Source organism: Saimiri boliviensis, chromosome 4 (assembly GCF_048565385.1).
Source record: "Saimiri boliviensis isolate mSaiBol1 chromosome 4, mSaiBol1.pri, whole genome shotgun sequence".
Lineage (NCBI taxonomy): Eukaryota > Metazoa > Chordata > Mammalia > Primates > Cebidae > Saimiri > Saimiri boliviensis.
The window spans coordinates 10,452,322-10,596,500 of record NC_133452.1 but is presented as its reverse complement, the minus strand read 5'-3'; the positions used below and the strand labels follow the sequence as shown (position 1 = coordinate 10,596,500).

The 144,179-nt window shown below is 42.3% G+C and overlaps 2 protein-coding genes, 3 long non-coding RNA genes and 1 other non-coding gene across 11 annotated transcripts; 1 reads left to right on the top strand and 5 right to left on the bottom strand.

Moving 5' to 3' along the window:
• Positions 1-27,482: 27,482 nt before the first annotated feature.
• LOC141584230 (uncharacterized) lies at positions 27,483-45,955 on the bottom strand. The gene is made up of 3 exons (XR_012517140.1): positions 44,388-45,955; positions 39,274-39,330; positions 27,483-28,381 (listed from the first exon to the last, which is right to left on the bottom strand). It is a non-coding gene; the product is annotated as an uncharacterized LOC141584230 (long non-coding RNA).
• A 1,161-nt stretch (positions 45,956-47,116) lies between these two features.
• On the bottom strand, positions 47,117-49,215 carry LOC141584120 (uncharacterized). The gene is made up of 3 exons (XR_012517070.1): positions 49,120-49,215; positions 47,821-47,984; positions 47,117-47,419 (listed from the first exon to the last, which is right to left on the bottom strand). It is a non-coding gene; the product is annotated as an uncharacterized LOC141584120 (long non-coding RNA).
• A 27,328-nt stretch (positions 49,216-76,543) lies between these two features.
• On the bottom strand, positions 76,544-91,433 carry SOD2 (superoxide dismutase 2). Of its 2 annotated transcripts, none has more exons than XM_074397183.1 (6): positions 91,277-91,433; positions 90,795-90,997; positions 85,586-85,702; positions 82,317-82,496; positions 79,868-80,032; positions 76,544-77,435 (listed from the first exon to the last, which is right to left on the bottom strand). In XM_074397183.1, exons 1-5 carry the CDS (start codon positions 91,297-91,299, stop codon positions 79,887-79,889), a joined length of 669 nt encoding a protein of 222 aa, XP_074253284.1. In that variant the 5' UTR covers positions 91,300-91,433; the 3' UTR covers positions 76,544-77,435; positions 79,868-79,886. The 2 variants fall into 2 exon arrangements, with proteins under 2 accessions (XP_074253284.1, XP_039321829.1); XM_039465895.2 differs by having other exon boundaries at positions 76,544-76,725.
• Positions 91,434-94,467: 3,034 nt separating this feature from the next.
• On the bottom strand, positions 94,468-111,174 carry LOC141584229 (uncharacterized). The gene is made up of 4 exons (XR_012517139.1): positions 111,092-111,174; positions 100,244-100,437; positions 96,792-96,907; positions 94,468-95,598 (listed from the first exon to the last, which is right to left on the bottom strand). It is a non-coding gene; the product is annotated as an uncharacterized LOC141584229 (long non-coding RNA).
• On the bottom strand, positions 104,950-105,078 carry LOC120363497 (U4atac minor spliceosomal RNA). Its single transcript, XR_005579041.1, has one exon. It is a non-coding gene; the product is annotated as a U4atac minor spliceosomal RNA (small nuclear RNA).
• WTAP (WT1 associated protein) lies at positions 111,028-143,903 on the top strand. Of its 5 annotated transcripts, none has more exons than XM_074397182.1 (8): positions 111,028-111,093; positions 120,107-120,144; positions 124,584-124,639; positions 127,662-127,720; positions 129,588-129,715; positions 134,781-134,959; positions 140,724-140,878; positions 142,637-143,903. In XM_074397182.1, the coding sequence occupies exons 2-8, from the start codon at positions 120,115-120,117 to the stop codon at positions 143,215-143,217; spliced, it is 1,188 nt and encodes a 395-aa protein (XP_074253283.1). In that variant the 5' UTR covers positions 111,028-111,093; positions 120,107-120,114; the 3' UTR covers positions 143,218-143,903. The 5 variants fall into 5 exon arrangements, with proteins under 5 accessions (XP_074253283.1, XP_039321816.2, XP_039321808.1 ...); XM_039465874.2 differs by lacking the exon at positions 111,028-111,093 and adding an exon at positions 111,414-111,589; XM_039465877.2 differs by lacking the exon at positions 111,028-111,093 and adding an exon at positions 111,737-111,946.
• Positions 143,904-144,179: the final 276 nt, after the last annotated feature.

Genomic DNA, 144,179 nt, shown 5'->3' with positions numbered 1-144,179 from the left:
CTACAAACTTCACCCAACATGAATATTAAACCAGCCCATGTGGAAATAATAATTAGCTTTAGAAATAACTAAGAAACCAGTGAGGCAAGTCTGAGCCACCACCGCATAGTATAGGGTACTGGTGAAAATTATGGGCTTTGTAGTGAGAAAGATTGGAATTGCTGTGAATATTAAATGCATCTATAAAGGTTACCACAGAGCCTGGCAAACAGTCAGTTCTCAATAAACTATGATTTCTACATAATGGGGAACTTGCATTTGACTTTGGCATGCCATAAAACTCAACTATCCCACCATCTGTCTGTGTAAATGTCACCAGTTACAACCTAACCACCCCACCACCTGTCTAAGCCGGGGGCCGAGCATACTCTAGATCTCAACTGCCTGGGAAGTCTTGGCTCTGCTTCTTACCAGCCATGTGTCCTTGGGCAAGTCTCTTAACCTCTCTGGGCTTCAATTTCCTTGCATATAAAATGAGAATGATGATGATACCCACCCAATAGAGTTGCTGTGATTAAATAAATGGATATATGTAAAGTGCTTAGGGCAGTGCCTGGTGCTTCATAAGGGCTGTATAAATACTAGCTACTGGCCGGACACAGTGGTTCACACCTATAATCCCAGGACTTTGGGAGGCCAAGGCAGATGGATCACTTGGAGTTCAAGACCAGCCTGGCCAACATAGCGAAACCACATCTCTACTAAAAATACAAAAGTTAGCCAGGCATGGCGGTACACATCTGTAATCCCAGCTACTTGGGAGGGTAAAGCAGGAAAATCATTCGAACCCAGATGAGGAGGTTGCAGTGAGCCAAGATTGCACCACTGCACTCTAGCCTGGGAGACAGAGCAAGAGTCTGTCCCAAAAAGTAATAAATAAATAAATAAATAAATATTAGCTACTGTTACAGTTATTTCCCAACAGAAGAGAAACTAGGCTAACAAATAAAATATATGCCCAATATACACATTTTGGAAGCTCTTTACCACCAGAAAACATGCCAGGAACTGAGCTGGAAACTTGAGTTTTGTGTTGCTTTTTGAGATAGTGTTTCGCTCTGGGTCTGCTTTGTCACTCAGGCTGATGTGCAGTGGCACAACCATAGCCCTCTGCAGCCTTTAACTCCCAGGCTCAAGTGTTCCTCCCACCTCAGCCTCCTGAATAGCTGGGACTGCAGGTGTGGAAACTTGAATAATTTTTGTGTTTGTGCTTTCACTGGAGTTTTACAGTAGGCTGGATAAGATGCCTATATTCCAAATGCTGAGAGGTTGTATTCTGTAGCTGAACCTCCTAGTTCCGTATCTGAATAATTCTTGAAGCAAATTTGGATCCTGTGTGAACATACAGAGTTATTTTCAGTCATTAATTAACAGAGACTTACTGTGGTCAAGTGGAAATGGACTCTATTTTCTTTTCCAAAGAATTTACCTACCACAGTTTCATCTAGAAATCAGCCAGCTGGATAGTCTCCTGTGGTTAGTGCTTAATCAGCAGGAATTAACCAGGGACCTTTGCTAGAGTGGACCTACCCCAGTTTGGGGACCACTGGAACACAATACAATCTTCAGCAAGTTTCTTAATCTTTCTGACCCTGTGCTTCTCCTGTTAAATTAAAACAACCATCTCTGCCTCACAAGGTCATTTACATAATGCAATAAGAAAATACATGAATAAGATGCCTCCTAGCTCAGCGCCTGGCCCAGATCAGACACTTGCTCACCACGCTTTTCATCGCTTTTCTTTCCTAACGGATGTGGCCTCTTCTGCCCGGAAATGAACCTTGAGGTGGCCAACCCTTCTTAACTAAGCAGGGAGCTGTGGTTCCGGGCAGGAGCCCGGGGAGCAGGGGTGATGCAGAGTGTCACTGAGCTCAGACTTTCTGGGTTTGTGGAGTCCAGGAAGCCCCACAGGTTAACAGTGGCCACAGGGGCAATTGTCTGAGCAAGGGGAACAAGCTTCTGGGCCCAGGAGCTTCCTCAAGGGTGTCAGCCGCAGGCCCAGGACCGGGAGAGTGGTAAGAGGCAGCAGGGGTTTTTGGGGGCATTCCAAAAGCTTGTCTGGGGATGAACATGACGCCTCCCTCTTTGTCTTTATTATTGTTACAAATTAGTTCCATGCATCAATCAGGTCATTGAGGTTACACTAAAAGGAAGCATTTGAGAAGTGGGAGGATTTCTTCTTTCATTTTTGGGTGACTAATAAAACAATCTTTATTTATTTATTAGTCATGGGATTCTGTGAGTATTTTAGGAAAGAATAGGGACCTTTCATACAACACCAAAAGTATCTGTTTTTAAACTCCTCAGAAGGCCCCAGGAGGAAAGCACCTGCCTGGCTATCTTTTCCACCCAAGTAATAAAACAAAGGATGCTGAGAACAACTTCCACATAAAATAGAGACACTGAATTCATCCTTGGTTTTTAAAGCACCCGCTGAGAAATTCTCAGAAAACGGAGCAAATGCTGTTATGTTAATCCACACATACTGGAAGGAACAGAAAAGAAATACTCTTTACTGAAACGAAACCCTTTGAGCTCTGGGTGCTTCACAGTATTTGGAGACGCCCCTGTGGCGGAAACTGCAGTAGGAGCTGCAGGAATTCAAGAGGCAGCAGGAAATCACCAGTCAGGGGAAAACTGGGCAAAAAGGAGGGCAAAGTACCAAATACATCCTCACCAGGCTGGGCAGACTTTCAGAAGCTGAGCAATGACAGTGACATTGTTGTCTGAGTGCCCAGATTTTACCCACCCTCGGGTTTGTGGGTACAAAACATTACTTATGGATCTGGAAGGAGAGATACACTCATGTCATGGTGAGAGTAAAGTTTAATCCTTCAGAGATACAATAACCCAGTGATTACTAAAAACAGCATTCACATCAAATGAGCCCCCTGCTGTAGAAATCACTATCTTCTGGCTGAAAGACTTATTTTTTTTAAAAGACGCAGTCTGTCTCTGTCACCCAGGCTGGAATGCAGTGGTGTGATCTCGGCTCACTGCAACCTCCCCCTCCCATGTTCAAGCAGTTCTCCTGTCTCAGCCTCTCAAGTAGCTGAGACTACAGGTGTGTGCCACCACATCCAGCTAATTTTTACATTTTTAATAGAAACGGGGTTTCTCCATGTTGGCCAGGCTGATCTTGAACTCCTGATCTCAGGTGACCCACCCACTTCAGCCTTCCAAGTTCTGGGATTACAAGCACGAGCCACCATGCCCCACTTAAGATTTCTTTCTTTTTTAATTGTAAGTTTCTAATGTATCATTACTTCTTCCCCAAATCACTTAAATCAGACACTTGATTTCAATCAATCAGTAACTTCTACAGGAAATATGGCCTTAATCCTTTGCATATTTTCCAAAATGTGCCTAAGACACACCCAGTGTGTAATCAATAAATATTTTTGCCTGTGTCTACCATACCCAGAAAACTGAGCCAAGAATAGAGTAAGGTAAACAAAACAAAAATACCCAAAAGTTAAATAACAATGCCCAACAATGAACACTGGAAGTACAATAGAAAACCTATGTTTCATTTGCAAATATTACTGGAGAAGATAAAGCACCAAGTTCCGTGCCGAGAACCAGCTCTGTGGTCCATACTGGGCCTGAAGTCTTGGGAGAGAGATAGATAAGTCTTGACATAAGCCTTAAAATATAAGTAGAAGTTGAAAAACATGAGAGGCCAGGAGAAGACATTTCAGGGCAGAAAAAAACAAAACGTGAATAAAGGCAAGAAATCTGAACAGCGTTGGTAAAGTTTCTTAAAAGGAAGCTTTATCGCCTGAGACCAGGACCAACCAGCAAAGAAAGTAGTAAGTAGAAGAGCTGATCTGATGCCTACCTCTTTAATGACAATGCAGAGCCCCAGTTAGGGACGCAAAGGGAGTCTGCTTCCCAAGGACCCACAGCTCCAACCCCCGGGGAGCGGGTGGCCTCAAGGGATTGCAACCTCAGCTCTTGGAAGTGCCCAGTACCTAGACTAGGAGCAGACTGGAGGTCCCCAAAGTCGCTCACCATCCCAGGGCAGCCGAGGCACTTAGGGCCCATGTTGCACCGGACTCTTCTACCAGGATCTACAGGGGTAGAGAGTGACAGGGGACCATGGACCTCCCCACCAGTAGCCCTAGGCAGAGGGTGACAGGGCTCTGGAGCAGAGTGCAAAGGGAAGCTGGGCAGGGCCAGGTACCCCAGGAGGCTAGGTGCTTGCGACTGAAAGCAAGTCCCAGAGAGGCAGTGGGAGTACCTGGTGCACCCCTCCCATCAGACTTCACTTACAAAATGCAAATTCCAGCTGGGCACCGTGGCTCACGCCTGTAATCCCAACACTTTCGGAAGCTGAGAAGGCAGATCATTCGAGGTCAGGAGTTTGAGATCAGTTTGGCCAATATGGTGAATCCCCATCTCTACTAAAAATACAAAAATTAGCCAGGTGTGGTGGTGCATGCCTGTAATCCCAGCTACGCAGGAGATTGAGGCAGGATAATCGCTTGAACCCGGGAGGCAGAGGTTGCAGTGAGCTGAGATCACACCACTGCACTATAGCCTGGGTGACAGATGGAGACTCCATCTCAAAATTCAAAAAATAAATAATTAAATAAATAAAACACAAATTCTGATAAGATTAAGAATGTCAGAATGATGATCACAGAGCCTTAAGCCCCAAGCACAAAGCCCTTTCTGAGCTTGCAGCCCTGAGTGACTGCACAGTTTCCATTCATGACCGACATGCCAGTGTTCCACGCGGGCTGCCCTCCCCATCCAAATTTACCTATGGTCACTTTCTAAACTAGTCTGAAAAACTGCCCTGCTCATGGTTTACCACCACCACCTGGGGGTGCATATGCTGTGCTCACTGAGGGAGTCAGTTCCTGGTGGCTCTGGATCTGGGCGTGAAGGTGGCCCCGCGCCTTCCCTGGAAAGAATGAAGAACCTGCCAGGAAGGTGTCCTTTCCCAGGGAGCTTGTGGACCTGCAGAGAGGCAGAGCCCAGAGAGAAGGACCCAGGGCTCACGGCAGCATCTTACAAGTCACGGCTTCGGCTGTCGGCGAAGGCTTGGGCTGTAAATTTGGAAATTAGCAACATGCAGATCTTCATTTTGATTTGAATTCCATCCTAAGACAGTCAAGATTTTGAATAAGGAAATAATATTAAAACAAATGATAAGAACTATTTTCATCATCTCATATGTTTCCCAAGGAAGTCATTAATTTAAACTCCCCAGCGAAAAGAGAATATCATGAGGCCAGAATGTTTTAAGGTGAGTAGCTGCCTGGTTTAGGCTGTGTATTTGAGAAGCTGATTGAACCCTGTGTTGCTGGCTTTGTTACTCAAAAACTTCTGAACTCCTGGATTTGGTTTCAGTCAAGGATAGGTATACCTTGTCTGGCACCAATTTGTTCATATTTCGAACAAATATTTCTAAATCAAAAATAAGCCTGTAATAAAGAGTCTGGTTCCATGTATTGGTGGGGCTTTTAAGCTTCACCCACCCTCTCCCACTCCACACCTCAGTAGGCTGATAGAAAACCTGGGTCTTCTCTCTTGGCACCAGCAGGACACACAAGCCATGCAAGACCCTTCCCATTCACTGGAACCCTCACCCCAGCCCCACTCATAGCGATAATAGAAACCTCAAGCCAGTTTCCTTTCCCTGATCTCACAGGACATTTTCGAACCAACCTGGGATGGTTGCCTTGCTCTCCCCAAAGCCTGATCATGTGTGTAGTAAACCTTTTTACAGGAGCTTGGTATGTGTGTGGCATCATCAGTCTCAACATACAAATTTTGGGTGGGAGTCCATCATGCTTCTTCAAAGCTAACCTTCCAGAAATCAGTGATGAAGGATTAACTGGGAAAGGAAAGACGTGCTTAACATTATAATAGAAAAGACAGAAAGCAGCTTGGGGGAACTGCTGAAACAGCTGGATCCGTGGGAGAGGAACCTCACGAGCCTGGAGTCACTCAGTAAGACTCCCACCTCCCCAGCCTGGCTTTTCCATCAGGCAGGAAGACCCTCCCAACTAGCCACAACTACGAAAGCCATCAGAAGGAGCGATTCTCCACAAAGCAGCCACAAAGCATGGATGAAAAGAGGACTGGGGGGCTGGCCGGCCTTCCCTGGGGAATTCTTTTCCAATACAAATCAAAATCTAATTTGCAAGCGAAGTGTTTGTAGATTGCAGAAGTTCACCTCATGGTATGGGGGCCAGAGGATGGGTAGGGGAGGAAAAGAGATGGAGAAAGGATTATGAAGCCTTGGCCGGAGTGAGAAGTTCAAAATGACACCCTCTACCCTGTCGGAATAAGAAGTTCAAAATGACACCCTCTACCCTGTCGGAATAAGACAAAAGATCGAACTACCTGGAAAGCATATGCCTCTGTGGAGTGAATATTCTTTCCTCTCAACCACTCATAGTTTTCAGGGGAAGCCCTCGGAGAATCAGCAACCTCTAAACGTTACATCTTGACTATGCACCTGTTCCGCACTTGTTTGCAGGAAATGCGCACTAAATTATAGGAACACACAGCCAGGAAAGAGGGGTCTGGGTCTGGTGCAAGTGGCAGATGTAAGGGAAACGTGGACAAAAACCATGGAGGTAGCGAAAGACACAAGAAAGCACACCCTTCGGCCTGGTTCCGAAGGAAGCGGGAAGGAACACATGGGGACCTCTGGGTGTGTAGAAAGAGGACAGGAGAGCTGGGACTGCACCCGAACAGACAGGAAACTCGTTGAACAACTCTCTTTCTTGACTTCTCTCTATAAAATAATGAGGTTAAATCGGATGATCTCTAAAGTCTGAAATCACTGCCCTTCCGTAATTCATGGTCCCTGAATCCAATGCATCAGGGTTAACAATCCGAAGTGGGCACGGCGGGAATATGGCCGGATTCAGTCCCCTTCCAGCAGATCTTCATTTTTTTTTTCTTTAATCTGTGAGTCCATCTGAACAAGATGCCAAGCCTCGGACCCCAGGAGTAAAGTGAGATCCCCCACTGAGTTCTGGGGGCCCTGGGAACCCCCTGCCTCCCCAGGGCTGGAGCTCTGGGTGCGGGTCTCCGCTCTCCGCCACACTCCTCTTTTCACCCCACGGCCAGTCACGAGGCCGCTGGGAAATAACTCAACCCCTCCAACTCCTGGAGATAACTTACACAGGGTTTCTCCACGGGAACTGCCAAAAACATCTAAGCTCCTTCCCGCAGCTGAGAATCGCCGTCCTGCAAATGAGAAAGGAGACTAAACAAGAGCAGGAAGGCCGTGCAGGCCCCGACAGCGCAGAAGCCACTGGGCCTGCAGCCGGCGAAAGGCCACAAAACGCGAAGCAGGAAAACGCTGGCTTCCGCTCCGTTTTCAAAGCTTGAGAGAAGCTGCTGAGAACTGAACGGTAAAGTAAGAATGCTTTGAAGGGTATATATGTTAATGTTTTTACATTATGCCTTTGGCCAGCATAATGCTTTTGGCCACCAGAACGTCTGTTTCTAGCCAGGAAACTGCTCTCGGGAAACACTCCGGCGAATGTTCCACTCCCACCTCAGCGGCCCCACCCTCACCTCCAGCTCCACGTGCAAACCAAGAACAAGGGGCGCCAAGTCCAGGAGGCCTGTGGTCCCGGCTGCTGGAGTCCGCGCCTGGCTCTGGGTGCTTAGCACTGAGTTTCCATGAGGCTTCCCAGGTGAGGACCAGCCAGCGCACAGCAGGGCGGCATGGGCAGGCACCTCCAGGCCTGGCTGGCAGCGCACTGGGAGTGGAGTGGCTGCCCGGCCCCTCTGCAGCAGAAAGAGGATAACAACAGGCTTCCTGTCTGCAGCCTCACCCCGTCTGTACCGGGTCTCCAGCTGCGCTTCCTGCTGCCTCCATCGCCAGCAGCTGTGTGATTCCCGGAGCCCCTGTCCTCCACTTCCGGTCCTGGAAACGTCTCCGTGAAAGATACAAGAAAAAGGGAGAGGTGGCTGTCTTAGTCCGATTTGTGCGGCTCTAACAGAATACCTGAGACTGGGTAATTTAAAAAGAACAGAGATTTATTTCTTAGTTCCGGAGACCGGGAAGTCCAAGATCAAGGGCCTTCTTGTGGTGTTATCCCACGGTGGAAGGTCTGCCAATGGCAAGAGAGAAAGAGAGGAAGGAGGCCGAATTTACCCCCGCGTCAGGGACGCATCCTCCGTCATGAACCCACCCCTCGGGAACAGCATTCATCCACTCACTAGAGCGAGCCCCGTGACCTCATCCCCTCTCTTAGAAGTCCCGCCTCTCAACACAATTGCCTTGAGGATTGAGTTTCCAACAATAGTTGAACTCTGGGGACACGTTCAAACCATGGCAATGGCTGTCCTCGCGTTGAATATTGACTGAGATAAATTCTATCCACTAGACTTGAGTTACCACTAATTACCACTAGTTCATATATCTAAACTGCAGTGAATTATACCAGGAAATAAAATGCAGTTCCCCAGAAGCTAAATGAGCAGATCTTATGAACACAAAGAAAACAACAGAAACTGGAGTCTACTTAGATGGGGAGCGTGAGGGAGGGAGAGGAGACGAAAAGATCACTGTTGGGTACTAGGCTTAATACCTGGGGTGAAGTAATGTGTACGGCAAACCCCTGGGACACATGTTCACCTGTGGAACAAACCTTCACGTGTACCTCTAAACCTAAAATAAATGTTAAAAAAAAAAAAACAATAATAGAAATAGATTGGAGTTGTTCATTGCCTTTTTAACACTATGAGTTTTTTCATAATCTTTTGTGTGTATGATATTTAGATCTATGAAATGTGTGACCATTTCAAACACCAGCTCTATCTTCTCCCTCATGATGTATAATGCTACGGAATTTGCTTCTCCCTTGTTCTCTGCACAGTTAAAAATCTTTACAAAAATGTTTAAATCTTTTTACCGCCTCTTGTCTATAAGTCCTTCTTCCCACAGAAGGGGTGACAGGCCAGGAGGCTGAAGGTTGACAACATGCATTCTGAAAGAGAAATAACACTTTCACTACAAACTGAAAACTGTGCCCTGTGGGTCAGTATTTTCCTTGTGCTATTTACACAGTCCTATGAAATAATGAGACAAGGCAAGAGCACTCCACGTGGAGAGTCCAGAAGAGTGAGTGACAGCCCCTCTGGCTTCCCGGGAGCCCATGGTTAGCAGGCTAATTCGGAGAAGTCTTTCCTGCTTTAAAACTTAATCTGTTTCACATTATCCTCATTTCTTTCCAGATCCTTCTTCACCCTCCTTACCTTCTCCCCAGTAGCAACTCAGGCTTGACGTCATGGCTGTGTGTGGGGTGTGTGGGGTGTAAATGTGTGTAGTGTGTCTGTGTGTGTGGTGTGAATGTATATGTGGTGTGTGTGTAGTGTGTAGTGTGTACCGTATGTATGTGTATATGTTGTGTTGTGAATGTGTGTGTGGTGTGAATGTGATGTGTGTGTGGTGTGTGTGATATGAATGTATGTGTGGAATGTATAGTATGTATGTGTGTGGTGTGAATGTGTGTGTGAGTAAGTGAATGGTGGGAGTGGGGTGTGTGATATATTGTCTGTGTGTGTGTAGTATGTGATTCATGGGTGGCTGTGGTGTGTGTGGTGTGAGTGTGGGTGGTGTGTGTGGTATATGTTGTGAATGCATAGTGAGTGTGGTATGAGTGTGAGTGGATAGTGAGTGTGGTGTGTGTGGTGTGAACGTGTTTGTGATGTATGAGTGGATGGTGTGTGTGGTGTGAATGTGTGGTGTGTGAGTGGATGGTGTGTGTGGGGTGAATGTGTTTGTGGTGTGTGAGTGGATGGTGTGTGTGGGGTGAATGTGTTTGTGGTGTGTGAGTGGATGATGTGTGTGGTGTGAATGTGTGTGTGGTATGTGAGTGGATGATGTGTGTGGTGTGAATGTGTATGTTTGTGGTGTGTTAGTGGATGACATGTGTGGCGTGAATGTGTTTGTGTTGTGTGAGTGGATGGTGTGTGTGGTGTGAATGTGTTTCTGGTGAGTGGATGGTGTGTGTGGTGTGAATGTGTTTGTGATGTGTGAGTGGATGATGTGTGTGGTGTGAATGTATGTGTGGTATGTGAGTAGATGGTATGTGTGGTGTGAATGTGTGGGTTTGTGGTGTGTTAGTGGATGACGTTTGTGGTGTGAATGAGTTTGTGGTGTGTGAGTGGATGGCGTGTGTGGTGTGAATGTGTTTGTGGTGTGTGAGTCCATGGTGGGTGTGGTGTGTGAGTGCATGGTGGGTGTGGTGTGAATGTGTTTGTGGTGTGTGAGTGGATGGTGGGTGTGATGTGAATGTGTGTGGTGTGTGTGTGAGTGAGTGTGAATGTGTGTGTGTGGTGTGTGAGTGGTTGGAAGGTGTGTTGTGTACATGGTGTGGTGTTTGTGTTTGTGGGTGGGTGTGTATGTGTCTGTAGGTCTGTGGGGTTATTCCTCTGGTTCTCATACCCACCATGCCGACGTCTGGTTGACACAGAGCTCTATCTAAGAAGTCAGCCTCTGCCTCCACTGCCAAGTTTCTCCTAGTTTTTAATGTTGCAGTGTGCATCATGGAATGTAGTACTTGACACTGGTGCTTATTAGCAGGCGGGGACCCTGCTGGTCCTGGTCATCAAGTGATCTCTTCTTCTTTATCATGATAATACACCTCTTTGGGAAGCCCTACGTTGCCATCAGAATCACCAAGGAGCATGCAGTCAGTGAGCAAAAATTCAATGCCAGCCTCTGGCAACACTAACTCCAAATATGTCCCCATTACTAACTACAGTATAGTAGCCCTACAGGCAAGGGATGGACTGACTGCATACAAACTGTGACTTTGTGGAGCTGAGCCCTGATGTATAAAAAGTTCTTCCTTTCTTTCTTTCTTTTTTTTGAGATGGAGTCTCTCACTCTGTCACTCCAGCCTGGGTGACAGCAATGGCATGATCTCAGCTCACTGCAACCTTTGCCTCCTGGGTTCAAGCGATTCTCCTGTCTCAGCCTCCCGAGTAGCTGGGATTACAGGCATGCACCACCGCACTCGGCTATTTCTGTATTTTTAGTAGGGACGGGGTTTCACCATGTTGGTCAGGCTGGTCTCAAACTCCCGACCTCAGGTGATCCACCCACCTTGGCCTCCCAAAGTGCTTTCTATCAAAGCACTTTGAAACTTAAAAAAGTTGTCCTCACCACTGAGTTGTAAAGATACTTGTCTCAGAGGATTAGCGTCCTGCGTGTTCTGCCCTGAAATGTTACCTTAGCTAGAAATCTAAGCTTGAACACCATTGCTCTGCAACACCAGGACACGAGTCTATTGCCAAAACCCTAGCTGAGTTTTCCAGGAAGACCCCATTCGAACACTAGGGATGTCTTATCTTCCTCTATTTGCCTCTTAGCCTCTTCTCCATTCCACTCCATCAGATCATTCCAAAATGGAGGAAATGAATGCTTATATAATCTATTAGAGGAAGCCCGCAGAGGCCTCACCCATAGAAGATCTGCAGTGAATTTGTGGCTAATCAAGATGCTGAAAACTGCCAATCTCACCCTCATCAGAACAAGGTGAACAAAAAAAGGAGACATTTACTTACTTTAATGTGTGTAAGGAGTGCTAGGCAGTGACGTAAGGTAACTTGTTTGTACCACAAACAGTTTCAAAACATAGGCTTTATTATCGGTTTTACAAATAAGAAAACTCAAGCCCAGAAAGGCTATTTATTTACTTTTTATTTTATTTTTTACTTTTTGGAGATGGGATCTTGCTACGTTGCCCAGGCTGGTCCTAAACTCCTGGACTCAAGTGATCCTGCCTTGGCCTCCCAAAGTGCTGGGATTATAGGCATGAGCCATTGTGTCCAGCCAAAAAGGCTATGTAATTTATGATCACAGCAGTAGAAAAGCCATAATTTGAACTCAAGCATTTCTGACCTAGAAGCTTAAACTAATTCCACTATATATGCTGCTTCTGTGTGGTACTTGTTTACAAGGCAAACGAGAATAGAAAAGGAGTTTAGTATAGACACCTTTAACCACATTGGAGTTTCCTTCGATTTCTAGTTAACTGAGAGATCTTATCATAAATAGATACTGAATCTCACAATGCTTTCTCTTGGTCTTTTGCAGTGAAAATATGATTTGACTTTGGATTTTGTTTTTTGGTTTTTTCTATTGTATTTTGTTGTTTTAGTTTTTTAATGTGGTGAATTACACAGTTGGATTTTCACATTTTAAACCAATTTTACATTCCTGTAATAAACTCCGGTTGGCTATAATATGTCATTCTTGTTATATATTGTTGGATACAATTTGCTAAAAATCTGTTAAGAATTTCTGTAACTATGCTCATGATGATATTAGTCCGTAGTTTTTTTTATAATGTCTTTGTCGGGTTTTATTATCCTTTATCATTTATTATAAGGTAATGTTAGCCTCATAGTGTGACACATGAAGTACTCTCTGATTGTCTGGAAGACTTCGGATAGAACTGAATTTTTTTTAATGATTGGTATGACTCACCAGTGAAGCCATCCGTGCTTGAAATTTTCTGTGTGGGAAAGTTTGTAACAACAAATTCAATGTTTTTAGGACATACAGGACTATTTAAGTCATCTATCTCTTTTTGAGTGAGCTTTGGTAATTCATGTCTCTCAAGGAATGTGTCCATTTCACCTAAGTTGTCAAATTGATTGGCATAAAATTGTTCACAATAGTCCTTTATTATCTTTTAATATCTGTAGAATCTGTAATGATATCACATCTCTCATTTTTTATATTAGCAATTTGTGTCTTCTTTTTTTCCTGATCAGTATGGCTAAGATTTATCAATTTTATTGATTTTTCTCAAAGATAAATATCTCTATTGTTTTTCAAGTATATATATATATATATATATATATATATTTAATTTCTTTTTTTCTTCTCTTCTACTTACTTTGAAATTACTTTGCTTTTTAAAAAATTGTTTGTTTCCTAAGTTGGAAGGTGAAGTCACTGATTTAAGACTTTTCTTCTTTTCTGATATAATTTAGTGCCCTAACTTTCCCAGGTACTACTTTAGTGGCATGTCATAAATTGTTATATGCTGTATTTACATTTTAATTCCATTGAAAACACTTTTTAATTTCTCCTTTGAATTATTCTTTGATATATGAGGATTTTTTAGAAGTGGGTGTTTAATTTTCAAAGATCTGGATTTTCTAGAAATTTTTTTATTGATATCTAATTTAATTTCATTGGATCGAGAACATTTACTCTATCCTTATTTTCAATGTATTGAGACTTCTTTTATGGCTAACTATATTATCTAAGTAAATGCTCTGTGTGCATTTACTTAGATAAAGTAAATATACACTTGAAAAGAACGTGGCTACTGCCATTGTTAAGTGGAGTATTCTATAGATGTTAACTAGGTCAGGCTCATTAACAGTGTTGTTCATGTCCTCTTCTGTATCTCTGACAATTTTTCTATCAACTTGTTCTTTTCATTATTAATAAAGAGGTATTAAAATCTCTAACACGCTTATGGTCTGGCTATTCGTCCTTGTGGTTCTATCAGTTTTTGCATTATATATTTTGAAGCTCTGTGATTAGGCATGTAAGTGCTTATAATTGTTATAACCTCTTGAATTGACCCCTTTATCATTATGAAACGATCTTCATTTCTGTTAATTCCTTTGTTCTGAAATCTACCTTGTCAGATATCATTATAGCCATCCCAGTTTTCTTTTGAGTAATGTCCCCATTAGCATAGTGTTAGCATCCTTTTTTCAATGGTTTTACTCCAGTTTGGCAAGAATTAGAAGTCTTCTGGACTTTTATTTTATTTTTTTCTTTTTTAGACTCTGTCTAAAAGACAATTGACATTGCCTCTTCTTGATCTCAGCTACATGGATACAGTGGAGGCAGGCGGACTTTTCAGGTTCTTCCCAGCCTGTGACACTTCGTGTCGCCAGTGGGACTGGTGGGGCTAGGATAGCTCCGTAAGTTTCCATATAGTTAGTTCTCTACTGGAATTAGAACATTTGACCTATGAACCCCATCCCACCTTTTATCCTATTTGCTTCTGAATCTTCATATTCGGCCCAAGAAATGTCTCTCATTTTCCTGATTGGTCTCACTCTTCTGAGTGTAATAGTGGTGTACCTAATTAGACTGTACCCAAAGGTAGTGTAGGGAACAGGGTGGGGGCCCCCTTATTTGAAGTGGGCTTACAATCATGGGAGAGATTCAGCTGTGAGTGCAGTCAACTCTAAATGATCAATTGGTTGAGATACAACATTAAAAAGAAAGTGGAGTTGAATGAGGTAGTGAGCCTGGTGAGGAAAAGAAAGGTAACAAGGTGCCCTGAAGACAATTAGTTAATGACTACAGATATTTATCTTTCTGTGTTCAGAGAGCTAAAAGCACTATCCAGGAGTAGATACTTGTCAGACGTTGGCATGCGCCAACCCTTCTTCTAAGGCCCTCCCCAGTCATTCATCGATGTCATGCAAGCTCTCTGGTGGCCATGGCTCCAGACCTTCTTCTCTCATTGGAGCTCACTTTTCTCCTCACCTACTTCTACCCTTATGTGCACTGCTGCATTCTCTGACTTCATCTTAAAGTTGTCTCTCATTCTTCCCACTTAAACTGCTGGGAACAGAGATAGTACCAACCTTACTCCCCACCCCCAAAATCCCCACGCATTTTGATGAGTATTTGTTCCATCCTTTTGCAAGACCCGTGGGTCTCTGCTGCCACCTAACTTTTTAGACCAACAGCACACCCTGCAGACCAGAGATTGCAAACTCACAGCCCCAGGCCAAGTCTGTTCTTCAGGGGTGTTTACGGAACCATACATTGCACTTCTTTCTATCTTCCCTTTCCAAAATTTTAAAAGTAAGGAGATTTTACATTAAAATATTTATTTCCAGCATATCTTGAAAAATCAGAATCTCTGGCAACACAGGATTGGTCTTCCTAAATGGCAACTCTCTTTAAATGGGCACTTGCTGTCTTGGTGGCCACAGTCACCACCAGCTGGCTTCCCTCACATTCTTTATCTGCTTGGTCCCCATGAACATTTGGCACTGTTACTTCTGCTGCAGATGGAAACTTGTGCAGGATAATTACGGAGAGATGCTTTTTTTTCCTCTTTGTTGGATGTCACAAATGTAATGTCCAGATGGAAGAATTATTCTTAAGGGAGCAGGGGTATAAGACATTTGGACTAAATTATAAACTGTAATTATGAAACTCATCATTTTATTTTGAGAAGTATTGCTTTAAGCCATTTCTTTTAGACTGCTCACCTGCCTCAATTCTCGGAACTATGATTCAGCCCTGTGTTCATCCTTCGGAATTTTTATGTTTAAAAGATTTGTTTTAAAACACTTAAATACTGACATACAAACTTTTTTTGGCCACAGGATTTTAAACTAAAATAGTATGGAAAGTACATCCCAAGGAAATTTTGAACATTAAGAAAATGCATATTTTACCACATGTTTTCAATTATTTTGGAATGAAGTTGAAGCTGTGGAGACCAAGCTTGGCACTGGGAACACTGGCCTGGTCACCATCCCCACGGCTTTCATCATATGACACACACGAGCCTTCCAAACAGAGCCTTCCGAGGTCAGCTTCCAAGTGTCATCTGGCCCAGTTCAGGCCTTTTACAAAAAGAGGAAAATATGTATTATCTACCCTCAAGCTCATGTCCCAGTGAATAAACCAGGATGTGCGATTCAGCTGCTTCATTTGTCCTGCATATTGGCTCTCAGAGGTGCCAGCTGCCTTCCCACCATCTCCCTAGTTTCATTCTCCGTTGGAAACAGAAAAGCCTATTAGGGTAAGACTTTATTTTTCTACACCTGTTGGCTTTGAGAGATGGTTTACTTTGAACACCCACCTAAGCTGAATGAGAGTCTTTCCTGACTCAGAAACGGCACAATATTATTTATGGCCAAGTACAAAGTTTCTTTGGATAAATTATAGTGGAGAGATTCCAGGAAGGAATACTACACTCAAGGGACACTCAAACGGTCCAGCAGCAGTCGATTTAGTGTATTCCAGAAGATCCTAAAGAGTCACTCCTTTAGATGTGTAGGAGAAGAATATTTTTTCTTCAACCCCCATAGGTTTTTAGTTGGAATGCACTACTTAGAACAAAAGACAGATTAACAAGAGAAAAACAAACAGAAGCTTATTAAGATGTATGTCTTATACCTACATACACCCAGAGAATGAGTAATTCTCAAGAGGTAGCCTTGAATTCAGCTTAAAGTCTTCGACAAAGAACAAGTTAATTTTTAGAGAAGTGACAAAACAAAACAAAACACGGACAAAGCAAAGGAAAAGTTCCTAGGGGCAGCAACTAGTGAAAGGCAAGTAACTGGCAGGTGAAGGCTGTTAGCAAAGCTTGCTCCTATAGATGCTTCTGGTACCATCTCCAGACAACAAAGGTCTAAAGCTGTGTTCGGCGCTTAACCTTCATTCTCTCTGGTAGAAGCGTGGCAGGACAACTTTTGTCTTTGCAAATCTATGTTCCGCTTTAGGTAAATAGAGAGGGCGCTCCTACGTCTGTTTTCTCTTGCCTTCAGCTCAACAAACCCACATGTTCTGGGCTGCATGTTCTGGTCTCCCACAAACGAACTGTATTCCAGCCACTCCTCAAGAGGCGTAGCAGTTCCGCAGAAGTGTTCGTGGGCTGCCTCAAGGAAGAAAAGCCAAGAATGAGGGCTCAGCCCCCAACCCAGGCCTCAACTAAATCAGCTTTATCTTCATCTGATTTAATACAAGCCTTTAGAGTAATGTTTCATTTAAAGGAAAAGTCAATGAATGAAACATTTGAAAACCACTGCTTAGGTATAGATAACATTTGGGCACCTAAATACACCCCCACAAAAAGTGTTGTTATTGTTGTTGTTTTTAAACAGGAAGCATGACCTAATATCACCATCCCTCACTCTTAGGGCTCTTTCTTCCCTGAATTTAGTCATGGAAGTCCAAATTGACATGTCAGCCTGCTTCTATTGAGCAACTGCTACCAGACTTACATTGTCAAGTTTCCACCAAAGCTTCAATTAATTATGTATTTTGAACTTTTCATGTTTAACACCAAGCTACAAACATGAAATTTAAGAAGGATTACTGACATGCAGAAAAATAATATGAACAAAGATTCTACATATCTGACTCATCTTTAAGTCACATCTAATACTCGAAGTCCATCAATTCATCATTCTAACAAAGGAAATGTCAACAAAGTACACACATATTTGGATTTCTGATCACGCGGCCCACCATTGAAAACATGAAAATCCTTGGTTACCTCTGAGTTAAGAACGTGACTAATCTGTTAAAAATCTGAATCATCCTGTAAGTTGCCCCAACAAGCCATTCTTCAGCTCTAGCTCCTTAGTAAGACAAAGCAGAAAGCTGAGCTCAGAATCCCAAGGGAATGTGTCATTTCACAACAATGGGATGCCACTATGTGCTCTATAACTGTTTCTCAAGTCCAAAACTAGAAACCTTGGTCTAACCCATTTTCCTGTGCTTTGAGGAATATATAGGCTGAATAATTGAAATCTGGACTGTTTGCAAAGTTCTGATTATACCCCATCGAAAGCCCAGTGTCCCAATGGGTAATACAGAAAGCCAGAAGACAAAAAAAGATGGACCAAGCCAGGCCCAGTAGCTCACACTTGTAGTCCCAGCACTTTGGGAGACTGAGGCAGGTCAATTAGGAGGTCAGGAGTTCAAGACCAGCCTAGTCAATGTGGTGAAACCCCATCTCTATTAAAAACACAAAAAATTAGCTGGGCATGGTGGCGAGCACCTGTAATCCCAGCTACTCAGGAGGCTGAGGCAGGAGAACCACTTGAACCCAAGAGGCAGAGGTTGTAGTGAGCCAAGATCACACCACTGCACTCCACCCCAAGCAGCAGTGTGAGACTCCATCTCAAAAAAAAAAAAAAGTGGACCAGAGGGCTCCAGCAGCAGAGCAGACATATATATTGCATGCCTCACTACTCACTTGCCCTGACCCCTGAGTTTCACCCCTGCTCCTTCCCACAGGTAGCAGAACTAGGAACATGTATTAGATAATGCATTAGTCCCTTCTCACATTGTTATAAAGAACTACTTGAGACTGGGTACTTTATAAAGAAAAGAAGTTTAATTGACTCACAGTTCCACAGGCTGTACAGGAGGCATGGATGGAGAGCCTTCAGAAAACTTAGAATCATGGCTGAAAGTGAAGAGAAAGCAGGGATGGCCTTCACATGGCCAGCAGATGGGGTCAGAGGAGTACTATATACTTCTAAACAAGCAGGTCTAGGAGGATGATGCTAAACCATTAGCAACTGCCTCCAGGATCCAATCACCTCGCACAGGCCCCACCTCCAACACTGAGGGTCACAACTCAACATGAGATTTGGGTGGGGACACAGAGCCAAACCATATCTGCTAAGGTGGGAAAATGCCCTAAGCTGCTCAGAAACACCATTAGGACTGGGGCTTAGGAGCCAGTTTCCAAAACTATACCACAATGCAGAAGATCCTGTATGATTTGTTTCAAACAGAATCAATATTTCTCACTTTATTTTCCTTTCTGCCAATGTATAGGTTTCTTTTCAATATTTTTTAATGTATATATTTTATTGCACTTTAGGTTCTGGGAACATGTGAAGAACATACAGGATTGTTGCATAGGTACATACATGGCAGTGTGGTTTGCTGCCTCCCTCCCCATCACCTATATCTGGCATTTCTCCCATGTCATCCGTCCCCAACTCCCTACTCTCCACTGTCCCTCCCCTACTCTCTCCCAATAGATCCAAGTGTGTGATACTTCCCTCTCTTTGTTCATGTGTTCTCATTGTTCAACACCCACCTATGAGTGAGAACACACAGTGTTTGATTTTCTGTTTTTGTATCAGTATGCTGAGAATGATGGATTACAGGTTCATCCATGTCCCTACAAAGGATACAAATTCATCATTTTTTATGGCTGCATGGTATTCCATGGTGTATATATGCTACATTTTCCCTGTCCAGTCTATCAGTGATGGGCACTTGGGTTGGTCCTAGGTCTTTGCTATTGTAAACAATGCCACAATGAACATGTGCATGTGTCTTTATAAGAAACGATTTATAATCCTTTGGATATATATCCAGTAATGGGATTGCTGGGTCAAACGGAATTTCTATTTCTAGGTCCTTGAGGAATCACCACACTGTCTTCCACAATGATTGAACTAATTTACACTCCCACCAACAGTGTAAAAGTGTTCCTATTTCTCCACATCCTCTCCAGCATCTCTTGTTTACAGATTTTTAATGATCGCCATTCTAACTGGCGCGAGATGGTATCTCAATGCGGTTTTGATTTGCATTTCTCTAATAACCAGTGATGATGAGAATTTTTTCATATGTTTATTGAGCTCATATATGTCTTCTTTTGAAAAGTGTCTGTTCATATCCTTCACCCACTTTCGAATGGGTTTGTTTTTTTCTTATAAATCTGTTTTAGTTCTTTGTGGATTCTGGATATTAGCCCTTTGTCCAAAGGGTAGATTGTAAAAATTTTTTCCCATTCTGTTGGTTGTCGATTCACTCTAATGATTGTTTCTTTTGCTGTGCAGAAGCTCTGGAATTTTATTAGATCCCATTAGTCTATTTTGCCTTTTGTTGCCAACGCTTTTGGTGTTTTAGTCATGAAGTCCTTGCCTATGCTTATGTCTTGAATGGTTTTGCCTAGGTTTTCTTCTAGGGTTTTTATGGTATTAGGTCTTATGTTTAAGTCTTTAATACATCTGGAGTTAATTTTAGTTTAAGATGTCAGGAAGGGGTCCAGTTTCTTCTTGCTGCACATGGCTAGCCAGTTTTCCCAACACCATTTATTAAACAGGGAATCCTTTCCCCATTGCTTGTTTTTGTCTGGTTTGTCAAAGATCAGATGGTTGTAGATGTGTGGCATTAATTCTGAAGCTTCTGTTCTGTTCCATTGGTCTATATCTCTGTTTTGGTACAAGTACCATGCTGTTTTGATTACTGTAGCCTTGTAATGTGATTTGAAGTCAGGTAGCATGATGCCTCCAGCTTTGTTCTTTTTGCTTAGAATTGACTTGGCTATGTGGGCTCCCTTTTGGTTCCATACGAAGTTTAAGGTGGTTTTTTCCCGTTCTTTGAAGAGGGTCATAGGTAGCTTGATGGGGATAGCATTGAATATATAAATTACTTTGGTCAGTATGGCCATTTTCACAATATTGATTCTTCTTAACCATGAGCATGAAATGTTTCTCTATCTGTTTGTGTCCTCTCTTATTTCATTGAGCAGTGGTTTGTAGTTCTCCTTTAAGAGGTCCTTTATGTTCTTTGTTAGTTGTATTCCTAGGTATTTTATTCTCTTTGTAGCAATTGTGAATGGCAGTTTGTTCTTGATTTGGCTCTCTTTAAGTCTGTTATTGGTGTATAGGAATACTTGTGATTTTTGCACATTGATTTTGTATCCTGAGACTTTGCTGAAGTTACTTATCAGTTTCAGGAGATTTTGAGCTGAGATGATGGGGTCTTCTAAGTATACAATTATGTAATCTGCAAATAGAGATCATTTGACTTCCTCCTTTCCTAATTGAATACGCTTTACTTCTTTTTCTTGCCTGGTTGCTCTGGCTAGAATTTCCAATACTATATTGAATAGGAGTGGTGAGAGAGGACATCCTTGTCTAGTGCCAGATTTCAAAGAGAATGCTTCCCGTTTTTGCTTGTTCAGTATGATACTGGCTGTGGGTTTGTCATAAGTAGCTTTTATTATTTTGAGATATGTTCTCTCAATGCCTAGTTTATTGAGAGTTTTTAGCATAAAGCACTGTTGAATTTTGTCAAAGGCCTTCTCTGCATCAATTGAGATAGTCATGTGGTTTTTATCTTTGGTTCTGTTGATGTGGTGAATTACATTTTTACACTTGCATAGGTTGAACCAGCCTTGCATTCCCGGGTTGAAGCCTACTTGATTGTGATGGATAGCTTTTTGATGTGCTGTTGCAATTGGCTTGCCAGTATTTTATTGAAGATTTTTGTGTCTATGTTCATCATGGATATTGGCCTGAAGTTTTCTTTTCTTATTGAGTCTCTGCCAGGTTTTGGTATTGGGATGATGTTGGTCTCATAAAATGATTTCATAAGGATTCCCTGTTTTTGAATTGTTTGGGATAGTTTCAGAAGGAGTGGTACCAACTCCTCTTTGTATGTCTGGTAGAATTTGTCTGTGAACCCATCTGGACCTGGGCTTTTTTGGTTGGTAGGCTATTAATTGCTGCCTCAACTTCAGACCTTGTTACTGATCTATTCAGGGTTTCAACTTCTTCCGGTTTAGGCTTGGAGGGGTGCAAGTGTCCAGGAATTTATCCATTTCTTCCAGGTTTACTAGTTTATGTGCATAGAGTTGTTTGTAGTAACCCCTGATGGTAGTTTGTATTTCTGTGGAATTGGTGGTGGTATCCCCTTTATCATTTTTTATTGCATCTATTTGATTCTTCTCTCTTTTCTTTTTTATTAATCTGGCTAGTGGTCCGTCTATTTTGTTGAGCTTTTTGAAAAACCAGCTCCTGGATTTATTAATTTTTTGAAGGGTTTTTTGTGTCTCTATCTCCTTCAGTTCTGCTCTGATCTTAGTTATTTCTTGTCTTTTGCTAGTTTTTGAGTGTTTTTGATCTTGCTCTGATAGCTCTTTCAATTTTCATGATAATATGTCAATTTTGATCTTTTCTTGCTTCTCATGTGGGCATTTATTGCTATAAATTTTCCTCTAGACACTGCTTTAAATGTATCCCAAGATTCTGGTACATTGTGTCTTCAATTTCATTGGTTTCAAAGAACATCTTTATTTCTGCCTTCATTTCATTGTTTATCCAGTCAACATTCAAGAGCCAGTTGTTCAGTTTCCATGAAGCTGTGCGGTTCTGAGTTAGTTTCTGAATCCTGAGTTCTACTTTGATTGCACTGTAGTCTGAGAGACTGTTTGTTACGATTTCCATTCTTTTGCATTTGCTGAGGAGTGATTTACTTCAAATTATGTGGTCAATTTTAAAGTAGGTGTGATGTGGTGCTGAGAATGTATATTCTGTGGATTTGGGGTGGAGAGTTCTGTAAATGCCTATTAGGTTTGCTTGGTCGAGATCTGAGTTCAAGTCCTGAATATTCTTGTTAATTTTCTATCTTGTTGATCTGTCTAATATTGACAGTGGAGTGTTAAAGTCTCCCACTATCATTGTGTGGGAGTCTAAGTCTTTTGTAGGTTGTTAAGAACTTGATTTATGTATCTGGGTGCTCCTAGATTGGGTGCATATGTATTTAGGATTGTTAGGTCTTCTTGTTGCATTGATCCTTTTATGACTGTGTAAAGCCCTTCTTTGTCTCTTTTGATCTTTGTTGGTTTAAAGTCTGTTTTATCAGAGAGTAGGATTGCAACTCCTGCTTTTTTTTTTTTTTTTTTTTTTTTTTTTTTGCTCTCCACCTGCTTGGTAAATCTTCCTCCATCCCTTTATTTTGAGCCTTTGTGTATCCTTCCATGTGAGATGGGTTTTCTGGATCCAGCACACTGATGGGTCTTGACCTTTTATCCAATTTGCCAGTCTGTGTCTTTTGATTGGGGCATTTAGCCCATTTACATTTAAGGTTAATATTGTTATGTGGGAATCTGATCCTGCCATTTTGATGCTAGCTGGTTGTTTTGCCCATTAGTAGACACAGTTTCTTCATTTTGTCAATGCTCTTTACCATTTGGCACATTTTTGGAGTGGCTGGTACTGGTTGTTCCTTTCTATGTTTAGTGCTTCTTTCAGGAGCTCTTGTAAGACAGGCCTGGTGGCAATTGCTTGTCCATAAAGGATTTTATTTCTCCTTTGCTTATGAAGGTTAGCTTGGCTGGATATGAAATTCTAGGTTGAAAGTTCTTTTCTTTAAAGATGTTGAATATTGGCCCCCACTTTCTTCTGGCTTATAGGGTTCCTGCCGAGAGATCCACTGTGAGGCCAATGGGCTTCCCTTTGTGGGCAACCCAACCTTTCTCTCTGGCTTCCTTTAGCATTTTTTCCTTCATTTCGACCCTGCTGAATCTGATGATTACGTGCCTTGAGGTTGCTCTTCTTGAGGAATATCTTTGTGATGTTTTCTGTATTTCCTGGACTTGAATATTGGCTTGCCTTGCTAGGTTGGGGAAGTTCTCCTGGATAATATCCTGAATAGTGTTTTCCAGCTTGGATTCATTCTCTCCGTCTCATTCAGGTACACCTATCAAATGTAGATTAGGTCTTTTCACATAATCCCATATTTCTTGGCAGCTTTGTTCATTTCTTTTCATTCTTTTTTCTCTAATCTTGACTTCTCATTTTATTTCATTAATTTGATCTTCAATCTCTGATATCCTTTCTTCTGCTTGGTCAATTCAGCTATTGAAACTTATGTATGCTTCATGAAGTTCTGGTGTTGTGTTTTTCAGCTCCATCAATTCATTTATATTCTTTCTAAGCTGTTTATTCTCATTTGCATTTTGTCAAACCTTTTTTCAAGGTTCTTAGTTTCTTTACATTGGGTTAAAACATTTTCTTTTAGCTCAGAGAAGTTTGTTATTACCCACTTTCTGAAGCCTGTTTCTGTCAGTTCATCAGATTCATTCTCCACCCAGCCTTGTTCCCCTGCTGATGAGGAGTTGTGATCCCTTGGAGGAGAGGTGTTCTGGTTTTGAGTGTTTTCATACTTTTTGTGCTGGTTTCTTCCCATCTTAGTGGCTTTATCTACCTATGGTCTTTGTAGTTGTTGACTTCCAGAGGGGTCTCTGAGTAGATGTCCTCTTTGTTGATGATGAAGTTATTTCCTTCTGTTTCTTAGTTTTTCTTCTAACAGTCAGGCTCCTCTGCTTTAGGACTGCTGAAGGTCCACTCCAGACCCTGCTTGCCTGGGGATCACCTGCAGCAGCTGCAGAATAGGAAGGGTTGCTGTGGAACAGGAAGAGTTGCTGTGGGGACACAGGCAAACCATATCATTATCTGAAGGAAAAGAAATCATTATATCAAAAAGATACCTGCACTCATCTGTTTATCACAGCAATATGCACAGTAGCAAAGATGTGGAATCAACCTAAGTGTCCATCAACAAATGATTAGATGAAGAAATGTGGTATATATACACCATGAAATAGTAGTCAGCCATAAAAAAGACTAAAATTGTGTCTTTTGCAGCAACATAGATGGAACTAGAGGCCATTATCTTAAGTGAAATAACTCAAACAGAAAGTCAAATATTGCATGTCCTCACTTATAAGTGGGAGCTAAATAATGTGGTCACATGGACATAGAGTGTGGAATAATTGACTGTGGAGACTCAGAAGAGTAGAAGCAGGTGAAGGATGAGAAATTTCTTAATGCATAAAATGTATATAATTCAGGTGATTATTTTACTAAAAGCCCAGACTTCACCTCTACACAATATAATCATGAAACAAAGTTGCACTTACACCCGTTAATTTTTTTTTTTTTTTTTTTTTTTTTTTTTTTTTAGACGGAGTTTCACTCTTGTTACCCAGGCTGGAGTGCAATGGCGAGATTTCGGCTCACTGCAACCTCTGCCTCCTGGGTTCAAACAATTCTCCTGCCTCAGCCTCCTGAGCAGCTGGGAATACAGCTGCCCGCCACCAGGTCCAGCTAATATTTGTATTTTAGTAGAGATGGGGATTCACCTTGTTGGCCAGGTTGGTCTCAAACTCCTGACCTTAGGTGATCCACTTGCCTTGGCCTCCCAAACTTCCTTAAATTTATACAAATAAAAAATATATTCATTATATCTCTATAAATATTAGCATGTTTATACTTTGTTTATAAATCAATATTATAATTATATCGTGTTTATTAATAAATTTGATATTGTTAACTAATCATGACATCTTTATAAATATTAGTATACAAATTTTAAAATAAGAAGGGTAGAGAAATAAAAAATATGCCTGAGGGCACATCAGAGGCAAATATTGGGGAAACAGAAATGAGGAAGAAGAGGATGGGAAGCTGGGTGGATAGGAGCAAGCTCCAGGTCATTTTGTTCTTCTGGCATCATCTCAGCTGGTGGCAGCAGCCAACTTCTCATTCAATGTCATTATCTATCTGGCCCAAGCAGGGCCAGTGCCTTTCCCTTAGAGGAGCATCTTCTCTTGGGAATAGTTCATATTCCAATGCAAAAAAAAAAAAAAAAAAGTGATTGTTTATTCTCTCAAAATATGAACAAAGAAAAACTAAGGGTGGGAACAGAGATTTGCAAATGAAAGCCAGATTGCAGCCTCTTAAGAGTTTTCAAAAGATGATATCATCACCATTCTATGTACTAACGAGCTCTCGACTATCAGTACTATTTCCATTCTTATGATTACAGCAATCTTTTCAAGCTATCAGAGCTGTGAGCCTCTGATCCCAGTGGGGCTGAGAGTTACTTCCTTCCAGCAGAAAATCCCCGTGTCTATAGACAAAACAAGTAAATAAAGTGCTATATGTACTGGTTTCAAATGTATGTAAACACTTTGTAAATCATAAAATGTAAGGTTATGTAAGGCATTACTAAATTTAATCCATTTTTATCTTTACATTTTTTCTGAGTGATTCAACATAAAAAGTATAACTACTACAAAGCAGATACACTGAAAATGTCATATTTACTCTCTTTAACTCAGTTTAATTCCAATTCTGAGTTCCCATCCCTCTGGACAGGCAGGAAATTCAAATGGTTTTTCCCCGAGTTCCCGTCACCCAGAGGCAATGCCAGTGTTCCCTCATCAGTTCTCATTCAGTCTCCCCAGAGGTTTCATCAGATGCGGAAATCTTCAGTGAATCTGGGTAGCAGATGCCAGGGGTCCAGCCCCACTGGATGTGGCTGACAGCTTCTAAGGACATGCACCTGTTAAGGCCAGCACCAAAGAGCTCCGACCTCCTGCCAGTCTCCTGACTTCTCCTTACTCTAGGCCTTACATAAGAAGGAAATAAATCATATATAGGAACAAACTCAACATGTCTATCAACTACGTACTATCATCTTGAATCAGTAGGGGTCTAATAAGGAGACAAAAGAAACCACACAAGAGTTTTAACAGGGAAAGTTTAATGCAAAGAATTGTTAATTAAAAACAGAGGATTAACTACATCCCAGAGATAAATAGAACATAGGGACAAAGAGGGGGTTTAATAAATATTTCACTGAAAATTTGATTAAGTGTCATATATGAACTTGTGTAGTTATGGGAATAAGGAGAGCTCCAAAGAAACCCCAAAGAGAGTACTCAATGAAAAAACAAAGGTGAAAAGGAGAGGACCCACTTCTCCAAGGCTGGGATTCAGATCTCACTGGAATAGGTGTGCTTGCAGCTCACAGGTTGGTGGAGAAACTCTCTGGGTTTTCCTGAGCCAGAGCCAGTCCACCTGGGCTAGGCAGAGGGTGGCAGACAGAGTAACACGAGCTGGGACTGGCAGGCTAGAAGCCTCTCACTGGTTGCTAGTAGTCCAAGCTATGGGCAAGGAGCTGCAGCTGGGACTGGCAATCAGGAAACACCCTGCTAAAGTGAAGAAGGCTCAAGGCTGAGCAGCTGACCACTGAGGTGCCTTCTAGACTCACTGAGAATCTGCCTGTGGGATGCCCCTGAAGCTCAATGGAGGTGAGCACCACTGGATGTCCTCCACTCATGCCACTGGCTACCACAGTAGGATTTAAAAGAAACAGACAAAACTAGAACACTGGCACCTGGAAGTGATGATGCCCATTCTTCTTTCCTGCCCATCTAGCGCCCTCTGTTGACAGAGCTTAACAACATGCCAGCTGCAAAAGGGAGATACAAGGCCTAGCTCCATCATCATAGAGCGGGCAATGAAGGATGGGGTGAGAGCTGAGAGACCATAAATAGGTAACTGACACACCTATAAAGAGATCTAAAAATGTCTTGTGTTGCAAACAAGTCTTCATATTCAAGGCATTCATTATAGAATTTCCATCCTGTTGTCTATGTGTGAGCTCAGGGCCCCAGCTCAGGTGGACATCATCTCTATGAACCACCATCTCTTCCCAGAAAGGCCTACACCACAGACTCCTATTTTCTTTTCCAGAACCTAGTACTTGCCCCACCCTTCTCCCAGGGACCAGCCTGTTACATGGACCAGATGCCCAAGAATCCAACAAATATGCAACTTGAGGATTAAAAGGCAAAGATTACAAAAGCTCATATATGACACTTAATCAAATTTTCAGTGAAATATTTATTAAATCTCTTCTCTGGTACAGTTGCTCTATAAATATAACTTCCAAAAGTAACTTACATGCTGGAATAAAAGCTTCTCTGGCAAGAAACAAAATTGAATTATGTTAAACTGCTGCAGCCATCCACAAAGAACATACTTCATTATTACATGGTATGCATCCACATAACCAAATGTGTCATATTAGTTCTAATGGAAATAAAGTAAATTTTTGGCACTTCCTATAATTTGAATTAAAAATCTCCACTGAGTTACAAAATGCTTAGAAATTTTATTCAGAGATATAAATATTGCACATAAAGAGAAAAATTTGCAAATGATACAGTCCTATGCCACAAAGGGCAGAAATAGAGATTTCAAAGTTAGAATCAACAAAAGTTTTCAATGAAGTGACAAGTAAGAAAAACATTTAAACTACTCTCTCATATACCAGCAAAAAAAAAATTAAGATATAATGAAAAAAGATACTATTTTATGAAAGTATCAGTAACGGTAAATACTTAAAAAAAAAACCTCTATACCTTTTGCAAGAATAATGAGTGCCCAAAGGGCATTGGCAAGACGATAATGCTTGAGCCAGTGCCTGACACACAGCAGACTCCCCAAAACATTCACTGCAGTTGACTGAAACTGAAAACTTAAGACATTTTGGCAAACTGACTTTGATTTATCCAACCATATTTAAAGATAAGCAGAGCTAACATTTAGTAAATATGACATCTGCAAAGTTTTGTCCAAGAGGATCTGTGCTTGACAATGTTGTGAGGGGCTGGCTCCCTTTGATAAAGCAGAACTGCCTGCGGCGTGTGACTGAAATAGTACGTGTGCAATGTTGAGTGGAATGCCACCTCACCGCCCAAAAAGGCCAGCGCAATTGCTTGGGCGGAATCTGTGAGTTGGGATGCAGCGGAGGGCGTGCAGGAATCTTTATTAAGCTAGGAAGAACACCAGACTTGGGGGGCATTGTGGAAGCCGATGGAGAGCCCATCGAATCAGAAGCTGCGCGCCTGTGCCTGCAGCAGCGTAAGAGGCAGGGCTCCTCACCTGTCAGGACTGTAAAGTGCATCTAGACGCACTGACACGGTGTGCAGTGGGCAGGCTTGTCTAGAGTATGGGTCAAACTCCAAGCTCCTCCAAATTTCGCTCGTCTCTGGATGCAAACAAGATCACATTGATTATAAGAACTCCAAGCCACGCTGGGGCTGGCCTACGCTTCCCAACACAAGATCCACCCCGTTCCCCACCTCCGAATCCAAACAAACCCCCAACTTCGGCCCCCAGCCCTGCCCACCCGCACAGACTTCCCCCTCGCTCCCAGGCTTCCTATTTCCTGGGGTCCCTCGGGGTCTCTCATATGTGTCATAAAAAGCCCACCCCTCCCCTGCACGCTGGTTGATGCCCGGAAGCACCTCTCCCCTCCAGTGATGGAGACGCGGAATCCTGCTTCCCCTCCTGCGGAAGGTGAGCGTTCTCCCAGACTCAGCAAACATGCTAGCCTGGCATCTCCCATGGTCAGTTCGCCAACATGCCCAGGCTCCAGTGTGATCAAGGTTCAGATTCTATCCCAGGGGGCACCTCTTGGGTGGGGCCTCCACAAAGGGACTGAAAGGATTGGCTTCCTTCCCCACCGCACCCACAGCCATCAGCAGCTGCCCTCCTCTGCATTCTTTGATCAGTAAAAGAAGTTTCAGCTGAATTTTGTAGGAAGCGCCACACACACGCAGCTGTCGGACATATCTACCTCCCCACTACGCCCTTCTAGCTTGGAGGCCATCCTCAGCATCCTCCTACTTAAAATTCTGGCATCTCTGCCTCCCAGGATCCCCATCCGAATCCCACCATAAAGGCTTCTATGGGGCCCATCCTATTTGGTGATAGATTTGTAGGGACACATCTCCGCCATAAATTCCAACCAGGACCTTCCAACACCTACAGCATAATGTCCCACCAGCCACTACTAGACACTTTGTGAAAGAGCAGATAGGCAGGAAAGCAACCACCTCCCAAAGTCTTGCTCCTTCTCTAATGGCATTGCTAAGGTGGATCCTGTAAGAAAAATAATTTTATAATAATAACAAGCTGGAAAAGAGACTGAATATTTGCCCGGGCGCGGTGGCTCAAGCCTGTAATCCCAGCACTTTGGGAGGCCGAGGCGGGTGGATCACGAGGTCAAGAGATCGAGACCATCCTGGTCAACACGGTGAAACCCCGTCTCTACTAAAAATACTAAAAATTAGCTGGGCATGGCGGCGTGTGCCTGTAATCCCAGCTACTCGGGAGGCTGAGGCAGGAGAATTGCCTGAACCCAGGAGGCGGAGGTTGCGGTGAGCCAAGATCGCGCCATTGCACTCCAGCCTGGGTAACAAGAGCGAAACTCCATCTCAAAAAAAAAAAAAAAAAAAAAAAGAGAGACTGAATATTTAAAGGGAAACAATTTCTCAAGAATTGCTTATAAATAAATGTTCATTTGGCATTTCCAGAGACGTGCCCTCTATTTACAGCAGGAAGAATTAGGCAAAAGGGTCATCTGGATTTGATCCAAAGTGAGGACCTGAGTTACCTGGGCAGGTTTTTTGTTAGATTCAAGTTTTTTGGATAATTTTTTCATTTTGGGGGGATGAGTTAGCTAGATGGTTGGTTGGCTGATAATTTAAATCGTGGAGGCTCGTTTAGTTTTGACAGTGCAACCATGCTTATGGGTGCCAGCTTTACAAAACAAACAAAAACAGAAAACCTCAGTGACTCAGGATTCAGGGCTCAGAAGGGAACATACACCTATTTACCCACCCCTCAAACTTCTAGCACAGACATTAAGGGATTATTTTCCCTTGAAACACCCTAAAAACAAAAAAGAAAAGAAAAAAAGGGATGGTTGGAGGAAGAAAGGGAGACAAGGAGAGAAAGAGAAAAAAAGAGAAAAAGGAAAGTAAAAGAGAGAGTGAGAGTATTAGTTTGTGAGGATTTTTTTTAGATAGGAGTGGGGAGACTTCTTTTAAAAATCATTAAATATGTATATATTCCAGAAGCATGAACAGATGTTGAAATAGGATTAAGAATTTAGCAATTTGCTCTTTTAGAACTTCTGCCCTGTCTATACAAGGCTTCTGGGGGTCAGGGGCCAAAGAGAGAGAGAGAGAGAGAGAAAGAATTGGATCTAAATTCAGAATAGGCCGCTGGGTGGCACAGTCAGAACATTAAAATAAAAGTAGGATTTGTTCTAAACACAGAGAAAATGTTTAGAATAATAGACTTATACTCAGCAAAGAAATAAGAGCACAGCTGTTACATATTCATATTTGAAACACATTACTGCTTTGGGATTTACTTTTTACTGGGCTTTATAAATTGTGAAACCCGGGATTAATTGCCATTCTACTTGACAATGATTTTCTTCTTTTGTTAAAACCCAGGCAGCTTTTGCCCATAGAGGAGTTCTCAACAGAGCAGTCAGCTCCTGAAAGTTGATCATGGCCTCACCAGCTACAGTACGACACGGTGTGTTAAGCATTTAACTACAGTTTCTTTGTCCATAACCCTTCTATGAAGTTAAGTAAAGTGGAAAAATAATAGTACCTACCTCTTAAGGTTGTTGTGAGGACAAAATGGGTTAACAGCTGTGCAGCGCATGGCTCTGTGCCCGACACGTAACAGGCACCCAATAAACACTAGTTCTAACCTTACTCCTCCTGTCTGGCTACTCTATTTCAAATTTTCTTCAAGATCATTCACAGCATTTTCTAACATGTCCTACGAAAGTGGAAAATCTCAGCAATCAGAAGCTACAAAATCTTTTTACATTTTTTAAACTTTTTTTTTTTGAGACAGGGTCTTGCTTTGTCACCCAGGCTAGAACGCAGTGGCATGATCTCAACTCACCGCAGCCTCAACTTCCAGGGCTCCAGCCAACCTCTCACCTCACCCTCCCAAGTAGCTGGGACTACAGGCATGTGCCACCATGCCAGGCTTTTGTTTATTTTCAGTAAAAATGAGGTCTCGCTACTTTGCCCAGGCTGGTCTCAAACTCCTGACCCCCAATGATTCTCCTGCCTTGGCCTCCCAAAGTGCTAGGATTATAGGCATGAGCCACTGCATCTGGCCATCATCCTAAAATGCCACATATCCCATAATTGAAAAGTCTATCATAAAGGAGAGCTTTAAGCAACGTAGATACACAAGTATCTGTAAGCAATCATCCAGAAGAAAATATCAAGCAACTGTCAAATAAGCTATTTCTAAATTCTGCCATATCCCATTGGCCACATCAATCACCAGTTTGGGAAATTAATCATCTCACCACTGTGGCATAATGGGTGATGTACATTCCTGTTAAAATCACTCCAAATGACTTTCTCCAGTCATTTAGAAACAGGCACTAGGATCACTTGAGGCCTAATGGGACAGAAGTTCGAGACCAGCCAGGCCAACATGGTGAAACCCCATCTCAACTAAAAAAAGATGCAAAATTAACTAGGCATGATGGCACATTCCTGTAATCTCAGCTACAAGGGAGGCTGAGGCACAAGAATTGCTTCAACTAGGGAGGCAGATTTTGCAGTGAGTCGATATGGAGGCATTGCACTCCAGCCTGGGTGACAGAATCAGACTCTGTCTAAAAAAAGAAAAAAAAAAAAAAACGGACATTAATTGGCCACTTTAAAGGGATCAGATACATTAACACATTGGATGGTTTCCCGTGTTACCAGACTTTATGGGGCTGTCTGTTGACCCAAGGATTCTGACATCTCAGTGTGGCTTCAGTACTCGTCAGGGACTCACAAGCCTCCTGGAGAAAGACTTATCCTTAAGGAGAAGGGAATCAGTGTTAAAGCTTGGCCAAAGAAAATCTCCTTAGCCTTAAAGGAAGGTGCAGTTATGAATACAGCCCCTCTCTCTAACTGTCCTCCAAAGAGCTCTCAAGAACAGACTTTCCTGAGACCTAAAGAGAGCAGGACCTTGAATAAAAGATTTCTTTAAGAAAATCTGGGAAGATACTGAGACACAGCTGTCTTCAGATCACGTAAATTGGGCAGACCCACTGCCCCTCTGAAACAATGGCTCCAGACGTCCTTGGGTAATGAACAAGAGGAATCAGAGACCATCTGGCTGGCGGAATCTTAGGAGAAACATATTATGAGAGTCAAGAAATATTTGAGGGTTTCTTACATCGTTTGTGAACTCCGAAATTACTGTAACACCTTCCACCATCTTACAAGTATTTCATCGTCATCTCAGCAAACACTGTGACTGTGACTAGGGACCGAAAGGCAGGGAACAGATCCTCACAGATATCATGAACATATAATTTATCATCCAACCCAGGAAACTTCTGAAGCTGTAAAGGGACACTACCAAGAATGATAGCCGTACAGCAGGTATAAGCCAGGACTGATGAAGGGAAGCCGGTACACGTGATCGCCCCATAAATCTACAGGCTACAGAGGGAAAGCCTGAATCTCTAACTTCAGCCTTTTGTTCTCATCAGTTTGTTTTTTTCCTGTCTCAGCTCTTGCTCTTGTATGCACATGTTTAGTCAGATAAAATATGCAGGTTGGTCAGGTGTGGTGGCTCACGCCTGGAATCCCAGTACTTTGGGAGGCAGAGGTGGGTGGATCACAAGGTCTGGAGATTGAGACCAGCCTGGCCAACATGGTGAAACCCTGTCTTTACTAAAAATACAAAACTTAGCTGGGTGTGGTGGCTCATGCCTGTAATCTCAGCTACTTGGGAGGCTGAGGCAGGAGAATTGCTTAAACTAGGGAATCAGAGGTTGCAGTGAGCCAAGATCATGCCATTGCACTCTAGCCTGATGACAGAGCAAGACTCCATCTCAAAAAAAAAAAAAAGAAAGAAAGAAAGAAAAGAAAAGAAAAGAAAAGAAAAGAAAAGAAAAGAAAATATGTAGGCTTTCCTAGACATGTTAACCTGCCCAAGCTAGAAAATCCCTAAATAATAGTCCTATATACATACATTATTTTTATTTTTTGAGACAGGGTCTTGCTCTGTCACTTAGTTTGGAGTGCTGTGACACAATCTCGGCTCACTACAGCTTTGACCTCCCAGGCTCAAGCCATCCTCCTGGGGCAGAACCCCCAAGTAGCTGAGACTACAGGTGCACACCACCATGCCTAGCTAGTTGTAGAGACGGGGTTTTGCTATGTTGCCCAAGCTGGTCTCAAACTCAACTCCTGGACACAAGCAGTCTGCCTGCCTCAGCCTACTGAAGTGCAGAGATTGTAGGCATAAGTCAACATGCCCAGCCTCCAGAAAGTGGTGTTTAAATGCAAGGCACCATCTCAGATGTTAGGTGATATGTGACTTGGCTCTTGGAGTCTGCACTTAGTGAGGGAGGCAGATAATGACAAGGTAGCAAATACATTGTTGAAGAGGTGCCTGGTTAAGGTATTGCCTCTGGGCATGGAAGAGTCTACCTTATTTATTTTTACTTAATTTTTTCTTTTTTTTCTTTTTCTTTTTTCTTTCTTTCTTTTTTTTTTTTTTTTTTTTTTTTTTTTTTTTTTTTTGAGTTGCAGTCTCGCTCTATTTCTCAGGCTGGACTGCAGTGGTGTGATCTTGGCTCACTGCAACCTCTGCCTCCAAGACATTCTCCTGCTTCAGGCTCCCGAGTTGCTGGGATTACAGATACCCGCCAACATACCTAGTAAATTTTTGTATTTTTAGTAGAGATGGGTTTCGCCATGTTAATCAGGCTGGTCTCGAACTCCTGACCTAGGGTGATCCACCTGCCTCACCCTCCCAAAGTGCTAGGTTTACAGGTGTGAGCCACCAGGCCCAGTTGGAAGAGACCTACTTTAAAAAGGAAGGTCAGGAAAGACATTTCTGAGAAGGTGATATTTGAGAATGGGACATTTGACCTGACTGCAGGACAGCACTGACAAACCCTCCACAGGCCTGCATTTGTGTTGTTTCCAGCCCTACACCACTTTTTCCTGTTTCTTCCATTTGCTTCGACCTCATGTAGTAATGGTAGTAAAAGTGACCCCTCAGTGGTTTCCTTATGAGATCGAGTGAATACAGACAAAAACAAAAGAGGTTTCCATTGCAGCCTTAGGAAAACCATGGGGAATAGAATTATCACCATCAATCAGCACCGAGCAGCCATGAAGGTGGCTGGAATGAGATGCACTTGAGTGTGTTTTTAATCATCTACAAAATGATCATGATCATCTAGCAGTCCCTGGCTTCGAGATCAGTAAAGGAAATTTATACTCAGAGAAAGAGGGAGGGCAGACTGGCCTGGGCTGGACTTAAGTGATCACAGTATTCTCTCAACTTTGAGTTCATGTTTATGTCTCCGACCCCATAAGATTCCCAACATGATTCCTAGCCTTCATTGGCAGCAGGTCCCACTGATAGATCCATTCTCATGTAAGATATTCCTAATAGTCAGTACAATTCTTCCTGCAGGCATATTCCATTGCAGTTTCTTATCCCACTATTCATGGCTAATTAGAATAATCGATGTCTCTCTCTTCCAAACATTAGCCACAAGGGGTCAAGTCAGCATCAAGCTAGTTTTGGTGCTTATCATAAACTTTCCATATTCCTCTTTTCTTCCACACACCAGGTCAAGATTGCTATACTCCTCTCAACTTTTTCCAATATGTGAATTTTGGAAATGTAACAAAAAGAGACTGAATAGACTTTTCAACTGGGGCCCAGCAAGAGCCAAAGGAAATGGAATAATGAGGCACGTTCTGCTATTGAGCACGGGTCTGCGACTGTGTCCAAAGGAGGCTTTTGCTTTTTATAGGATGCAGATCATATCATTCACTCATGCTCCCTAAGATCATAAGATTTATCTGTAATATTTGCTCCATAAGATTTATCCGTAATGGCCTATTCTGCTCCCCACCTTCTCGCTCACTCTTTCCCCCTTTCTCTCTGTGAAACTTCTACTCAAAGCCAGGTTTTAAATGGCACGTTTATGAAGCTATTGTTCACAGATAATTTACCCAGTTGTTCTTTATTAATTCTCCTTTGATTGCTTTCAGATGTTGTCTCCTGTTTGTCCAGATAGGTAATGTGTTTTCAATCCTCATCTACACAGTAAAATATTGTTATTTGCCCTATTATTTGGATCATCAGTAGATTTTTTCCAAGTATATTTACTACTTGACATCTAGGCATGTCCAGTAATAGTAGTAAACTCTTACACAGGATTTACTTTCTTCCAGGCACTGTTTTGAGCACTTTGCATTTATTTGCTCATCAGAACACCCAACAACCTTGTGGAGTAGGTAGTGTTATAAGAATTTACAGATGAAAAAACTGAAACACAGAGAAGTCAAGTAAGTTGCCCAATGTAAATCCCATACAGGTCTATTGTATTTGTTCCCTGGCACTCAAGTTTAGTAAAATTCATAGCATTTTTGTCCCTGTTAATGTATCAAATTCCTATTTATCTCTTTTCTGAGACAGGAGAAATAGATCAGTTCAAAATAATCACTAACACAGTCAAAATGGAACCAGACGTCTTTTTCTGATTGACTGATCAAATTGGATTGGTTGTAGCGCTGCTCTTCCAGGGAATGGGTAGCTAGCTCCCTTGTAGGGAAATGACTCCCATTAGGTTTTCCTGGCCACTGGGCTGACTCATTCACATTTAGAACATTTTTTTCTGTCCAAATTCTACAGCTTGGCAAAGTGAGCCTTTCATAGCCTGCCTCTAGCTTTTTTTTTTTTTCCTTTACTTCTACAAAAATAATTTCAGCTTTTATTTTAGATTCAGGGGGTACATGAGCAGGTTTGTTACCTGGGCATATTGCATGATGCTGAGGTTTGGGGTACACTGTTAACCAAGTAGTGAGCATAGTACTCAATAGTTAGTTTCTCAGCTCTTGCCCTCCTCTCCATCTCCCCACTCTAGTAGTCCCCGTGTCTATTGCTGCCATCTTTATGTCCATGAGCATCCAAGGCTTAGGTCCTACCTATAAGTCAGAACATGCTCTATTTGGTTTTCTGTTCCTGCATTAATTCACTTAGGATAATGGCCTCCAGCTGTATCCATGTTGCTGCAAATAACATGATTTCATTCTTTTTATGGCTGCATGATATTCCATGGTGTATCTGTACCAAATTTTCTTTATCCAATCCACCATTAATGGGCACCTAAGTTGGTTCCCTGTCTTTGCTATGGTAAATAGTGCTGTGATGAGCACACTAGCACATGTGTCTTTTTAGTAAAACAATGTATTTTCTTTCACATATATACCCCATATTGGGATTGCTGGGTTGAATGATTGTTCTGTTTTAATTTCTTTGAGAAATATCCAAACAGCTTTCCACAGTGGCTGAACTACTTTACATTCCCACCAACGGCATGTGTTTCCTTTCTCCATAGCCTTGACAGCACCTACTGCTTTTTGACTTTTTGACAATCAGCTTCCTTCTTTCTAATCTCATCTCCTGCTCCTCCTACCTCCTCACCAACTTCCTGTGACCTCCTACTCCAAGTTCTCACATCTGTGCTCATGTCACTAGTGCAGAATGTCCTACCCTCTCTCATTTTTCTTTCTTTTTAAACAAATTTTTATTTTTCTCAAAGCTATACAACAATATAATTTAAAAGAAAAATTATTCTATAAAGTTTACAATAAAGAAAAACAGACTGGGCGTGGCGATTCACACCTGTAATCCCAATACTTTGGAAGGCCAAGGCAGGCAGATCACCTGAGGTCAGGATTTCGGGGTCAGCCTGGCAAACCCCATCTCTACTAAAAAATACAAAAATTAGCCAGACATGGTGGCGCATACCTGTAATCCCAGCTACTCAGGAGGCAGAGGTTGCAGTAAGTGGAGATTGCTCCACTGCACTCCAGCCTGGGAGGCAGAATGAGACTCTGCCTCAAAAACAACAACAAAAAAAAACCAGCAGGCCGGGCACGGTGGCTCACGCCTATAATCCCAGCATTTCTGGAGGCTGATTGCTTGAGGTCAGGAGTTCAAAACCAGCCTGGCCAACATAGTGAAACCCTATCTCTACTGAAAAAAAAAAAAAATACAAAAATTAGCTGGGCATAGTGGTGGGCGCCTGCAATCCCAGCTACTCAGGAGGCTGAGACACAGGAATTGCTTGAACCCAGGAGGCAGAGGTTGCAGTGAGCTGAGATCACACCAGTATACTCCAGCCTGGCAACAGAGTAAGACTCAATCAAAATAAATAAATAAATGAAAAAGAAAAACAGTAGTCCCCTGCCCCATTTTCCCATCCCCCAAGTCTTAGCCACTCAACTCTTAACTGTGTCTTCTCCATATTTCTAAACAGTATGTTTGTTAAATGAATTAGGATTATGTTCATTTCCAAGTAACAGAAACCCTTCTACAGTGACATAAACAAGTAAAGAGTATATTTGTCACACACAAAAAGAACCCCAGGCATGAATCTCAACAGGGCCTTCAGAAGTCAAGCTCCTTTCACCTTTCTGTGATGCCATTCTTGGCTTGTGACATTCATTCGCATGGTCACAAGATGACTGCTGTATCTCCAGGTATTGTGTCCACATCCCAGGAAAAACAGGATGGGGAAGGACAAGGGCATCTTTCCTAGAAAAGCTCTGTCTTCTTGTTTGAAAGGAACACCTGCTGCAAAAACTTCTGCCTGTGCCTGCCTTAGTCTTTTCAAGATTACAAGTAGGGACTTGCAGGGGAGCTGGGGAGGAGGAGTTTTCTGCTCTTTTGTATAGTGTCTCTATTTCCTCTAAACTCTTTTTTTCTATTTGTTCACGTCTTTGCCATTTGTTTCTTACTGACCTGTCTTTAATGTTCAAAACTTTCCCCAAAGTCTTGTAATAATTTGCCTCCTCATTGATGTTTAAGAGTAAATCTCAAAGTGGTTGGAATTCTTCGTGCTTGGACAGAACGTGGGGACAGGGATTTTCACTGCAGGGAGAATGAGTGACATACACTGTTGTCAGTATCTGTAGGTATTTCACTTGGGCTGCTCAGTTTTCCCAGAGAGAACTCTTCCGGTATCCCGCTGGTGAGCTAGGAGCCTGGTTGCCATTGTCCTAAGCAATGAGTGGGGAAGACTCTAGGGGATCTCACCATCAGCGGATCTCTCACCTTAACTGTTCCTGGCGTCCCTGAGTTCAGGGTTCTTGTGGTCCAGGGTCTTCACGGAGAAGCACACAGTCTTCTGCCCGTAGAAGGAAGGGGTAACGACCTGACCACGCTGGACGAAGGGACCCACTTACTTCTCCTGCAGACTTTCAACCAGTCCCCCCCCAGCGTCAGCCCCCCCTGTGTCTTCGGAGGATCTGGGCCTCTGGGTCCTGAGCCTCTCCAGGCCCTGCTGCACAGGCAGCTTCAGCCTGGGCTTCCCTCCCCTCCTGCTGCTCTGCTCTGCTAGGTCACTGCCCACTCATCCAGAGGTTTTCTGGCTTCCAGAATATCTCAGTGTCCTCTCTATTCCTGCTTTATCATTTGCAATTTAAAAGTTTTCAAAATCACGATGTGGTTGTTTGAATGGGAATTCCAGAGAAAGGAGAGGTACATCCACTAAGTTTATCCAGAAGTCACTTTTTCCATATGAATGCAGCCACCCCTCAAGGACAAGCGCAAATGCGCGCTCCTCTGTGAGGCTGTCACCAACTTTCCTTCCATCCTTCTCCACCCTAAAATTAGTCCCTTCCTATCTTACATTTTCACAGCACTGTCGTCCTCCCTCTGATCACGTCACATCAGGATTGGGGATGCTAGGCCCCCAGCGAGAGAACAACCCCGTCGAACACATTTTAACAGTCATCTCTGTATCCCTACCTCCTGCCTGCGTGCTTGACCCAAGTAACTTCTAACTTTTTGTTTTTTATAAATTAATAAAGGCTGATATAAAAACTAATAGGCTGAGAGGCAAGACCTTCAGGATTTCAATCCCCGCTACCGTGCTGAGTTACCACTTCGTATGCATTCTCCTGGTTCAAAGCCAGTGCTCAGTAAATGACGTTACTCTATCATCAGTCTCTCTAAATGCTGCAAAATGTTCATATCTCACAGTGAGTATAATAAGACAGACAACACACTTACCAGGAAGGGGAACTCCAAGATTAGGAAGATACATCAGATAGCTTTGAGCCAATGTCTCTAGAACAGAATAAGAAAAATTCTGGCATCAGCACTGGCTTGAGCACTAAGATGGCCAGTTATTTTTGTTTTTCAACAACTTTCTGTGTTATAAATTAAAAGTAATGTTCACTTTTAGTCAGTAGTGTTTTTTTAGCCTAAATTACAGTCTTTCAATTAAAAGTATTAGCATGTCTTCCTTAAAAGTCTTACTAGCTAGTGACTTCAGTTATAAGAAATTTTATATTATTTCTATGACACACTTGTCTTGTGGTTGGCCTCATTTTACAAAAGAAATACAAAAGGCAAAAGCAGTGCTTCAGTGGTGAGGATGTACAGAAACAGACATGCCAGGCCTCTCGATGCAAATTATTTCCTCTAGGTGGCACTGGGGTACAATTGTATCCTAGGATCTACAGCTCATATTTTTAGTAGTGGTGTTCATAAGCACTTGCTATTAAACTGAACAATCACACTTCATTTACAAGTGATAAGGACCAGAACTGATATCATCTGATTAATATTACTCCTAAAAAGCATTTCAGGAACAGGATATGAAGTGACTTGAGACTCACTGGTTCCAGTTTTACATGCCATAATACTCTCAATTCACTTCCACTATAATTGAGCTCACGTATTCAAATAAAGAAGATAGAATCGCTGGATGTGGTGGCTAATGCCTGTAATCCTAGCATTTTGGGAGGATGAGGTGAGCTGATCACCTGAAGTCAGGAGTTTGGGACCAGCCTGGCCAACATGGTGAAACTCTGTCTCTGCTAAAATTACAAAAATGAACTGGGCATGGTGGTGTGTTCCTGTAATCCCAGCTACGCGGGAGGCTGGGGCAGAAGAATCACTTGGACCCAGGAGGTGGAGGTTGCAGTGAGCTGTCAAAAAAAAAGACACAGAAAGCACCCTTTCACTGAAATTTCACTGGATATTACAATGCCACATGACGCCCGATAGCCAAGCCCAAACTCTCTAAGGATATGTTGAGACTTCAGTGGAGATATCTCATCTACATTCTTCCTTCTTCAAATGCATGGAAATTTGGTAAAATTAGTTATTCAGCAGTATATACCCAAGCTCAAAAGCAAGAAAAAGAAAGTGCTAGGAGAAAAAGAGAAAGTGCTAAGAGAAAGAGAGAAGGAACCTTGCCTAGTGGGCAGGTAGGAGGAAATCTCCAGCTGGTCTGTAAGGAAGGAAGCAGAGGCACATGGAGAAACGCCCTGGGGCAAGCCACCCAGAGGCAAAGACTGAGGATGAAAGAGCCAAGGAGGGCAAGCTCCTGCAGGGGGCCCGGCCCACGGTGGGGAATTACTGTTATTACTTCAGCACGAAGAAAATTTAGCCCAGAAAGGAAAAGAGTGCATGAAGCAATGAGCTTAAAACAAACAACAGGAAACTTGGAAACTCTAAATAAACAGCTATCTCAAAAGTAAAAATAACAACTCTTTTTAAAGAGATTACAAACAAACGTTGAGCTAAAATAATAGATAACAATAACATGGAAGATAATAAGTGGATTCAAAGGGAAGTTACAGCATTCTAAGCTCGATGTTCATGAGTAGGATAAAGATATTTATTAACCTTAGACTTTGTTAGAAAAATTAAAATTATACATATATATTTGTGTGTGTATGAATAGAAATAGAACTTCTATTAATAATCTCCAAACCCACAGAACAAAAGAAACATTTTTATAAAAAGAAGGAAAAGAGAAAGAGAAAAAAGTAAAAGAAAAAGCTGTTTTAGTTCAATAGAATGCAGTAAAGAAAAAATAAGAACTTGATTGGCATGGTGGCTCATGAATCTCAGTACTTTGGGCGGCTAAGACAGGAGGATTGCTTGAACCCAGGAGTTCAAGACCAGCCTGGGCAACATGGAGAAACTCTGTCTCTATAAAAGATTTTTTTTAAAAATTAGCTGGGTGTGGTGGTGCTTACCTGTGGTCCCAGCTACTCAGGAAGCTGAGGCTGGAGGATCACTTGAGCCCAGAAGGTTTAGGCTGCAGCGACCATGTTTGCGCCACTACCTTTCATTATGGGTAACAAAACAAAATGCAATCTCAAAAAAAAAAAAAGAAAGAATAAGAATCAAAGAAAAACATAGTCAACACAAAATAAAATGATAGAAAGAAGTCCAGATGCATAGTAATTATAATAAATGTAAATATATTTTGACTTACTAGTTAAAAGACAGAAACTCCTAGAGGTTTTTTATAGAATATCTAGGCTTTTTATTCAAAAATTGGCATAAAATTTTGAAAATAAGGCCAATTTCGGCTGGGCGCGGTGGCTCAAGCCTGTAATCCCAGCACTTTGGGAGGCCGAGGCGGGTGGATCACGAGGTCAAGAGATCGAGACCATCCTGGTCAACATGGTGAAACCCCGTCTCTACTAAAAATACAAAAAAAAATTAGCTGGGCATGGTGGTGCGTGCCTGTAATCCCAGCTACTCAGGAGGCTGAGGCAGGAGAATTGCCTGAACCCAGGAGGCGGAGGTTGTGGTGAGCCGAGATCGCGCCATTGCACTCCAGCCTGGGTAACAAAAGCGAAACTCCGCCTCAAAAAAAAAAAAAGAAAAGAAAAGAAAAGAAGGCCAATTTAATCCTATTAATTTAGTTAAACAGAATTAAGGCCAGCAATACTAATAAAGAGAAAGAGGGAGTAATAATCAAAGGAAAAGATAACTAATAAGATATAGAAATCATAAATTTGCTTCACCTAACAAAATACCCTTGAAATACATATGCCAAAAATTACCAGAATGCAAAAGTAGAAATTGACAAATTCATAATCATAGTGGTTTTTTTAACACATCTCCATCAGAAACTGTTCCATTAAGCATAAGAGCACAAATGATTCAAACAATATAATCAATAGCCTGATGTACATCCCAAAAAATACAATATGCAATCTTCTGTGAAACCTATTCTCAACACAGCCCAAAAAATTATATCACATAAATCAGATTATTGCTTGCAATAAAAATACAAACAATAGTAGCTTTGTAATTGAAAACATAAAAATACCTTTAGAAATTAAAAGGCAGATTTCTGAAATAATTTGAAGGTTAAGGAAAAGCTTACATGAAAGATACAAAATATTTAGTACTAACAACAAAAACATAATATTTCAACATTTATTGGATGCCACTAAACCAGGAAGCATATTTTAGAAAAAAGCTAGAGAAGTCACAAACTGAAAAAAAAAATTGAAAATCACATATATGATCAAATATTTACATCTAGAAAATATAAAGGACACAACACTCAAAAATAAGAAAACAATCCAATAAAAACACTTAGACAAAGTTTTGAACAGACACCTTACCAAAGAAGATACACAGATAGCAAAGTATCATGTGAAGATGTTCAACACGAGAGTCTGGGCAAATGGCAAAACCTCATCTCTACAAAAAAATACAAAAAGTAGTTGGGCATGGTGACACATGCTGTTGTCCCAGCTACTCAGGAGTCTGAGGTAGGAGGATTGTTTGAGCCTCAGAGATCAAGGCTGCAGTGAGCAGAGATTGTGCCACTGCACTCTGGCCTTGGGGACAGAGTGAGACCCCATCTCAAAAAAAAAAAAAAAAAAAAGAAAAACCTATAATGAGCTGTCACTACACACTAAAAAGAATTGATCCCTGGGGTACAGTGGCTCACGCCTGTAATCTCAGCACTTTGGGAGGCCGATGTAGGTGGATCAAGATGTCAGGAGTTCGAGACCAGCCTGGCCAATATGGTGAAACCCTGGCTCTACCAAAAAATACAAAAATTAGCCAGGCATGGTGGCACATGCCTGTAGTCCCAGCTACTCGGGAGGCTGAGGCAGGGGAATTGCGGGAACCCGGGAGGCGGAGGTTGCAGTGAGCTGAGATCCAGCCACTGCACTCCAGCCTGGGCAACAAAGCAAGGATCTGACTCAAAAAAAAAAAAAAAAAAAAAAAAAAAAAAAAAAAAATTGATCATTCCAAGTGTTGGTGATATGTGGACAAGTGTTGGCAGAAAGTTTCTTTGGGAGTCATTCCATAACTATTTATTTATCCAAGAGAAATTAAAATATATGTCCAAACAAAACTTGTACATAAATGTTCATATCACCTTCTTTATAAAAACTAAAAATGTAATTATTATAAAGAGAGAATAGAAATGAGAAATTTCTATTGTAGAATGAGAAAAAAATATTTTCAGCCCACAAAAGTTTGTCGTTAGGCCGAGCACAGTGGCTCATGCTTATAATCCCCACACTTGGGAGGCCACGGCAGGCAGAACACTTGAGACCAGGAGTTCAAGACCAGCCAGACCAACATGGTAAAATCTCATTTCTATTAAAAATACAAAAATTAGCCAGATGTGGTGGTGCATGCCTGTAATCCCAGCTACTCAGGAGGCTGAGGCACAAGAATTGCTTGAATCCAGGAGGTAAGATCATGCCACTGCACTGAAGCCTGGGCCACAGAGCAAGATTCTGTCTCAAAAAAAAAAAAAAAAAAAAAAGTTTGCAGTTGAGAGAGACAGATGCACAAGAGAGAAACAAATCAATTTACTAATGTGTGCAGTGCCTCAGTGGAAAGTGACTCAGGCAGTAGTTTAGGAATTTGGCTTATATCAAATATCTAATAACAACAACAACAACAAAGACAATAAATTTTAGAGAAATGACAAGACAAAATAAAACAGCCTCAGGCTTCCAAAGATAGGAAACTGTGGAAAAGTAAATATAGTAAATACAGGAGAAGACAGTCATGGAGTAAAGTCTGTTCACAGGTTTCTCTAGTGCCATCTCTAAGCTAATAAGAGTTTCTCTAATAAAGTACATCCTGTCTTTTATCATTATTATTATTATTGTACTTTAGGTTCTGGAGTACATGCACAAATCATGCAAGATTGTTGCATAGGTACACTCATGGCAAGGTGGTTTGTTGCTACCATCCCCCCATCACCTATACCTTTCTCCCCATGTTATCCCTCCCCAACCTCCCTCCCACTATCCCTCCCATAGTTCCCCCCAATGGACCCCAGTGTGTGATGCTCCCCTCCCTGTGTCCAAGTGTTCTCATTGTTCAACACCCACCTGTGAGTGAGAACATGCGGTGTTTGATTTTCTGGTCTTGTGTCAGCTTGCCGAGAATGATAGTTTCCAGGTTCACCCATGTCCCTACAAAGGACACAAACTCATCGTTTTTTCTGTCTGCATAATATTCCATGGTGTATATGTGCCACATTTTCCTTGCCCAGTCTATCATTGATGGGCATTTGGGTTGGTTCCAGGTCTTTGCTATTGTAAACAGTGCTGCAATGAACATTCATGTGCATGTGTCCTTATAGTAGAACGATTTATAATCCTTTGGATATATACCCAGTAATGGGATTGCCGAATCAAATGGAATTTCTATTTCTGGATCCTTGAGGAATCACCACGCTGTCTTCCACAATGGTTGAACTAATTTACACTCCCACCAACAATGTAAAAGTGTTCCTATTCCTCCACATCCTCTCCAGCATCTGTTGTCTCCAGATTTTTTAATGATCACCATTCTAACTGGCATGAGATGTGGTATCTCAATGTGGTTTTGATTTGCATTTCTCTAATGACCAGTGATGATGAGCATTTTTTCATATGTTTGTTGGCTTCATAGATGTTTCCTTTTGAAAAGTGTCTGTTCATATCCTTTGCCCACTTTTGGATGGGTTTGTTTTTTTCTTGTAAATCTGTTTCAGTTCTTTGTAGATTCTGGATATTAGCCCTTTGTCAGATGTCAAAAAAGAAGTGCCTACTGTATGATTCCACTGACATGAGTTCTACAAAGTACAACCTGCACAGTGATGGAAAATGCTGGGGCTCAGAGAATGATATCCAAAGTAAGGCACATTGACATGCTGAGTGCTTTGAACTAAAGAAGCAGCCTCAGAATCAAGATCTCTCTGACCTTTCTCTACCCCGCTGTCTCTCCATCCTCTCTCTCAAAGCATGGGAAGCAGCTTTCTCTGAAGTTTTATTTATCTGGCTAAGGGAAGTTCCTTCAGAAAGAATGCCACTGTCATGAACCCCTTTCCTGAAATCTACATTAACCAGAGAAGTTGAACTTGTATTGCAGGAGAGGAAGCGAAAATTCCATCCAGGTCACCAGGCCCAGAGAGACTCTCACCTATTCTTCTGAAGGCGGCTACCTGAGAGATTGCCTGCATTACAAGACAGCCTTTGTTCGCGGTGCAATTTCTCCCCCAACTCTCCCACAGCTTGTCACCATCACGCTTCAGGAGGCTCCAAGCCCCATTTCCTTCGCCCATTTCTTTCTGTAGCTCAGAATGCTATTTAAGCTTCAACCATCTGGCCCATTTTTGAGTCTAGTATTTTGTGTGATTCCTGTGCGCATGTGCACATAACAAACTTTTATGTCTTTTCTCCTGTTTGTCTACTGTCAGTTGATTCCAGAGACTTAAATTATTGATCCATTAGAAGATGGAAAGAAAGGTCCCTCAACCCCTATAAAAGGAAATCGTCAGTTGCCAGGGATCTGGAGTTGGAGAGGCCAAAGAAAAGGATTGCCAAGGGCACCAGGAGACTTTCAGCGGTGATGACACAGCTGTGCCTGTAGGACTGGCTTCATGGGTGTAAAAGTCAAAACTTACAAAACTATAAATATGTGCAACATATTGTCCAATTAACAATTATACAATATGCGCAATGTATAATTCACAAATTATACCTCGATGAAACTCATTTGAAAAAAGTTTGGTGTCTGTGCAAGTCTTGATTTAAAAAAAGATCAGTGAATCAGAACAGTGAGCCCATAATTTGACCTGTATGTATATGAATATAAGTATATAAAGAATAAATATTAATATAATATGTAATGAATATGTTATATATAAGTATACATATATGTATATTTGGAAGCTTGATATAGGATAAAGATGGTATTACCAACCAGTGGAGAACTGATGATCATTCAATTAGTGGTTTTGGGCAGCTGACTTTTCTTATTGAAAAGTTAAAGTAGCCGGGCGTGGTGGCTCAAGCCTGTAATCCCAGCACTTTGGGAGGTTGAGGCGAGTGGATCACAAGGTCAAGAGATCGAGGCCATCCTGGTCAACATGGTGAAATCCCGTCTCTACTAAAAATACAAAAAAATTAGCTGGGCATGGTGGCACGTGCCTGTAATCCGAGCTACTCAGGAGGCTGAGGTAGGAGAATTGCCTGAACCCAGGAGGCGGAGGTTGCGGTGAGCCGAGATCGCACCATTGCACTCCAGCCTGGCTAACAAGAGCGAAACTCCGTCTCAAAAAAAAAAAAAAAAGAAAAAGAAAAAGAAAAGTTAAAGTAGATACACACTTCTGAAATAAATACCAGGTTGATCAAAGACTCAAATGTGGAAAGAAGAAAAGAGGTTAAAATTACAGGTAAAGACAAGGAGCAATGACTCATGCCTGTCATCCCAGCATTTGGGGAGGCCAAGGCAGGAGTATCACTTGAGGCCATGAGTTCAACACCAGCCTGGGGAACAGCAAGATTTGTCTCTACAAAAAACAAACCAACAAAATTAGCTGGGTGTGGTGGTGCATGCCTATAGTCCCAAGCTACTCAGGAGGCTGAGCAGGCAGGATCCCTTGATCCCAGGAGTTAAAGGTTGCAGTGAACTATGATCACACCACTGCACTCCAGCCTGGGCAATAGGGCAAGACCCTGTTTTTAAAAATAAAAAAATATTCAAACATATCTCAGCACAAGAAAATAAATAAATAAATAAATAATACATGTTCATGACTAATCCTTTTTCCCAGGCCAATACAGAGTGAATGTTTTGGGGAAAAACATAAGTTGGCAAGTTTCTCACTTTTCTGCAGTTTTTGTTCTCTCTTTAGTTTTCCTTTGGGACTTTCAGGATTAAATGATCTATAAGGCAAATGAAAGGATTTCTACTGAAGATAATACAACTGATGCCCAGGAAATAGGACAGAGACATGCATCTGAGTTTCAGCTGGCCTTGATTTTCAGCTGAGAGCCTCTTGAGCACCTACCTGGTGACAAAAGCACAGGGACCAGTTGGTGTCTTCTCGCTCCCACACTACCTCCTTCTTTCCTGAAGAAGCATTTTTCTGCACCTGCGGGAGCAGGACCACTAAGTCTGCAGTGATAGAAGGACTCACATGTCCTGAGGTCACATTTCTGATTTATTGCAGTACCCTCTATGAATCAGATCCCTGCTGGGCTGGCCTGTCCATAATCCAACTCTTATTTTAAAAACTTTAAATTTTTAAAAATCTTACAAATAATAATACAAGAAAAAATGCCCAATAAAAATATGCCAGGCAATGAATAGGCAAACTTCTTGATTTTCTTTTAGCCAGAACCTCCCCACACAGCCAAGTGCAAGCAGCGGGGCAGCCAGACCAGGGCGACCAGAAGCACCCCAGTTGCCACGTGCAAACTAAAGGAGGGGTCTTCTCTGGGTAGATAAGATTCAGGGCTGTACTCCACAGCAGCTGAGCTCAGCTCCACTCACCCTCAGGGCCAGGTGCCTTTTGGCCATGCAGAAATTTCATTTTCCATCGTAGCCCTGGTCAGAATTCCTCTTCCTTGGCTTACAGACCACTCATTAGCCCAGTTTTTCTCAACCTTCTTATCATTGCCACCCTTTTCTCAAGAAGCCTTTTGGACATTTATTTCCTAATTCATAAAGTAGTAATGATACAAGAGATAGAAAGAAATTATTTTGGCAGATAGTGAGGGCAAGAGTCCTCAGCAGAACTTCCCTTCTAACAAAAAGCAGCCCAATAAACCATTTTCTTCTTACAAAGAACAGCCAGAAAGATTGAGCTGCAAACACAGCTGAAAGCTTGTTTGCTGATAGAAGCAAAGAGAAGGAAGCTGAAAGCTTGCACGAGGAATGCCAGCAGATGCACCAATAGAAAAAGGCTGCCTGGGCCCAGGCATGTCCACTGTGGAAGCTCCACCTCCCCTTTTTTGTTAGCATGTGTACAGTAAGAAATGGGCAACATAGAGAAACTCAGGCAGAGAACCCACCTGCATAATAAAAGATTGGGGTGGGGGCTGCCAGAGAGTCATGCCCTATGCAGACAGCATACGGTTCTAACTGGTTTTTCATGTCCTGTGTAGATCAGACACCACCTCCCCACTAGCTCATTTATAAAACCCCCCGCATCTCACTGTGGATAGGCAACGACCCCTCTCTGTAGCAGAGTGATAGTCTGGTTCTTTTACCAATTAAATTTCTACTCTTAACCTCACCCTTTGTATGTCCACATCCTTGATCTCCGTGGCCATGAGAAACAAACCTCAGGTGTCACCCCAGACGGTGAGCTGCTTCAGTAATACACAGATCTACTGCATATTGGTCATGGACCGAAGGACTTTAGAGGACCATAAATCAATGGCATTTCCAAGATTTTTTGCCCCAACTTTTGAATAAACTTTTGCCCCGGGGTGATGTCACCCTGTTGAGAGTACATGCATTAGCTGTTAGCTGTGGACCCTGTCCTCCATCACCAGAGGAATCCAGCCACTTGCAGTGAAGTCGAACACAGCTTTCACATCGATGGCACTATGACAACCAGCGGATCCACTCTGGGACCAGGCACCCAGTGACAGTCCTACGGTAGGACCTGCAGGCAGCAAGAACCCGGCACAAACCCCGCCACCTGCTGTGCCTACTGTAAGGCCGGCTGCCTCACAGAGGGTTAAACGGACATATCCATCTCTCTCCGAGCCTGATAATTGCGTCATCACCAGAGCTCGTCATCTGGCCTTGCCTCACTGCTTCCCCACACCCGCCTCCACATACCAGACCCAAGCGCGCATTCGGCACTAAATTAGGCATTCAACACCCAGCCACTGTTGATAAACCCTGCAGGAAAATTTTTTAAAGAAGCCCCATCAAACCCTGCCCGGTAGCAGTCTGCTCTGCATGCCCTGCCCCCCACTCCCCCCCCTCCCCGCGCCCGCCCCGGAAAGCCCGCCTACCCATAACCACTAGCTCCAAGCACTTCCTGCTTCCCGACAGCCAATAAGATTACCTTCCCTTTGTTTCCCCAGCAGTCAATCAAGGCCCAAGGTCCCTCCTGCCTACCCATAACCACTAGCTCCAAGCACTTCCTGCTTCCTAACAGCCAATAAAATTGCCTTTGCTTTGTTTCCCCAATAGCCAATCAATCGCCTTCCACCCCAATAAAACCCCGTAACTTAAGCAGTTGGGCATGACTTCTATGGCAGCATCCGTTCCAGAAAGAGCTGATGCTTGAGCACTGTCTTGAGAACAGGCACGACCTGGTTTCGTGGGTAACTGGGGACCTTTGTGCACAGACCAGAGAGCAGATGGGTTGGGAAACTGCATCATACTGCAGCAGCCGTGGTGTGGAGTAGGGGTGTGGAAACCAAGGGACTGAGGATGGTGGACAGGGGACTGGGAGCCACAGGCCGTGCCAAGTCGGTTTGTGGTGTTAAACGGATAAGAAAAGATGTGGTGGCTCTTGACAAGTGGCGCCTCAGGCTGTGCCCACAGAGAGGGGTAGGCTGCAAGAGTCCTGTCCTGGGGCTCTTGACAAGTGGCGCCTCAGGCTGTGCCCACAGAGAGGGGTAGGCTGCAAGAGTCCTGTCCTGGGGCTGTGGGAGTTAAGGAGGGCTCTGCCGGAGGCTGCAGAGAAAGAGAGATGGCCGGTCAGGCTCAGATGGCACAGGACAGAATAACAGGGAAAGAACTAGACCAGAATCCATGCAGACCCATGGGGCGGATGAAGCCTGAGGGTCTAAGCCCAAGGTACTGTCTGATTTTAATAATTTCAGGAAGTCAGAGCAGCAGATGCACTTGAAAGCAGGTTTGAGCCCATCATGATTTGGGAAGAAAAGACACAGATACCACTGGCCGAAGGCCTAAGCTGATTCGAATATGTCTGGTATTTAAGCAGTGACTGTGCAGGAAATCATGAGTTCAAATGGACAATCCATCTTCAGACCAGAATGGAGCAGCAGTGGGAATAGCCAGCAGGCAGAATGAGCTCATGAGCTTCCAAACAGCAGCTTCTGCAGCCTACTCAATAGGGAAAGAAAACGAATGGAAAGAAATGAAGTGAAAAAGAAAGTCTGGATCTTCAGTGCCTTTTGCTGAAGAGTGGTTTTCTATTATCTTCACTTCTTTCCCTCCCCATGCTGCAGTAAATACAGGGATAAAGGGTTGACCTCCCTGACCCCACCCATGTGTTGCAATAGCATGGTTTGAGGGTTTGGTACCAGCTCCACGGACAGATTCTAACTGGTCCATACTAAGCAATTGTAATTTGGTCCTCTAAGTAGAGACTGGTTCAGGAACCTAGGCCTAAGCCCGTTCGGGAATGAATTGATTCAGAAATGGGCATGTGGCTCAATTCAAACCAACGCAATGCAAGAAGTTTGGGTTTCTGGGTTTCTCCTCTTCAGAGAACCACAAGACAAACTCTCTCCCACTGGATGTGAACAGAGAAGCACAAAGCCCTGACTCAGCTGCAGCCAAGCCACAACTACTCAGAAAACCAGTCTGTGGGTGAAACCGATATTGCAGATGTCAGAACAGACACACACAAGATACCTGGATGCTTGAAGACCAACCACACTGAGCAGCTGGATCGAACAGCCCCAGCGTGCACCAGAGCCCTGGATTTCTGTATGTGAGTCATTCCATTTTCTCTTTAAAGCTGGCTTGAGTGGCATTTCTTCTCCTTTGCAATTAAAACACCCTAGTGGTCCTCTTTCAATTTGGACCAACCCTCAGTCTCATGGGTCAGCATGCTTCTCACTCAGTGTTCACCTGAGTGTGGGTGCTTATCTATTAGCACCCTGAAAAATGCAAAATGTGAATGAAATTTCTAACATGATTTTTTTTAAGTTTGTGCTTATATACTCTACAGTGTTTCAACAAATTAGTGTTGTACACAATAAAAATTGTGTAATTGCAAGTACACACACACACACACACAAATCCATTATTCCCTCCAAAAGGTTGACTTCTTTTCCCCTTGTTAAGCTTATGCTAAGTAGACAGTAGGGGTCTAGTAAAAACAGTGAGCAAAAACTATGGTAACAAGGCCAGGCGCGGTGGCTCACGCCTGTAATCCAAGCACCTTGGAGGCCAAGGCGGGCAAATCACCTGAGGCCGGGAGTTCAAGACCAGCCTGACCAACATGGTGAAACCCTGTCTTTAAAAAAAAAAAAAAAAAAAAAAAAAAACTATGGTAACAGGTATGACACCAAGGATGTCACACTGGCCCACATTCTACGTGAGTAAATACATCTATTTGCTATGCTACTCTGTGGCCAGGTCTATGTACACTAAACATCTAATTGAAAACTAAAAATAATCAAATACATGTTAAAGTTTTCATCCCATGATCTACCTATAATATAGTTTGTTAGAATTAAGTTAAAAAACTGAATTTTAGCATTTGTGTACTTTGCTAATTAAGAGCTAATATACTGTATTCCTAAACTACTCCATAGACCAGAACTAGAAAATAAAACATAAAATTGAATTTGAAGTCCCTGTATTTTTCCTTAATATGGTCATCTAAATTCTGAGACTCCTATACATTTTCCAGATGTAGATTCCACATTAATTTCACAATTTAATTTTGAAACATAAACGTATTTCAAATGTTCACAGATGTTAGAGTTAAAATACTCAAATTTAAGACACGTTCTCTGGCAGTCGTAAATATATACTGTATTTTTTAAGAATTCACATAACACTTCAAAAATGTTTGTGTAAAGCTGAGGAAAAAAAAGGAACGACATTTTAACTGAAATGTGCCTCATGACAATTATGAAAGAACAAAAACAGATAATTAACTTGATTACTGCAATATAAACACCAGTAAGTTTTAAATAAACTATCTAATGAATGATCTAGAATATAACAATATGGTAAACACCATCTCAAACAAATTTTTAACTATTTTACTTAAGTGGAAAAAAATAAGCAATAGTACTGGCATTTGCCCAAGACACTCACTTGCAAGTTGTTGTATTTATTTACTAGACCTACAGAGTATCTTTGATCTCAAGGATTCCAATTTAATGTTAGAAATCTTGAAAATAACCAGAGGCTAACACACTGCCTAACTCTCTTCCAAAAACTCCCTAAGAGATTTTATATCCATCGAAAGGTAAGAGTCAGCTTAAACAGTTATATTTAAAGAATAACTGTTGGAGGCCAGGCGTGGTGGGTCACGCTTGTAATCCCAGCACTTTGGAGGCTGAGACAGGTGGATTGCTTGAACCCAGGAGACTGAGACCAGCCTGGGCAACATGGCGAAACTCTGTCTCTACAAAATATTAGCCAGGTGTGGTGGCAGGTGCCTGTAGTCCCACCTACTTAGGAGGCTGAGATGGGAGGATCACCTGAGCCTGGGAGGTCAAGGCTGCAGTGAGCCATGTTCATGCCACTGCAACCCAGCCTGGGTGACATAGTGAGACCCTGTCTCAAAAAAAAAAGAATAACTCTTCCCTCTCCCTCCTTCCCTTTCTCTTTCTCTCTCTCTCTCTCTCTCTCTGTCTCTCTCTCTCTCTCTCACACACACACACACACACACACACACACCCTACATACATGAGCACATACATAAAGAAAAAAATACCAAATTTATTATTTGGATCTGAATATATAGGCAGTACTATTTAGCCTCATGTTTTTAAGCTACTGCTCTCTGATATATTTTTGGAGACTCTCAAGTTTTCTGCCTAGATTATCAAATTTGTACTTCATTTCAGTACTAATCTAACACTGTGAATGCAAGCACGGTCTGGGTGATTTGGGTGTCTGATTTCATTTGTGGTTGTGCTGCTTTATTACATGGTCATCAGGTAATATCACTAATATCACTTTAGGTTTGGTGGGCTATGCAGAGATAGACAATAGATCAAGGATTTTTTGTGGAAGGAGTGGGGACAGAGTCTCGCTCTGTCGCTCAGGCTGCAGTGCAGTGGCGCCATCTCAGCTCACTGCAACCTCTGCCTCTCAGGTCAAGTGATTCTCCCACCACAGCTTCCTAAGTAGCTGAGACTACAGATGCGTACCACCATACCTGGCTAATTTTTTTGTATTTTCAGTACAGACAGGGTTTCACTATGTTGGCCAGGCTGGTCTTGAACTCCTGACCTCAAGTGATCCACCTGCCTCAGCCTCCCAAAGTGCTGGGATTGCAGGACTAAGCCACCATGCCCAGCCCAAGGATTTTTTTTTTTTTTTTTTTTTTTTTTTTTTTTTTGAGACAGAGTCCTGCTCTGTCACCCAAGCTGCAGTACAGTGGAGCGATTTCAGCTCACTGCAACCTCTGTCTCCCAGATTCAAGCAATTCTCCTGCCTCAGACTCCCCAGTAGCTGGGACTACAGGCACGTGCCACCACACCTGGCTAATTCTTTGTATTTTTAGTAGAGACAGGGTTTCACTGAGTAAGCCAGGATGGTCTCCATCTCTAACCTTGTGATCCACCCACCTTGGCCTGGGATTACAAGCTTGAGCCACCGCACCCAGCCGGATTATTTTTAACCTAGTGAAGGTAAATTTCCTTGCAGACCACAGAAGAAATAAGTATTTTGCAATATTCTGAATAAAGAAAAGCGTTAGCAGAATTGCACTGACTCCAGAACAGAGACTGCCAAAGACAACAGAGGAAGGGGGGGGCAGTCAGGAAGATTGTCAAGGTTAGGTGCAAATTTGTTTCACTGACACTGTTAATTTGAATTAGATTGGTTTCACAACTTTGTTTGGATTAAAAGATACATTAATCTTATTTTACAATTGAACAAGAGCTGTATAAAGAGAGATTCTAGGCTTGTATTTTTACATATTCATATTAAGTGTAATAAAAAATAATTTAAGGTTAAAAAACAAACAGCTAATTGAATCTCCTGAACTCTTTCATTTACACACACACACACACACACACACACACACACACACACGCACACAATGGGTTTCTTATTAAAATTTCCCATTCCTCTGAAATTTCCATGTCACATTAGCAGGGTGGGAAATTTGAGACAACTGCTAAATCATGACATCAGCCAGGCTCCATGGTCCCTATCTTGCTAGCATAAAATGCAGTCTTACAACATATTCTTAAACACACAGATTTTCATTCAACAATATATCTGCTTGTAGCTTTCCAAACAGAGGTTTCATAACATAGGTTCTGGCATTGAGGGAATAAAAAAATAAAAATAGTCACTCTGATTCAGTTCATTCAACCAATATTTATTAAGTGTCCAGTACACTGTAGCAGATTCTGGTGATACAATGCTAATTTTCTTTTCTCTTCTCTTCTCTTTACTTCTCTTCTCTTCTCTTTCCTTTCCTTTCCTTTTTTTTCCGAGACAGAGTCTCGCTGTGTCACCAGGCTAGAGTGCAGTGGTACAATCTTGGCTCACTGCAACCTCCCTCCGCCTCCCTGGGTTCAAGTGATTTTCCTGCCTCAGCCTACTGAACAGCTCAGACTATAGGTGCATACAACCACACCCAGCTAATTTTTTGTATTTTTAGTAGAGACGGGATTTCACTGTGTTAGCCAGGATGGTCTCGATCTTCTGACTTTGTGATCCACCCGTCTCGGCCTCCCAAAGGGCTGAGATTACAGGTGTGATCTCAGCACCATGCCTGCACTTATTTTCATTTTTTTTTTTCACTCTGTCTCCCAGGCTGGAGTACAGTGGCACAATCACAGCTCACTTCAGCTCGAACTCTTGGACTCAAATGTTTTTCCTACCTCAGCCTCCCAAGTAGCTAGGATTACAGGTGAGGCACCACACCGAGCTAATTTCTTTTTTTAGAGAGAATGTCTCACTGTCTTGGTCAGGCTGGTCTCAAACTACTGGCCTCAGGCAGTTCTCTCACTTTGGCCTTCCAGAGTGCTGAGATTATAGGCATGAGTCCCCGCACTCAGCCGCAACGCTGATTTTCAAAACAACAGCAAGGCTTGTGCCTTCATAGATCTGATGACCCAGTGGAGGAAATCGCTATCAACCACACAGTCATGTAATCAGCGGGTAATAACTAACTGTGGCAAGTGCTCCAAGGTCAGCTAGTGCTTTGAGAAAGTTAAACAGACACCCAAGTCAAGCTTCGTCAACCCAATAGTCTACTATCAAAAAGGAGCGCTCGCTTTGATCTAGGAGTTGATCTAGACTAGCATTCTGGCTGACAACACAACGAACACAGCTTTAGAAATCACACCAGTCACACTTTAAATAATCCTTCCTAATCTTCTCTCTCAACTCTCAGGAACACAGCTGACCCTTACATTGCAATATGAAGAAAACATTTCCTGTTGATCCATTAGAAGGAGAAGGAGAAAGAAAGGAAGAGGAAAATGAAGGGGAAGAGGAAGAAAAAAAAGAGAGAGATGAAACGTGGCCCACATAGCCAAACCCCATCTCTACTAAAAATACAAAAAATGAGCTGGGCCGTTGGGGCACACGCCTGTCGTCCCAGCTACCCCAGAGGCTGAGGCATGAGATTTGCTGGAACCTGGGAGGCAGAGGCTGCAGCGAGCCGAGATGGCCCTACCTCACTCCAGCCTGGGCAACAGAGTAAGATCCTGTCTCAAAAAAATAGAGAGAGAGATGAAAGAAAAGAAAGGATTCCGCACGTCACAGAATGGAATGGCCAACGGCCTACAGAGCAACATGCCCAAGTTTTGTCGTGACTACCGTGATGCATATCTCACCCATGACTCTCCATCTGTGGGAAAGACGCACTGCAGTGGCAGGAAACACGAAGAGAATGTGAAAGAAACGATCAGAAATGGATAAAAGAGCCAGCTAGGAGCCTGACTGACAAAACAACAGCTGCATTTCAACAAGGAAAGACACCTCCATTCTCTGCTCCTCCTCCTGCAGGGGCGATGGCACCACCTCCCCCGTCTTCTGGGACCTCCTCGCCCTGGTATGATGCCAGCACCCCGTATGGGGGGGCCTTCCCATGATGCCAATGATGGGCCCTCCTCCTCCCCGGATGCCAGTGGGACCTGCTCCTGGAATGAGGCCACCCATGGGTGGCCACATGCTAGTGATGCCTAGGCACCCAATGATGAGACCTCCTGCCCATCCCATGATGGTGCCACTCAGCTCAGAATGACTTGTCCAGACAGATAAGGAGAGAGGGGAGGTCTCGTTATATCAGTTTTATGTTACCTGTTCTGCTTCCCAGGAGATCATGCTGCTGTGATGTGGGTTTTCTAAACAGCATAAGGAAGGCCTGCTCCCCGGTCCTATCGGAGAGTAGTTTTGGAGGGGAGAAGTGGGCCAACTAAGACGCAGTTTTCATTTGAATTGGGAGGTGTGAAAATAAAATCGTCGACTCTTTTAGTTAAAAGTGTATTCCCTTTTTCCTCCCCTCTGTATTCTCTGTGTATAATAAAAGAAATGAAACATTCGAAAAGAAAGAAAAGAAAGGAATGAAAGAAGGTTTTTTTTGTTTTTTTTTGAGACGGAGTTTCGCTCTTGTTACCCAGGCTGGAGTGCAGTGGCGCCATCTCGGCTCACCGCAACCTCCGCCTCCTGGGTTCAGGCAATTCTCCTGCCTCAGCCTCCTGAGTAGCTGGAATTACAGGCACACGCCACCATGCCCAGCTGATTTTTTGCAATTTTAGTAGAGACGGGGTTTCACCATGTTGACCAGGATGGTCTCGATCTCTTGACCTCGTGATCCACCCGCCTCGGCCTCCCAAAGTGCTGGGATTACAGGCTTGAGCCACCGCACCCGGCTGAAAGAAGGTTAAAAGGAAGGAAAGAAGGAAGGGAGAAGGATGGAGGAAAGCAAGGACGGTGGGAAAGAAGACAGCCATGAGACACGAGTTGAGCAGCTACTCTGCACTCACACCCTCCAGTGGCTCCCATCTCATTCAGAGCAAAAGCCAGGGGCCCTCCAGAAGCCGACAAGGCCTAAGGGAACCACTTCCCTGGACAATCACACCTCAAGGCCTGAGAGCGGATGTTCTTCCCTAGATATCTGCATGTCTCACCCCAGCTTCCATCAAGTGTTCACTCAAATGAGACCTTCAGGGAGGCCTACCCTGCACCCTTCTTACAATGCCCCTCCTCTCACTGCCCAGCTCAGCTCTGCCCCATGGCACCCTCACCCTCTCCTGCATTCAGTCATTTTCTTATTTATTATGCTTCCTGCCTGCTCACCCAAAGTCAACTAGAAGGCAAGCGTCTTGAGGGCAGGGGTTATTTAATGTTTGCTCATTGCTCTGTCACCAGGAAGTTAAATTAAGCCTAGCATGTTATAGTCAGTCAACAAATACCGAATAAATGAATGAATGAACATTTTGGCAACAGCCTGACGATAATACCACAAGGGACCTCTGTCTGATAATGTTACCTCCATGCTGGCCAAGGACAGTACGCAAATGTGCAGTTAATAACTGTTAAAATAGCTTTTTAAAAAATATATGAAAATACCTCTCAGCTGGGTGAGGTGGCTCATACCTGTAATCCCAACACTTTGGGAGGCCAAGACAGGAAGATTGCTTGAGCCCAGGAGTTTGAGAGCAGCCTGGGCAACATGGTGAGATCCCATCTCACCATATGTGTGTGTGTGTGTGTGTGTGTGTGTGTGTGTGTGTGTGTGTGTGTGTGTATGTATATATATATGTATATGTATATATATGGAGAGAGAGGAGAGTACTTACTTAGTTACGAGGGCCAGGCATTGTGTTAAGTGCTGTCCGTGAATTCTTTGTTTAATTATTGCCACAAGCCTGTCAAGGGTATCTTTACCCCAAGAACACAGCTTTAGAAACCACCCAAGTCACACTTGAATCTTTCCTAATATCTCTCAACTCTTGGAACGTAGCTGACCCTCACACTGCAATTTAAGGAAAACATTTCCTGTTGATTCACCAGAAAGAGAAGGAGAAAGCGAGGAAGAGGAAAACGAAAGGGAAGAAGAAGAAACAAAGGGAGCGTGATGAAGCCTGGCTAACATGGTGAAACCCCATCTTTACTAGAAATACGAAAAATTAGCTGGGCCGTGGTGGCACACGCCTGTAGTCCCAGCTACCCCAGAGGCTGAGGCACGAGAATCACTGGAACATGTTACAGATGAGGAAACTGAGGCAGAGAGGTCAGGCAATGTGCCAGCAGTTACACGGCTGGCAAGAGGAAGAGCCAGTGTCGGAGCTGGGTTCCCATGAGGCCCGCCGGTCTCGCAGCCCAACCTCTCAGCTACGTTCTTCTCCCCACCTTTTCAGTGAACGGAGGTCTACAAAAGGCCGCAATCACTCAGCGCTCATGGAAAGCAGCCCAATGGTCTGCCCCGTTCAAGGATAATTTCTAGAGTATCTAGCAAAATCCAGAGGACAGACAGAATTTATCATCATCCTAACAAAGAGGAGGAAGCCCATGTTGAGAGTGGGAAGAGGGCAAACTCCATCATGTATGGATTACCGTGTGGGGTCCTAGGCAGCCATGCTTCAGACAAACTCCTATCATTATTATCTCCTAATTTGCATCAGTATTGGTCAGCGGAGCTTGGGGTTTTACTCTGACAATTATCCAAAGTAAAACTACAGTATATGTTGCAAATTACGGACAGGTCCACCCTCCTTGTGGACGAACTGGGTTGAAGCAGGGTCTGTAGAATAAAGTACAATGTGGCATTCACTCCACAGGAGGCGGCCCGGGATGGCAGCCAGAGGCAGGGCCATCGTTCCCCAGGGCACAGTTCCAGGACCCCTCAACACACAAATGGATGCTTGAAGTCCAAGCTGTAGGCCATTAGGATACCCACGATAATTCTTAGCAGGCAAGTGTTTTTAAATGAATTTTATGAAATGCTATTTGTAGTTGTTTTTTAATCTTAGTCAAGAACCAGAAATGCCTTTAAACATTTTAACTTTTCAGAAGCTTAAATACATTGACCCAATCATGCAGCGTGCTTAGCAATGAGCCTGTAGAGTGAGTTGGGCTTTGGAAGGGGCTACCTTATGTCACACTCTCCGATGATGGTGAGATGTCTATTTAGACAATGCCTCGTTATTCATAATAAAGCCATCAGCGTATGGGGTAATGCTTTCTAGTCTGTTTTCTTCAACTAAAAATATATGTCATCTTAACTGAGGAAAACGGTGGACTAAAATAAAATGTGACAAGGACACACTCAAGGAAAGAACTGTTAGCTTCTAAGTATTCCCCATTTTAAATAGACATGTGCTGGGTGTCAAGCCCCGCAATAAGCTTTCAGGACACAAAAGTGAAGAAGGGCCCCATTCCCATCCTGAGAAACGTGACGCTTGTGGAGAAAGCAGTCCTAGAAGCAGACTAAACCAGTAAGTGCCAGAAAAGAGGGAGGAGCAGAGGGAGCGATCAGTTTGGCCTAGGACTTGAAAAAGAGGCACCGTTAACACTGAATCTTGGAGAATAAGGGGGTTTTCCCAGACAGAAGGCACAAGTGAGAATCATAACCTACACAAATCGGATTACCTTCTTGTGGGAAGAAATTCCTCGGCAGGAAGTGAAGGGAATGAAACAAATACACACCATGATGATTGGCATTTGCACGGGCAGTACCCTACTGCTCCTTCACATGTCTGAAAACTGACTGTGGCATCCTGGTAACCTAAGTAAGTCAGAACAAAGGATTCAGAAAAAAGAACTTGAAGCATGAGTTCTTGCCATAGGAGATGTTTTCTAGATGGGTAAGAGAAAGAACTATGGCAGTGCATTCAAATTGGCATGTGATAACAACTCAACCCGGGCAGATTGGGGCAGCATGTGCTGGACTGTGTACATAGGCTACATACTCTACTCAAATGTATTGGACGACACACATGGAAAGACTGTTTTTCCATGGTCCCCACTTGGAAAAGGTCATAGCAGCATCTAAGGCAGGTTTCAAGCGGGTTTTAGTCTGGGTTGTCGGAGGCCAGAGCCAAGGCCAGCTTCCTAGATGGTGGGACCTGTGCAGATGCATGGGGACCATGCCCAGAAGATCCTCGCTTTGTTTTATCAACAAATTGAATAAATGAATGAATGAACACTTGGCACCATCTGGGAAGCCTTAATAATGTTATCTTTGAACTTGTGTTTTGGATGTGAAGTCCAACAGGACACAGAACAAATGAATGAGCAGAGGAGACAGTCACAATGCCCATGTCTGCAGTACTCACATTTATGGCATTGGCGATGCCCAGGAGCACAGAATTCCTGTGGCCCATGAGGAGTGGCATTCAGTGACACCCAAACCATGTACACGGACAAGCAGGTCGCATCTGTAACAGAGTGACGGGGCACTGACAGCTCCAAGAGCCACACTCTGCTTTTGATCTAGAACCTGTTTCCAAAGCAATGAAAGGAACGCAAAAGACCAAGGAACCCTGTCATGTTCTCTATGACTCATGTTATTTTGTATTAACCAACCAGCTATGCAGAAAATAGTGATGTAGAAGGGAAAGGAAACAGAGGGCTCCACATAATTCCCTGTCCTTTCCGTCCATCCTTACTCATCAGTAAGCCAAGGCGGAGTGTAACAGAATGTGCATATATCAGGAGGAATAAAAACAGGTGAGTTAGTGCTGTGTGGTGTTTCCACCCTTCTGGTAGAAACAAAATACACCTGTACAATCTACAAATTATGTCTTGTGTCATTATGGGTGAGTCCCGTATGAGTTAAATGCTCTTATATTTGCCTTGAAAACTAGCACTGTGGCCAGGTGTGGTGGCTCACACCTGTAATCCCAGCACTTTGGAAGGCTGAAGCGGATGGATCACCTGAGGTCAGGAGTTCGAGACCAGCCTGGCCAACATGGTGAAATCCCATCTCTACTAAAAATACAAAAGTTAGCTGGGTGTGGTAGCACATGCCTATAGTGCTAGCTACTCAGGAGGCTGAGGCAAGAGAATTATTTGAACCCAGGAGGCAGAGGTTGCAATGAGACGAGGTTGCGCCACTGTACTCCAACCTGGGGGACAGAGTGAGGCTCCATCTCAAAAAAATAAAACTAGCACTGCCCAACATGAAGATGAATGTTAAAATTAATGCCAGCAATTTAAATTTTAAATTATCTTTCCTTAGAATGCCATTACATAGCAAACAAAAATACTGTGAAAAGCTAAGAGGCTGTGAAAATAGGATAAAGATCTATATTTCATTACCTTTAATAGCAGTCTTTTCTGCTTTTTGAACAAGGGACAACACATTTTCATTTTGCACTGTGCTTTGCAAATTATGTACACAGCTCTGGTGTGAATCCATGGTTTTCAATATATATAAATATAGAAATACATATAGCTTTATCTGTCTGATATATGTATATCTATAAATGTGTATATCATATATGTTTTTTACATATGTATATCTGTACATATGTTTATATTTTCGTATATGTATATATACACATACAAATAACTGTAGGTATGGGTATATGTATAATGTATATCTATACACATATATTATATCTATATATCTATATGCAGATTTAGCTCTGCCCAGGAGCAGTGATTCTCAAACAGCAAAGAGCTCACCTGAAACCACTCTACACTACATAGACCCAGGGCTCTGAGGAAAAATGGCTGATTTGGAAACAGGGAAAATGCAATCTGAAATTTGAACATGTCCTGACAGAAATTATTGATGGGCATATCAAAAGGCCATAAAAGACATCTTGAAGTAGTTCCCACTGATTGAGACAATTTGAGGATCAAAATAACCTATTAAAAGAAATAGAAATTCATCAGTCCATACTTATATAAATAAATAATTTGAAAGTCTGAGAATAAACATAACACATAGTCTCAAAGTACCACCTCACAAAAGTCCTATTAGTTACAAAGGGAGACAGAATATGTTTCCAATGGGGAAATCTGGCAGACACCAGGAGAATCAAGTGATCAAAGCTAACATCACTGATAATGGACAATTCAACATGGTGTGCCATCTGATAGCATGCAATGATATTTCTGCCAAATATGCATAAGTTGAATCTAATATTACAAAATTCAGGCAATCACAAATTGAGGGACATGCTACAAAATAAAATAATGTGTGTAATCTCAAAAGTATCCAGGTAACAGAAGACAAGGAAAGTCTGTGGAGCCAGTCCAGTTTGAAGGGTAGTAGGAGAGATAATAAAAAAATGCACTGCGTGATTTTGGACTGGGTTTTGCTATAAAGAGCACTATTGGAACAACTGGTGAAACCTGAATGGTATCTGAGGATTACAAGATGGTAATGTATCAACAGAAATAGCCCGATTTTATGGCCATATGGTGGCTATGTAGGAGCATGGCCTTGTTTGCTGGAAATGCACATAAAATATTCAGTGGTGAAGGGGCATCACATCAGCAACTTACACCCAAATGACTCTGGAGACACTAAGGTTTCTTGTACTATAATTGCAACTTTTATGTAAATTTGAGATTGTCTCAAAAAGAATTTAAAAGTTTAATAATGAAAATAAAGTAAAAGACGATCAGTTCTCAGTGAACAACAACAAAAAAAGTTCTGGGTAGAGCCCTACTTGGTTCACACCTGTAATCCCAGCTCCTCAGGAAGCTAAAGCAGGGGGATCTCTTGAGCCCAAGAGTTCAAGACCAGCCTGGGCAACATAGTGAGACTCCATTTCATTTTTTTAAAAAGTTCGGGGTGATATGCACCTTAGGAGAACTCCTTTAACACTGTTCCAACACACTGAACCCACTCTGCTTTTAGGTAAATTCTACTACATGAAAGGAGGAAAAGTGTAGAAATACTACCACCTACTGGTTATGGAACAAATATACTTAATACAGAAAAAAAGAATTCTGAAATTTACTTGGACAATGGAAAATAGAGCTTTTTAGGGACACTGGCCTTTAGAAGTTGTTAGAGAGCAAAGAAAATAGAGGTCTTTTTACCTTGAGGCATGCCTAGGAATTAAATCTGAAACTGAGAGCAGATGACAGATGGCTTTTCGATTTTCAGATGAGCCCCAGGGCACACTCTAGAATGGGGAGGTTAAGAGAAGGGGTTCATCTAGAGGGTCTAATAAGGACAAAATAATTTTTCATTCCACACCCCAACCTTGGCAGCCCTGGAGAAGATGAATTCCCTAGAAAAGAGAAGGAATGGGAGTAGGGTACAGGGCCAGGACTCGGGAGGGAGAATACTGCTAGCAAGGCCCTAAGCTAACTCATGGGGCAACTCAATAAGACTCAGAGAAAGAAGATCCTCCCTCCGAGCAGGTGCAGCTCCGCGGGAGAAGTTTCCGACCTTACCTGGAGCTGAGTTCATTCCTACAGCAGAGTGAAATGCAGGGGTAAAGGAAGCAGTGGAAAAGTTCTGGAAGTTCACTGGGTCCCAAGAAGGCCATTCCTGCCTGGCACGGCAGCAATGGAGAGGGTGGCCAGAGGCTCGGGGTTCAGAGGGGGTGGGCAATGCCACAGGAAGAAGGAAGTCTCCAGCTGAAATCTGTAACAATTTGAACTGGGTGAGAAGTCTCCTGGCCAGAACTTGGGGGAGGATGAGAATCTGGTGTGCAGACTCCACGGGCGGGGAAAGAACCAAAGCCCTTTTCTTTACAGCTCGGAGTGGGTAGACCGGGGTCAGTTCTGAAGCCCTGCTTGGGCTGTAGGCAGGGGCATGGTGGGAGTGAAACCGGCCCTCCAGATTGCATGGGAGCTGAGTGAGGCCTGCTGCTGCCAGCTTCCTCGACTTCCTTGACAACCTGCATGGCTCAGTAGAGGCAGTCATAATTCTCCTAGGTACACAACTCACCTGGGAACCTCATCCCCAAACCCCCACAGCAGCCACAGCAGGACCCACCCAAGGAGAGTCTGAGCCCAGACAGGCCTAGCCCTGCCCCCACCTGATGAGCCTTCCCTACCCACCCTGCCCAGCTAAACACAAAGGGCATATACTCTTGGGAGTTCTAGGGTCCCACCCACTGCCAGTTCCTCTTCGTATGCCATAGCTGATGCTCTCCAGGAAGCGCCACCTCCCGGCAGGAGACCAACCAGCACAAAAATAGAATATTAAACCACCAAAGCTAAGAACCCTCACAGAGTCCATTTCACCCCCGTGCCACCTCCACCAGAGCAGGTGCTGGTGTTCGCAGCTGAGAGACCCATAGACGGTTCACATCACAGGACTCTGTGCAGACAAGCTCCAGTACCAGCCAGACCAGGTGCACCTGCTGAGTGGCTAGACCCAGAAGAGAAATAACAATGACTGCAGCTCAGCTCACAGGAAGCCACATTTATAGATAAAGAGGGAGAGTACTACATTAAGGGAATTCCCCATCGGACAAAAGCCTTCAGCCCTAGACCTTCCCTCTGACAGAGCCTGCCCAGATGAGAAGGAACCAGAAAACCAACTCTGGTAAGATGATGAAACAAGGCTCTTTAACACCTCCAAAAAATCACACTAGCTCAGCAGCAATGGATCCAAACCAAGAAGAAATCCGTGATTTACCTGAAAAAGAATTCAGGAGGTTAGTTAGGGACCAGAGAAAGGTGAAGCCTAGTGCAAGGAAACCGAAAAAAAAAATACAAGAAGGGAAGGGAGAAATAGTCAAAGAAATAGATAGAATAAAGAAAAACCATAAAAACTTCAGGAAACATTGAACACACTTACAGAAATGCAAAATGCTCTGGAAAGTCTCAGCAATAAAATTGAACATGTAGAAGAGAGAAATTCAGAGCTTAAAGACAAGGTCATTGAATTAACCTAATTCAATAAAGATGAAGAAAAAACAATAAGAAAATATGAACAAATCTTCCACAAAGTCTGGGATTATCTCAAATGACCAAACCTAAAAGTGGTGTTCCTGAAGAAGAAAACAATTCTAAACACTTGGAAAACGTATTTGTGGGAATAATCAAGAAAAACGTCTCCAGCCTTGCTGGAGAACCAGCCATCCAAAGAACACCTGGGAAATTGACCATAAAAAGATCATCACCTAGGCATTTTGTCAACAGGTTATCTAAAGTTAAGTTAAAGGAAAGAAAAGAGCTGTGAGACAAGAGCACCAGGTAACCTATTAGGGAAAATGTATCCAATTAACAGCCGATTTCTCAGCAGAAACCCTACAAGCTAGAAGGGATTGGGGCCCTATCTTCAGCTTTCTCAAACAAAACAGTTGTCAGCCAAGAATTTTGAATCCAGTGAAACTAAGCAACATTTTATGAAGGAAAGATACAGTCTTTTGCAGACAAAAGCTGAGAGAATTCGCCACTACCAAACCACCACTACAAGAACTGCTTAAAGGCACTCTAAATCTTGAAAAAATTTCAGGAAACACATCAAAACAGAACCTCTTTAAAGCATAAATCACACAGGACCTATAAAACAAAAATACAAGTTAAAAAGCAAAAACAAAAAACAAAAAAAAAAAAGGTATACATGCAACAGATAGCATGGTGAATGGAATCGCACCTCACATCTCACTACTAACATTGTAAATGGCCTAAATGCTCCACTTAAAAGATACAGAACTGCAAAATAGACGAATAACTCACCAGCCAACTATCTGCTGTCTTCAGGAGACTCACCTAACACATCAAGATTCACATAAAGTAAAGGGATGGAAAAAAGCATTTTATGCAAATGGATATCACAAGTGAGCAGGGGTACCTATTCTCATATCAGACAAACTTTAAAGCAAAAGCAGTTTTTAAAAAAGGCAAAGAGGGACATTATATAATGGTAAAAGGCCTCGTTCAACAGGAAAATATTACAATCCTAAACATATATGCATCTAACACTGTAGCTCTCAAATGTATAAAACAATTGCTACTAGACCTAAGGAATGAGATAGACAGCGACACAATAATACCGGGAGACTTGAATACTCCACTGACAGCACTAGACAGCTCATCAAGACAGAAAGTCAACAAGGAAGCAATGGATTTAAACTATATCTTGGAACAAATGGACTTAACAAATCTATATCAAACATTTCATCCCACAACTGCAGAATATACATCCTGTTCAACAGTGCATGGAACTTTCTCCAAGCTAGACAATATGACAGGCCATAAAACGAGCCTCAATAAATTTAAGAAAACTGAAATTATATTAAGCACCCTCTCAGACCACAGTGGAATAAAACTGGAAATCAACTCCAAAAAGAACCTTTGAAACCATGCAAATACATGGAAATTGAATAACCTGCTCCTGAGTGAGCATTGAGTCAAAAACAAAAGATGAAAATTTAAAAATTCTTTGAACTAAACAATCATGACACAACCTATCAAAATCTCTGGGGTACAGCTAAGGTGGTGCTAAGAGAAAATTTCATATCTCTAAATGCGTACATCAAAAAGACCAAAAGAACACTAACTGACGCTCTAAAGTTACACCTCAAGGAACTAGAGAAACAAGAACAAAGCAAACCCAAACCCAGCAGAAGAAAGAAAGTAATCAAATCAGAGCAGGACTAAATGAAATTGAATCAAAAAAACCCACAAAAGATAAATAAAACCAAAAGCTGGTTCTTTGAAAAGATAAATAAAATTGATAGACCATTAGCAGGATTAACCAGGAAAAGAAGGGAGAAAATCTAAATAACCTCATTAAGAAACAAAATGGGGCACCGGGCGCTGTGGCTCAAGCCTGTAATCCCAGCACTTTGGGAGGCCGAGACGGGTGGATCACGAGGTCAAGAGATCGAGACCATCCTGGTCAACAGGGTGAAACCCCGTCTCTACTAAAAATACAAAAAATTAGCTGGGCATGGTGGCGCGTGCCTGTGATCCCAGCTACTCGGGAGGCTGAGGCAGGAGAATTGCCTGAACCCAGGAGGCGGAGGTTGCGGTGAGCCGAGATCGCGCCATTGCACTCCAGCCTTGGTATCCTGGTCAACATGGTGAAACCCCGTCTCTATTAAAAATACAAAAAATTAGCTGGGCATGGTGGCGCGTGCCTGTAATCCCAGCTACTCAGGAGGCTGAGGCAGGAGAATTGCTTGAACCCAGGAGGCGGAGGTTGCGGTGAGCCGAGATCGCGCCATTGCACTCCAGCCTGGGTAACAAGAGTGAAACTCCGTCTCAAAAAAAAAAGAAAAAAAGAAAAAAAAGAAAAAAAATGGGAGATATTACAACTGACACCCCTGAAATACTGAAGATCATTCAAGGCTACTACGAACACCTTTACACACATAAATTAGAAAACTTGAAAGAGATGAATAAATTTCTGAAAAAATACAACGCTTCTAGCTTAAACTAGGAATAATTAGATACCCTGAACAATAGCAAGCAGTAAGATTGAAATGATAATTAAAAACTTACCAACAACAAAAAAAGTACAGGACCAGACAGATTCACAGCAGAAATCTACCAGACATTCAAAGGAGTATTGGTACCAATCCTTTTGACACTATTTCACAAGACAGAGAAAGAGAGAACCCTTCCCAATTCATTCTAGGAAGCCAGCATCACCCTAATACCAAAATCAGGAAAGGACATAACCAAAAAAGAAAACTACAGACCAATATTCCTGATGAACACAGATGCTAAAATCCTTAGCAAAATATGAGCTGAATCTAACAACATATCAAAAAGATAATCAAACATGATCAAGTGGGTTTTATACCAGGGATGCAGGGATGGTTTAACATATGCAAGTCAATAAATGTAATACACCACATAAACAGAATTAAAAACAAAAATCACATAATCATCTCAATAGATGCAGAAAAAGTATTTGACAAAATCCAGGATCTTTTTTTTCTATTTTTTGAGACAGTCTCGCACTGTCGCCCAGGCTGTAGTGCAATGGTGAAATCTCAGCTCACTGAAACCTCTGCCTCCCAAGTTCAAGCTCTATTTTTTTTTTTTTTTTTTTTGAGACGGAGTTTCGCTCTTGTTACCCAGGCTGGAGTGCGATGGCGCGATCTCGGCTCACCGCAACCTCCGCCTCCTGGGTTCAGGCAATTCTCCTGCCTCAGCCTCCTGAGTAGCTGGGATTACAGGCACGTGCCACCATGCCCAGCTAATGTTTTGTATTTTTAGTAGAGACGGGGTTTCACCCTGTTGACCAGGATGGTCTCGATCTCTCGACCTCGTGATCCACCCGCCTCGGCCTCCCAAAGTGTTGGGATTACAGGCTTGAGCCACCGCGCCCGGCCCCTCAAGCTCTATTTTAAGAGCAAAAGAATGACACTGGACAGTTTCAAGCAGAAGAATGCATAACTGTAGGATTCTCCGGGTTGCTATATAAGGAATGAGTTAAAGGGAAGCAGGATTGGAAGCTGGAAGACCATTTAGGGGGCTTTTGGAGAAGTGCAGGTGAGAGAGTTTAGGGAGGAGAAGGCTGTATTTTGGAGGTAGACTTGCTGCTAAATTGGATAAAGGAAGGGAGAGAAAGAGATGACTTAAGAGTACGGTAACCTAAATTCTGAGTTCAAACAATTAGGTGCTACCATTCACTGAGGGGAAAGACTTGAAGATGAGCAGATTTGAGAACTGGCAGAATCCGGAGTTCTTCTGAAGCAACAGAGTTTTGAATACTGTTTTGTTTTGCTTTGCTTTGTTTTGTTTTGTTTTTTTGAGATGGAGTCTCGCTCTGTCACCCAGGCTGGAGTGCGGTGGCACAATCTCTGCTCACTGCAACCTCCGCCTCCCTGGTTCAAGCGATTCTCCTGCCTCGGCCTCTTGAGTCGCTGGGATTACAGGTGTGCGCTATCATGCCTGGCTATTTTTTTGTATTTTTAGTAGAGACGGGGTTTCACCATGTTGGCCAGGTTAGTCTCAAACTCCTGACCTCGTGATCCACCTGCCTCAGCCTCCCAAAGTGCTGGGATTACAGGTGTGAGCTGCACCCAGCTTGAATGCCTCTTAACCACGCCAGTGGAGCAGTTAGATAGGGTGTATGCACTACGAAATCCAGAGAGTGAAGGCTGGAGCTGGAATTGTAATGAGGAAGTGTAGGTACTCTTTTGACTGCAAGAAACAAAAATTCAACTCAAGTAGCTTAAGCAAAATAAGTAACTTAACAAACATCAAATACAATAATATTAGTGAACTTTCCGCTCACATAACTGGTAAACCCAAAGATGGGCTTCAGGCCCGGCTAGACCCAGAGACTCATGTAATGCCATGGACTATGGCTCTCTCAGTTGCTTGGCTCTTCTCTCCTTGATGTACTGGATGAGGTAGCACCATCTCATAGGCCCTCTACACAGGAGTCCGGAGAAAGGGAAAAACTCGTTCCCACTGACCATGGGCTGAGGCTTCAGGACAATTCTCATTGGCACAATTTGAGTCATGAGCCCATCTCTGAACTTCCCATGCATCCAAAAAATGAAAGGAGAACATGACTAGTCTCAGTTGTGAGCCAACGCAATGGGTCAAACTAGGGAGAGGAAGCCACAGAGTGCAGAGATAAACAACCTTACCAAACCCTGATGAAGGGAAAAGAAAAAGTACCCCCAAAGAGTAAGCAGGGTACTTTATCAGACAGTGGGGATGGCCGCTAGATGATGAGTAATGTTCATTATCGCAACAAGCAAATCCCAACATTTCTATGTCTGGACACATTAAAATGTGGTTTCCTGCTCACATGATTTTTCTTTTTTGAGTCAGGGTCTTGCTTTGTCACCCAGGCTGGAGGGCAGTGGCATGATCGCAACTCACTGCAGCTTGGATCTTCCAGGCTCAAGACATCCTCCCTGCTCTGCCTCCCAAGCAGGTGGGACCACAGGCATGAGCCACCATAACCACTCACATCATCTGTGTGTTCTTAATCAGGCAGCTTTCTCTGAAGCAGTGATTTGAAGAAACAGGCTTCTTCTCTTCTGTATCTGTGCCAGCTTCAGCAAGTGGCTTCTGAATTAGTAACACTAAGCCAGGCATGGTGGCTTATGCCTGTAATCCCAGTACTTTGGGAGGCTAAGGCAGGCAGATTGTTTGAGCTCAGGAGTTCAAGACCTGTCTGGGAAACTTGGCAAAATCCCCTCTCTATGTAAAAAATAAAACAAAAATAAAATAAAAATAAAAAACAACAACAAAATTAAATAGTAACACTCATTCCTCTCAAGCCAGCAGAAGTGGGTGAAGAAGGTTAAGAAGACACACCCATTTCTCCATCATCTCTGGTCACATACAGAACTAGCCATAGGGCCCTACAATACACAGGGAAGTCTTGCAAAAGTCATACCTGGCTGAGCCACCATTCCCAGCAGCCACTCTGCACAATGGGAGGGTAACCTAAGCTGTTGAGGGACAGCAGCCACATCTCCCACAGGTGTTGAGCAGACAAGGAGCAGATGTCCATCTGCAGCATCCATCCAGCACTCCCAGGAGGGAGAGTGATCAGCATGGGCTTACTCCATGCTTTTCTGGGCTGGTCTCTCTCACAATGAAGCTCCATGTTTATGATTCTTGGCCCTAGATGTGTATTAGAATCACTTGTTGCCAGGCATAGTGGCTTATGCCTGTAATCCCAAGATTTTGGAGGCCGAGGCAGGAGGATTGCTTGAGCTGAGTTCAAGACCAGCCTGGGCAACACAGAGAAAACTCGTCTCTATTAAGATTAAAAAAAAAAAAAAAATCAGCCAGGTGTGGTGGCACAGCCCTGTAGTTTCAGCAACTCTGGAAGGGCAGGCTGGGATGAGAGAATAACTTGAGGCCAGGAGGTTGAGGCTGCAGTGAGCCCTGATTGTGCCACTGCACTCCAGCCTGGGTGACAAAGCAAGGCTCCATCCTCACGTCCAGATTGACTGAATCAGTCTTTCATGGGTAGAGCTCGGCATCATTATTTGGGCAAAACTCCCTTGATGTGGCTCTAATGTGTACCCAGGAATGAGAACCATTTGGCTTAAATAAAAGAAAGACATTTCACAGTTCTCAGTAATAAAGAGAGGAACCGACTGTCTTTTAAAATTGTAGTCTTAAAAATTAGAGAGAAGAAACTCAGTAAATCCCATCTTGGGACAAATGGCCATCACTAGACCGGGGACCATTGCTGGAGGGATGACTCACGAAAAACGTGTCAGACAAAACTACAAATGTTCAGCACGGTGTTCGAACACACACTGGGCGTGGCGTGGGGCAGAACCTGTAGCAGCAAGATCAGCGGATGGGAGGTGAGGAAGAAGCGGGACTGAAGGCCACACGTTCAAGGGGTTTGTCTCAGAAGGAAACTGCGACATGAAGACCCTCCCTGACATGATGACATTGATGCTGAAAGGGATAGAGAAAGCCCTGGAGAAGGACTGACACTTGGGACAGAAAGTTTGACACATTCAAAGTGAGAAAATCTGTCACTCAGTATATACCATGCACAGGCCCGAACCTGGCACAAAATATCTCTTTTTGTCTGAAAAAACGAAAATCTCACTTTCAACACCCCACCCCCAACCAAAATCTCAATTTGTTTACAAGAACCACATAAGGAATCTTACTCATTAACCATTTGAGGGTTGAGTCCCCAAAAAAAGAAATTAAAGCCACACACCATCTTCCATCTGCCCTCTTTGCAAGGGTACATTCACTTTGGGCTCATCCCGGACATTCTTACCGAAAAGTGTAATTAAATAAAAGTAAGCTTTTTAGGGGGTTAAAAAAACTGTTTTGTAAACAATTATATACTTTGGGACTAAGGAGGAAATGATACATTTAAAACATGTATACCAAGAAGTAAACAAAAACATCAGCGGAATTACTTTATTAAATCAGAAAATTACAGCAGTTTTATACATGAAAAAGCTTTCCCCCCGCCCCCCGACAACTTACTAGTACAAATGAGAAGCATTCTGTCGGAATTATCATGCACTGTTGTGGAAAGAACAGTGAGGCCAGAAGTGGGTTCCAGAAGTGGCCTAGTGAATGTTCCACGTGCTGATGGAAAGAAACGTGTTTCTGCTGCTGTTAGAATGCTCTGTAAATATCTCTCTGTAAAAGTCCATTTGGTGTAAAAGTGCAATTTAAATTCAATGTTTATGTCTAGATAATCTGTCCAATGCTCAGAACAGAGTTAAGTCCTCAACTACTATTGTATTACAGTCAATTTCTCCCTTTAGATCTAATAACGTTTGCTTTCTATCTAGCTGCTCCAGTGTGGGGTACATACGTACCGACGATTATTATATCCTCTGGCCTGGCAGAGTGGCTCATGTCTATAATCCCAGCACTTTGGGAGGCCAAAGCAGGAGGACTGCTTTCAGATCCGGAGTTTGAGACTAGCCAGGCAACGCAGCATAACCCCATCTCTACAAAAAAATTTTTTTGTCAGGCGTGGTGGCATGCACCTGTAATCCCAGCTACTCAGGAGCCTGAGGAGAAGAATCATTTGAACCCAGAAGATGGAGGTTACAGTGAGCCGAGATCACGCCACTGCACTCCAGTCTGGGTGACAGAGCGAGACTCCATCTCAAAAAAAAAAAAAAAAAATTCTTAATTAAAAAAATGCAATTATGTCTTGCATGAATTGGTCCTTGTATCATATAATAATCCTCTTCCTCTTTTTACGGTTTTTGACTTAAAGTCTCTTCTGTCTGGTGTAAGCGTAGTTATTCCTATTCTTTTTTGGCTTCCATTTGTATGCAGTATCTTTCTCCATCCCTTCACTTTTGGTCTATCTGTCTTTACAGGTGAAGTTTCTTATAGGTAGCATATGGTTGCGTTATGGTGGTGGTTGTTTTTTAATCTATTCAGTCAATTCATATCTTTTTTTTTTTTTTTTTTTTTTTTTTTGAGACGGAGTTTCGCTCTTGTTACCCAGGCTGGAGTGCAATGGCGCGATCTCGGCTCACCGCAACCTCCACCTCCTGGGTTCAGGCAATTCTCCTGCCTCAGCCTCCTGAGTAGCTGGGATTACAGGCACACGCCACCATGCCCAGCTAATTTTTTGTATTTTTAGTAGAGACGGGGTTTCACCATGTTGACCAGGATGGTCTCGATCTCTGGACCTCGTGATCCACCCGTCTCGGCCTCCCAAAGTGCTGGGATTACAGGCTTGAGCCACCGCGCCCGGCCTAATTCATATCTTTTAAGTGGGAGAATGTTATCCATTTACATTCAAGATTATCATCAATAGAGATGTGGGCTTTAAAAAAAAAAATCTCTTCCAGGAAAACCATTTCTGCTTTTTTGAGACAAGGACTCTTTCATCCAGACTGGAGTGTAGTGTCATCACAGCTCACTGCAGACTCCAATCTCATGGCCCCAAGGATCCCCCCACCTCAGCCCCTCAAATAGCTGGGACTATAGAAGTGTGCCATCATGCCCAGCTAAATTTTAACTTTTTGCAGATGGGGTCTTGCTTTGTTGCCTAGCCTGGTCTCAAACTCCTGGACTCAAGAGATCTTCCTGCCTTGGCCTCCCAAAGTGCTGGGATTACAAATACAGGCTACCACACTCAGCCTCGATAGGTGAAGACTTACATGTGTCATTTCGTTGTTTTCTGGTAAAATGCTAAGAGTAACTAGGAGCTACAAGACTCATTTTGTTTTCCTCCTGGCATCCACTCTGAGCCCCAGTGAAGAATGGTGCCAGCTGTGAGCACTACCAGCAAGTGTACCCTACTGGTTGGGGAACTTTGTTTAAAGAATATAAGTTGTATGCCTTCTGTAAATGACATGACTATTAATAATATCAATATCCATTTATCTGCTATAATCATAGTCAATACACAGAGAAAACTATAAAATGCCAGAGTTGGCACTTTAAGATCCTCTTTCACAGCAAAGGAGCAGGACTAAAACCAGGCATCTTGACCAATATCCCACTGGTCTTCGGTAAAATCACCAAGACCAGGACCCGGGCCTTCCAGTACCTAATGCAATGTTCTTCCCATGCCCCTACAAAGGCGAGCAGCAGAAGGAGGAGCATGCACAAGGCCTTCCCAGGCACCACAGCCATGTGGTCGAACCTCTCTGTGGATATGCTGTATTAACTTCTGAGCCTTGAGGATACCCATATTGACAATACAATAAATATAGTAAATCACATTAATATTTGGATATAAGCCCAGACACACAAATGAACAAGAACCTCATGTCCTGGGACTTCGTGGAGCACATGTTATAGTGAGCAGAGACAAACGTGGAATCACCATGACACCGTGCATTGAGACTACTGGGTGCAACAATGGGACACACTGAAAGATGATCAGCGTGTCACAGGAACTTGAAAGCATCCATGCTCCTTCCCTTTCAGAGACTGAGACATCTTACTTTTTTTAACGTGTCCCAGAAGCAGCTTGACAACAGCAGCACTTTCATTACTGTAAAGCCCACACTGAATTGCAGACTGCATGACTTCACCCTAAACAGGTCATGCCAACTTCACATCCCTTTCCAAATAGCATACCACTCTAGGAAGAGTGGCACCAGGTGGTAAACTCCTCTATTCCAGTGACCAGAGTAAACTTCACCGGAAGTTTATGTAAAATACATCTGCTGAAAGTCTGATTATTTTATTTTCCAGAGTTAAGGCAATATTCTGTGGTTTGTTAATGTTCTAAGATGTTACAAGAACTTACAGAGACAGCGTCTCACGCTGTCACCCAGGCCAGAGTGCAGTGGCACAACCATAGCTCACTGCAGCCTCAAACTCCTGGCCCTAAGTGATCCTCCTGCCTTAGCTTCCTGGTAGCTGGGATGATAGGTGTGAGCCACCGCACACAGCTATTATGAGAAATATATAAAATGCCATTTGTGATATTATTTATAAGAAATATATATATTGTCTTAATCCTTGGCTTGGTTTCTTGGCTCCTAAACCCCTTTAAGTGTCTTTCATTTGCTAATGAAATGATTGGTGGCTGGGACCCCCTAGTAGCTTCAGGATGGGGGACTTCTCATGATAAAGACCAAGGCAAGATTAGAGGGTTTGAATTCCCAGCCTCAGCCCCCAACCTCCAGAAAGGGGAGAAGGGCTGAAGGTTGAGTTAATCACCAATGGCCAGTGGTAATCATGCCAACATAATGAAGCTTCCATAAAAACCCAAAGGATCAGGGTCCAGACGGCCATCTGGATAGCTGATGGTATAGAGAGGGCATGAAAGTTCCATGCCCCTTTCCATATGCCTTACCCTGTGCATCTCTTCCATCTGGCTGTTCATCTGTCTCCTTTGAAATATCCTTTACAGGTCAAAGGCAGTGGCTCACACCTGTAATCCCAGCACTTTGGGAGGCTGAAGTGGGTGGATCACTTGAGGTCAGGAGTTTGAGACCAGCCTGGCCAATACAGTGAAGTCCTGTCTCTAATAAAAATTTAAAAATTAAGCCAGGCGCGGTGGCTCGAGCCTGTAATCCCAGCACTTTGGGAGGCTGAGGCGGGTGGATCACGAGGTCAAGAGATCGAGACCATCCCGGTCAACATGGTGAAACCCCGTCTCTACTAAAAATACAAAAAATTAGCTGGGCATGGTGGTGCGTGCCTGTAATCCCAGCTACTCAGGAGGCTGAGGCAGGAGAATTGCCTGAACCCCAGGAGGCAGAGGTTGCGGTGAGCCGAGATCACGCCATCGCACTCCAGCCGGGGCAACAAGAGCGAAACTCCGTCTCAAAAAAAAAAAAAAATTAAAAAATTAGATGGGCATGGTGGTGCACACTTGTAATCCCAGCTACTTGGGAGGGTGAGGCACGAGAATTGTCTGAACTCAGGAGGCAGAGATTGCAGTGAACTGAGATCACGCCATTGCACTACAGCCTCGGTGACAGAGTGAGACTCCGTCGATAAATAAATAAATAAATGAAATAGCCTTTACAGTAAAAGGGTATTGTACCCAATATGCAGTTTTAATAAAGTAATGAAATTAAAAATGGGTAAACAGAAGTAGAGTGTTTCCCTGTATTCTGTGAGCTGCTCTAGCAAATAAATCAAACCCATGGAAGGGGTCATGGGATCCCCGGTCAGAAGTACAGGTCACTACCTGGGACTTGTGGTTGGTATCTGAAGTGGGGCAGACTTGTGGTCTGAGCCCTCCACCTGTGGGATCTGACTCCAATTCCAGGCAGATAGTGTCAGAGCTGAATTATAGGACATCCAGCTGGTGTCCACTGGCCAACCTGGTGTACAAGTATTGAGTGGTGTGTGACAACAGCAAAAACACTTTGGTTTTGTCCTATATCCCTAATACTATGATTTTATGTTATCAGATGATATTACAGATATGACTGGAGATAGAGTTCTTGGTCTTAAGAGTAATATTTCAACTACCTATCATTTACTCTTCCTTTCCCACAGAAACACCATAAAAATGATAGAACACATAGGATTTTGAACGTTTTTCACATGCAAGCATAATGCAGATCTCTTTGGTGGTTGATAGATTCTTTTATTAACAGTCAAAAAATTCACACAATTGAAAATAAATGTTTCTCCAATGAATAATCAAACAAAAATTATCCAGGACCTTATAGGATTTTCAGTATGTACCAGGCTTGATGCACATCTTAGAAGACAGGACATTATCTTGCTGGGATCATTAGGGTATGACTGAAAATGAGAAATAGTAATTTATCAAACATTTACCTCCTAACAGCCTTCCCAACAGGAAATAAAATTTATATTTATACCTGGTTTTAGATATGACTCAATATACATCAATTTTAACTTTAGGGTTTGGTATTACTTTTTTAAAGGCACTCTATAGAAATTCAAATCTCACTTTAAGACCATGAATTTCAAGTTGCAATAAAGTGTACAGTAAAGTTATAATTTCTCAACATCAAATTTAATTATTACAAAATAGTTCAAGCCACACAGAATTTCAAAAGCAGGACTTGCTTTGCCCCTTGTTTTGCTCCAACACTAATCGTGCTGAAGGATGACTATGACTAGCGCAGGCCCTGCTGATTCAGTCACAAAAACCCTTCCTGGCTAAACAATACTTGTTCTTTTCAGAAGAAAAGGCAATTTTACTTTTTCTATTTCTATCATGAAAAACAGGGCTAAAGAATCCGTGTGTGTGTGTGTGTGTGTGTGTGTGTGTGTGTGTGTGTGTGTTTAGTAGAGACAGGGTTTCACCATGTTGGCCAGGCTGATCTTCAACTCCAAGTGACCTGCCCACCTCAGCCTCCCAAAGTGCTGGGATTACAGACGTGAGCCACCACGTCTGGCCCTTAACAATCTCAAAGTCTCCTTTTCCACCAGATGATTACAATCTTTAGTTCGCAAATTCTCTTAGTCTTTTAAAGTCAATCTATCTAGAAGGGAAGAAAGACAAACTTAGTGAAGGAAAGAATGCTTCCTCATTCTCTCTCCAGAAAGCCAAAGCAAAAATAGAGCTCCATAGAAATTTCAACATTGAATTTTTTTTAATCTTAAAGCTTAGTAGGAATCAAAAAGCTTTATGTAAGTCAGTAGTTCTGCAAATCTTGTTAGTTCAATACCAACCATGATCTAGCAGATAGCTTATATTTAAAAGCCCATCTTTCAAACGGTTCTGCTTGCCCATCTATTTAGAGTCACGACCTTGTTTAGAGAGGCAAGCAATAATCACATGACACAAGAAAGCCATTTCACTGTGACTACATATAAAATGAAAAGCAATCAGTCTCCAAAGTTTCTCCAGTTCACAAGCATGCACACACACACACACAGTTCCAATACTCTTGTCTCTAAGAATTTTTAAAGGCTACTTTTCTAATTTAATTCTAAAAGTGCCTTGAATTCAAATTATTTTAAAACTTCAGTCTTCAATATTGAAACTGCTAAGTTACCCCATTTTTCCATGAAAAAAAAAAATAGAAAAATAAAGTTTGGGGAAAAAATAAAAAATAAACTTAGGAAAACATTACTAAAATGGTTTAAGAAAAAAGCCTATATAGGCCAGGTGGAATGGCTCACGCCTGTAATCCCAGCACTTTGGGAGGCCGAGGCAGACGGATCACTTGAGGTTAAGAGTTCGAGACGAGCCTGGCCAACATGGTAAAACCCTGTCTCTACTAAAAATAAAAAAATTAGTTGGGTGTGGTAGTGCGCACCTGTATCCCAGCTACTCAGGAGGCTGAGGTGGGGCAATCGCTTGAACCTGGGAAGTGGAGGTTGCAGTAAGCTGAGATGGTACCACTGCACTCCACCCTGGGCAAGACAGCAAGACTGTCTCCAAAACAAATTTTCCTCTATAAAGAAAATATTCCAATAGGAGAGAAAACCTATGCGCACCTAGTTACTCACCCCAGCATTATCTGTAATGACAATTAAAACATTAAATTAGAAAATGCCCAACTGGTAAATTACATAGCCACTAAAGATAATTAGGAAGATGATGAAACAACATGGGAGATGCATGACGATGTTAAGCCAAATACAAAAAAAGATCCCTGTGAGATGGAGCAGGGATGCCTCTTTGGGGTGTGCCGGGGGGATTCCCACAAGCACAGAAATAAAGGAAAATCTCGAGTTCCTTCACAGAAAATTGCAGGCACCAAGCTAGCCCTGAGAAGTAACCTGCTAAGCAAGAAGGTAGTAACAGTTTCAAACAATAGCCAGGGAAGTTAGAGTCACGTAGAGATCTCTTAACCTATGTCCCTGAGCTGCTTTTCAGAAACTCAGACCCCCACCAAATGGACCCGCACAGATGTCAGATAAAGGGGAACCACGGACTATACTCTGACCTCAATTCTTTGTTCTACTTTCTTCCTAAGGAGCCTGACCAGATGTTAATGTTCCTTTCTACAGACCCCAAGTTTTTAGACAAATCTTTGCTTCCTTAACCAATCACACATCAGGGAGTAGGCCCGCCTCCTGCCTATCCCACTTAGTCTCTCAGGCCAAACCAATATGTAAGCTTCACGTATTGATTTACGATTTTGGTGTACAGCCATACCACCCTGAATGCATCCAATCTCATGTGATTTCCAATTTTGCCTTTAACTTCTGATTTCCTGAAATGTACCACTGCCTTTAAAAACTCTAGCTTGTAAGTCATCAAGGAGATGGGTCTTGAGCGTAAGCTGCCCAATTCTCCTTACTTGGTGCCCTGCAAATAAACATCCTCCGTTCTCCTGCTACAAAACCCATCTTTTTGCAGTTCTGGTGTTGAAGTTTGGCTTTACTGCGGCAGGTGAGCAAATACTTGTTCAGTTCAGTAACACCTGCTACACTTAAACAGTATACAGCTCTATTTGCAAAAACTATATAGGAACATTTGACCATAAACAAAAACCACTGGGTGACATCCACTAGAAGTATCACTGCAGAGCATTACTCAACAAAAAGTGCAATTTTCTATAGAAGGTTGAGTGCTTCCCTTGGGAAACTGTTCCTATTTTATTATTAAGTAACTGGAGCAAAACACTAGATTTTCTATAACTAGATTAGAAAGGCATCCCTACAAGCCCCTGAAGTATAGGGATGGAATATTTTTGATGGTTTTATAATGACAATTATAATCTGCTAGTTATTTTACTCTCTGAAGAAACTGTCCAATCAAGTGATTCAATCACACAAAGCATTTACTATTTTCCAATCACTAGCCCAATAACAAAATGTTTAGTAAGAAATTATTCAGAACATTAAGTTGTTTATCAAATACGTGAATAAGCAACATCAAGAAATGCTACAATAGAGCAGCTTACTATATTCTGCAGTATTTTAAACCACTACAAAAATAGTCATAAAGAGCTTAACATACTCAGTATAATGATCCTGGTTTACTTTTTGCAAGCCATGTATCTCTCAGTTACATTCTCCCAGTTGATTACATTCCAAATAGCTTTTAGGTAATCAGGTCTGACATTTTTATATTGAAGGTAATAAGCATGCTCCCACACATCAATCCCCAGCAGTGGAATAAGGCCTGTTAGAAAGAAGGAGAAAAAAGAACAAACCATCAATTTCAGTCTAAAACAGTGCATCTTCTCAATTTCAACTTTTATTATTCTACACACACAAAATTACCCTTTGTAACCATCTCATTCATTCGTTTTTTATATAAATAGGATATCTAGGTAAGAATGAATATTCCTATAAAACACTTTTAATTTACTATTTACAAAGAAAATGTGACAAATACTAAAAACAAAATAGACCTGGGAAAATTAATTACAGTATTTTAATAGCTGTTTCTTAAAAATATCAACAAATTCATTCTAGAGCCAATTCCCAGTCTTCCTCATGGTGGTCTTAGGAGCAACAGGAAGCATGTGTTACATCTGTGGGAGTGGGCAGAGGCCTACCCAGAATCTCCTCCAAAGGGTCTGGGCACTCACAGGGTAATTTACGAGAAACCAGCTCTACTCCCCAAGGCCAATTTTAATCTTTGGGAATACAGAGCAGCTGGGGGACACTAACAGAGTACGTTAACAAGGAAAACCAACAGGGCTAAAGAAAAGACAGTGTTTTCAGAAATTAAGTGAGGCAAAGGAAGAATTTAGTTCTATCTATAAGACATTCATTTAAAAAAAACTCTCGGGCTGGGCATGGTGGCTCACACCTGTAATCCTAGCACTTTGGGAGGCTGAGACGGGCGGATCACGAGCTCAGGAGTTCAAGACCACCCTGGTCAACATGGTGAAACCCTATCCCTACTAAAAATACAAAAAAATAACAGGGCAAGGTGGCAGGTGCCTGTAATCCCAGCTACTCAGGATGCCGAGGCAGGAGAACTGCTTGAACCCGAGAGGCAGAAGTTGCAGTGAGCCGAGACTGTGTCAATGCACTCCAGCCTGGGCAACAGAGACTCCATCTCAAAAAAAAAAAAAAAACCTCTCAAACAATTCATATATATATATATTCTTCTCAAACAATTCTTAACCAGTCTGTCTTGAATCAGTTGTGAGGGAGATGACTAATAATTTATTAATAATTTCAAGTAGCAAAATTTATGAATGACTTTTGTAAACACAAAGCCATGATATTCCCTGATTTTCCTTCTAATGGGCTTTCCACAGGGACAGAAGAAGAAGGAGTGTAGCTGGAATTCACTTATAAATACCAGCCTTTCCGATCAGGTGGCTCTATAAATAACCCAACTCTACAGATCAGTGCTCACAAATTGTTTGCGGCTTTTACAAATTGTTATGCCATTTCACTGTCCCAAAAGAGCTGTTCAGATTCTGCCAAAATCTGAGTCTATCCTGGGAAGTGAGCCACACAGCAAGAGTACCCCGATGTCAGGGGTAAAAGAAGGGGCAGAGAATGACTGTTAATATGAAGGTTTCACTTTAAGTTCAGAGTCCCAGCCCACTGTTAGACAACTCATGACTCTATTTCCCATACACTTCAGTGACATTTTAAAAATCCAATCAGCCTCAACAGTAGAAAAGTATTTGGTGAGGCCAGCCTGGCTCTTCTAAGCCAAATATTTTCGTATAGTATACCAAAGAGCCCCAGAAAGGCAGAAGTCTGGAAACCTGAGTTCTAGTCCCAGTTTAACCTCAAATGCTTAGCAGAGGAGCTAACAGTATAAGCTCTGAAATCAATGTCAGCTTATATTTCTTTTCCTCACCCTTGTTCTATAGCTAATTTTTTTTTTATTCTAGTACATATAATTATCTAAGCTGACACTAATTCTCTGTAGAATGAAGTAGGGTTAATAAGTAAAACATTTGGCTGGGTGTGGTGGCTCATGCCTGTAATCCCAGCACTTTGGGAGGCCAAGGCAGGCAGATCACCTGAGGTTAGGAATTTGAGACCTGTCTGGCCAATATGGTGAAACCCCATCTCTACTAAAAATACAAAAATTAGCCGGGCGTGGTGGTGTGTGCCTGTAATCCCGGCTATTTGGGAGGCTGAGGCAAGAGAATCGCTTGAACCTGGGAGGCAGAGGTTACAGTGAGCTGAGAACATGCCACTGCACTCCAGCCTGGGCAACAGAGTGAGAGATCTGTCTCAAAGAAATAAATAAACAAAAAAAACTAAAACATTTTTGTTAATGTACCTATAAAATTATGTGTATTTTATGAAATATTGGGACTTCTAAAACATTTTTACTTACATAAGACTCTGGGTGTTATCTGTTAAGATTTGCACAAATTAGTACATGTTCGTAAGTTAAAACACTGCTAGTGTTCCTCACTTCTAGTTGAATGCTTTACAGAAGAGCATCCCTCCCAAATGAAATAACAATTCTTAAATCTAACCTGTTGTTCCTTGCAGTGGATCCTGATTTGGACAAGCAGCAATTTGTAAGTGTCCCCGTTCCTTATTGAAACCAAGCCAACCCCAACCTGAGCCTTGGACACCAACAGATGCAGCCGTCAGCCTCTCCTTAAACTTCTCAAAGGAACCAAAGTCACGTTTGATGGCTTCCAGCAACTCCCCTATTTTAAAAAAAATCCAAAAACACCCACAAATGAACAGATTTCAACAATTACAAGAAAATGTTGTATTACATGTATTCAAATATTTTTGTCATAGGGCCCAAGAAACTGGACAACATCAGAACATGACACCTGGATCTAAGTTTCACAATTTTAATTCACGTGTTTTGGTTTTTTGTATAAATTCCACTTTTATTTTAAATTCACAGGGTACACGTGCAGGTTTGTTACATGGGTCATCATGTGATGCTGAAGTCTGGGGTGCGAATGATCCCATCATCCAGGTAATGAGTTTAGTACATAACAGTTTTTCACCCCCTCCCCCTTCCTCCCTCCCTCCCCGCTCTGTCCCCAGTGTCTGTTGTTACTATCTTTATATCCATAAGTATCCCCTGTTTAGCTTCCACTTGTAAGTGAGACATGTGGCGTTTGGTTTTCTGTTCCTGTGTTAATTCACTTAGGATAACAGCCTCCAGCTGCATAGTTCACATTTTTTAATGAAGCGTGTTAGCAGGATTTCCTCACTCACTGTGCTGTTTTCGTTAGGAAAGAAATACTACTTTCTGTCTTTTTCTTTTCCCAGAATAGAAAATTTTCCTTTGACTTCTACCCTACTTCTTCTATGTCTCCATTTGGGAATAAAGTTATTGTTCTTCTCCAAGCAACTCAGATCTTCCTGTCTTGATTATATTGTTTTAAAATGGGTGGTTTTCTCTATGACTGAACTAAGAGTATACTTTAAGAGCTACAACCCTTTTATTCTATAGCAATACAGAATATAATTCTAGATTAATCACATCAACTAAATCAACTGGGTCAAAAATCTCACTTGTCTTATTTTACGGGTTTGAAAGTAATCATCTTCATAAGCACAAATGATGGAATCAGAAGGGACAGATAAAAAACAAACTGGCGCGGCTGGGCGCGGTGGCTCAAGCCTGTAATCCCAGCACTTCGGGAGGCCAAGGCGGGTGGATCACGAGGTCGAGAGATCGAGACCATCCTGGTCAACATGGTGAAACCCCGTCTCTACTAAAAATACAAAAATTAGCTGGGCATGGTGGCACGTGCCTGTAATCCCAGCTACTCAGGAGGCTGAGGCAGGAGAATTGCCTGAACCCAGGAGGCGGAGGTTGCGGTGAGCCGAGATCGCGCCATTGCACTCCAGCCTGGGTAACAAGAGCGAAACTCCGTCTCAAAAAAAAAAAAAAAACTGGCAATGTACCAAAACCATTGGTTGCAATATGAACGTATCTGATATTCTGGTAACTGACAAAACTTCAGAAGTATTAAGTGATAGTCTAGAAGACTTAACTCAGAAAAAAATAAGTTGGCCAGGCATGGTGGCTCACACCTGTAATCCTGGCACTTTGGGAGGCCGAGACAGGTGGATTACCTGAGGGTCAGGAGTTCGAGACCAGCCCAGCCAACATGGAGCAACCCTATCTCTACTAAAAATGCAAAAAAAAAAAAAAAAAGCTGGATGTAGTAGTGGGAGCCTATAATCCCAGCTACTCAGGAGGCTGAGGCAGAAGAATCGCTTGAACCTGGGGGGATGGGGTGGAGGTTGCAATGAGCCAAGATCAAGCCACTTCACTCCAGCCTGGGTGAAAAAGCAAAACTCCGTCTCAAAAAATAACAATAATAAATAAAAATAGGCCGGGCACAGTGGCTCACGCCTCTAATCCCAGCACTTTGGTAGGCTGAGGTGGGCAGATCACAAGGTCTGGAGTTTAAGACCAGCCTTGCCAACATAGTGAAACCCCGTCTCTACTAAAAAATACAAAAATTAGCTGGGCCTGGTGGCAGGCGCCTGTAATCCCAGCTACTTGGGAAGATGAAGCAGAATTGCTTGAACCCAGAAGGCAGAGGTTGCAGTGAGTCAAGATCAGGCTACTGCACTCTAGCCCAGGTGACAGTGCGAGACTCCATCTCAAAAAATAACTAAATAAATAAAATAAAAATAAAGAATAACTTTCCCAGTTTCCCATGCTTACTCCTCTCATTCGTCATTACTTTAAAATGAAATTGCTTATTTCAAGTGAGTAAGGTTGCCTTCCAAAACACTGATTAAAAACGAACAATAAAAGCACAGAAACTTAGGGTACATATGGAGCCCAGAAACAAAGGAGAAGCACTATATTTATGTCTCATGCCTTCCCTGGGGTGAGGAAGATTAAAATTAAAGTCATCTGGGCCTCCACAAGCTACACAGGAAGTCAAGGAAACAGTGATAGCGAACAAGACTAGCTAGCCCTGGACTCTCCTCATTCCCTGAAGATTTTTTAAAAACACCCAGAAAACCCAATTTTCTGGAACCAACTGGCTTTTTACCAGTTAGGAACAGTGAAAAATAGCAAATGACACTATAACTTAATTCTCAAAACAACACTATTGCTATCCCTATATCACATAGAGGAAAAAAGGTACAGACGGTTAACCATCTAACCCAGGCCCTAGAACTGCTAAATAGAAAGTTCATCTTTTCTAGGCTGGGCTTGATGACTCACGCCCATACTCAGCACTTTGGGAGGCCACAGTGAGCGAATCACTTGAGGCCAGGAGTTCGAGACCATCCTGGACAACAGGCAGAAACCCTGTTTCTACTAAAAGTACAAAAATTAGCTGGGAGCGGTGGCACATGCCTGTAATCCCAGCTACTCAGGTGGCTGAGGCATGAGAATTGCATGAACCTGAAAGGTGGAGGTTGCAGTGAGCCAAGATAGCATCACTGCACTCCAGCCTGGGTGACAGAGTGAGACTCCACCTCAAAAAAAAGAAAGTTCATATTTTCTAAAAACAAAGTTTCTCTGACTTTCTCTGATAGGAAGTACAGTCCAATGAAACCAGAAGGTGGAGTTGATGTGCTAGTCTATGTGTGGATGAACATAAAATCTTATGACATAATTCCCTGAATGCACTCTCCATTCCTACTATGCCCTTTTGAAAGCTACAACTTTATTGTACTCCTTGCTATGAAAAATATGCCACCATGATACCTCTGGTAAGAAAAACGTAACTTAAGTAAATCAACACTCGATTACTACTGTGCACAAAATGCAGATAAGGGTGTACCAGTATATACCAACCTTTGGGTTCTCCACCACCGTTAGGGCTGAGGTTTGTCCAGAAAATGCTATGATTGATATGACCGCCACCATTGAACTTCAGTGCAGGCTGAAGAGCTATCTGGGCTGTAACATCTCCTGAAAAGTTAAAATGCAAACACATTTTTTATAATTCTTAGTTTTTCAACCGTTCTATAGACTTTTTTTCCCCCTTGTAAGCTATTAGATAATGGGATCAGCTTCTCTGTAACACCCTTGTTGGTCCTAAAATTCAGCAATTTCAGATTCTACAAAAAACAACCAGCCCCAACTGAGAAAAAATTATTTGTCCCAGACATACTGAACAACTGATGAAGGGCCCAGCAAAGGTAGAAAAGCTAGAAAATTCACTCCTGACTGCTAGGCTCAGGGTTCTCTTAGAAAAGATTAAGAAATTAAACACCAAAAAGGACAATCAAATAAAGTAACAGAACGCTAAAATGTACGGCTCAACATAGACTACACGGAAAACTTTCAACTCTCATTTTCAAGACAGACCACCATTCATTGGGCAATATCTCCAAGTCACATTAACAAGAAATTCAACATACTCCAAATTGAACTCCTGATGTTCAGCCCCAAACTTACTCCCCTATTGTCCTCCCCATCTCAGTAAATGCCAGCTGCATCCCTGAGGACATCCTTGGGAACCTGATGTCACTTCTGATTCCTCTCCCCTCACCCTATATCCAATCCACCAGCATATACATCAGCAAAGCCAGCTCTACCTTTAACATACATCCAATCTGCATGAAAGCACACAGAGAAGAAGAAAAAAAAAAGCAGAACCCAATCCCTTCTTCCTAACTCTACTGTCACTTCATTGCTGCCAAGGACCAGTATCTCCCACCGCACTGGTGCCGCTGTCCCCTCAGTTGTTGGGGGGCACTGTGCCCCCTCCAAAGGCTCCCCTCTCCCTGGAGTGAACTCTAGGTGCTTACACTTGGCTATTCTCACTACCAAGAGGTGCCGCACCTGACCCCATCACTGAGCACGTGCCCACCAGCAGCAGCCACCCTGGCCTTTTCGCACTCACATGACCAACTCGCATGCTCCCCTCAAGGCCAGCTGGGCACACTGCCTCTGCTGAACACTCTTCCCCAAGACAGTGTCATGCTGCATTCCCATTCCTCTTTTAAGGAATGGGAATCAACCCCATCAGTGCAGCCTTCTCTAGCCACCATACCTGAATTAGCAATTCCCTGCCACCCCTCCCAGACCCTTTACTCTTTCTCAATAGGCCCTGTAACTCCTGACATACTGCATGGGTAACAAACAAGTAGGCAAAATACAATATTCTTTTCTATGCCTTCAAGAAGCTACAGATTAACGATTAATATTAGAAAGAAACAGAAATTCCCTTGTTTAATAAATATTGTGTGTGTATTGTCCACAAGATACCAACAGAAGCAAAGTAAAGGACACAGAGATTCACTGAGAGCTCTGCTCTGAAGGAGCTTACATTCGGAAAAAGTTCTCGACTGCTGTTCTGAAAGTGCACATTAAGAACATCTGTCTGGGCTGCGTGCGGTGGCTCACTCCTGTAAACCTAGAACTTTGAGAGGCCAAGGCGGGCGGATGTCTTGATGTCATGATGAAACCCCTTCTCCACTAAAAATATAGAAATTAGCTGGGCGTGGTGGTACATGCCTGTAATCCCAGCTACTCAGGAGCCTGAGGCAAGAGAATCGCTTGAACCCAGGAGGCAGAGGTTGCAGAGAGCCGAGATTGTGCCACTGCACTCCAGCCTGGGCAACAGAGCAACACTCCATCTCAAACAAACAAACAAAAAAGGACTCACGCCTGTAATCCCAGAACTTTGGGAGGCCAAGGTAGGCAGATCACTTGAGATCAGGAGTTCAAGACCAGACTGGCCAACATGGTGAAACCCCATTTTTACTGAAAAAAACACAAAAAGTAGCCAAGTGCGGTGGCATGCGCCTGTAATCCCAGCTACCCAGGAGGCTGAGGCAGAACTGCTTGAACCCAGGAGGTGGAGGTTGCAGTGAGCCAAGATCTCATCACTGCACTCCAACCCAGGGGACAGAGCAAAATTCTGTAAAAAAAAAAAAAAAAAAAGGACATACGTCTGGGTAGGCACAGTGGCTCATGCCTGTAATCCAGCACTTTGGAAACTCAAGGTGGGTAGATGGGGAGCCCAGGAATTTAAGAGCAGCCAGGACAACATAGTGTGACATTGTCTACTTTTTGGATAAAATGTATAAATTTTTTTTTAAAAAGGAACATATGTAGGCAATACTGTTTTCTGAAACAAGCTCCAGTTGTTTAGCAATTCAGAAAGAAGGAGAGGACCAAGTGATATCTGAATACGCAGCTAATCTCTAAGGGTTTTTTTAAAGACATCAACTTTTTTTTCCTTTGCTAGTTTTACAAATCATTTTCTTATAGATCTGTGTTTCCCTTATTATTTTTTCTTGAGAGTCACCCTAAAAATAAATGTAAGTTTTCTATTGTTTTTTAATAAATTGACAGTAACTAAATTTTTCAAGTGGGAAAGATACATGCTTAATGAGAGATAATTTAACAATCTCAGGCTGGGCATGGTGCCTTATGCCTGTATTCCCAGCACTTTGGGAGGCTAAGGAGAGAGGATCATCTGAGGCCAGGAGTTCGAGACCAGCCTGGTCAACATAGCGAAATCCTGTCTCTACTAAAAATACAAAAATTAGCCAGGTGTCATGGCACACGCCTGTCATCCCAGCTACTTGGGAGGCTGAGGCAGGAGAATCACTTGAACCTGGGAGGCAGAGGTTGCAGTGAGCCCAGATCATGCCACTGCACTCCAGCCTCGGTGACAGAACGAGACTCTGTCTCAAAAAAAAGAAAACAAAAAACAACCAATAATCTTAACATCTTAGAGTTTGTTTACTAATTTTAAAATTAACAAAAATTGAAGGCTTAATATCTGCTTTTAAGAAAACTTTTCTGAAATTCAACATTTTCTTTGGTTTCAGTTTAGTTTTTACCTCAAATACAATAAAAATCAAATACCTTTGGTTGAAAGTATTTAGTTAGTTACATGTGATGAGATTGACATTGTTTGACTTATCTTTTTTCCCAAGTTTTCAAACATGAAAATCTAACTTTTAAAATAATTTTTATATCTACCTTTGCTATTTGAGGCTGATGAAAATTAAAAAAAAAAAAAAAAGAAAAAGAGTAAAAGAAAATGAAAATAAAACGAAAAAAAAAAAAAAATAGCCGGGCGCGGTGGCTCAAGCCTGTAATCTCAGCACTTTGGGAGGCCGAGGCGGGTGGATCATGAGGTGGAGAGATCGAGACCATCCTGGTCAACATGGTGAAACCCCGTCTCTACTAAAAAAAAATACAAAAAATTAGCCGGGCATGGTGGTGCGTGCCTGTAATCCCAGCTACTCAGGAGGCTGAGGCAGGAGAATTGCTTGAACCCAGGAGGCGGAGGTTGCAGTGAGCCAAGATCGCGCCATTGCACTCCAGCCTGGGTAACAAGAGGGAAACTCCATCTCAAAAAAAAAAAAAAAAATTTAAAAAATACAGTGTTTAAATAAAAGAAAGCTCTGCAGGTATTCAATCACTTATAAACAATATAGTACAATATAATACAAAGCTTTTTCCCAGTAGGTTGCATTACATAAGAAAAGCTCTGATTCCATAAGTAAAGGACTGAAATTGTTTTGAAAATACTGAGGAGAAAGGTTCCCGGGTGTCAGATGTTGCCTCACAGGAAGTACTTTCACAACTGGGGTGTTCCCCAGTCTCTCCCTATGACTCTTTCCCGAATTTGCTATTTTCTAAATCACGGGGCCTTTTCCCGTATTCAAGGTTCATCTGTCTCAAGTAAATCTTCCAGAATGTGGTAACTTCCTCCTCTTTCAAAGTTGACTCATGTACTTCAATCAGGCTGAAATACCACGTTTTTCCACTAGATGCCCCCAGTCAACAAGATGTCACTGTCTAAAAATTACTCAACAAATTTCATAACCCTGAAATTCAAAACATTTAAGGAAAAGTATTTTTTTTACTATGTAGCTTATCAAGCAATACAGAGAGTCTGAAAGCAGGACTATCGATTAACTTCCGTCTGCAAACCACTAACTAATAGATTAAAAGGACAATGCTATTTTGTAAAAAACGTTAAAACATAACATTCCCATCCATACCCCAAAAGGCACAGACTCAAAAAGTCCACATACCCTCAGTTTTTATCAACTAAGCTCTTGAAAGAAAAAAAAGAAAAGGGTAATGCCGTATCTCTGAACTGCATTACAAATATAAGTAAATAGCAAATAAACACAAGCCTGTTTCAGTTTCCCACCAAAGGACTAATTTCCTTGTGAACTTTGACCCCTAAGTTAAATCAAGAAAAGTATCAAGTCTAAAGTTCCTGAACTGTTGCACTGTTAGGTTACTGCTTTTTGGTAACGCACACCATAATAGCGCTAACTCCTTCCTCCTGTTCTCCCACGTGAAGTAAACAACCGGGCTCGGTGAAGTTTCTTTCACACGCAGGGCAGCTGGGGATGCAGGCTGGACTCCCAGCCCGGTTTGCTCTCAGGAAGGTGACCAGGACCACGGTTCCTAGCACGGAGCAGTGTGTCCTCCCATCTCTCACCATCAGTGTGACCTGGCAGAAAGGCGTCACTCCCACGTCCATCAGGAGGTGACCCTGACACTCAAAGACACCTGCGGACCCGATGGTGTCTGGGACACCCGTGGACAGGCGTTCTCAGCCCTCGTGCCAACGACTGGCACACCTATCTGAAACCAAACATTTCCCCAAAGCACGTTATACAACAAGAACAATTATAATTTGCTAATTTGCAAAAAAAAAAAAAAAAAAACAAACAAACCAAACAAAAAAAAAAACCAAAAAACGAGTGACACAGTACAGCTTTCTTTTCAAGGCCTACAATTCATCAATGCTGGCAATGTGGGTAACGGGAGAGACAAGCTCCTTCGCGGGACCCCAAGTTCCCCGAGATAACAGAAGTGTGTTCAAACCCGTCGAGGCACTCCTTCTACAATGAAGTAAACCATGTGTTTAAGAGAAACTGTCATGCCTGGAAAACTCCGAACCGGTACAAACACGAAGCGGGTTCTCCGCGACAGAAAGGCCCGCCCGTGTGGGGCCCGGCTCCCCTGGGGTCGCGTCGGCAGGGGACGGCCTCCCGCCGCTCGGCCTGGCACCTACCCTTGGCCAGCGCCTCCTTGTACTTCTCCTCGGTGTCGTTCAGGTTGTTCACGTAGGCCGCGTGGTGCTTGCTGTGGTGCAGCTGCATGATCTGCGCGTTGATGTGAGGCTCCAGGGCGCCGTAGTCGTAGGGCAGGTCGGGGAGGCTGTGCTTCTGCCGGGATCCCACATACCCCAGAGCCGGAGCCAGCTGCCTGCCGGTGCTGAAGACGCGAAAGCACAGCCCAGTCAGTCCGCACGGCGGGACCGTTTACGCAGACTGGGCTGCCGAGAACCGAGCGCGCGGCGTCCCCCGAGTCCTCGTGTCCCCTCCCCGCGGATCCCCGCTCCCGCCGCCGCAACCGGCGCTCCCGGGAGAACCGCCCGCACGTGCCCCGGCCCCAACAGGCCCGCGGCGGTCACTGTCGCCATCGCCGCGGAGGCCCTGCCCGCCGCGCGCCCCTTCGTCCTTGGGGCCGTGACCGGATCCCCTTTAATCTCACCCACACACCGCCCGGCTCAACATGGTGCTGGTGCTGGCGCTACCGCTGACGCCTTGGATGTGCTGATGCTGATGCCGCTGCTGAGGTCGCCACAGCCACCTGCCCCACTCCTGCACGGCCCGCCGGGCTTATGAGAGCGCGGAGAGCAGCGCAGCGACCCTAGCGGCGCCGCAAGGGCACCGCCGCCCCGCCCCCCGCGGGCTCCGCCCTGCACCCGCCGCGCCAAACCCGGGGGGTACACAAGGCGCCTCCGGGCCTGTCCGCCCGCCCGCGCTGGCCGCACACCCTGCGCCCGGGGCTCTGGAGAAAGAGGGCTGTGGCTAGCCTCAGCTTCGGGAAATTCGCCGCCTGTTTGCCGTACTTGGGTGGTGCGCAGCCGAGGGAAGGCGACCTCTGCCCCCGTGAAGTTGGTACGGCCCAAAGGCCCCGCCCCCGGCTCAGCTCTCTCCGGGTGCACGCGGGGATCGTGGTGCACGACGCGGCTGCAGCGCCTACTCTGGGCTTTGGCTGAGTTGTGGCGGCCGCGGGGTCCGGAGGCCTCACTTCAAAAAAACGTTCGTACCCTCCCAGGGGCCTTGGGGCCGTTCCTAGGGAAGACGGGGCTTAGCTGCTGGTCAGCGCCGCCCAGCCGGCCTGTGAGCCGAGGGGTAGGGCCAACGCCCTGACAACCAAAATTCAGCCCTCTTGCGCCCTGTCCCTCCTTTGCAAGTAAGCCGACCTTGAGACCTACTCTAGGACAGAGGCATACAGACTGTCCCCACCGGCTGCCTAAGAACAGTTCTTGGACACCCATGACGTCCCCGAGACTACAGGCAGGATTTGCACACATTTATCTTTATTTTACCCCTAAGGTTGGTATTGTTGATTCCAGGTGACAATGAAATCCTCTCACGGAGGTTAAGCGGCTTCGTTTGGGCACGGTTAATGAGGCAGGACTAGTTCCTACTTTCCTGACTACTAAGCCCTAGCAGTCAAGTTTTGTGTGTTGACAGTAACTCTGTGAACCAACTGTTCAGGAAACCATAAAAGGACAACAGAGGATTCTTTCCTGCGCTGTCTTGTACCCTAGTAAGCTGTTAAATATCAAGTACTCTCTTAACATTAAACAATCCTGAATGGTGTGAATCCTCCGTGTGGAGAGGTTAGGAAATCTACACTGCCATTGGTGGGAGTTGCCCCTTTATTGAAGAGAATATGATGGAAGGTAGCAGGTGCTGAATGGTTTCCGTTGCTTCTTGCAACACCGGTACAGCCCCTCCCAAAGGCTTCGGGTAAGTGGAATGGGAAAACATTCAGGCAAAGAGGAACCACCAGAACTTGGCGTCACAACAGGAAGGGCTGAGGTTGTTTACAGACGTCAGGAGAATGTGACTGGCGCTGTGTGTTGGGGTGAAGAAGGAAATTCAGGCTGGAACCAGGTTATACGTACTCTTATTGTTTTATTTATTATTTTTATTTTATTTTTTGAGACACAGCCTCACTCTGTCACCCAGGCTGGAGTGCAGTGTCGTGATCTCAGCCCACTGCAACTTCTGCCTTCTAGGTTCAAGTGATTCTCCAGCCTCAGCCTTCGCCTTCCAAGTAGCTGGGATTACAGGCATGTACCACCATGCCAGGCTTTTTTTTTTTTTTTTTTTTTGTATTTTTAGTAGAGATGGGGTTTCACCATGTTGGCCAGGCTAGTCTTGAACTCCTGACCTCAAGTGATCCGCCCACCTCAGCCTCCCAAAGTACTGGGATTATAGGTCGAAGCCACCACACCCAGCCTATAGATACCCTTAAAACAGAGACAAGAGCAGGGGTGTGATGTGGTTGTTAATTGGAACCTGGAACCCGAGAAACATTTCTGCTGAGGTGAGACACACCGAAAGTGGGTTTTCAGGCAAGGTGATCTGGCACTGACTTGTGAGAATGACGGGAGTGCAGACTAGTTAGGAAACTGGTGAATTCATCTCAGCAGGAGGTACTGCAGGTCACTTTTAGGGCACTAGCTATGAGGACTGGAAGAAAAGGGCATTTTGAAAGATGAACCAATAGGATTCAGAGACAGGTCATTGTAATGGAGAGACCTGATCTAGTGATAATAAAATAACGGTATAGGAAGACTGAGCTCAGGCCACTTCCTTGCACTTCTTGTTTGTACAGAGTGATACTTTAAGAGTTTAAAGTGACTCCTAGGACATGCCCTTTAGAACAAGCACCAAATGTTGGGGGCTAGTAGGACTGACAGCAGCAGTCAGAATTTCCAACATCACATCTGTCATCAGCTACATCAAGACTACCCTGACTGTGGGCACATCCGAGGTTGTGGGGTATGAGAGGTAAAGAAAAGTTTATCACTTTGTCTACCACACCCAGTGAACAGGCTGTTTCCTTTTTCTTTTTGTTAGCCAGGCTGGAGTGCAGTGGCATGATCACGGCTCACTGCAGCCTTGACTTCCTGGGCTCAGGTGATTATCCTACCTGAGCCTCCCAAGAAGCTGGAACTAACTACAGGTGCATACCACCACACCTGGCTAATTTTTTGTATTTTTTGTAGAAACAGTTTTGCCATGTTCCCCAGGCTGATCTCAAACTCCTGGGCTCAAGTAATCCTCCCACCTTGGCCTCCCAAAGTGCTGAGATCTATAGAGGCTTGAGCCACTGCAACTAGCCGCCTTTTTTTTTTTTAGGTGGCCACTGTAGGGGTCCTGAATGGGCTCAGAAGTTACATTACAGTCGCCTGGGTTGTGTCTCAGGTTTCTCCAGCCAGCTCAGGATGTCCTCTGCAACATCAGGACACAATGAATATTTCCCATGAATAAACTTGAGGCTACATCACAGCCATCCTGAGAACCACCACAGAGCAGACCTATTACTGTTTGGAAGAGGCAGCCAATGTGGGTTGAGATGAAGTCATTTTGAGCCAGTTATTAACTGCATCCATATTCCAGCAACAGATCCAGGCACAGTTTCTTAAACACACAAGAGTGTATGCCCTCATGTAACAAAGATCTGGGGCAGTCAGTCCTGCGTTGGGATGAAGTTCCAAGGAGTCATCAATGATGCAGGCTGTCTATCTTCAAACTGCCTCATGGTCCATAATAGCTTCCATAGCACCAGCAACCTCATCTCCTTTCTGGAAAAGGGAAAAGACAGAAGACTGGGCTCCCACCGTCTCCCCTCCACCTGGAAGAGGCAGCCAATGTGGCTTTTTCTTTTTTTTTTTTTTTTTTTTTTTTTTTTTTTGAGACGGAGTTTCGCTCTTGTTACCCAGGCTGGAGTGCAATGGCGCGATCTCGGCTCACCGCAACCTCAGCCTCCTAAGTAGCTGGGATTACAGGCACGCACCACCATGGCCAGCTAACTTTTTGTATTTTTAGTAGAGACGGGGTTTCGCCTTGTTGACCAGGATGGTCTCGATCTCTCGACCTCGTGATCCACCCGCCTCGGCCTCCCAAAGTGCTGGGATTACAGGCTTGAGCCACCACGCCCGGCCGGGAATGAGCATTTTGGATAGTGGATTGAGCCTGTGTTCCGACTTAAAGTGATTTTAAGACTTTTTATTACTAAAGAACACATATTTCTTAAAAGGTCATGGGACCAACTGGGCATGATAGCACATGCCTATAGTCCCAGCTACTTGGGAGGCTGAGGCAGGAGGATCACCTGAGCCCAGGAGTTCGAGGCTGCAGTGAGCCATGATCATGGCACTGCACTCAAGCCTGGTGACAGAGTGAGACTCTGTCCCAAAAACAGTCATGGCACCAGCATTTGATCCAGGGACGCAGAAAAAACAAGCCCATGAAGCAAACTGAATGACTTCTTGGGCAATAAAGGAATATCACTTCATGGTCTTATTCCATGAGTCACTGTTATTCATTGTGTAATAGTCACACCTCAGTGCTATGGGGCAATCTCAAAATCTCCCACATTTTTGGTATTTGAATAGTACCCAAGATTTCTGGCTCAAATGTGGACTTTTTCCCCCTAATTTGCATATTATGTGAGTCATTCCAATGGGGAATTTAGGAGAGAAACTGTGCTCTTCCCCCTCTTGTCAGAGGATCACCCACCCCCAGTCAGCCCAAGTGTAAACTTTACAGTTAGAAAATGCTATGCACAGCTACAGTTTGGGATCTTAAAGATTTTTTATGGTTTCCTGAGTTGCCTTCAGACATTTCTTGATGTTCCTTTAGAAGTATTAAGAGTAACACTAGTGGCTCTAAAGATAGATCCCAGCTTCTCCACAGTCTGCATTCCCATCAGTCTAGTGCAGGGTTCCTTGGCTTCCACTTCATGGCTTCATTCTCCTCTAGGTCCTTGGCTTCTTCTCCATCCAGCTGGCAGAAGGCAAAGACAGTAAGAAAGCTGGTTGTGGGGTGGAAACAGCATACATCCCCTCTGCCCACACATCCCTCTGCCCACATTATCTAGAGCTGAGCTACGTGGCCACATTCTGGCCATACCTCTGTGACCAGGCAGAAGAGGAAATGGATTTGGTGACTATTTAACAAGTATCTGTCACAAAAAGTTTATTAAGGTTTCTGTAAATGGTAATTGTTAAATGTTAAGATATCAATTAATGTTCACAGACTATCAAGAAATGTTATGCCACAATTCTATTTGTCACTTTCTAAAGAATTTAGACATGCAAGAAATGCATGCTTTAACTGAATGCCTAATGACCAGTTGTTAGGATCAATGTTTGATCAAATCCAAATATTACCATTAGAGAATGAACTTCTGAAATTCAAGAATGAATCTGAAGTTTTATTCAAAATAAATTATCAAAACATTTAATAGTAGTTTAAAATTAATTTTAAATACCTGACATAATTTCTCAGCATGTCAGCTGCTAGACTACTGCTAAGGTCACTGCAGAACTATTAGTGAGATAAAGTATAAGTGTTGTATGTATTATTGCAAGGGTAAAATCCCATAATATTAAATAGTGACTGTGAAAGTTAATTTTAGTTTTTCTATTTGTAAAAATTAACCATTATATAATCATGGCTGAAAGTTAATTTTAATATTTAGTTTTATGTACAAAGATAATTATTAAGAACTTTTAAAAACCTAAATAGGGCCAGATGTGGTGGCTCATGCCTGTGATCCCAGCACTTTGGGAGGCCGAGGCAGGTGGATCACTTGAGGTATGGAGTTTAAGACCAGCCTGGCCAACATGATGAAACCCCATCTCTACTAAACATACAAAAAAATTAGCCAGGAGTGGTGGTACAGGCCTGTAGTCCCAGCTACTCAGGAGGCTGAGGCAGGAGAATCACTTGAGCCTGGGAGGCAGAGGTTGCAGTGAACCAAGCTCACACTACTGCACTCCAGACTGAGCAACAGAGCAAGACTCCATCTCAAAAAACCTAAATGGGCTGGGCATGACGGTTCATGCCTGTAATTCAAGTAGTTTCAGTGGCTGAGGTAGGAGGATCACTTGAGACCAGGAGTTACCAGCCTGGGCAACATAGCAAGGCTCCATTTCTACGAAAAATAAAAATTAGTCAGATATGGTGGCACTCACCTGTATTCCTAACTACTCAGGAGGCTGGGGTGGAAGGATCCCTTCAGTCCAGGTGTTAGAGGCTGCAGAGAGCTATGTATTCCACTGCTCTCTGGCCTGGGTGATGGGTCTGCTCTCTTTTTAAAAAAAAAAAAAAAGCTATTAGCTAGATAACTTTAAAAAGACTATTATGTTCTTTTGAACCAACAAATGTGTATACGAATTTAAATAATGATATTAATCAGAATGAGAGATGTATTTAGCTCATTTAAAGTTATTGTATAATATATACATTTATATTTCAATTGATGGAATTTCAGCAAATACAGAACTTAATATTTTCACTCCATACTCTTATCTATTGGCTAGATACTGAAAATAATATAAATGGCATGGCATGTTTATGACTGATGATGTTACCCTGTTGAATATGATAGCAACCTAGGCTGTTACATAATCACTCATCTAGCACAAGGTCAGGGACAGTCCAAATGACATTAAAATGGGCACGACTCCTGCTCTCCGAAAGTCAAGGCTGAAGTCACATAGATTTTAGAAAACTACCTAAGTCAAAGTTTATCCTTAAAACACTTATTACATATATATTATCTTTTCTGTGCCTTCTTTTTTTTTTGAGACGGAGTTTTGCTCTTGTTACCCAGGCTGGAGTGCAATGGTGCGATCTCGGCTCACTGCAACCTCCGTCTCCTGGGTTCAAGCAATTCTCCTGCCTCAGCCTCCCGAGTAGCTGGGACTACAGGCGTGCGCCACCATGCCCAGCTAATTTTTGTATTTTTAGTAGAGATGGGGTTTCACCATGTTGACCAAGATGGTCTCGATCTCTTGACCTCCCAAAGTGTTGGGATTACAGGCGTGAGCCACCGCGCCCGGCTTTTCTGTGCCTTCTAATAAGATTCCTGTATAGAGTAGACATACCTATCTGCTGACATTTATCCTGTGTATCTTGCTCATTCCCTAATCTCAGTATCTGAAGCCCCTGAACACTTCCCGGCCCTTGCCAATCCTTCCTTTAGGGGCCAGATTCGTGTCTGTCTTGGCTTGCACTTGCAGTCCTAGATGGAATATAACCAGCTGGTGCACACACAGCTCCACTGCCTGCACTCTCTCACTGCTCAGCCCTGTGCAGACAATGGATCTCTGAAAACATTTGTTTGCCTGAAACAAATTATCAGAATAAATATGCCCTGCCTTCTGGCCATGGGCTTAGACAGACAGCCCAGTCTTCCTTATTAAGGAAGCCTCTGGGGCCCTGATCATCTCCACGGCAGTCCCTTTTAGCCACCTCCTACCCAAATCTGATTTCATTACCCTGTCCGGGGCAGTGGTGCTACTCAAACTTACTGGATCGTTTGGCTAATTAAGCATTTTCTTTTCTCACTTTTTCCTAGAGAAAAAAACAAAATAATCTTGCCCTGTATCTAAGGTTTTTCCAACCAAGTGGGAGACTTGTTTTTCAGTTCCATGGTTTATGGGCATAAAATAAGGATGCCCCAAATAAGGGACCTTATTTTTATCGTATCATTCTAATGAGCTTAAACATACTTTATATTACATTCTCTGAAATTAGTTGTGCCTTTAGGCTGCTAAGCATTTGTAGTAGCTAACACATGTAATTCTGGTGCTTTGGGAGGCTGAGGCAGGAGGATTGCTTAAAGCCAGGAGTTCAAGACCAGCCTGGGCAGCAAAGTGAAACCCTGTCTGTATCAACAATTTTTTTTTTTCCTTTTTTTGGAGACTGAGTCTCACTCTGTCACCCAGGCTGGAGTGCAGTGGTGCAATCTTGGCTCACTGCAACCTCCACCTGCCAGGTTCAAGTGATTCTTGTGCCTCACCCTCCAAAGCAGCTGGGACTACAGAAGTCTACCACCACACCCAGCTAATTTTTGTATTTGAAGTAGAGATGGGGTTTCACCATGTTGGCCAGGTTGGTCTCAAATTCCCAACCTCAGATGATCCACCCACTTCTTCAGCCTCCCAAAGTGCTGGGATTACAGGCTTGAGCCTCCGCGTCCGGTCAGGAGACAGTTTTGATGGGAACCAAAGATGGGTGGGCCAGGAGACAGCTTTGATGGGAACCAAAGATGGGTGGCAGAGGACCAATTAGGGAGCCACTGTTAGTCCACAAGAAAAGCTGAAGACAGGCTGGGCACAGTGGCTCACACCTGTAATCCCAGCACTTTGGGATGCCGAGGCAGGCAGATCACGAGGTCAAGAGATCAAGACCATCCTGGCCAACAGGGTGAACCCTCATATCTACTAAAAATACACAAAAAAAATAGCTGGGCGTAGTGGTGTGCACCTGTAGTCCCAGCTACTCAGGAGGCTGAGGCAGGAGAATCACCTGAACCCAAGAGGTGGAGATTGCAGTGAGCCAAGATCACAACACTGTACTCCAGCCTGGCAACTGAGCAAGACTCCATCTCAAAAAAAGAAATAGAAAAGCTGAAGACCTCAGTGGCACTGGCACTGAGTGGGACAGAGGAAACTATTTAGAGTTTAAGAAAGACAGGGAAGAGCAACAAAACCAAGTCTAGCAGGCAGTCACTGTGGTCCACAGAACCACTGCCTAAAGCCCAGTGCTCTCCTCCGGCAGAAATACGGATTTGCAGTTTGTCACAGGCATGTAGTGTCTGAATGGACTGTCTCCTGAACTAGTGGGTCTTTAATTGTGGGGAACAAAAAACTGTCCTTTTTAAAAACTGAAGAGATCTGACTGAGTGTTCAACCAAACAGGATCTTACTGTTGCATCCATAAGGTTATTGCTAATCCACAATTAGCAAGGATCAGAGGCAAACCAAATTGTTTTTTGAAAAGTTCCGAAAATAGGCCAAGCATGGTGGCTCATGCCTATAAACCCAACACTCTGGGAGGCTAAGGTGGGAGAATCACTTAAGCCCAGGAGTTTTGAGACCAGCCTGGGCAACACGGCGAGACACTGTCTCCACAAAAAATGCAATAATTAGCTGGGTGTGATGGTTCATGACTGTAGTCCCAGCTACTTGTGGGGGCTGAGGTGGGAGTATCACTTGAGCCCAGGAGGTAGAGGCTACAGTGAACTTAGATCACACCACTGCACTCCAGCCTGGGCAACAGAGCTAGACTCTGTCTCAAGAAAAAAAAGAAAAAAAGTTCTGAAAATAAAATCCTCCAAGACACTTACTTTTATTGTAGCTAGCTTTTTGTCTTATAAAAGTTTGGTTTTCCAGAAATGAATAATGGCTTTTAAGTTTTTGCTTTATTAAATTGTGAAACAAGGGCTATGTATATCATAATATAATGTTAAAACAACAATAAAGCAAGATGTCACACAAAAAAACCTAGTTTTGCTGGCACCTCTCCACTTAATTTCACTTGTTGATCATGTAAATGCCCGTCCTTTCCAAGTTAGAATGTGTTTGGCTACAGGTAACAGGAATCCTGATGAACAGTGGTTTTAAATATAAGGACATACCTGTTTTACCTAATAAAAAGCCCAAAAACTGGCAGTCCCTTGGTGAGTTTGGAAGATTAACGAGGTCACCCAGGATCCAGGAACTTTCCATTCTTAGCTCTGAATTCCCAGCAGCCTGCTGGAATTTTTCCAACTTGTTGCCTCATCATCACAAGATGGTTTCTATAGGTGCAAGCATCACAGCCTCTCACAGCCTAGTAAGAGACAAGAAGGAAGGGAGTGGGGAAACATTTCACCTTGCATGCTTCTCTCTTCTTGGGAAGGAAAACTTTTCTCAGAAGCCCTGAGAGATTTCATCTGATTTCAGCCAGAACTGCTCAACTGGCCAACTCTGCCTGCAAGAAGACTAAGCACCATCATTGTTTGGTAAAGACCATGATAGCCATGCTTGCCTTAGACCAGGGGTTCTCATCAAGGGTATGAGGGGAGGGGGCAGTATTGAAAACATAGGAAGGAACACTTTCAGTTGTCACATAAACAGAGCGGTGCTATTGGCATTTAGTGGGTTGATGTAGGGATTCCAAATGTCCTAAAATGCACAAAATACTTTTGCATAAACACACAAACTGTCCTGTCCAAAATTCCAATAGCACACTTGTTGAGAAACATTGGCTTACACCAGCCATAATTCATCTCCTGGCCTGAAGATACTATGACTCAAACACAACCTAGAAGTTCCTAGATTGTGCAAGAGGAGGAACATGGCTACCAGCAGTGTGTGCCATGATACCCCAGCAAATGTTGGAAGGAGTGCAGCAATGTCCAGTTATTCTGGCATGCTAAATCCTTTTCAGAAAGCTGCTGTTATTTGTACTGAATGGGCAACTAGGAAAAAATTATAGGGATCAGGATAGGGAAATTACATGCAAAGGGTGCCTTTACTTTTCCTAATGAAGGGATTTTTTTCCAGTAGCTAGACAAGTCTGTTTCCAAGAATAACTGACTGAGTTACCCATACCTCTGTTACCTCTGTTGACTAACGAATGCTCCTCACTCCCACCAAGGAGTTCAGAATGTTTAAAACCTAACTCTATTTTTTTTTTAACCATTATTATTTTTGAATGAGAGACAGGGTCTTGCTATGTTACCCAGGCTGGTTTTGAACTCCTGGGTTCAAGCACTTCTCCCATCTCAATCACCTAAAGTTCTAGGCTTACAGGCATGAGCCACTGCACCTAGCCATAAAATTATTATTTTTAATTGACACATAACTGTACATATTTTGGGGTAGACTAGCACTTATTTGGGGTAGAGCACTAGCACTTATTCCTCCCATCTAGCTGTACTTTTGTATCTGTTTTGTTTGTTTGTTTTTTTTTGAGACGGAGTTTCACTCTTGTTACCCAGGCTGGAGTGCAATGGCGCGATCTCGGCTCACCGCAACCTCCGCCTCCTGGGTTCAGGCAATTCTCCTGCCTCAGCCTCCTGAGTAGCTGGGATTACAGGCACGCGCCACCATGCCCAGCTAATTTTTTGTATTTTTAGTAGAGACGGGGTTTCACCATGTTGACCAGGATGGCCTCGATCTCTTGACCTCGTGATCCACCCACCTTGGCCTCCCAAAGTGCTGGGATTACAGGCTTGAGCCACTGTGTCCGGCCTGTATCTGTTAATAACCTCTGGCTGTCCTCTCCCTGCCCCTACCCTTTCCAGCCTCTAGTAACCACTATTTTATGCTCTACTTCTATGAGATCAACTTTTTTATCTTTCACATATGAGTGAGAACATGCAATATTTATCTTTCTGTACTTGGCTTATTTCACTTGATGTCCTCCTATGGCTAATAGTATTATTCTTCTTTCTTTTTCTTTCTTTCTTTATCTAGAATAGGGTCTATCCACTCTGTCACCCAGGTTGCACTGCAGAGGTGCATTCATAGCTCACTGCAGCCTTGAACTCCTGGGCTCATGCAATCTTCTCACCTCAGCCTCCAAGTAACTGGGACTATGGGCACATACCACCATGCCTGGCTAATTTTTATTTTTTTTGCAGAGACAGGGTCTCACTTTGTTGCCCAGGCTGATCTCAAACCCCTGCCTTGAACAATTCTCCCACCTCAGCCACCTAAAGTCCTGGGATTACAGGCATGAGCCACCATGCCTGGCCATATATATTTCACATTTTCCTTATACAGTCATCTGATGATAGACACATAGGCTGAGTCTATATGTATCTTGGCTATTGTGAATGGTGCTAAAATATACACAGGAATGCAGATATCTCATCAACATTTGGATTTCTGAAATAATATTTTAATAATAGTCTAGTTATGATAGCAATCTAATTATTATTATTTATTTTTTTTAGGGACAGAGTTTCACCATGTTGGCCAGGCTGGTTTAGAACTCCTGGCCTCAAATGATCCACCTGCCTCAGCCTCCCAAAGTGCTGGGTTTACAGGTGTGAGCCACTGCAGCCGGCCCTATTTAATTATTATTATTATTATTTTTTTTAAACTTAGAATCTTAGTAGAAGTCTTTGTGATCTGCAGAGATTAGACACATTGGGTTGATATGGTGCACTGCTGCTCACAGTAAAATCTTGTAAGTCAGTGTAAAATCCACTAGATTAGAAAAAGTAGGCTAGAAAGTTTGGTTTGGCTTCCCTCTCTGTAAAACCACGAATCTCTATGCTTGACACAAACCAAAGTAAATAAGTAATGTTTCTTAGGCTAATTACTAAAGGTGACTAGGAGATAACCTGGCACAGAGGAGTAGAAAGAGCATTCCAGACAGAAAGAATGGACCAAGCAGAGGACACTAACATGACATGGTCATAGTCAGACCAGATGTGAGCTCTTGCAAGCATCATGGATTAATATTAACTTTTTTAAACAACTCTGATAATCTCTCCAGGATCCCTGGATTTCTGGGTGCCAATAACAAAAACTAGCATTACTACAAATAATTTTCTTTTTCCCTCGGTACTTCTGCAATAGATTGAATGTTTGTGTTCACCCAAAATTCATGTTGAAATCTTAACCCTCAATGTGGAGGTAGGTGGTGAGGCCCTTGGGAGGTGATCAGGTCATGAAGGTAGAGCCCTCATGAATGAGATCAGTGCCCTTATAAAAGGGATTCCATAGAACTCTCTTTTCCTTTCCACCACACAAGAGATAAGACAAGTCAGCCAGGCGCAGTGGCCCACGCCTGTAATCCCAGCACTTCGGGTGGCTGAGGCAGGTGGATCACGAGGTTAGGGGTTCAAGACCAGCCTGGCCAACATGGTGAAACCCCATCTTTACTAAGAATACAAAAATTATCAGGGCATGGTGGCACGTGCCTGTAATCCCAGCTACTCAGGAGGCTGAGGTGGGAAAATCACTTGAACCCAGGAGGTGGAGGTTGCAGTGAGCTGAGATCACACCACTGCACTCTAGCCTGGATGACAGGGCAAGACTCCATCGGGAAGAGGGGGAGCGGGAAGAGAGAGAAGAAAAGTCAGCATTCTGCAACTCAGAAAAGGGCCCTCACCAGAAATGCTGACACCCTCATCTCAGACTCCCAGCCTTCAAAACTGTGAGAAATATATTTCTGTTTATAAGTCACCTTGTCTATGGTACTTCATTATGGTCTGAATGGACTCAGACACCTCTCAATTAGTATTTTATTAGGTGATTCCTAAATCAAATTAGTAGGGTTAAAAGTTATAGGCTATGGGTCAGGTGCAGTGGCTCATGCATGTAATCCCAGCACTTTGGAAAACAGAGGGAGGCAGATTGCTTGAGCCCAGGAGTTTGAGACTAGCCTTGGCAACATGGCAAAACCGTTTCTATAAAAATTAACCAGATGAGGTGGCTTGTGCCTGTGGTGCCAGCTCCTGGGGAGGTTGAGGCAGGAGGATCACCTGAGCCCAAAAGGCAGAGTCTGCAGTGAGCCAAGGTCATGCTACTTCACTCCAGCCTGGGCAACAGGGCAAGACCTTTTCTTAAAAAAAAAAAAAAATCATATTGTAAGTATTAGGCTGATGGCAAAGAAGTAGCCAATTCACATAATCTTGACCTGACTAGATAGCATGGCTTTTTTTGTTTTGTTTTTGAGATGGAGAGTTTTGCCCTGTCACCCAGGTTGGAGGGCAGCGATGCGATCTTGGCTCACTGCAACTTCTGCCTCCTGGGTTCAAGCAATTCTCCTGTCTCAGCCTCCCGAGTAGCTGGGATCACAGACACACACCACCACCCTGGCTAATTTTTGTATTTTTTTAGTAGAGACAGGGTTTCACCACATGGCCAGGCTGGTCTCGAACTCCTGACCTCAAGGGATCCACCCACCTTGGCCTCCCAAAGTGCTGGGATTACAGGTGTTAGACACCGTGCCCAGCCCTGTACTTTTTTTGAGACAAGAGTCTTGCTCCATCACCCAGGCTGGAGTGCAGTGGCACAATCTTGGCTCACTGCAACCTCTACCTCCCGAGTTCAAGCAATTCTCCTGCCTAGCCTCTGAAGTAGCTGGGATTACAAGTGCCCACAACCACACCCAGCTAATTTTTGTGTGTGTGTGTGTGTTTTTTTTTTTTTTTTTTTTAAGTAGAGATGAGGTTTCCCTATGTTGGCCAGGCTGGTCACGAACTCTGAACCTCAACTGATCGCCTAACGTGGCCTCCCAAAGTGCTGGGATTACAGGCATGAGCCACCATGCCTGGCCTGTATGTATTTTTAAATACAGTAATATGTAAACAACTTTGTGTGTAGAAAAGCCGTCTTTCATTTTTCCAAAAACTGCACCAAGGTAAAGTAAAGCTCTAGCTAATTTTGGTGTGTTGTGCAGGAGTTAGCTGTACTGCTCTCACTAGGCACTCATTGGACAGTAGTAGCGCAACCCCAGGAAAAGGATGGTTGTAACTTTCATCATGTGTTGATATTTTATTTGAAATGGTGACTTAAAGCTAGTTAGATATTGAGAGACTACAGTATGCCTAGCTCAGCCATTCATTAAATATTTATTGCTTATAGTCTCTTGACTTTTTTAAAATAATTATCTTTGTTAGCATAATTAGATTTGCACAACAACCCTTTCTCTTGTATGCTCTGTAAACTGAAGGTTGTCCCACCATTACTGATACTAAATTTGATGGTTTGGTTCAAATGGTGACCACCAGATGGCTCTGCTACAGAAGTGTATTTTTTTCTTTCTTTTCTTCTTCTTCTTTTTTTTTTTTAAAGAGACAGAGTCTCCCTGTGTTGCCCAGGCTGGAGTTCAGTGGTGCGATCTCGGTTCCCTGCAACCAACCTCCACCTCCCAGGTTCAAGCGATTCTCCTGCCTTGGCCTCTGCACTCCCAGCTACTTGGACTACAGTAGCAGTAGTGCACCCAGCTACTTTTTTTCTTTTTTTGTATTTTTAGTAGAGACAGGGTTTCACTATGTTGGCCAGGCTGGTCTTGAACCCCTGACCTCATGACCCACCCGCCTCAGACCCCAAAGTGCTGGGATTACAGGTGTAAGCCACTAAGCCTGGCCTGTGTTTTCTTGTAAGTAGTTTGTGGAGTGATACTTTGGTGGCATTTCCTAGCAATCTTTCATCTAAAGATTTTAAAGTCCATTGATACTCCTTGTTTGAGTCAATTATTTCATTAAGGTGTATATCATGTATTTTTTTTATTTTGTGTCGTTTTTTGAGATGGAGTCTCGCTCCACTGTCCAGGCTGGAGTGCAGTGGCATGATCTTAGCTCACTGCAGCCTCCACCTCTCAGGTTCAAGCAATTCTTGTGCTTTAGCCTCCTGAATAGCTGGAACTAGAGGCATGCACCACCACACCTGGCTAATTTTTGTGTTTTATGTTTGAGACGGGGGTTTCACCATGTTGGCCAGGCTGGTCTCGAGCTCCTGACCTCAAGTGATCCTCCTGCCTTGGCCTCCCAAAGTGCTGGGATTACAGGCATGAGCCACTGCACCTGGCCAGTTATTTTCTAATTCTGTATTTTATTCTACACTTATTAGCTGGCATCCTATAGTAAAGAGTTTTTCCTCATCAACTGGGGATAACCCACATTCTTTATATTTTTTTTAAAAAAAGGCTAAGTAGGCTGGGAGCAGTGGTCCATGCCTATACTCTGAGCGATTTGGGAGGTTAAGGTGGGAGCATCACTTGAGCCCAGGAGTTCAAGACCAGCCTGGGTAACATAGCAAGACCCCATCTCTAAAAAAACAAAACAAACAAGTCAAAAAACTTAGCAGGTATGGTGGCAAGCACTTGTAGTCCCAGCTTCTGAGGAGGCAGGAGGATCACTTGAGCCCAGGAGATCAAGGCTTCAGTGAGCCATGTTTGTGTCACTGGCCTCCAGCCTGGATGGGAGAGCAACTCTATCTTTAAAACAAAAACAAACAAAACAAACAACAAACAATAGGGTAAATGCTATCTCCCTTTAATAACTATTTTTCAGAGTAAAAAACTGGTATAATAGTCGCTACCAATGATGGAAAAATAGTTTCCCTCTTCTCATTCTCTCTTCTCTATACTAGAGAGTAGATTTTTATTTATTCAGTATTTGCAATCAATAGTATGCATTTTCTTTTTGATGCTAAAACTGCCCTAAATTTGGCCTGTGGGAGATCCTTCGAGCTGACTCCCATGTCTCTAAAATTTATTTTTGAGACAGTAAAAATACAAATGGACAATGGCCACAATATACATAAAAAGAGAATTCTGACCCATTACCTGCAACAACTAGCCCAGTAAACCAATCATTTATCTACCATAAGTGCTGTACTCCCAGCCTAAAAGCCAAACCTGTTATCAACCAGACCTGTAGTAAGGCAAACCGCTATCTCTGGTAGCAAACCAGGAAGCTAAATAGTAACTTCTATGACATCAGCTCAAAATGACCAGGACTTGATTAAAAATTAACAGCTTCCCTAATTTTTGTCCCCACTTCTAGTTTATGACCATCCAGAGAAAGTCAAATATGCTCCTTTAACCAAGCCCATGGGATGCCAACTCCTAGTTAGCTTCCAGCTTCCCCATGCGACAGCTTCCCATCAGGCATTCCTGTGAAAACTTCCCTTGTCCACTGTAAAGCTTTCCCACTCCTCTGCATGCCTTTGAACCTCTGCCAAACCGTAAGTGATGGTGCTGACTCCCTTGCTACAGCAAGTTCTCAACAGACTTTACTTTTCTCATTTGGTTTGCCTTGGCTTATTTCCACATTTTATTGAGGTATAATTTACATGCAATAAAATGCATCCTTTATAGTGCCACAATTTAATGAATTTTGAAAAATGTATATATCTCTGTTAACCAGAACACAGAACATTTCCATCACCCCCAAAAGTTATCCCATTTTCCTTTCCAGGCAATCCCTTCTCTCTTCCCCTCCTAGCCAACTACTGATCTGCTGTCTATCACTATGGATTAGTTTTGTTAGTTCTCCTAAATACTGCTGGCATAGTCTCACTGGTCTAAGCACTTCCTTTGCATTCAGGCACAGTGAAATACCTGGCTCAACTCTTTTTTTCCCCTAGCCCAGAGCTGGAATCAGCCAGTTCTCCAAGGAGCTCTGGATCTCTTTAGTGGGAAATGGAATTCAGAAACCAAGATCTGGGTGTTAGATGTGCTCATTGTTACTGTAGGATGACCTTGCCTATACATCCTAGGTCACCTGGGACTGTACCAGTTTTTTTTTTTTTTTTTTTTTTTTTGAGACGGAGTTTCGCTCTTGTTGCCCAGGCTGGAGTGCAATGGCGCGATCTCGGCTCACCGCAACCTCCGCCTCCTGGGTTCAGGCAATTCTCCTGCCTCAGCCTCCTGAGTAGCTGGGATTACAGGCACGTGCCACCATGCCCAGCTAATTTTTTTGTATTTTTAGTAGAGACGGGGTTTCACCATGTTGACCAGGATGGTCTTGATCTCTTGACCTCGTGATCCACCCGCCTCGGCCTCCCAAAGTGCTGGGATTACAGGCTTGAGCCACTGCGCCCGGCTGTACCGGTTTTAACCTGAAGGTCCAGCATCCACAGAAAACCCCTCAGTCCATGGCAAACCTGACCAATTGGTCACCCTAGTGCTTCGAGGCCCTTTCAGTGCACAGAACTAGGAAATTTTATCTTGCAGTTTAAAACTTTTTTTCTTCTTTCTTTTTGATAGGGTCTATAGCCCAGGCTGGAGTGGAATGGTGAGATCACAGCTCACTGTAACTTTAAACTCCTAGGCTCAACTGGTCCTCCAATCTCAGCATCCCAAGTAGCTAGGACTACAGGCACAGGCTACCATCCCTGGCTATTTTATCTGTACTTTGTAGAGCCAGGGTCTCACCATTGCCCAGGCTGGTCTTGAACTCCTAGGCCACTTTGGCTTCCTAAAGCACTGGGATTACAGGTGTGTGCTACTGCACTCAGCCCTGCAGTTTAAACTCCGTATTACAGACTTTTTTTTTTTCTGAACTTCTTAAAATTTTTTATATTAGTTTTTTTCAGGATCAATGAACTTCTTAAAAATTGTTTTCAACTTAAAAAATGGAGATACCCATTTTTTAAAAATTTAATGTTTTTTTTTTTTTCTTTTTAAAATTTAATGTTCTTCTTTCTATGTAGCCCAGGCTGGTCTCAAACTCCTGGACTCTAGTGATGCTCCTGCCTTGGCCTACCAAAGTGCTGGGATTGCAAGCAGCAGCCACCCGGCAGTTCAAACCAGTGTTGTTCAAGGGTCAACTGTGTATCCTAATGATGAAAAAAATGCAAAGGAGCTTTCAGCTTCACTAACTGATTTATGATTGACTAATATTGTTGCTGTGGTTTTCAAACTATGTATTGTATGTGATATGATGGGATAACATAAGTACTTTAATGTTACGGTGTACAAAGATTTCCAGTGTATGAGAGAATGAGATATAAATGCAAGATCAAAGAAGTTCAGAAAAAGGCCAGGTGGCTGAGGCCTGTAGTCCCAGCACTTTGGTAGGCCAAGGCAGGTATGTAGATTTCTGTATATGCCTGCAGAAGGTCCTACATCCAATCTCCTGCATATAAGGAGGAAAGACTACACTATCTCAACACAGGTACACTACTAGAGGACTGTGTTCAAAAGCCCCAAGGGGCCGGTTGTTGTGGCTCACACCTGTAATTCCAGAACTTTGGGAGGCCTAGGCAGGCGGATCACCTGATGTCAGGAGTGAGCCTGGCCAACATGGTGAAACCCCATCTCTACTAAAAATACAAAAATTAGCCGGCATGGTGGCTCAAGCCTGTAATCCCAGCACTTTGGGAGGCTGAGGCGGGTGGATCACGAGGTCAAGAGATCGAGACCATCCTGGTCAACATGGTGAAACCCCGTCTCTACTAAAAATACAAAAAATTAGCTGGGCATGGTGGCGTGTGCCTGTAATCCCAGCTACTCAGGAGGCTGAGGCAGGAGAACTGCCTGAACCCATGAGGCAGAGGTTGCGGTGAGCCGAGATCACGCCATTGCACTCCAGCCTGGGTAACAAGAGTGAAACTCCGTCTCAAAAAAAAAAAAAATACAAAAATTAGCCAGGGGTGGTGGTACATGCCTGTAATCCCAACTACTCTGGAGGCTGAGGTGAGAGAATTGCTTGAACCCAGGATGGGGAGGTTGCAGTGAGCTGAGATTGTACCACTGCACTCTAGCCTGGGCAACATACCAAGACTCTGTCTAAAAAAAAAAAAGAAAAAGAAAAAAAAAAGCTGCACTTAAAAGAGTTTTCAGTTGTTTCAATTTGCTTTCAACTTTGGAGTTTGTTTACTTTTTTATTTACTTGTCGGCTATGTAAAATTAAAAGTTCAAAGAGAAGTCTTGCTTCTATCTCACCTCCACTCTTGCCCACCACTCTTTATAGGTAACTATTTTAAGTTTCCGGGATATCCTTCCAATCCCTCCTCACAAAATAAGCATGTACACGTAAATACGCATGTTAAATATAAGTATTTTTATATATTAAGATATATAAAATAAGCAACACATGGTTATTTTCTGAATCTTTTTAAGGGCTGCATTGTGTTCTATTGGATGGATGCACCATTCCCTATCCGTTCCCTATCAGTGGATATTTAGGTTATCCCTAACTTTTGCTATGACAAATAGCACTGCAATACCCTTGTATACATAGTTTCCATGTGTAGAGCTGTACCTTCAGAATAAGGTTAGGGCTGCAAGGAGTAGGAATAAACAGACGTAATTTGTACGCCACAGAATTTGAACCATTTTTCCACTCCCACCAGAAAGGTAATTTCAATGCATATTTCCATTGTAAGTGAGGTGGAGCATCTTTCTATGTTTAAGGACCATCACTGTATTTTTTCTGAGAATTATTTGTTCATGTCCTTCCCCATTTTTTCCTTTGGGACTTTTTGTTTTCAATTTTTGAGAGTTCTTGTGATACAAGTTGCAAAGACTTTCCCGAAACGGATCTGATTCACGGGGAATATACTATGACCATCTGGAGTGTACTTTAATCTGATCCTTATAAATCACCTTACTACAAGACACTCCTTCGGGGATAAACAGGTTTGATAAAGCCGGCTAAGGGCAGACCAATCCAAAGAATTACGTGATCCTCTAGTAAGTGTTTAGAGATTGCTCCACATTCTTCAGATAACACCGTCCCATCCATCCTAACTCGGCGATCCAGATGGCGCAGTCTTGCTTCAGGGAGTCTACTCGACTTGCAGGACCCCTTTGATTGGGTTCACTAAGCCCCTCAGGGCCGCCTTTCCCTCGTTAGAGTTAGCAAGGCGCCCTCAGCGCCGCGGTCACAGCGCAACCTCCGACGCCAGAGAACAATAGCTCCTCGACACGTCCCCAGAGACGTCAAGGAGGAGCAAACCCGGAAGCCAGGAGACTACGCCTCAGGACAGAAGAGAGGGAGGGCATCGGTTTCTACGTTCTCAAAACTTACAGGTGAGCTTCTGCTAAGCGTAAACGCCCCCGGCTCGCCGCCCACGGCCCCTCTGGAGCTGGCACCTGGTCCTTGGACGCGCGGAAGCATCAAGGATGGGCGTCGCGACCGCAGAGCTGCCAATCACGCGCCGCCTTCGCCCAGATCCCTCCGCACGAAGCCGTCCCGCAGCCGCAGGTGGCCACGGCCAGTGCGTCCACCAGGCGGCCACCTTCCCTTCCCGTGATGCCCCGCGGCTGACCTCCGACCTCGCCGGCCCGCCCCTCCAGCCGCTTCCCTTCCCGCCCCCACCGCGTTCGCTGAGCTCCGGCTGCCGCGGGGGCTCGCGCCAGGCTCCTGGGAAAAGACGGGGTGTGTTACCGGGGAGCAGCTGCTCCACTGCGCCTCGAGGCCCCGATCGGGCTAGGCCAGCGGCCGCCCTCCCCTCACTTTTCCTCTCCTGGCGGGGGCCCGGCGGCGGGCGAGTGACCGCGGCCACGCCTGAAAGGCGACTCTTCGGTGAGTGGGCCAGAACGCGAACATGGCGGAGCGGTGAGGCTGGCGGGAGGCGGCAGGCAGCGGCGCTGGCAGGCGGCGCGTTCGGGCCGGGCTGTGGGGCGGGGCGGCGCGGAGCGGGGCCGGGCGACGGGGCGGGGCCGGGCGGCGGGGCCTGGTTTCCTCCCTCAGCGCCATTTTGTGGCAGCGAGACCCGCAAATAAAGGGGAGCGCTGGGGTTGTGGCGGGACTAGGAGCGCGGCGGAGCGGGCGGCAGAGCGGTCCGGCTGCGCGGCGGCCCGGGGGGCCCGGGCGGCGGGGCGAGCAGCGCGGCCTCGGCCTCCGCGACTGGCGGTGCCGGCGCGGCTTCCGTCAGGAGAGGTAGGTGCGGGCCGGCTGGCCGGAGCGGCCGCGGGGATCTCCGGGGCCTGAGGGCTGGGGCGCAGCGGTCCCGGGCCGGTGAGGGGCGGGCAGGGCCGGAGGGATCACCCGGGCCCCGGGCGGCACCGGTCTCTCGCAATCCGCTCTATCTTCCCGCCTGCGGGCAACACTTCCGCCACCCCGAGGCCATTTTACCTCCGTCCTCAGTCCCCGGGGCCCGGGGTGAGACGGGTGCTCTGGCGGTCGGAGAGACCGGCCATTCACGGAGGCAGAAGGTTGCCCTCCCCGGGCTTAGCGGCGGCGCTCGGCCTTTCCCCGCCTAGGGCCTCTCCCGAGAACCTGGCGGCACTAACGAGTTCAGCAAGAAAAAAAAAAAATCGTTCGTTCCCCTATTTGGTGTCACGCAGTAGGTTGTTACTGCAGATACGTTATCTTGCAGATTTCCATTTTTAAGTGAATGCATGCATTCTGAGGAAAGAAACTGAATTATTTGCAGGTTTTCGTGAAATCCAATTCTCACCTTGGATCCCTGTGAGACAGTTAATCGATTATTTTTTTAACCGTTTTTCATAAGTCAGTGTACACATAGTGGAACAGCCCAAGTAGGAAGAACAGCCCAAGTAGGTAGTTCGATCCCAAAGGACTATCTTAATAGCCTGTGATTAGGAAAAAAAAAATTATTATTTAGTAAGAAGATACTTCGGTGATTATGTTACAATTGCAAGTTGTATTTGTGTCCATTTTGTCTAGTTTTTAATTTAGTTAATTCCATTGCTTCGGAAGATAAATGGACATCATAGATCCATCACAAGTTCTCGTTTTTTGTGTTTTAAAATTTTGGCTGTTAAGTTTTTTACGGTAAACATATGACGGACATTTAAAACCATAATTTAAAACTGAACGAAAAATATTTTCGAGGTGGGTACATTTTAATTCATTCAAATAGCATCTCACTAGGCAAGGGAAACGGAGAAAGATTGCAGTCCACAAGTAGGCTTTTAATAAGGTCGAGGTTACATTTTAAGGGTTTGGGTAGGTGTGTTTCTAACAGTGCCTTTAGATCTTAAGGTATCTTAAACACACACGTAGTTTAAAAGGTAAGCATTTTTACGTACTTTTTCAGTGGCAGAATTTGGATGAGCTACCGAAATTTCTAACTCCCAGAGGATGAAAGTAATCGTAGAATGTCCCAGGCACTGCTGATTTTTACGTGGCTCCTTTATGTCTAGCTTTTCCAATTCAACGTTGAGTCATGTTTGTTCAAAATATTTTTGTGTATTGTCTGTCAGAAATAAGCTGGTAGAGATGAAACAGAAAATGTGTAGTAGCTCTATGATGTGGAGATGAGCATTGTCACAGTTTGTACAGTACATTAAACCATCCAAGATCTCTTACGGTCTTGTATGTAGTATTGAATCCCCTTGAGTATATTGTTTAGCAGGATTGATCATTGTATATTTCTTGTTCTTCAAAATTGTTAGTAGGTCCTTCAGCAAAACAAGACTGAAGATAGTATTTTGGTTTTATTCTTGTTTTTACTTTTTAAATTATTTCCAGTGCACTCTTCTGCCTCTAAATATTTTGTTTCTTTTTTTTTTTTTTTTTTTTTTGAGACGGAGTTTCACTCTTGTTGCCCAGGCTGGAGTGCAGTGGCACAATCTCGGCTCACCGCAACCTCCGCCTCCTGGGTTCAAGCAATTCTCCTGCCTCAGCCTCCCGAGTAGCTGGGACTACAGGCGTGCACCACCATGCCCAGCTAATTTTTGTATTTTTAGTAGAGACGGGGTTTCACCTTGCTGACCAAGATGGTCTCGATCTTTTGACCTCGTGATCCACCTGCCTCGGCCTCCCAAAGTGCTGGGATTATAGGCGTGAGCCACCACGCCCGGCAATATTTTGTTTCTTGTAGTTTATAAGCTTAACATCGAAAAACTTTTCAGTATTTTTATAATAGTATACTTCATTGTGTGTAACAAGGTGTTCCATCTGACTAGAACAAAGTGCTGTAAATATTTTCTGCCTTTGAAGATGTAGTTAGTAGAATTTAATTTTTTCCAAGTGCACATGAAAGTTGCCTTTTATGTTCATATTTTATTTGAAAAATCTGTTATTTGTATAGCATTTTTATTGTGCTGAAAGCATTACTATTTGCAGTACTTTGAGACAGGCAAAATTACGTTTTGCTGACTTGGAAACTGCAAGGGTTAAATGACTTACTCAAAAATCACACGACAGAGGGTAAGGAAAAGGTGGCCTTTCAATTCCTGATCAGTACTGTGCTACTACAGTGTCTGAAGATTGGTTTCTTACATTCAGCTATGATTTGTTTCACCAAGGTACTGTGCTTTCTTACTGAAGTTGTGTTGGCTGGCACTTGCCTCTCTTTAGAGGGAACTGAGTTGCCTAACTTTATGATGCTGAGAGTCAGGAAGCTACTGGGAGCTGGGGTGCTAGGCACCTAGCCAGTCTAAACTGAACTCCATACTAAGCTGTTTTTCTGTGTTAAGGAATCAAGAGTAGCTGATGGTCCTGATATTCTTAAGTTTGAGATATATTATCTCTAAATTATCTACATAAATAACTGGAACCTTTACGTATTTAAAAAGTAATTATCATGCTACCACTTTTTTGAGGGGCAAATTTGAGGCCCTTATCCCCAATGTATTAATTAATAACTATTTTAATTCCCAATGACTCACAGTCATTTTCATCCTGGAAAATGGAAACTAACTTTGACTTTGAAAAGTGCTGTTATTAAATGCATGACTCATAAGTACTGAGTATATTTTCTTTATTATTTTTCTTCAAGATTCAATTTTAATTGACTCCAAATGATGATCATTCTGTTTTTTTCTGATGCTAGAATAGATTGTTCGGAGAACCTGGAATATCCATTGTCTTTATGAGTCTAGAAATGACTTTAAATGGTTGTTGTGCTTGTCATTTGCACAAAAAAAAAAAAAAATTGACCTGGGGAATACCAAACTTCTCAGTACATTTATGCAGTGTGAAAGTCAGAATTATGAATTAGGTTCTATTTTGACCAAATAGTCGAATGTTGCAGATAGTTGTAAATTTTGAACCTGTTCTAATTTGCCTTTTCCCAGATGATGCATTTGACTTTGTGGCATATCATGGACTTTTAAGGAAAGATGGACTTTTCATCAGATTAAAGTTGAAGAAGGATTCTCTTTGTAAATGTTGAGGCTCTGGATTTCCCAAATTGGATACCCCAAACAACTAGAGTGATCTTAAAAGTGACTCTAAAGGTTGAGTTAGGAAGTGTAGACATTTATCTAAAACCTGTATTTACCCCTGACTTACAAATACAGAATTTTATTTTTAAACAAAATGTCAGTAAAAAGCACCATTTGTTTAAAATCTGCTCCACATCAAACTTGTTAAAAAATAAAAGAACATAAACCAGTTTTTGTAATTTCAATAACTGCAAGCTGGGCATGGTGACTCACCGCTGTAATCCCAGCCTTTTGGATGCACAGGCAGGAGGATCACTCAAGCCCAGGAGCCCAAGACCAGCCTGAGCAACATAGTAAGACTTCATGTCTACTAACAAGGGGAAAAAAAATTTTAGCTGGGTGCACCTCTGATCCCAGCTACACAAGAGGCTGAGGCAGGAGGATCACTTGAGCCCAATAGATGGAGGCTGCAGTGAGCTATGATCAAGTCACTACTGCACTCCAGCCTGGATGACAGAGTGAGATCCTGTCTCAAAAAAATTTAAGTAACTTCTGTTTAGAATTCTAAATATTGGAGATGCCAAGAAATTCAGCAGTAAGAGTTAGAAACAGTCATGAGGACAGTATGATTATTATCCTCAACCTGTGAATTTTCTCTTCAGGTTTTTCAAGAAACACTGAGTCTGTATTTTTTATGGGAAAAAGGAAACTAATAATTAAATGCCCGTTTTCTGCCAGTTACCATGCTGAAGATTAATGTCTGTCTTCAGAAATAGCACAGTATTTGGACCCTGGTTGTGGTAATTCTTTTTGAGATAGGGCCCTGATTATGGTAATTCTTTTTGAGATGGGGCCCAGAGATTCTGCTCCTTTTATATTTGCAAAGTTGATACCCTGTTTTAGAATACCAAGGTTATCCAAACTTTCTTCATGTGTTTCCCGGTCCTTTTAATGCCCTTTAAAAGCAGGTAATGATCTCATTTGTTGCTAACTAAGCTTGCAGTTAATTTTATTTTAATGGAATAAGAATATGGATACCTGTCTTTAAGAAGGGAATAAACAAGTAAAACTAGGGGAAGTATCCAGTTGTAGAAATACATGCAGACGATCCTTGCCAAAATCCTGGCATGGGAATGTGAACCCTCTTGTATGAAAAGTCTGCCCTTTGCAGACTCAGGTTCTGTATCCCATGAATGCTGTATTTTTGATCCCAGTACTTTATTTTTATCTGAGTTTTATTGAAAACAATCCATGTATAAGTGGACCCATGCAGCTAAAACCTGGGTTGTTCAAGGGCCAACTATAATAACTTATAAACTGGAATTTATATTGAATAGCATCCATGATACTTTAGTATTATAACTAAAATTTTACATACTGAGTAGGTAGGATGCCCAGTAACTAGATAACAGGTATATCACCTAGCCTTAGTGATAAATTTAACTGTTTTCAAACTGTCACTCACAAATCTCTACCACATTACTTGTTATGTGAAGTTCCTTGTTCTCAAAATTTTATGTTTACATATGCATAGATACAGGTACTTATATAGTGGTTAAATATGTACAATTCAAATATCTAAAATTGTCTTTAAGATTTTTAAAATTAAAAATATTATTGGCTGGCCGTGGTGGCTAATGCCTATAATCCCAACACTTTGGGAGGCCGAGGTGAGTGGATCACCCGAAGTTGGGAGTTCCAGACCAGCCTGGCCAACATGGCCCCGTTTCTACTAAAAATACAAAAATTAGGCTGGGCACAGTGGCTCGTGCCTATAATCCCAACACTTTGGGGGCTGAGGCAGGTGGATTGCAAGGTCAAGAGATCGAGACCATCCTGGCCACCGTGGTGAAACCCTGTTTCTACTGAAAATACAAAAATTAGTTGGGTGTGGTGGCTCATGCCTATAGTCCCAACTATTCAGGAGACTGAGGCAGGAGAATTGCTTTAACCTGGGAGGTGGAGGTTGCAGTGATCTGAGATCATGCCATTGCACTCCAGTCTGGTGACAGCAAGACTCTGTCTCAAAAAATAAAAAAGGCCGGGCGTGGTGGCCTACACCTGTAGTTGCAGCACTTTGGGAGGCCAAGGTGGGAGGATTACGAGATGAGGAGTTCAAGACCAGCCTGACCAATATGGTGAAACCCCGTCTCTACCAAAAATACGGAATTAGCCGGACGAGAGAGAGAGAAAGAGAGAGAGGGAGAGAGGGAAAGAAAGAGAGAATGAATTACATCAAAAGGCCAGGTTTGATATCTTTGCTTAAGACTTTGCAGTTTAATGGAGTGGATGTATGTGTCATGCTAAAATAGAAACAGACCTGTGGAGATAAATATGATAATGGTTTCTCAGATGATTAAAATGACTGCTACCAGATTAAGGTAGTCACAAAGCAGCCTTCTATAACGGCAGCAGAGATTACAAACTAGGCAACAAGAATCATAAAGTAGGCAGGGACCAATTTAAAGAAAAAAATATATACATTTTATGTCATAGAAATATGGTTTATGTGTTCATAGGACAGAGTGACCTGTTCAGTGAAACAAACTATATACAGTTAGCTCAGAAACAAGTGATATACTCAGGTTTTTATCTGTTTGCTGTATCGCATGAGAGAGATTCAAGAGGGGAAGGCAAGGTGTGATGGCTCATGCCTGTAATCCCAGCACTTTGAGAGGCTGAGGCAGTTGGGTTGCTTGAGCCCAGGAGTTTAAGACCCACTTGGGCAGCACGGTGAAACCTTGTCTCTACCAAAAAAAAAAAAAAAAAAAAAAAGTACAAAATTAGCCACATGTGTTGGCACATGCCTGTAGTCCTAGGTACTCAGGAGGCTGAGGCAGGAGGTCAAGATTGCAGTGAGCCGTGATCACACTATTGCGCTCTGGTCTGGGTAACAGAGGGAGACTGTCTTTTTTTTTTTTTTTTTTTTTTTAAAGGGGGGATTAAAGAGGAAAATAAGCAAGCCAGTAATCTAAGATCAATTAAGATTTTTCTCGTAAATTCTGCCTTCCACACAATTTACTTAATCTGAAAACCAGGGTTTAATAGTATGATTAGAATATCTTATAAAGTAGATTTGAGATTGGTCATAGTAAAAAATGCTATTGGAAGATCATCATCTTTTGAGGAATCTCAAAATCAAGTGGGACAAATCAAGTAGTTTTGGTGCGTGTGCATGTGCGTGTGTGTGTGTGTGTGTGTGTGTTTTAATTAGAGACAAGGTCTTAACCACATTTCCCAGGCTGGCTTCAAACTCCTAGGCTCAAGCAATTCTCCTGTCTCAGCCTCCCAAAGATGCTGGGATTACAAGTGTGAGCCACCACACCTCAGGTAGCTTTTAAAAACTCAGTTTGACATGCCAATTTTTTGGTCAGATTTCTAGTAGTTTTGAATTTATAATAAGTAAAATAAGTAAGTAAAATAAGCCATAAATACTTTAAGGGAACTTTTATGAGTATGCTATTAGAAATAATACCTAGGGCTGGGCATGATCCTTACATGTATAGTCCTACCTACTTCGGAGGCTAAGATGAGAGGATCTCTTGAGCCCAAGAGTTCAAGACGAGTCTGGGTACTATGGTGGGTCCCCATCTCTTAAAAAAGAAAGAAAGAATAAGAATTACTAAATTAGTGTAAGAACTAATTTCTCAGTTTATATAATTAATATGCCAAATATAATTTAAGTGTTTTTTTCAAAAGAGCACTGGTACTCAAAACCGTGATTCAATTTTTTAGTCCTCATAGAATTTTTATATAAAGATTTTATGTTTGTCAGCTTAGCTCTTTATGTTGCATAGATTTTTTTTTTCAACCTTGTATTTTAATGTGGTGTTTAAAGTATGTTTATTACACATTTTTTGTCTTTCTTTTGTGTGTGTGTGTGTGGATTTGTAGTTTAATGGATAATAGCTGCTATTAGCATTCATCCTAAAAGACAGTGAGCATAATAAAGTGCTCTCTACTTGAATTCATTTACCTGTCTTTTGAAACAGTTAAGTTAATTTTGTATCATGAAGAAGCTAATTTTGAGATACAAAATATTTGGCATAAAATTAAATACTGTAGGAATATTTTTATTAAGGTGTAACATATGTATGGGTTTGTTTGGTTTTGTTTTTGTTTTGAGATGGATCTCACTCTGATTGCTGGAACGCAGCAATCCCAGCTCACTGCAACCTCCACCTCTTGGGTTCAGGTGATTCTCCTGGCCTCAGTCTCCCTAGCAGCTGGGATTACAGGTGCTTGCCACTACGCCCAGCTAATTTTTTATATTTAGTAGAGACCGGGTTTCAACATGTTGGCCAGGCTGGTCTTGAACTCCTGACCTCAAGTGATCCACCGCCTTGCCCTCACAAAGTGCTAGAATTACAGGCATGAGCCATTACCCCCAGCCGGTATAACATACATTTTAAAATATATAATACCTCTAAAAAACTATTGGACAGTAATAAATTATGACTGTGGTAGGTACTAACTTACTTTAACAACGTAATGCTATAAAAGGAAAGACTTAGAAACTGGTATTACCCTTTAATAGCCTTTTAGCAACATTTCTAGATACTGCTTGAGATTAGTATCACTTCTGCAACAAGATTTTCATAGGGTAGTTGTAAGTGTGACGAAAAATTATATTTCTCTTGACCCTTTATAGCAACATCAAATGATTGGAATGGCTGCTTTTTACAAGGGAATATGTAAAAGTTGCCTAATAACTATAATAATGGAAGATGTTAACAAAGGAGAATCTGAGTGTAGAGTATATAGGAACTCTGTAATATCTTTGCCACTTTTTTTGTAAATCTAAAACTATTCTAAAATTGTTTAAATTTAAAAATCCTAATTATTTAACAATAATTTAGTTCACTGATAAATTGATTTGAAAGAGTTAGTATTTTTTATTCCTGCCTTCACTGGAAGACTGGAAGAAAATCAGTTGAACTTGTTTTCCCCAATTCTTTTTTAGGATTCAAGATGACCAACGAAGAACCTCTTCCCAAAAAGGTATGGTTTTTGGTTTTGGGGTTGGTGTTGTTTTTTTTGTTTGTTTGTTTTTTTGGTTTTTTGTTTGTTTGTTTTTAGCAGTTTTAAGCACTTTAAAAAAAAATAATAGAGTTGAAGGGATTATTGTTGTTTGCTTATTTTTCATGTTTTTGCCTTTATAAGAATAATAGTATTGGAGTTGTATAATGTGCTAGATATTGCATATCATATCCAGTATATTTTTGGAATATTTTCAGATTTCGGGAAACTTTAGTTATAATATTTCTGTGGTCTACTCTTTTCATTTTTTTTTCTTTTCTTTTCTTTTCTTTTTCTTTTTTTTTTTTTTTTTTTTTTGAGACGGAGTTTCGCTCTTGCTACCCAGGCTAGAGTACAATGGCGTGATCTCGGCTCGCCGCAACCTCTGCCTCCTGGGTTCAGGCAATTCTCCTGCCTCAGCCTCCTGAGTAGCTGGGATTACAGGCACGCGCCACCATGCCCAGCTAATTTTTTGTATTTTTAGTAGAGACGTGGTTTCACTATGTTGACCAGGATGTTCTTGATCTCTTGACCTCGTGATCGACCCGCCTCGGCCTCCCAAAGTGCTGGGATTACAGGCTTGAGCCACCGCCCCCAGCCTCTGTGGTCTACTCTTAACCTTCATTATGTGAATATTCCAGCTCCATATCTACAAATAATGTCAAAAATGAGTTTCTATATTGTTTTCTTTCTTTCTTTTTTTTTTTGAGACGGAGTTTTGCTCTTGTTGCCCAGGCTAGAGTGCAATGGCACAATCTCAGCTCATCACAACCTCTCCCTCCTGGGTTCAAGCGATTCTCCTGCGTCAGTCTCCCAAGTAGCTGGGATTACAGGCATGTGCCACCACGCCCGGCTAATTTTTGTATTTTTAGTAGAGACAGGGTTTCTCCATGTTGGTCAGGCTGGTCTCGAACTCCCAACCTCATGTGATCTGCCCGCCTTGGTCTCCCGAAATGCTGGGATTACAGGCATGAGCCACCATGCCTGCTCCTCCCCCCACCCCACTTTTTTTTTTTTTCCTGAGACAGAATCCCTCCGGGTTCAAGCAGTTCTCTGCCTCAGTCTCCCAAGTAGCTGGGATTACAGGTGTGCACCACCATGCCTGGCCAACTTTTGTATTTTTAGTAGAGACAGGGTTTCACCATGTTGGTCAGGCTGGTCTTTAGCTCCTTACCTTATGATCCACCTGCCTTGGCCTCCCAAAGTACTGGGAACACACCAGGCCATTCCTATATTCATTTTTCTTGTCCTAATGTAAATCCCTTTGATTGTAATTTAAAACTACTTTATTTTTCAAAAATGAAAAAACTGTTATAGCTAGTTTTCAGACTTTGCCTTTTTCTTTGAAGCTTTGTTGTTTAGTCTCAATCTTCCCCTGTTGTACATTTCCTACCTGGAGTTGAGTTACTTGTACACACACACACACACACACACACCGGGTATTATAAAAGCGGTAACAGTTTCTAGGAGGAATTTGTAGTTCAGTTGGGAAAGCAGGGCTTATACTTACTAAACTGAATATTTATGTGAATAATTTAGATATTATAGACGTTTCTATGCTGCTTTGGAGTCAGATTATTAATAAAATGAATAAAGGATTGTACTGTGCTTTCATAATCTGAGAATTGCTGTGTGGTCCCTCTGGTACCAGTTTGTTTTTTTTTTTTCTCCCTTGGGATAGGGTCTTGCTCTGTGACCCAGGCTGGAGTGCAGTGGTGAATGTCCGCTCACTGCAGCCTTCACTTCCTGGGCTCAAGTATTCATCCGACCTCAGCCTCCTGAGTATCTAGGGGCTACAAGTACATGCCACCATGCCCAGCTAAATTTTTTATTTTTTGTAGAGATGGGGTTTTGCCATGTTGCCAAGACTGGTCTGGAATTATTATATTCTGTATATTATATCCAGTATATTTTTAGAATATCTTGGGCTTAGGAGGTAACCATCTGCCTCTGCCTTCCAAAGTGCTGGGATTATAGGCATAAGCCACTGTTCCTGGTCTATGACAGCCTTTTAATATATTGCAGTATAATAGTTCCCCCATTCCATTGTATGGTAATACTATTTACTGGCATTATAATTTGAAACAGTTAAAAAAAATTGTCTTATAAGGAAATACTAATAAAGCCTTTATTTTTATTTTTTATTTTCTGAGGCAGGGTCTCTCTCTGTTGCCCATGCTGGAGTGCAGTGGTACAATTTTGGCTCATTGCAGCCTCATACTCCCCAGCTTACACAATTCTTCCACCCCTCAAGTAGTTCATACTACAGATGTGCCACTATGTCTGGCTAATTTTTGTATTTTTTTGGTAGAAATGGGGTTTTGCCACATTGCCCAGGCTGATCTTGAACTCCTGAGCTCAAGAGATCCTCCTGCTTCAGTCTCCCAAAGTGCTGGAGGCATGAGCCACAGTGCCCAGCCAAAGCCTTAATTTTATTCTGAAGTAGGAGAGGTTTCTCACTACTTGTTTGGTGTAGTGAAAATACTATTTCTCAATTTATGAAGCATGTCAGCTTATGCCCTTTTAACTTTTTATTTTGAAATAATTATAGATTCACAGGAAGTTGCAAATAAATGTATAGAGAGGTTCTGTGCAACTTTCGCTGATCCTCCTTCATTGTTAACATCTTGAGTGACTAGCAGACATCTCTAATAACTATGAAAATCAGGAAATTGACATTGGCACAATCCACAGAGCTTATTCACATTTCATGTTATACTTGTACTGTTTGTGGGGTGAGTGGGGAGGAGCTGTATGCAATTTTATCATGTCTAGCTTTGTATAACCATCATTTATCAAAATACACATCTGAGCCATCACCACAAAGCCTCATTGAGTTATTTTATAGCCAAGTCTACCCCCTTTCTGTCCCTGCCTGGTGCCTGGCAACTGCTAATTTATTTTCCATTTCTATAATTGTTATTTCAGCGTGTTACATAAATGAAATCATGTAGTATGTATCTTTTTGAGACTTTTTTTTCCCTTCCACTTAGCACGGTTTCCTTAAGACTTATACAAGTTGTTTCATGTATCAGTAGTCCTGTTTTTTTTTTTTTTTTTTAATTGCTTAAAGTGTTCCATGGTGTGGCTGTGTCATAGTTTCATCATTTCCCTATTAAAAGACAGTTGGGTAGTTTTCACTTTTTTGACTTTTACAAGTAAAACTGCTTGGATATTAGTTTTTGTTTCTTTGAGATACATGTTTAAGAGTACAACTGCTGGGTTCTATGACACATTCACTTTTAGTTGTATTAATAAAAGGAACTGCCAAAGTTTTTCAAATACTCAGATACCATTTTACGTTCTTACCTGCAGTGTAGGAAACTTCAGTTTCTCTGAATCCTTACCAGCATTTGTGTTGCCACTAATTTTTGTTTTAGTCATTCTAATCAGTGTGTGGTGATACCTGGGGTTTTTTTTTTTTCTTCTTCTCCTTTTTTTTTTTTTTTGAGACGGAGTTTCCCTCTTGTTACCCAGGCTGGAGTGAGTGCAATGGCACGATCTCGGCTCACCGCAACCTCCGCCTCCCGGGTTCAGGCAATTCTCCTGCCTCAGCCTCCTGAGTAGCTGGGATTGCAGGCACGCGCCACCATGCCCAGCTAATTTTTTGTATTTTTAGTAGAGACGGGGTTTCACCGTGTTGACCAGGATGGTCTCGATCTCTCGACCTCGTGATCGACCCGCCTCGGCCTCCCAAAGTGCTGGGATTACAGGCTTGAGCCACCGCGCCCGGCCCTCCTTTTTTTTTTTTAAGAGAGACAGGGTTTCACCATGTTAGCCAGGATGGTCTCCATCTCCTGACCTTGTGATCTGCCTGCCACAGCCTCCCAAAGTGCTGGGATTACAGGCATGAGCTGCCACGCCTGGCCAATACCTGGGGTTTTAATGTGCATTTCCCTAATGATGATGTCTATTGTCAAGATACCAAATAATTTACCTTTGGAAAAAAAAAAAAAAACTAGCTGGTTACAGTGTCTCATAGCTGTAATCCCAGCACTTTGAGAGGCCGAGGCGGGCAGATCATGGGGTCAGGAGTTCAGCCTGGCCACTATGGTAAAACTCCGTCTCTACTAAAAATATAAAAATTAGCCAGGTGTGGTGCTGTGTGCCTGTAGTCCCAGCTACTTCGGAGGTTGAGGCAGAAGAACCACTTGAACCTGGAGGTGGAGGTTGCAGTGAGCCGAGATGACGCCACTGCACTTTATCAAGCCTAGGCAACAGAGTGAGGCTCTGTCTCAAAAAAAAAAAAAAAAAAAAAAAAAAACTTGTAATAAAATCTTTTCTTTTTTTTTTTTTTTTTTTTTAAATAATATGTACCAAGCCATTTAAATCTCTCACTTGAGAGATGTTTCATAGGTCTCAGTATAGAGCTTTGTGTCTTCAGGAAGAGTACTCAATTCATTTCATAATTCTCTTTTTAGGTTCGACTGAGTGAAACAGACTTCAAAGTTATGGCGAGAGATGAGTTAATTCTACGGTAAAATGTTCTTTTTATCAAAAATCTTTCTATAGAACACTGTATTGTGACTCCAAACTGTAATATTTGTCTTCATGCCAAATATTGTTTTTAATGTAGTTACATCCTTAAATAATTTAAGTACTTTTTGAATGTATTTCCTGTGACCTGTTTCTTCATTATGTTAACACTGAGGAAAACCTAGCACTTTAAAGAACTGCTAAGAAGCTCTAAGTTTGACAAATCCATGGCTTGTTTTGTGTAGTTTTTCCTTTTGTGTTTAACATTTCAAAAAAAAAAAAATATCCTAAAAGATGCACTTATATTTTTGGAAGAAATACATAATTTACTAATGAAATGAGTTTACTTTTTCTTATTAGTGTGACCTTGACCAACTCATTTAACTGCATACACTTCATTTTCTCATCTGTAAGTTGAAGGGGTTGAGTTACTTTTAAAGGTTCCTTCCAGTTCTGAATTTCCGTGGTTGTATTATAAATGTCTTACAAAAGCAGATTGTCAGATACAGCATATAATCTTTTGGAGTGTGTAAGAAATCGGGAAGTAGGATGTTCTGTGTTTTATAATTTGCATATTTTTTCTGTATATTATTGTTATGGTTAGTTTCTGGATGACTTTTAGATGAAAATAAAATGAGTATTTTTATTTAATAGGCTGAAAGCGAGTGAGAGAAAAAATGTTTTGTGAGATAGGGTAAAAATAGTTTGTTGTTTCCTAGAGTGTGACAGTTTCCTGCTTTCACCTTGGCATAGTTACTGTATTATAAACACACTCTTACCTTTTTTTGCCATAATCTCAAACATGGGACAGTTTCCATTGTATACCTTTATCTTCCTGCACATAAAGTTTAAATCCTTGGTATTCTCAAACACTCCTGTCTTCTGCTGAAGTAGATACTCACTACTCCTGGATGCTGGTTTGTTTGTTTTTAATGTGCATATAAATTATAATAGAGGTGAGGTCTTGCTATGTTGCTCAGGCTGGTCTTAAATGCTTGGCCTCCCAAAGTTCTGGGATTCAGGCATGAGCCACCATGCCCAGCCCTGACTTTATTTTCCCCCTACCTGTACTATTATACACTTCTTTTTATGCCTTCTTACATAATTGCTCTAGTTAGTCTGTGCAGTCATTTTTTTGATTTAACTGTAGGAGGGGAAAAGTCAGTAATTGTAATAAAGAATCATAGAAATGTTTTCTTTTAAGATACCTTTAAGATTTGTAAATCATATGCAGTGTATATCCTTGCAGTCAGTTTAACATCTTTCCTTAGGGAATTCTCAGTAAGACTTTTAGGTGTGTTCTTTTCTGATAATTCCCTTGATGATTTCAGACCAGCTGCTACTTATTTAACTAGTCTATGCTTTCTATCCTTGTGATATACATGTTCTTGCCTCAGTTTTTATATTTTTCTGTTCTTCTAAAATAAATCATTCTTTTATAGCCTCCACAGAAGACCTTTTCTATACATCCCCAAATATTGGGCAAACTGTGTGTGTCCTAGGTTGTAAGTGCCATAAAAATAAGCATGGCTGTGGCTGAACAGTAGTGTTTATATAGAAAATGGATTAGTTTGGAATTAGGAAGTACTTTTTGTTCGTTAGTGTTGTAATGTTAGTAACTTACAGCAAGGCTGTTTTTAAGATTATTAAATGGTTTTTTAAAAGCAAATTTTAATTATCTACCTGAAGAGCAGTTTGAAAACATGGCTCTTAAAATATGCAGGATAGCAGACATTCAGGGCAGGGTACTTTCCATTAGGCGCTGTCTAATAAGACTGTGAAAAATCTTTATTGCTAAGAGGAGCTAGTAGTGTATATTCAGGATAGAGATGTATAATGAAGAACAGTCCCCTTGTACTCTGATAGCATATGGCATTTATGCAGGTAGTTTCTGCCAGTTAGATGTGACTGTTAAATTAGTCTTGAAAAATGTTATATTTTCCCCCTTTCTTTACAGGCAGAAATTGATACTACCTTGAGAAGAGTCACAGGGTATTTTCACAAAAGAGCCAAGATAAAGAACCTTCAGTTCTGCATAATTAGTCACATTTCTAATGTGCCTTTTGTTCTAAGTGGACAACATAGGAAAGTAGCAGCAGGATTTTTTTTTTTTTCAGCTTCTGTAATCCAGGATTATTGTGAACATCAGTGATACCAAAGTGAATCTGCGGTTTAATCTTACCCAGAGCATGCTTGGCATGTTCTCAGCAGAAAGCACCTTCTCTTTATATCTCCTTTAACCTGTGTCCCATAAAAGGGAAGGAATAATGAGGGACTACTTCATTATCAGTTAAACTAGATTTAGGCCGGGTGTGGTGACTCAGGCTTGTAATTTCAGCTGTTTGGGAGGCCAAAGTGGGAGGATCATTTGAGCCCAGGAGTTCCAAGATCAACCTGGGCAATGTAGTGAGACCCCATCTCTAAAAAAAATTAGCCATGCGCCTTTGGTCCCAGCCATACAGGAAGCTGAGCCAGGGGATCGCTTGAGCCCAGATCCTGTTTGCAACACTGTACTCCAGCCTGAGGGACATAGCAAGACTCTTAAAAAACTGGATTTAGGCCGGGCGCGGTGGCTCAAGCCTGTAATCCCAGCACTTTGGGAGGCCGAGGCGGGTGGATCACGAGGTCGAGAGATCGAGACCATCCTGGTCAACATGGTGAAACCCCGTCTCTACTAAAAATACAAAAAATTAGCTGGGCATGGTGGCACGTGCCTGGAATCCCAGCTACTCAGGAGGCTGAGGCAGGAGAATTGCCTGAACCCAGGAGGCGGAGGTTGCGGTGAGCCGAGATCGCGCCATTGCACTCCAGCCTGGGTAACAAGAGCGAAACTCCGTCTCAAAAAAAAAACAACAAAAACTGGATTTAAAATTAAAACAATCTCAAAATTAAAAATTGTCCAGCAGAATGCTCAGTATTAACTTAAATCTGCAAATTTATACATGTGATCTTCTAGTTTTTTTGTTTAAGTAAAAGCTATCTCACTGTAACTAATGTATGGTTTTATTTTGTTTTTTTATTAGATGGAAACAATATGAAGCATATGTACAAGCTTTGGAGGGCAAGTACACAGATCTTAACTGTAAGTTTGAGTTTTAGCTTCCTAAAAGACTGAATAATCTTCTTTTGATTGTTGTTCCAATCAAAAGGATAACTGATTTTATTAAAGCGACTAATTTTTCTCAAGTGTTTTATTATAAGAACTATACATAGGCACTGTGTTTGGTGCAAGAAAATACAAAGATGAATAGAAAAGTCCGACATGTAATACTCATATAATGGCATAACTTAGCAAAATTATATGCAAGGTTCTGAGGATAGATAACGGTAACTCAGAACTACTTGAAACTTTTCTTACTTGTCCCAAGCCCCTCCTACATAGGAGTATGACTTGAAGCATGAGTTTAGTCTAGAAGGGAAATAAATAGAAGCAACCAGTAACAGATTTATGACAGCTTAAATGAGTATATATAACTTAATTATGTGTAATATCTATTTACATATTTTTTCAAATCTGCTGAAAATATCAAGAGTTTGTCATTTTAAAGCATTTCAGTCTCACTTTTTACTGTTTGAATCACATACTGTCAAGTATGAAAACGAATATATATTATTGTCTAACGTCAGAGTTTATACCCTGAAATTCCGATTTTACATGACTATGTTATAATCCATAGAAGTCATGAACATTATGAAAGTGTAAGGCTGGGCACAGTGGCTCACACCTATAATCCCAGCACTTTGGGAGGCCAAGGTGGGAGGATCACTTGAGTCCAGGAGTTGAGAACATAGGCAACACAGAGAGACCTTGTCTCTACAAAATAAATTAATTAAATTAAATTTTAAAATGGGTCAGGAGGATTACTTGAGCCCGGGAAATCAAGGCTGCAGTGAGCTGTGATTGTGCCACTGCACTCCTGCTGGGTAACACAATAAGATCCTGCCTCGAGTTTAAAATACTAATTGTCCAGCGGTTACTACCATTTTTATTTTTTATTTTTTTGCGACAGAGTCTCATGCTGTTGCCCAGGCTGGAGTGCAGTGATGCAGTGTAGGCTCACTGCAGCCTCTGCCTCCCAGGTTCAAGTGATTCGTCTGCCTCAGTCTCCCAAGTAGTAGCTGGGATTACAGGCATGCACCACCATATCTGGCTAATCTGTATTTTTAGTACAGATGGTATTTCACCATAATGGTTAGGCTGGTCTCAAACTCCTGACCCCAGGTGATCCACCCACCTCAGCCTCCCAAAGTGCTGGGATTACAGGTGTGAGCCACTGTGCTCAGCTGGCATTTTTATATTAAATAGGTTAAAACATAGTAATCAGGATTTTATGAATACTGTATAACACAAACAGATGGTTTTTTTTGTTTTTTGGTTTTTTGTTTTGTTTTGTTTTGTTTTTTTGAGACGGAGTTTCGCTCTCGTTACCCAGGCTGGAGTGCAATGGCACGATCTCGGCTCACGGCAACCTCTGCCTCCTGGGTTCAGGCAATTCTCCTGCCTCAGCCTCCTGAGTAGCTGGGATTACAGGCACACGCCACCATGCCCAGCTAATTTTTTGTATTTTTAGTAGAGACGGGGTTTCACTATGTTGACCGGGATGGTCTCGATCTCTTGACCTCGTGATCCACCCGTCTCGGCCTCCCAAAGTGCTGGGATTACAGGCTTGAGCCAGCGCGCCCGGCCCTCAAACAGATGTTTTATGTCTTCTGTTGCGAACAGATGAAACTATAAAAACATAATTCAGTTAGTAGTCGTAGAGCACTGTGACACCATTACCTTCTAAAGAAGCTCTCATGACCAGGAAAAATTTCCCTTTTATAAAGGGAGTTAGGACAGAAAGTAAAGACTTGAGGAAATTTTTGACCCTAGTTTTTATTGTTCTTAACAGAGGTATTTAGAACTTGATCTTAAAATCGTATTTATATATATATTTTTAAATCGTCAGCTAATGATGTAACTGGCCTAAGAGAGTCCGAAGAAAAACTAAAGCAGCAACAGCAGGAGTCTGCACGCAGGGAAAACATCCTTGTAATGCGACTAGCAACCAAGGAACAAGAGATGCAAGAGTGTACTGTAAGTATGTCAAGTTGTATAAGTCTTTAGTTGAGGAATTAGTTTTTAGTTAGCATTATTACATGTTGATTTTAAATACTTAATGGACTATGAGACCGTATTTTTTATAGGTGTATACACTTTGAGCTTTAAGTATACTAGATGAAAATTTTGATAAAGATTCTTCATTTAGACTAAAATTTTTTTTGTGGCCAATAAGGCAAAAGTTTTAAGTTGTTTTTGTTTGTTTGTTTAAATTTTCATGCTTTATGAATGTTTATCACTTCCAGACATTTTTCAGATCCTTGGTGTCTGAGGGTATAATCAATAAAAGAGCATTTGCTCCTTAATGCTTTATGTTTCACTGGCTAGGAAAGCCATCTGGTTTCTTTATCTCTGCTCTCTTGTTCCCTCTGAACTGTTTTTCCTAGTGTCAGCAACTTCTTCAGTGTCTCCTTTTAAATGTTAGAACTTTGATGTGTACTGTGTAGTGTTTACTGTGTCTGCATAGATCTGAAATCTAGTAATTGATCATCCAGTTCTGGTAGTTTAGATTCGACCTTACAGTGTAATTATACAAAACAATTAGAGACAGCTATATCTTTGTTTCTGATTTTAAAATATCAATGTTTCTTCAATTCTTTGTGTATTCTCCATTCATTTGATACATATAGAAGTCTAATGTAGCCGGGCTCGGTGGCTCAAGCCTGTAATCCCAGCACTTTGGGAGGCCGAGGCGGGTGGATCACGAGGTCAAGAGATCGAGACCATCCTGGTCAACATGGTGAAACCCTGTCTCTACTAAAGGTGCAAAAAATTAGCTGGGCATGGTGGCGCGTGCCTGTAATCCCAGATACTCAGGAGGCTGAGGCAGGAGAATTGCCTGAACCCAGGAGGCGGAGGTTGCGGTGAGCCGAGATCGCGCCATTGCACTCCAGCCTGGGTAACAAGAGCGAAACCCTGTCTCAAAAAAAAAGAAGTCTTCTAATGTGTTACTATAATCTTCTAAGGTAGTAATTCTGGTCACAGGAGATACACCAAAAATCTATGGGTGCAGTCCTGTTCCTTGATTTAAACAGATATTGTTTAAATTTCCACATAAGTACCCATTTACTCATCTTTCCCTTTTTTCTGATTGACTTTTTCATGTTTTACTTTTCTAAACGCTGGCTTTTATCATTTTCTTTCTTTCTTTTTATTTTCTTTACCTGGGACAGAGTCTCTCTCTCATCCAGGCCGGAGTGCAGTGGTGTAATCACAGCTCACTTCAGCTTCCTGAGTAACTGGGACTACAGGCACGTGCCACCAAGCCCAACTGATTTTCTAATTTTTTGTAGAGATGTGGTCTTCCCTACATTGCCCAGGCTGGTCTTGAACTCCTGTCCTTAGTCAGTTCTCCCTCCTTGGCCTCCCAAAACTGTTGGGATTGTAGTTGTGAGCCATCACACCTGGCCCATTACCATTTTCTCTACCTTATCACCACATTTTGTCCTTTTGTTCCTGTCAGTTTATTGTAATTCTCACTACCACTGATACTTTTTTCTCCATACTTACTAATGAATGTTTTAACAAATTTCCCTTTTCACAAAAAATGAATCTTACCTTTAGACTGCTAACATAACACTTGGGAAATATAGTTGAATAGATGATGTTGATGGTACTGTCTCACAGGACCAGAATGTCTTGAATTCCTTTCTCTTACTGATTCCTACTCTGGACGTCTTAGTTGAGGAACTAAGTACTTGCCTACACAATGTGTGCTATTCATGCACCTCTGATTCTCCAGCTGTCCTATATACACTGGCAGTTTTGATAATATCATGTCTGATGAAGGCCTTTGGTGATACCTCATGGTTATTTCAACTGTAATGGAACCTAACTTTTTACAGCCTTTTTTTTTTTTTTTTTTTTAAACAGCTGTCACCTGCACAGGCCAGCTGAACAACTTCCTGTTCTTCCAATTATAATACAAGTGAGGTTTTGCAGGCAGGGCAGGGCAGCAGGAGCAAAATCACAAGAAAAGGCACGATTATATATGGCAGATTAGGATAAAGTTTCAGGTGACAGTGAAAAAAGATGAGATCAGAATCTTGGGTATTCTAGGAGAGATGGAGCCACTGAAGAATTTTTGAGCAAGAGATGTGTATGATGGATCAGATTTAGATTTACATTTTAAGTAGATCACTTTGGCTTGAGTATGAAAGATGAATGTGAGTGGAACAGGACTTTAAGCAAGAAAACCAATTGTGAGTCTATTAAAATAGTCCAGATGAGATAAATGAAGCCACTGGCAACAGGGAGCAGGCAGGACAGAATAGGTGTTTTGGAGGCGCAAATCAATAGGACTTTTTTAGTTTGGATGCTGTTGTGGAAGGAATGAAAAAATTTAGGGAAGAATCACAAATAGCTCTCAGGTTTGTCTTGTTTGACTAGTTAAGTAGTGATGCTACTAGGAAAGAGCCTACAAAGATCAAATTTTAAAAGAAGAGCAGAGTGTGGTATTAGGAAAATTGAGGAAATCCAGCATTCCTTCCTCACGCCCAAAAATAAAGTGATTAAAACAAAGGCATACATAAAGTTCTATATAATAGGAATTTTAAATTGTTCGTTAGATTTGGCAGTTAAGAGGCTGTTGGCCAAGGAAGTCAAAAGATTGGATACCCCTGCTCTAGAGAAACTGTTAAGTGGAAATCGTGAGAAACCGAATTTAAAGGGTAGAAAGAATGGGAGTTATGTACTAGAGGAGGTAGGAGGGAATAGGTTAAGCATTGGTTGAAAAGATTGGCTCTGAGAAGGAGGTTTTCTTACCCCCTTGAGATTGAAAAAACATGGAAAGGTTTGTATTAGGTACCTGTCCTTTATCTATTTACTTTTCATTTATTTATTTTGAGATGGAGACTTATTCTGTCTCCCAGGCTGGAGTGTAGTGGCTCGATCTCAGCTCACTGCAACCTCCACCTCCCAGGTTCGAGCAGTTCTCTGCCTCAGTGTCCCAAGTAGCTGGGATTACAGGTGCCCACCATCATGCCCAGCTAATTTTTTGTATTTTTAGTAGAGATGGGGTTTCACCATCTTGGCCAGGCTGGTCTTGAGCTCCTGACCTTGTGAGCCACCATGCCTGGCCAGTACCTATCCTTTAAAACAGTGCTGCTGCTTTTACCCTTGGTATTTCAGGAGTCTGTTTGTTTCTGTAGATCTTTTGTTTGCCCAGCCTACTAACTTACCTGTTTGATCTTTTAATAATAATGGCGTATTTGTTTACATACAGTCTTTGCCAAGTACATCAGTAGTAGTCAGTTGTGAGTGTAAGGCATAAGTTAGCCGCATAAATAGTTACTATATTCTTAACTCTGTATTTTGTTGGTAAGTAAAATCTATCATTTTTGTTTACCTCAGTGGGTTTTCTATTTTTCGTTTAGTCTTTTGCCAATCAAAATAGATTTAGGAATAAAGCTAACTTTGAAAACACTTTACCCAGTGTTCTCATCTCTAGCACGTGGAATTTATTCTAGTCAGAGTTCACCTCTCTTTTCATGATTGAAAATGTTGACTGTTGGGTCTTTGTAAACATAAATAGTAACTGAGTCTCAATGTTGTAGACTTATCAGTACATTGAGTCCACTGTAAGACATGGTGTATTCTTGCTTTGTTATCTTAGCAGCTGGCTTCACATTGACTATATAGTTGTACTTTTTTATTCAAAAAATACTATTTTTGTTCGCTCAGTGAAGCAAATTAAATACAGTCCCAATTTACCTAGTATGTTTGTTCCTTTTACTAAATTTATATTAGGAAATTTTAACTGTAATCCTGTTTAAGCCTTAGTGTGGAGCTAGAACTTGGGCCAGATCTACTTTGAGTATGACTAAAATGGTGAATTTAACACTAATAACTGTATTTCATATTTTAGAAATATGTTTTTAGTGTGCTAGTAAATAGTACAACTGAAGTCGAAATTGAAGGTTTCATATGTAAGTAGAAGGGTTCTGGTATGGTGGAAAAAGCTCTAGACTGGGAATCAGAAGGCCAGAGAACTAGAATTCTAGTCCCAGCTATGGCACTGAACTAAACAGTTGGGTTATTTAATCTCAAAATAAGCAGTTTGGATTAGGTTAGTTCAGGCATCCCCAAACTACGGCCCGAGGGTCGCATGCAGCCCTCGAGGCCATTTATCCGGCCCCCTCGCCGCAGTTCAGGAAGGAGCACCTCTTTCATTGGTGGTCAGTGAGAGGAGCACAGTATGTGGCGGCCCTCCAACGGTCTGAGGGACAGTGAACTGGCCCCCTGTGTAAAAAGTTTGGGGATGCCTGGGTTAGTTACTTTCCAGCTTTATAATTTTATAATTCAAATCTACTCAGAAGGGAATAAAAGTAAGAATTATACTTTATTTTGGCTTAAGGCCCTATAGAGTTTTGCTTTTATAAGTTGTAATGGCAATTCATGTAGATGTAAGTACTGTATGTTTTTTTCTTTTAGCACTGCAAATGTGTATTTTAAGTTAAAATCTCATATCTGATGTATTTTTAGGGGACTTTACATAGAATAATTTTCATAGGCAAAATTTAAAATAAGCAAACCAAAAGACGTCATTAACTGTTAGGTAATTAATATTTTAAACTTCGCTTTTTTTCCAATGGGTTGTCAGCAGTTTTAGTAAAAATATAACATTGAGTTTTGTCTGTTTTGGGTAATGTTTGGATTGTAAAGTAAAATGTATGTAGCCATTTTAAAGTTAAGTCCTGGATTTGGAGATGTTATCAAATGGCCTCAATTCCTACATGAATAACCTTAAATAAATATTTTTTTAATTGACAGATAGTAATTGTACATATTCAAGGACTACTACATAGTGATGTTTCAATACATACAATATATAGCGATCAGGTCAGGCTAATTAGTGTGTTCATCAAATAGTTTTTAATTTTTACTTTTAAAAGTTTAAAGATTTTTCTAGAGAATTTCAGGATCAAAGAGGGAAGGAGCTTAATGAGGGAGTTAGTAAGTCAAGTGAAGGAGGGAGTTTTCCCCATCTTCTTATGTATTTTTCCTTTGATTTGGTCGTAATTGTTTCTTTTGATTTGTACAGACTCAAATCCAGTACCTCAAGCAAGTCCAGCAGCCGAGCGTTGCCCAACTGAGATCAACAATGGTAGACCCAGCGATCAACTTGTTTTTCCTAAAAATGAAAGGTGAACTGGAACAGACTAAAGACAAACTGGAACAAGCCCAAAATGAACTGAGTGCCTGGAAGTTTACGCCTGATAGGTAAACAAATCATACTCCCCAGTCAAGACTTCCCTGACAGTCCCACTACGAGAAAGCTGTGGTGGGACAGCCAAGTACTCGTTTCCACACCAAGACTCAGACTTTTTGAGCCAAAAAAAAAAAAAAAGCCACATTCTTACACTGTCCAGCTTGTAATGGTTAATGTAAAACTTACCAGATGAACCTTGTGTTTCAGCTTTTTCTCTTCCCCTTCCCCTTGCTTCAGAGGCCTGATGGCGTCGGACTATTCCGAAGAAGTGGCCACCTCCGAAAAATTCCCCTTCTAGAACATGTAGACACTTGAGAAATGTTTCTGTTTGAAGAAAATAGAGGGAGAAACAGAAGTCTTAAGTCTGTGGCACACTGTGTCTTCAGACAGTTTGAAGGAATGAAAACCTAGAGATTTTAAGTCATGAATTGAACATGTAAAATTCCAGTAAAATGTAAAAATGGAATATGCATCGCTCTTAACCTTGAGCACAGTGACTTAGAGACACTGCATATCAGTTTTGCCAATAAGACTGTGGACTTCATGATTGTTGTTGAACTTCTGGGTCAAAACTCAAATGAGGTGAATTTTGCCTTTAAAGGGTTTATTTGCTGAGAACCAACTTTTAATAGTCATGAGAGAATCAATAGATGTCCGTACAAGTAGCACATATATTTAACCATTTAGTTTGGGGCTCTATAGTACTTGATTGAGCCTTAAATCAATGTGGTTTTATTCAATGGTTTGTTCCTTGAATGATTGCAAAAACTGTAGATAATCTTACTGAGGACTGTACAAAACATGAAGGTGTGGTATCAAACTTCAGGTTTAAATTGTTTGAAGCATTATAAACATTCATTTCACAACTAGATTGTATAAGGATGTTAGCTGTGATGAGACTCACTGCATTATTTTTTTAGTGAATTTTATGAAATCCCCATTCCATTCAACAGGCACATGTTTAAAAGAGCGTTGTCGTTGGTGTTAATGGGGGAATGTGTTCCTTCATTGTATTTGGGCCTTTTGTATTGCACTCTTGATATTAAATTAAATGTGCCTTGAAATAGTTGTTTTTTTTTTTAAGTTCAAAGAATATTATGATGATTTTGTTGTACTCTTTAACAGTTTAATTTGGGGGGGCACTGTGGAGAGCAGATTGATTTTGGAAATACTGTTGCTGTGCTCTTCAAAGTGAAGGAAAAGGCGCTGTGCCTCATTTTTAAAAGACCTACTTTATCCCATTTGATATCATAAAAGACAAGGAGACTTGACACTTGTTACTTTTATGACGCTTTGTCCCAGGGTATTGCAGTAGAAAGTAACGTGGGACAGCTTCACAGGGTGCCTGCCAGAAGATAATGTGTTGGAACTGTGGGCTGGCCTAAGTAAGACATTCTGTGAATTGAAAAAAGGTATAGTGATCATTTCTAGCAAATTCATTTAATCATTTAGATAAATGAGGCATTATTTTCTTCATGCTTCCATCCAATCCTGGAGGTGAATTTTTTCCGTCAGATCATTCTATAAGTCACCAATTCAAATTTTCGCTTGGTGATAATGGAGTCTAAGATGAGTGGAAGATAAATGTTCCAGCTTGTCCCAACGTTTAAGTGCAGTTTTAACAAGGGTGACTTAAGTTCTCTCTTTATCATTCAAATCAATTGTAAGTATCTTGTATGTTTGTGCTTTAGGGAACTGATTGTGGGGCAGAGGGTGGGTTGAAGAAGTGGTTTGTGTGACTTTTTCAGCAAGAAATCTGCTTCTAAAATTCTCACTATTTGTGAGGGTTGGAGGGTAAGTAACCAGATCTGTTTGAAACTAGCTTATGTGCTTGCATTAAGGCTTTTGTATATATTTTATGCCATTTAAGATCACAGTAGAAATGGCCTAAGTGTCTTTTTAGTAGGTCAAGAAGTAATTCATAAAATGTATAACATGTACTCAAATTTAGTGGGCATCTTTCTTCGCCACTTAGATAACAGTCATGAGTTCTATGGTTTTTTCCTTGTCATTGTTAAAATTTTCTCTTCTAATTAATAAGATAATACATGCTTGTGTGTAAAATTGAAATTATGTAGAGAAAGTTGAAGATGAAAAGTGAGTGTGACTCCTGGATGTGACCTTGACATCCCATTCTGTTCTCCAGGAGCAGTAGCTGCTGTTACTTTTCTTGGATATCATCATGATTATTTCTATGCATATACAGTCATTTTATGTATATTGTTTTAAACAAATGTGATCATACCATAAACACAGATGACTTGCACCTTGTTTTTTTCACTTAGTCTCTTCGGCATTTTTCCGTTTTTTAGTATATCTAGACTACTACATTTTTAATGGTTTCGCAGTGTATTTCCATTATATTAAGGTACCATAATTTATTTGAATCACTTCTAAATGGATTTTTTCATGTAAAATTGGCTGTAAGCCAGAGTATATCAAGTACTATAAATACATCACTAATTTGAAACAAATAATGGCTCAGGCAATCACCTGTCTGAAATATTTCCAATAGTGGAATGGATTTTGCTTTGAGGTGTGTGCGTGTGCACGCGTGCGCATGTGTGTGTGTCTTCACTTTACTGTTTTTCTGTTTTAATTTTGAGCAAGAAAGATTCCCTAAATTAACCTGTCCACTTAAGTTAAAATGTTTCATTCATGTGAGGATGCACACATTTTAAAGAGTGTTTAGAGGTACATCTTTTAAAGTGCTTTCCATTATGTTTGTGGATTAATTGATTTTAGGAATGGGGTTTTTTGTTTATAATTTAAAAAAATTATTTCAAAAAAATTACTTGTAATTAAATTTTTTTTTTCCAAACTGATTTTGTTAAAATTTATTTTAGTGATGACTAGTTTTAAATGTGACAGATGAGCTTAGCAATTTATTTCTAAAAGATATGGCTTTCAAATGAAACCTTTTTTGCATTAGAATTTGTGACATTTTTATATGGGGTTAGGTCAGGTCACAAATTAATATGGTTAAGTCAGGTCATAAATTAATGTATCTTACAGTTGTCTTTTTTTCTACTCTTTAAAAATTACATAATAAGGGTTTTCAGGCTAGTTGTAAACACCAATGAAATATATACACTTTGCAGGAAGACAGTTTTGAGAGCATAGGTAGTAAAGTGGAAGGAATTCCATTGTTTTTGATAATCCTGCATCTCTCATTTTCTCACTGTTTAATTTCTAAGTGGGTGTTCAGTGGAGGCTAAAACCTGACAGTGCTGATGGGAAATGATGGAAATCTGGAGCTACAGTAGCAATGAACAAGAACACCAGCTAATAACAGTGATATCAAAGGATGAACCCCTTACCTCATGCTCACTGGTGGCTTTCACCTTGGGCTCCTCTGAACAGTAGTAAACCAGGTTTAACTGTTCACATATTTTGTGTAAAGAAGCTTAATTACAAACTTTTCCTTGAATTACATTAGGTTAGAAAACATGCGGCCAGGCACAGTGGCTGATGCCTGTAATCTGAACACTTTGGAAGGCTGAGGTAGGCAGATCACTTGAGCTTAGGAATTTGGGACCAGCCTGGACAACATTGGTGAAACCCCATCTCTACTAAAAATCGAAAAATTAGCTGGTGGTGGTGGTGCACACCTATAGTCCCAGCTACTCTGGAGGCTGAGGTGGAAGGATCACCTGAGCCTGGGGAGGTCAAGACTCCAGTGAGCTAAGATCACACTATGGCACTCCAGCCTGGGCAACACAGTGAGACTCCCATCTCAAAAAAGAAATTATGTTGTAGGTAAAAGAACTGTAACACTTCTTCAAAGAATGATACTTCTTTACGAATTGCTTCCATTTTTAAAGTTCTAAGGAATACTGAAGTAATGTATCAGGCAAGTGAAAGCCTCACCAGAAGGAGGAAAGACTAGAATTTAAAAAATGTTTTAGCCAGCCGGGCGCGGTGGCTCAAGCCTGTAATCCCAGCACTTTGGGAGGCTGAGGCGGGTGGATCATGAGGTCAAGAGATCGAGACCATCCTGGTCAACATGGTGAAACCCCGTCTCTACTAAAAATACAAAACATTAGCTGGGCATGGTAGCGCGTGCCTGTAATCCCAGCTACTCAGGAGGCTGAGGCAGGAGAATTGCCTGAACCCAGGAGGCAGAGGTTGCGGTGAGCCGAGATCACACCATTGCACTCCAGCCTGGGTAACAAGAGCGAAACTCCGTCTCAAAAAAAAAAAAAAAAAAAAAAAAAAATGTTTTAGCCAATAAGGCCATTCTGGGCTTACCCACAAGGACAAGAATGTCATACTGTCTTTATCCAAATCTCAAAGGTAAAGATAACAATTATTTACTTAGATTCTTTTAAAAGTGATCATTTCTTTTGTCTTTTTGTCTTCATAAATGATTATAAGAAGAAACAAGCCGGGCACGGTGGCTCAAGCCTGTAATCCCAGCACTTTGGGAGGCTGAGGCAGGTGGATCACGAGGTCAAGAGATCGAGACCATCCTGGTCAACATGGTGAAACCCCGTCTCTACTAGAAATACTAAAAAAAATTAGTTGGGCATAGTGGCATGTGCCTGTAATCCCAGCTACTCAGGAGGCTGAGGCAGGAGAATTGCCTGAACCCAGGAGGCGGAGGTTGCGGTGAGCCGAGATCGCGCCATTGCACTCCAGACTGGGCAACAAGAGCGAGAAACTCTGTCTCAAAAAAAAAAAAAAAAAAAGTAATTTCTTTTATTGCTACAGCTTAAAGAAAAGCAATAAAATTTTATTGAGAAAAATTTGAGCTTTTCATTACATTTTTGCAATTGCTGTGTATGTTCACGTAGGTTCTGTAGTATGTTGCACTAGCATTTAGAAACTAATTTGTGGAAAGTGTGGCACTCCTATATTGGCAGATACTCACATATTTGAATTGTGATACGTGGCCACTGATCATATTTTTGTGTCAAAAGGATGATCTTTTCTGTCAATAAAGTCTTAAGTCTTAAAAAATTATAATTGCTGAACATGCCTCAATTGACATAATAGATATATTCATATATTCTTGAGAGTTGTGGAAGATGTATGTACCAGAAAACTTCCCTCTCTCCTCCTCGTTTTTGAGACAGGATCTCTTTCCCGGGCTGGAATACAGGCATGTTCACAGTGTCAACCACTTGAGCTTAAGCAGTCCTCCCACCTCAGACTTCGCACAGGCTGGCACTACAAGCATGTGTGCCTGGCCAGTTTTTTTTTTTTATTTAATTTTGTAGCGTTGGGGTCTCACTGTGTTGCCCACACTGGAGGACTTCCTATTAAGGAAAATCCTTATTAAATGTTTTTCTAGCAAGAATAAATACACTCTCATTCATTTTTATTTATGGGTACTGATTTTCATATAGAAGAGAAGCGTTTGTGATTGATGTTGCATGTACCTTTTCAAGAACTTTTGATAAAGCACTAGATACTTTAGTATAATAATATTGGTGTAGCCAAGGCATATGTTAAATAACTGGCTCTGTTTCCATTTCAAATGATAATTTGAGATGAAAATAGGTGGATTTTAGAATTATTGATGTAAGAGAAACAAGGTGTAGCTGTTTGGACACTTTTTGTTTAGTGTTTATTTTTGCTGCTGTATTGGCAAAATACTGAAATGCAGAAGATGGATGTGTCCCAGAAAAGAAGATGGTAATTATGGGGCAGCATCTGCTGTGATATAGTTATGTTTGTATGTGTTAGATCTATCACTGTAATAATTGTAAGCAAAGAAGGTTATAGAGAGTTTTGTCTTCATTTTGTGATAGATGGCTCTTTCCTTTGCAGCCAAACAGGGAAAAAGTTAATGGCGAAGTGTCGAATGCTTATCCAGGAAAATCAAGAGCTTGGAAGGCAGCTGTCCCAGGGACGTATTGCACAACTTGAAGCAGAGTTGGCTTTACAGAAGAAATATAGTGAGGAGCTTAAAAGCAGTCAGGATGGTAAGGGGTTTTTTTGAAAAGTTCTCTTAATTTTGCACTGGCTTTAAAACTGCCAGTCATAAATATTACAGGTTAGATTCTGTACACTGTTAACCTCTGCCTATGATTGTATATTATTGTGAATAATTATTGTGAATAAAACATTTTTAGCTGAGTCAGCAGACGAAGCCACATAATTTTAATGTGTTTTTCTCCAACCTCATTCTTAATTGTTCAAAACTTCTTACGTTTTTGTTTTTAGTGGAGGTAGGATTTGGTAAAAGATAAAAGGTTGTTCTGTTACTTAACAAGATGAACAAATTTGTATTCAGTGTTTGAAAAGGGATATATCTTTAACCATTTTTAGTTAAGTGTAAATCTTAGAAATATTCGGCAGTTTTCAGCGATCTGAAAGTAATATAGTTGATTGTACCTGTGATGGTTTTATTAGTGAATAAGTGATTTACTCTTTAAATTTGCTGACATAAACAAAACTTTGTCAGCCTCCATTCTTTTTAGTGCAAGTGTAGTGCATCTGTCCTGTTTCTCCTCTTTGTAAGGTGCATTATTAATAAGGAAAATACCTAAATTCTTTGAAATTTTAAATTGAAAATTAGTATCTCTGATGATTAATTGCAAGGATGATTAGTAACCAAGTAATTTCTTCTAAACTACTTACCTTTTCAAAATCATCAGGAATTATTTCCTGTGACTTGTCCTTATATGTGTAACAGTCCTTAGTTGAGAACATGGGCCTCTTTGGAGTATTAATAGAGGACCACACTGTCCTTAAGGGCTAGACCTGCTATGGAACTAAGACACTGGCTAGGAGGGTCAGCAGTAAGGGGACTGGCCATAGTTGGCCCCATAGGTAAACGTAAATCAAACTTTAGAAGCTGTAATCGGGTGTATGGCAAGATGGATTGAAACAATTTAACTTGGTTGCTTAATAAAGTCGTCCCTCGGTATCCATGGTGGATTGGTGTCAGGACCTCCAACAGATAAGCCCTTCATATAAAACAATGTCATATTTACATACAAACCTATGTACATTGGGCCGGACGTGGTGGCTTATGCCTGTAATCCCAGCCAAGACGGGTGGATCATGAGGTCAGCAGTTTGAGACGTGCCTTCTCAAACCATGGCCAACATGGTGAAACCCCATCTACTAAAAATAACAAAAAAAATTAGCCAGGTGTGGTGACACACATCTGTAATCCCAACTACTTGGGAGGCTGAGGCAGGAGAATTACTTGTACCCAGGAGGCGAAAGTTGCAGTGAGCCAAGACTGTGCCACTGCTCTGCAGGCTGGGTGACAGAGTGAGACTCCATCTCAAAAAAATAAAAATAAAAACATGAAAAGAAAAGAAACCTGTGTACATTTAAGCCATCTCTAGATTACTTAACAGTACCTAATACAGTGTAACTGCTATGTAAGTAGTTACTCTACTGTATTGTTTGGGGGATAAAAAAAAATCTGTGCATGTTCACTACAGACTCAGTTTTTTTCCTCAAATATTTTCCTTCTACAGTTGGTTGAATTCACAGATGCAGGACCCGTGAATGTGGAGGGCCAACTGTATATTAAGTATCTGACTTCTCCTAAGTAAACATACTTTAAGATTCCAAGCAAAATGTATAAATGTAGTGTGATTTTAGTATTGTATTTGTTTACTTAGCAAGCATTTGTTGACTGCCTTGCTTTGTGGCAGGCACTGAAGAAACATTTTTCAATGTCATAAGAGATATTAAAGTTGTTTTAACTCTCCTTTGCACAGAACTGAATGACTTCATCATCCAGCTTGACGAAGAAGTAGAGGGTATGCAGAGTACCATTCTAGTTCTACAGCAGCAGCTGAAGGAGACACGCCAGCAGTTGGCTCAGTACCAGCAGCAGTCTCAGGCCTCTGCCCCAAGTACCAGCAGGACTACAGCTTCTGAACCTGTAGAACAGTCAGAGGCCACAAGTAAAGACTGCAGTCGTCTGACAAACGGACCAAGTAATGGTAGCTCCTCCCGCCAGAGGACGTCTGGGTCTGGATTTCACAGGGAGGGGAACACAACTGAAGATGACTTTCCGTCTTCTCCAGGGAATGGTAATAAGGCCTCCAACAGCTCAGAGGAAAGAACTGGCAGAGGAGGTAGTGGTTACGTAAATCAACTCAGTGCGGGGTATGAAAGTGTAGACTCTCCCACGGGCAGTGAAAACTCTCTCACACACCAATCAAATGACACAGACTCCAATCATGACCCTCAAGAGGAGAAAGCAGTGAGTGGGAAAGGTAACCGAACTGTGGGTTCCCGCCATGTTCAGAATGGCTTGGACTCAAGTGTAAATGTACAGGGTTCTGTTTTGTAACATTTTTTCAGCAAATTTTTATACAGTGTCATTTATTTTGGGAGAGGATACTGTCCAGAAAATTAATGCATACTTTTGTCACAATTTGCCTTTTCGTGGGTGTACGTTTTGGTTCTTTTTGTTTGGTTTCTCTTTGGGTTTGTTTTGTTTTGCTTCAATACCTCTGCCACTTTGGAAATTGTAACAGTTAATTACTTTGAATGTTGCTAAAAGGACATTTTGTGTAGGGTCAAGTTATTTTTATATGAGTTCATGTGAAACTGTAAATGAAAATTTTTCCTTAAACTATTAACACAATGATGTCTGTATAAATCTATGTCTGTTTAGAACCTGTGCTGTGTAAGGGCATTCTTATCATGCTGTTACTGTACTTGTGCACCATTCAGACTTGTTAGAATAGATGTGGGTTTATGACTGCCAAGTTTGCCCAGTACAGTAGTTTTTTATCACTAAAAGTTGGACTCATTGCTGGAGTCCTGTAGTAGTTTCAGTGTTAGATACAGTTTTTTCCACCATACATCTGTGCATTTTCTCTTTAGGTGACTGAATGTTTAAGAAATTTGTGTGCATAGTTACTCAGTTTTTATGAACTGTTGTATCCTGTTAATGCATATTGCTCTGTGACTCCAATATATCTTACCTGTACTGACCAAACCTAAATAAAGATTTTTATTGTAACTCCTTAATTAGCTTTTTTGTTTTGTTTTGTGTGTATGTTTAGCATTTGTCATTTATTTTCATTGAGTCACTGAATTTCTACTCATTTTCATCCAAGTACCACAACAGTGAAACTTAAGGCCAAGCATCGATTTTGATTTTGTACATAATTTTTAATTTATGCCAAATGGATCTGGAGTTTAGGGCTACAGTTAAAATTTTTTCTTGACTTGTTACAAAATATTTGAAAATACAGAAAAGTATAAAGAAAGGCCGGGCACGGTGGCTCAAGCCTGTAATCCCAG

Excerpts from the sequence above, each read along its gene's own strand:
- SOD2 (XM_074397183.1), bottom strand. The coding sequence starts at position 91,299 with ATGTTGAGCCGGGCGGTGTGTGG. Across the intron at positions 85,703-90,794 it reads CAAGGAGGCGCTGGCCAAGG|GAGATGTTACAGCCCAGATA; the intron begins GTAGGTGCCAGG and ends TTAACTTTTCAG. Across the intron at positions 82,497-85,585 it reads CGGTGGTGGAGAACCCAAAG|GGGAGTTGCTGGAAGCCATC; the intron begins GTTGGTATATAC and ends TTTTTAAAATAG.
- WTAP (XM_074397182.1), top strand. The coding sequence starts at position 120,115 with ATGACCAACGAAGAACCTCTTCCCAAAAAG. Across the intron at positions 120,145-124,583 it reads AAGAACCTCTTCCCAAAAAG|GTTCGACTGAGTGAAACAGA; the intron begins GTATGGTTTTTG and ends TTCTCTTTTTAG. Across the intron at positions 124,640-127,661 it reads AGAGATGAGTTAATTCTACG|ATGGAAACAATATGAAGCAT; the intron begins GTAAAATGTTCT and ends TTTTTTTATTAG.